We start from the raw sequence: 144,179 nt of genomic DNA on the forward strand, positions 1-144,179 counted from the left end.
GTGGCTTCATGAAGTAAAGACAGGGCAAACAGAGAGCTGCCCTATCAGTAAGACCAACAGCTGTACTGGACAAAACAACAGAAACTTTTTTAAAAGCATAGAGCAAGTAGACACATGTGAAAATACGATATAATGGAGAAGGGTCGTAATGGCTGTTGTGCAAGGAAGCCTTGTCTCACAAATTTACTGGCGTTTTCTAAAGGAGGCAATGAGCATGTAGGTGTAGGTCATTTGGTTGATAAAGTAGGAATGGATTTTCAACAAGGTTTCACAATATCCCTTACCACGGGCTCTTAAAGATGCTAAACTAGGGAGAAAGTTCTCTAATGGATTAAAGTTAAAGGAAACATCTCAGGAACTGTTAGGAAAGGAACAGAGACCAAAAGTCCTTGTTATTCCCCTATCTTAAACCCTCGGTGGAATTCCAGTCCTTCCATCCATCTTAAAAAAAATACGATACAATTAGAAAAAGGACAGACACGCAACACAAGTGATTAAAATTATGGCAAAAAAAAGATTCAAGAAGCAAGCAGGCAACCTAGGAGTCTTTCACTCCAGAGAGAGATACTGAGCAGGGACATGACAGGCATCTAGGAAACCTTGAATAGTATGAAGGAGTTGGATAGGGAATAATTATTCACTCTTCCTATATGACGGGAAGTACACAGCATCAAATTTTGAAACTACCAGGTGGTAGTTTCAAAACAAAGGTGGCATTTTTTCACAAAGCAAAGGTTATACTGAGGAATTAATTGCCACAGGATGCTGTAAATCCCAAAAGTTTGCATGGGTTCCAAAAAGCAAATGGACAAAGTCATAGGAAAAGACCATCCTGAGCTATTATGCACAAAGAGGCCACCTCCGTCCCAGGAAATTTCTAGGTTTGAGGTTGTCAGAAGCTGGGAACATACCTGTATCACTGTCACCCCAAAACTATTTTCCTATCCTGTCAGCCACTGTTCGAGACTGGGTACTGAGCTAGTTGAGGCTTCAATCTGGGCAGTTAAAGTCCTCTCATACTGCATCATTTGAGCCATAGGAACTGATCTCAGGCTGAACTAAATGTGAGGTAACTCAGTGTTTTTCAGTGAATGCTAATCTGCATCAGCTGCTTCAGATTTGCCATAAATTTATAAGAGCCCACACACAGTTATGGTACCACTCCATCCCGCCTTGGCATTGTGTGCTCTTTTACTTCAAACTAAAAGGGGCAACTCACAGAACACATGAGGGGAAGCAAAATACTTGGTCTTAGGCTTTTGCAAACTCTCTGTACCTTATTCTCTTTCCACATTTTGTCTTCTTCCTTATTTTACCTGAAATGTTAGCAGTGATGCTTGCTTTATAGAGAAAATGAAGGTCTGCTGATCCAATAACCTCCCTCGTCCATCAGCTGTTCTTCAGCAGGAAATGACTGTCACTTTGTTTGAGCTTTTCTAGTGGAATAAGGAAGGGTCAGGCTCTGAAAACTGGATTCACCCTTCGTTGTTCCTCACTCAAATACTAGTCACTGCCACTGCTCAGAGGATTAAAAATTATAAGGCTAATGAGAATGAGAATCTGCCCCTAATGTACCAAGTCCCTCTTTAAGAGTCCTATTTGGTTCATCTTACTCCATCTGCTGCCCCATTAAAGCCTTAAAGAGAACTCATAAATATAAAAATACCCAAGAGCATGGCAGAGAATCCTGCCCTGAATAATTGTACTGAAATGTACTGAACTTAATTTCCTTCTCGATAGCCTCAGTAACACTTTGAAGAGAGAAGAATGAAGGTGAGGACATGCATTACATTCTGTAAAGGTACAGAAAGAAACCTTTTTGCAGTGAATACGTCAGGGGAATATGTCTAAAAGGGCTTATATCTGTGAAAATATGACCTCTGGTTTTGCCAAGGTCAATAAAAGCTACTGTGGTTCACTTTCTAAGTGTCGGTCACACAAGTTAAAGCTGCCTCAAGGCAACTTTAATTTCTCTACCCAAATGCAACAAGACATGATGTTTCTGAAAGGTTTGCAAAATCCTCCTCTGCATGGAGGAGCAAGATTATCTGGTCCAACATTTGTTTATGATTATTTATGGATCCAAAACAAATCAGTTCTTTACTGTAAATTCATACAGAATGGCAGATCAAAAAGCCATTAAAGGCTGTTAATCTAACATGAAACAGGCTTCTTAATTTTGGTTTCCTGGCTCACGCTGTTCACGGGTGGGCGCTGTTCTTCTCTTAGCCTCTATGGCGATACACACTAGAACGATACTCACATCACATCGGCCTGTGTTGCCATTTGTTGCGAGTATCTGTTATAATTCTGGGTTACAGGGTTTGCTGAATATTTCTTGGGTTAAAACTGAGAAGAAGAGGGGATGGGTCTTGCACTCTGCCCTGAATGCCTTTATATGGTTGCTCAGAGGCTGTCACTGCACCTCGTAATCGCCATTTTTGGAGACAGACATGGGTATATGGGGTCACACCATTACCCATTCCTTCAAACATTCCTGGTTCTTAGTGTCAGAAAAATGAGCTCCCAACATCCACTGCACTTGTGTTCACATGGGATTTCTTTATTGTGCTAGGAATAGGAGGATTTCCATAGAAGGTTAAAGCATTTCATGTCCTGCCTGAGACTGGCCAATTCTAGATGTTTCTGAGAAAGGTGCCAGGATCTTATTAAGTAGTTGTGGAACAGTGTGATCTCCAAAACACTTTCCAGTTTACCTGCACCAGGAAAAGAAAGTGGCTTATCACTTACGATGTGAGTATTTACCTCCTTAGATTTTCCAGTTATCCTACACAGAGTAACAATAAATCTTATTTTATTGTTGTAAATGTCTAAATGCCTAATAATGCCTTCACTTTCTTCGTATCTTGTGGCAATGGACTTGACAGATTGTTGAAAAAGTATTTACCATTTACTGGAAATGGTTGCCTTTCCGTTTCATTTCATTTTTAACTCAGGCAGTGCTATATGCATTGTTTGTGTGCCATAGGATGCTCCTCTCTGTCCCCTTTTATTCACCGCCTGTCCAACTGAGCAAGCCCAGACTTTTTGTCAACTTTCCATTGAGAAGTCTCCCGTCACTTTAGCTGTTTTATCACCAGGTTTCTATATCCTCTCTATACAGACTGGCCTACCACTAAAGTGAGCATACCTTTGCAGATGTAAGCGGTATCCTCTCACTCATTTTTTAATTGTCCGGAGCATCTTGCTTCTTTTCCAATAGCTATGGTATACTGTGCGGTGCCTTGACATTGCTGTTTACAAAGATACAAATCCTTCTGGTTCTTTCAGAAAATCCCATTTTGGGCTAGAGCTGTACAACGCTCAGTGGCCTGAGCACCCAACCCGGCCCTCCCCCGGTGACAGTCCACGGAGGCAGTTTGAGCTCTGGTGGGGCACCATGACTGAGCTGCAGTCAGACAGGGTCACTGCTGCCAGGAGGTGCTGCCCCCCTTCATCCTCCCAACACCTCTACATCCCAGGCATGCAGTTGCGCTGATTCCTGTCCTGCAGCACCAGTGCTTCTGGGATCTCACACTGAGCTGAAGCAGCTCATGAAAGCAGTGGCAAACAGACCTGAGAAGCAAAGGACATTTTCTGATGGATCAGGTAGCTAGATGGATCAGCTCCGCAGTCAGACTGACAAGCAATGCAGTGGGTGTCAGAGAGAGGGTGAGAGTCCTGGTCAGCAGCAGCAGCAAGAGGAGGAGGAAGGAGAGGGGAGAAGAGGAAGAGATGGCATCTGTCAGCAGCACCAAGCCGACAGAGGACTTCCAGGGAGGAGATAGGAAAAGGTTTGTGATGGGGCATCTGTTTCAAAATGCAGGTATCTGGACATTGACAAAAGTGCATGCCTACAGCTCCAAAGCCAGAAATGCTATTTAAACTACCTGACCTCTAAAAACTGAGGGCATAGAGAAGGGAAGTTCACCTCTCCATACAGCTGCCGAGCAAGCACCCCAGCAGACCCAAGCCTCCAAAAGTGTTACACCACCATTGTCAACAGCACTGTTTCCCTCCTGCCATCTCGCTCCATCTTGTTAGTTCTTTTTGTTGCTCTTCACAGCCCTCTCTTGAATCATGAACCAATGACTGGTTGTGTACAGCTTTGTGGCCGCAGTGGTTTCCCCTCCTTTCCAGACTGACGTATTTCAAACACTTGCTCTAGATAAGGTGTTTAGAGCTTCTCCTTGTTAGCACTTAGCCATGCTGAGAATTGCCAGCCGGCTCCTGCCCTGTGCTTCTCAGCCATCAAATACAACTCTGTTCATCCTGTGACTATTTGCTCTATTAACTTTTTGTCAGGGACTTTGTCAAAGGCTTCCTGAAAGTGCAGGTACTTAGGGTCACTGTAGAACAACCTTGGCCATGCCTCTAAGGTCTTTGTGGAGCTGTTATGTTTTCTTTTTGCTTTAAACTCCTGCTTTCTCCCGTGAGTTTCCTTTATATTCAGATGAAGAAGCGATGCAAAATTTCACAGGAGAGAGAAGGTGCACAGCAGAAAGAGATGAGATATGGAGTATGATTATGCAGGAATCCTGTGCAACTTGAATTGTAGGAAAGTCATCTCATCTCCTGTGCTGGAATGTCTCCTGCTGATGGGTGCAACCCTTTCCCAGTGACTGTGAAAATCTTGATAAGGAAAGTGATGAGACACTCGGCACAGCCAGAGCTCTAAGACTTGGGTTTGCCCTCCTACGCATTTTGGGTGGGCAGGCAAACCACAGACTGTCATCTGTGAAGTCAGAAAGCATTGGGTACATTTAATTACTACATCAGCGCTTGCTAACACTTTCAATGCCAAGAACTGGTTGTGGAGGGTTTGGGGTTGTTGTTGTTCGCGCTTTGTTTTTACCACGACAGAACTATTGGGGTAGGAGCTCACACATCTGAGAGCTCAAGTCAGCCCATTAATAGGCACTTACTTCAATAAACAGGTCAGGAAATAGTTGTGGCAAAGCAAAGAGCTGAGTGGCTTTGGCTTATTCTCATACTTTTCTTCTCACTGTTTCTTATTCTGTCTTTTCCCACTCACAAGGTTTTCTCTTTGGCAGTTTTCCATTTCCAATGATCTTATTTGTTCTGAAGAAGAAAAAAATAATGTAAATAAAGGATCTTTTCAGTTAAAAAAGGTCTTCCAGCCCTTGGGAGTTAGGGACCACAAAAATACCCCCTGTGAATCTGCGCCTGATGTTTCATTTTAATAGGACCCGTGGGTTGCTCACTGCACAGCCCATTTATCAGCAGTGCCCAGATGACTGGCCACAGCCTCATCATGCATCCCATGGCCTAGTCACCCCCCTTCCCAGAAACCCAAAGGAGCAGGACAAATCCAGTGGCAACAATATCAGCTGACTTCTGACCCCCGCCTTTCCCATGGGTGCACAGCCCTGGCATGGCCACAGGGTATCACCACATGGCAGGGGAGCGGAAAGATGTCCCAGCGTCCAGGGAGACAAGGCAGGTTCTTGCCACCCCAAATTATTTGACTCACCCCATTGCCCAGTTGCTCACCCAGGGAAGCAGCTGGTCCATGTCCAGCTGTATGAGCTGCTCTGGGCAGGCACCACTGGCTCCCAAAGCCCCTTCCCCTGGGACACATGGTCTGAGTGGGATGTGCAGAGCATGCTCAGCACCTCCAGGAGCTCACCGGGGCTCTACGTGATCAGAGGCATCGCACGGCACAGCTTTGCCTGCCACTATGATAACCCACGTGCCCTAACGACCTAAAAAGTTTGGGCATTGCTGCTTCATACAAGAAAGGGAAATTATTATCTCATTTGGCAGTTTCCCTGAGAACACAAACCAAGGCATCCAGAAGGGGTATGCAGCTGTTCTGATGTGACCTGGTTAAATATTTGGGTAGGCAAATACCTGAATCAAAACGAGCTTTGTGACAGATTTGGGATCTTTCAGTTATTTTTCCGTACTTGGGTTATCTGAAATGAGTCAGTCCATGCAAAGTCATTGTTGCTTAATGCTAGGGGATTGGTGACAAAAAAAACCCAGTACAGAGCTCTTCTGTTAGTCAGCATTTCCTTCCTGATCCCACGACAGGAACCGAGGTATGTGTATACCAGAGCTGTGCTTCGCTCACCCCATGCGTGCTTGTGTCCTGCTCGCCAGGGGAGACGAGAGCCTTCATGCCACTCGTTACATGTGCTGCAACCCTGCCGTCTGCCCCGGGGCCATGGAAATGGCCTGACACTCTACACCTTCTCAAAACATGCTCAGGCTTGAAGGATCCATTTTGTCTTTTCTACCTCTGCTCTAAACTTTGTGTTGAATCAGAGGCTGAAGGATTGCAGTGCTTGTTGTTTAAAGCAAGATTAAAACACTACGTAGGTCAAAATGAGAAGATCATTTCCCTTTCCTCCTCTTTCTTTTCACAGTGATCCCCCTTTACCAAACAAGTAAACGAGTAACTTTCAGGGCATTTTTTGTCTTCTTTTATTTCACCTTCAACTTCTGCCATCTGTATCCTTGTCAAGCACAAACATGACTGAACTCATGAATTGGAGCACCGCGGTTTTACTCCACAGGGAGTTATTAAGCCTGATGTAAACACATTGTTTTCATTTAGCTTATAGGTGCGATATTAAGCAGTTTTTTATCAGTATGAATACATCTGGTCACTGAACCTGGGCTAGGCTTCGGTACATGAGTATCCTTTATAGGACTTAACTCAAGTTTCTCCACATATAGCAAGGTAAATGAATATAATCACGTCCTAAATCAATCCAGAGATATTTTCACTGATACAATTAAACTCGTGGAGTTGTAGGTGTGGACAAACTCCCTATCTTCTAGCAACCACCTTTCTGGAGGAGTTAAGATCTGTATTCATACGTATCATTTTCTAGAAAGAAGGAGGGCGGTTGCCCCAGAGGCCACTTTGTGGACACCCCTGGGTTATGCTTCACTGAGTTTGGCTGGCTCACTGGCTCTTTTGAGCTCTTAGCCACAGGCACGTAGCAACAGCAATCAACAGGACCAAGAACCGTGTAAACTCTGACCAAGGAGATCGTGCTCCAGGGCAGGGAAAGCGTGCAAGGGCAAGGGTGCATCAGCAGTGGCAGACTGGTTCGCCCACCACGTGGTGCTGTCAGCTGGGCTAACCGCGTCACCTCTACACCCCTGTCGTGCTTGACTCACCCACCCCACTTCGGTACGTTATCGTCCAGTACGTTATCACAGTAGGAGCTCTTTTCTACACAGAGTCACAGAGTAAAAAGGGAAGAGAAACACAAAACCAGAGAAAGTCTATGCTTTTTCAACAATGACCTCATCAAAAAGACCATTCATAAAAACTCCTGCCCCAAATAGCAGTGCAACTCTTCGATAACTTTGTGTTCCGTGCAAGTTCTCAAGCATTGTCAGCCTCCAAAACACCTTGGTCCTAACCTGGCCTGACCTCCTGGGAAACTCTCTGGAAGTGCCAGAAGGCTATCTGCAATGGTGACCACTAATCCACAGAGGCACCAAGCCCACTTTGGAGTAAGTGGGTCTAAAACCTGCAGGAAAAGATCTGATGCCACCAACAAGGTGTGCTCACTCCTGCTGATTGAAGTTATCTGGGGCTCCAGATGCCAGGCACATCACCCGAGGTTGCTGAGAAAAAAAGGCAGATCATAAAAACAAAAGCTGCAAAGCATACACAGCAGATGTTTCTCCTTGCAAATGACACTAGAGTGTTCAGGAAGGTGGGTGAGTGCCTGCTTATCATCTAATATTTATACACATTTTATTCTTATTCATATCATCCTCACAGGGCATCAAGATCTCAGAATGATTTTGGTTAAATCATTCCATGAATGGGACTAATCAAACTCATTCTTTGCTGAAGCTTTTCCCGGCTTACTATAAACTAGTTCCAGGACAGTATTGCTACCTCTTCCTTTTACATTTAACCTTCCTGTCACTCTAGTTTTACCATTGCAGGTCTGAAATTCATTCATGTAGAAGCCAACTGTGGACTGGTTGTTGTGTAACATCCCTTGATTTTATTATTTAATCTTCATTTCCTCTTGCTCATGTACAATATCTATGGCTACATACATTCAGTGCAGTAACGAAATATCAGATGCCTCCCTCTGCTTCCCCGGAATGGAAGGAGAAAGGAAAGGGAAAAATTCATCTCTATCCCCTGGTATCATGCTCTGAATGTTATTCACTGTGCTAATAACTGCATCAGCATGTTTATAAGCTGATGTGCTTTTAATTGTTTCACTCACTCTCTCATACACATGAAGTAAGCACTCTAATGGGTTCTGTACCTTTCATCCTTTATTGCTAATGGTATCTCCAGTAATATAAAATGACGGATGAGTGCAGTCTGAGAAAAGCAGAAAAATCAATGCACGTCCAGACTCCATATGAGAGCAGGCAAGGAGCTGGGGCTGCCAGGCACTGCAATTCCTCTTGGGCCAGACAACGGGAGTGAGGCGGTGAGCGAGGCAAAACATGCTGGCAAAACATCTCCTCCGGTGCCCGCAGGGAGCATCGGGGGGGAGGCAGTGCCCTGGGCGTCTTGCACCTTATGCCCGGCCACCCCACCTCCCGTTTGTAAAGAAGGTGGCTCCAGCCACGCTTGATGTACAGACACACACACACGGCAGCTGCCGAACATGTGGGCGTAGAATGTTTCCATCCAGCTGTGAGTGCAGTGCTCACACCACAGCTGGGGTCACCCACAATTCGGGCAGCACATGGGTGGAGTCGCCCCAGCGCAAAGCGACCAAGCAAGCTGGCTTGTCTTCTTCCAGGGCTTTCCCTGACATAAGATCCCAATGGGCCTTGAGCAATGAGAGAATGGCAAGGTCTTCCCTTGACCCCAGAAAGAGAGGTGTCCACATAGGCAGGGGCCATGCCGAGCTGCGAGAGTGGGCAGACCCACGTGTGCTTGAACAACTGTGCCCCAAAGCACGTGACGGTGTCAGTGGGTGTCAAGCACAACAGCAGAGCAACTCTCTGTGTCTCGTGAGGAACACCTGATAGTCCTCTGTGTGGCTAGAGGAGCGTGTCACACACATTCCCCAGGAACACAACATCCCCGTGTCACGTACAGCCAGTGTTAATAATGCACAGGGGCAGCCACTTGCCATTTCCAATTCTCTAGACATGTCTGTTTTCCCTACAGGAAAATATAGGTTGATCTTTGGCCATGAAAAAAAATTCTTTAAAAAATCAAGATGATTTATACTCTTTTTTTTAACGCAGTAGGAACGCAAAAGTCTAATAGATACCAACAAATTTTAATGCATTTAGGGAAAGGAACCCAGAGGTAAGGAGAAGTATTGTTTGTTTCAAAACAAAATCCCACCCTTTGCGTCAGGCTGTAGCCTGGAGTGGGTATCATACTGCCAAGTTATAGGAGCCTGTAATGGAAATGCTGACAGACCTTCAGCACCACCGCAGTCACAACCACTCTATAAATAGCCTTTGCAAATGCCTGGCGTGTGAGATGGGTTCAAGTAGCCACTTGACAGAATCTGGCAATTTGAACAATGATTATTTCAGAAAACAATCATAGCTGAGATCTGTTTGTCTGCGTACTCACTCTTGCAGGTGGTTTGGGTGCGTATCCTACCTATTCTCCAGTGCCAGATACAATGCATTAAGGATGCTGTTCTGGCAGGTACAATGTTCCTTCCCAAACAAAGCTGTAATATGACCTACTTTGCTCAGTCTAGTACTATTCAATAATAAGTGGCCACTATTGGGTTTCTACATGTAGACAACATCAAACACATTTCACTGAAGCGTTTAGATATTGATTTTACTCAGCCTGGGAACTTCAAAGTGGGTTCTTTCCATGTCATCTTGAAAATGCATCCTCTTGCTCCCGTGCCACAGATGCTCTGTTAGTGCATGTGCATGCAGGCTCCCCAAGCTGCTTGTCGTCCCTCTGCTATTTGTTTCTAAATTAAGGGCAATTGCTGCATCCCTTTATCTCCTAATGGAAATAACTATTGTGTATAGTAATATAGGATCTGTTGCTGTGCTTGGCTTCCCTACTGTCACACAGCCATGCCTCAGAACACGCTTTTTAACCAGATGGCAAAATAAAGCACTGGTACCAGATAGGAGCACTGGGGACACTGGAGGATTGTTAAAAACCGTGACCCCATTTCTAGAGCTCCTATAGTTAAGTTTTCGCCATGCATTTGTTCATCACATCATGCGTTCTGGGGCTCTGTCTCTAGCTAAAAGCTTCGTGGAGATTTTTTGCTGTTCTCCACCTATTGGGGTTGCATTGTTGGTTTCTTTTGCTTTCTGTTTTCTTGGTTTTGGGAGAAGATCTCTGTCAATTAGATAGAGATCCAAATGCAACAGACATGTTAAGAGCTAACCAGAAACTGAAAAAGGACATCAGATACACTTTCAGTAGGGGGGTTAAATGCTGCGCCTGAGACAGATATCCAAGCGCAAGGTGATACACCTTTTCCTAGAGTTCTCCCAGTAATTTCTGATGTGGGGAAAGTGTCCCCTTCCTGTCCCAATTTGTCACATTATTTTTCTGCATTACATTGCCACAGTTCAATCCAAAGCCAGCTGCATCCAGAGTCAGCCTCATGCAGAAATGTGGGTGTTTAAGCAGGCTGTCCTGAACCCTACTTAATCCTGCAGCAGGAAAGGCCACTGGCATCAGAAGGGATCCATGAAACAGAGCCCCACCCAGGTGCGGGCCATGTGCTTGCCATGCATTTAGGACCAAAAAAAGCCATTGCTCACTCAGAGTCGGGAGGCGTTGGTGTCCTCTGCACCCTGCCAGAGGTGCACAGGCCAGCGTCCCTCTCTTTATCTATGGGCCAACACAGGTGCTGTATGTCTCATCCACAGATTCACCCTTCAAAGTTGAGTGCATGGTACATAATCAGAAAAATGAGTGAGTAAATGTTATATTTTAGGGTGTCTTGATGTAGAGTCTTTATGTAATGTATTAATATGGTGCACTGGATGTGATATTGTTATCATTCTGCCTAGACTAGCATCACTAGGTCAAATGACAGTTACTTTCTTGTAGAAAATAATGAGTTAAGAGCACCACAGCAAAGGAAAACCAACAAGCACCTGAAGCAAAGCAGCAGCAACGCTGCTGCAGGAGGTCGGCTCTCTTTCAAACACGGCACTTTTGCTTCTTCATCGGCACAAATGAGTGTTCTGAACCAAGTGCTGTTCCTGATTGTTCAGTAATCTTTCCTTGTAAAAATTTAGGGCAGATAAATAGTGCATCATTTGTATTTACAGCAATTATTTCCTGCAAATATCCTTTATTTGAAATACTTGAATACGGAAGCTGATGTGATACCCCAGTAATTCTCAAGGAGGTTTGAACCAAAGCGAGACTAATCACATGGGGCACCCCACAGTGAGGAAAACGTTTCATCTGGGAAGAGCAGCTGAGGCGGACAGTAGCGATGCCCATCACCGGAGCCCTTCACAGCACCTGGGGTTCCTGGTGCTTCCCTCACCTTTCTGCTCAGCCTGCGATAGGTATGCTGCCTGGGGCTCCGGTCTTTGCTCTGGGCATTTCTGCAGTTTGGTACTGCCAAACACCGCCTGCTCAGTCAGCACTGCAAAGCACACATTTCTTCACCAGGACTTTGGTGACAGCAGATGGTTAATGAGCAAATAGTGCCAAAGGCAGAAAGGATGGGGTTGTTGTTTTAAGTCAGAATCCTTAAGGTGATGGGGGATGTTAGAGCACTTTCAGCATATATCACCAAAAAAAATGAGACCACGGGTAAATTGGGACGATTTGATACTGCCAAAGTAAAAAGCTTCGGCTATTACATTTCTTTATGCATAACATATACGGATTAACAATTGCATGTTTCTTTCAAAGGAGCACACTGGATCCACTGTGGTTTAAAGAAGATAGAGGAAACCCTGACAGAGAATAAAGATGAGACACAAAACCTGTAGTAAAGGAATGCCTCAGTGGAGATTGCTTTTCTGCATCCTTTCTGCTTTGCCTGGAGCTAAGCGCAGTGCTGCGCTTAACTCAGGACCAGATCCCGCTCATTTTTTCAAGGCTCATCATCTTCAGTTTCACTCTTTGTATACGACAATTGGGATTCTGTCCTACATGTTAAAATACGGATATTAACAAGCAGAGAGACTCCCTTCCCGAGCCGTGAGATAAAGTGATGGAGTCGGTCTGCTTTATGAATGCTAAAAGAGAATGTGCAGTGTCTGGAAAACACTAAACTGACATGCGGGGTTTGAGAACTGCCTATGAAGTTCCCATTTAGATGAGATGCTTTCAGAGTGGGTAGGCCAAACGACACTCTTCCTAAGTATCTGCTAATAACCTTAATGGAGGGCAAAAGCATGGAGAGTCACCAAAAGGGATTTAAAAGTGCGGAGAGCAGGAAGGGCAGGAATGCCACTTAGTATAAAAAATTCCCACACCCCGATCACACAGAGGCCCTGAGGTAGACAGGGACCTCTGGAGATCATCTCACCCATATCTCAAAACAAAACGCTCAAATCTGAACGTTCACCTGTATTCAAAATGGCACTTACAGGCACAGACATCACAACATTATCGTTTGACCAAAAAACCTGGAGGAGCAAAAGCATTGTCAGGAAAAGAGGAGGTTGGAGAAAAGAGGAGGTTGGAGAAAAGAGGAGGTTGGAGCCATAGGATGAGATCTGCAAACAGGCCTGAGGGTGTTGGCACACCCGAGGCAAAATCTCCTCCTGACTCAGTGCTACATGACTTAGCGGTTCAGATCAGTACGAAACGCAGCCCCAGGGCAGAAACCCGCGTCCCCCCAGGCTGCATGCAGAGGATGAGGAGCCTAACAGTGGGCTCTTGAAAAGCTGGCAAGGTGAGCGGGCAGTGAGCAACCAGCCGTGTGAACGTGAGTGGCCATCAGTGGCGAGAGCGGACTAGGCAAAGCCCCTCAAAGACAGCTCTGTCCTTTGCTCTGTTTGGGATTCTTGCCTGGAGCCGGCTGCCAAAACTTGCCCCGGCATTTCTTACAGGAGGCAAAGAACTTCCCTGCTCTGTCGCAGCTTTCTATGGCCATTAGCCCGCAAACAGAGCACCGGCTGGGGAGAGCAGCTGTGCTCACAGCCCCACACATCTGATGGGAGCAGGGTATGAGCCCAGGACACCCACCATGTTCACAGGCTGCCCTCGCTGCCAAACTATGACCCCTTTGGGTGAGTCTTAAACTCCTCCGTTAAGGACACCGCAGTTGTCATGGCCCATACCCTGTTGTGGGAGGTGGGATCCCAAGGGATGCAAGCATTCAAAGATGTTTCTCCAAATGAGGCAGCCCAAGAGTGAAGCCTGGGCTTTGCGTGTTCTGGAGGAATACTCCAAACACTCGGGTGAGGTATGAACTGACAAGAAGTGTTGATCTGAGGGTTTCGCCTGCCCTCTTTACAAAGCCATCAAGGCAGCGGTTCCTTTTGCCAGGGCTGGTGGGAATTTGGTACTGCTCCCCCTCAGGGGGAGTGAGAAATCCCACCCAGAAAAACAGAACACACACAAAGGTCCTGCTGAAGCCAAGTGATGACAGCAGATAGGGAGACTTGAACAAGGATCTCCCTGAGGACTTAGAGCACCCTAACTGCTGCCAGCACCTACTAGGGGTGTTTCAGTAGCAGTCGGGGTTGGGGGGAGCAGTGAAAAAGGGCATTTGGCTCGGCTAGCCCCTTTCCTTCAGGCAGCACAGCCAAGCTTTGAAAAGACAGAGAACAAAAGGCTGACTGGCGAGCAGGGGAAAAAAGTGCTGGAAAGGAATTTGTTTCTACAGGAAGCTCAATGGCTTGTTGTAAAACAGACTGCAGTTCTGTTGTTTCCATGTTAAACCCTAGAAAGGGGCAGCTCCAGCAAGCAGCAGATTTTCTGGTGCAAAAACAGTGGAGGTCTGAAAAGGACGAAAGGCAACTTGAGCTTCCCAGCTGGATCGGTAGTAAAAAATAATAACTGAGAGCAAGTTTTTTTCCTTTTCTTCTCCTCCTTCCAGAAATGCTCTGGTTTCATCTTTTTGAGTCTTAAACATTCATTTAATCCCTGGCTTGCCTTTAACAAAAAAGAAAATGTGTAGAAGGCGTTCTACACCCCAAATCTATAGCAACACTTCCAATTTTCATTACCAGAAATAGCAAAAGGAAATGAAAAGCAGGTGTGGGAAGGCTTTTCTGAATGATGCCAGGGCTGTGCTTTAACCTTTACTGGAGGGAAATACACATCCGTGCGTGCCAGGCTATTGCCTTATTGCATAGTTCCCTTACAGCCACAAAAAACTGACAAAAGCAACCAAATACTCTCAAGTTCTTCTAAGCATGTTTGCTGACAGCCCGTGCCACTGAAATATTTCACTGACCTTTGACAAAGACAGTAAATATGCTAGGCTGTAGGGAGGAAAAAAATCAGGGCATTGGGGATCTCAGAATTAAACAAAGAAAATGGTAACATGAAAACAACTTTGGAGACCAGTGGGAAGAAAAACAGGCATCTCATCTATCTCTTAATCACACCATGTCCTTCTTGCTTTTTGCACACATTAGTGGTAATTTCTCTGAGTTACCTGAGATGGCTTTGGTGTGATCCTGCCAGATGCTGAGGAACAAGCCACTGCCAGGCTCAGCAGCTTGCAGCGATCGAGCTGAGATTAGTCCCAGATTACTCCGGTGCAGCCTGCGAAAGCCAGTCATTCTGTTTTTCATTTCTGTGGCAAAACTGCAAGATCCTGGAATTTGTTCTTTCTCCTCCTCTATACCATTCAACAAAGCAAGAATGAATGCCCCGGAGCTAGCTGTACGCTGCCAACTCAAGCCTTTAAAATGAACACAAAAATCACAGCCCAGCCTGAACAGGGAAATGTAAGCCTGAACCTGGCCCCAGCGACAGCGGCTGCTGGAAAGGCCCCCTGAGGCAACTCCAGCGCTGCAATAACCTACGTAAACAGGGATGGTGTATTTTTTTTATCCTCGGCCTTGCTTCAGTGGAAAGGGGCGGAAAAATAACTCACTTGCGTACACAGTCATTTAGGCCCAGTCATGATTCCTTTAGAGCCTGTGCCAATGGATTTTAGTCATTCTCTGGCAAAGGTTTCTCTTTTAACCACAAACACTGAATAGTTACGGGGTGAGTCACCACCTTGAGTAATCTAATTCCTTGACCAGTACATGCTTGCTTCCTGCACTGCGGAGTGTCTTTCTTCACTCAGATATTTTAACGTGTGCCTTTCCTGCAGGGTTTTTCTTTCCTGCAGCACCCAGCGTTGCAGGGCGGGGAGTCCAGAGGAGTCCAGAGTCCAGCTCCCAGGGCAATTCCCGCTGCAGATCCCTGGCCGCCTCAGGATCGGGAAAGGCACCATAGCCCACTGGCCTCCCTCACCTCAAATCCAGCATGTGCTGTCCTTGGGAGAGCGGCAAGCTCAGGGTTAGAAGGTAATTTTTCCGACAGCGAGCCTTTACTCAGCAAGTCTGGTCATATCTGGAGGCATAATGCAGCTGCGCAGCTTTACCAGCAAATTGTAAAACAGCCAAATCTGCAACATTTGCCTCGTACCGGTCTCCCGGTCAGCCCTTCGGACAAGAGCAGTCAGTGCCCACAGGCTGCTCGGACTCCCTTTAGGAAGGGAATGCTATTAACAACCACGAGCAGCACGGGACAGTGTCAGTGCAAACCACATGGGATGATGTTGGTGCAAACATATTGCAAGGGGTGTGGACTGTTTTCCCTTTCTCGTGTACTGGCTTTAGAAGAAAATGTACTGCTAAAAAATCATGGGGCTTAGAAACACTGGAGAAGAAAGGTATTTTTCCCCTTTAGAAGATGTAATGTTTCAGGAGCACTTAAACGCTCAACGATTAAATTGTAGTGAGTGTTCACAAGACACCTTTTGAAGAATGTTATTAAAATCTTTCCTAGCCCCTTCTTTCATGATTGCAGCTTTCTGTTTCATTTCCTATTTATGGGGGACAGTGCTTTCCTCAGGGCATCTTCTGGCCACTACTTACTGCCAGCTCCTTCTCTTCAGGGGAGGAACAGCAAAGAGAGGCAGCGAGAGGGGAGGATTAAATTATACTCTGATATTTTCAAGCCAAGAAAAGCATACTATAATAAAAGCACTCTAATATAAATTTATGATCCCGTTAGAAAAATGTCTCAGAGTAAGGTGTCTTAGTGCATTTATGTATATATGAGTACTGCTGACAAACAGAGCAGATCCAACTGTGGCTATGTCTGATAGCCTATATGTCTGCTAGGACCATTAGGTCCTCTCCTGACCTAACCTATATGCACACCTATTCTCAACACACACACACACACACACTACTTGAACAGAGGAAGAAAAAGTGGTTTACACTAATTGTCCAAAGACATGATCAATCCTGAACTTGGTGACTAAGCAAAAAGATTGTTATTCTTGATTTTAGCACCTGTCTTAATGCTTTTTAAAGAATTATACCATGTTGCTTTTATGTATTAATCTGAGTTTTTAGTATTTCTCTTTTCTTTTTTAGAACTTGGTATCTATAATCTGGCCATCTCAGGCCTATAGAATGTTATCTGTAAAAACACAGGTCTTTTGCATAACAAAATGTTTAACAGTTATTTTAATTTAGAAAGGGTATTTTTTTTCATTATATATGGTTTACAAACACCATCAAAACACAGAAATAATAGAAGAAAGCTGAGCTGTTCAGAGACACCCCTGAGGAACCCAGTTAGCTGAGCCAGCACTGTCCACAACACGCCAGTCAATGGAGACTGGGACAAACCATATTTGGTACCATTTCCAACAGCTGGGGCTAAACATTTCCATGTTGGATGTGACACCAACATAACATGTTGCCTCTGCTCTCATCGTCCTTCTGTTGGCTGATGTTTCTCCGTCATAACCACAGAAGCACGTCAAGTTGGACAGGAAAGGATGGGACAATATCACCTATTCCAGTTGTTCTGAAACTTCCTTGAACTGTGGGCCTTGAAAATCTTCCCTGTGACAGCAGGGTCTTCTGAGGTTAGTAGGTGGCATGGGTGAACTCAGGTGGCTTTTGAGCATAACCTGACAGCACACCTAAGCCAAACCTTTGCCAAAATGAGTGGTCCTCCACCTCATTGTCATCCCTATGTCCCCTTTCCTCCAGGGCACTGGCATTCATGTGAGCCCAAGGTCCTCCAGTACAGGAGCTGAACCAGCATGCAGCAACTCACCTCGCTCTTCTGGGGTTAGTTTCCTGGTGGCTTTCTGCCCCAGCCAGGTCGCTGCTGGGCCAGGTCAGCAAACTGCACTTGGTAGTGGTGCAGGGAGCTGTGGGACTGCAAAGCCACGGCCAGAGGTAGCCGGACTTTTTAAAGGCTTTGCCTGCATCAGCTTAGTTGTTGCATGGATGGCCTTCAGGCCAGCCTGTGAAAACCACTGTGCTCCCTGGTCTGAATCAGGCACATCCATGCTTTACCGATGGTTGTCAAACCTTTTATTTTTTTATAAACTTCCACCCAGGAAGTTTATTATTACTTAGAAGTTATCTTGCTTTAACTCCTTAACACTCCTTATGATAAGAATAATTTTGCCCCATGTATAAACCTCATGCAGCCTAAATAATGTGAGCAAGATAAGGCATAAAAACTTAAATTAAGCCTCAGGACTCTCAGCCACAGGCCCAACACAGGAGAAACACCGATTTCCCCCAGTGCCTGTGGCCACCACTGTGGAAAGGAAATAGTCAGGGGTTTATGCCCAGATGTGCCCAACAGCAAACTTCTGCCCCTGCTGCACAGCCCCAAGTTACCAACCCGGCTCTCAACCCTTCATGCCACCCAAGAGCCGCATCCCCCCTTGCCCGGCCTCCACCACAGTTCTGATCAATCTCAGGTGTGGGGCTCAGCCTCCTCCTTCCCAAAGCCAGAAATGGTTGTAACACCGTAGACTTTCTGATAGTAGTGAAATAAAGACAGACCATTCAGAAAAGCAACTGATCTCATCCTAAAGACATGAAGCAATGTCAAGCCCACCACCACTGTGGTAAGCTATTTCAATATTCATTTACCACCACTGCTAGGAAGCTGGTTTTATTTCAAGGTTGAATTCATTTAACTTCAGCTTACGGATATTGGATCTTGTTATGTTTTTATGTATGACATTAAAACATTGCCCTAGATCTCACTTCTCCGTGTAAATATCTATAAACACAGATCAAGTCACCTCTCAGCCTGCATAAGCCTTATCTTTGGGGCTTGCTTTCCAGCCCTTGGGTCATTTTTGTAGCTGTCCTTTGAATTCTCTGCAGTATTTCATTTCTTTCTTGAAGCATGAAAATGAGAAGTGGACAAAGTTTCATAATAGCAGTCATTAATTCAAAATCACTTTCCTTCTTTTACTTCATATTCCTTTATTATACATCTATGGCTTGCATTGGCCAATTTTTCCCACGGCATTGCGTTAAGTGCTTGTGGTTGGGTAATTATTTGCAATGACCCCTGTGTCCTTCTGTTCAGTACCACTTTCCAAGAAAGTGCTTCTCATTCTGTGCAAGTTTTTCAATCAAGAGATAATGCGGTATTAAGTCAAATGGCTTTGAGAAGTATAAGCATATATATCGATGCAGATCTGCGGGCCAGTAATCCTCTCAAAAAAGGGCAACAGGTTTGTGTGATGAGACATACCATCCCTGAACCCATACTGACTGACATTTGCTACAATTTTAGATGTAACTAGGGCTTAGTTTATTGTTTGCAGAGTCCTGAATTCACTGTTCTATTATTTTGACCAAGATCTTCATGAGGGTCCTATACTTCCCTGAATGACACTGCTCACTCCTTGACTAAGCATCTGAGTTTTTTCAAGCTCTGAGCACCCTTTCAGCCTCTTGGCTATGAATAATCTGAACAGCCTGATTTGAAAATTTTGATCTTTAGCAGATGCTGCTTCATGCACTTTTTTCTGTACATGAGAGGTTTCCACTTCTGGCTATAACTTCATCTGAGCTGGGCATATCCTTCTGCTCCACCCCACCTACAGCACAAAAATCTCTTTGAAAATGTCTGTCTTTTTGAGATCCCATTTACACATCCACCATTTACAAGCAGCAGTGGACTCTTACCTAATCTACACATTTTTTATTCCTAATATGACAAAAATACCTTCTTATTGCCTTTAGCCACTTAATCCCAAGCAATGTGAATGATTCCTTTAGGTGTCCACATCACTGTGCATCATTTACAGTTGTTAGCTTCACTGTCCGTCCAACCTTTCAGCCTGAAAATCTTTCCGGCAGCACAACGTCCCCCTGTGACCACAGAACCAAGGCTGAGGGATGCCAGTAGGATAGCATGAAATAACGCTCAGTTTGAAGTAATGCTTCCCACATTACAAATCAGTTACATCAGCAAAAGGTTTGAGTTTTTTGAAATCTCTCCCTTTTGAAGTTCCAAATATATGTGATAGATGCTGGTACTTTCTTTACAAGGTCAATGAAACCAGGCTGCTTTTGCTGGTGCAGGAGCAGCTGCCAATTTTTAGGTCAGTGATGATCTCATCTTCTTCAAGCAGAATGAGAACCAGTATGCGGAGTTGTCATACGTTCTACTGATACCCGCGCGGCTACTGCAGCACGGAGGTCAATACTAATTTAATCTGCTTTTGTGACTGCAGTGAAGCCACGGCACTTCTGCATTAAGAAATCATTCGTCATTTCTGGAAACTCAGGAAATGTTGCTACCGGCCAGAGGAGTCTAGTCGGTGCATCCCGAGAGAAAGGTGTACATGATAATGCAGTTTTACTGCACATTATATAGAAAGATTAAAAGCACATAAGATTAGATGCACTTTAATAAATGCTCGCCAACACCGACATCTCTTTAATTCACCACTTAAAAGTGTATGTAGCCTATAACCTTTCAGAGAGCCTGGTCATGATCTGTAATGGTCTAAAAAGTAGCAACGTCCTTAATGGACTGTGACTTAGGTGAAACTAATGTCACCAGTGTAGTTCCCCAGCAAATATACCAGTCTGGGATGCCCCACGTGAGTGTCCTTTATTATTGTGATGACGCCCTTCACTTCTGGAAAGCAAAAAACTGCTGTGGGATCCACCTGTGCCTCCAAGAGCCATATGTACTGCCAGCCTCTCCAGGTTACCACTGCAGAGAAGACTGCATCGTCTTGTCTTGACTGGGATCAGCTGGGAGGCCCTTATGGGCTTTTCTGAGGTTTGCCTGGCTAGAGATGAGCAGCATTTCTCCGTTTCTTACTCCACCACCTGCATGTCCTCTCTTCCAGTTGGTTCTTGCAGGTTCTTCATTCAGGTGTCTGATTCAGCACCTGGTGGTGATTCAACACCTCCAGATGTGATGATAACATTCTGGTTCTGCTTCTGGTCACGACAAATTGCCATCCTCTTTCTTTGTTTCTCATGTTCCCTGGGCAACTTAACTCCACTGCCAAAGCTTGAAAGATTTGCTATAATACTGGCCAGATCGAGGAAACTTTTCAGAAAAGCTTTCTTATTTCTGGCCTTTTGGAAGATGATCAGCTTTTTCTTAAGACCTTTAACTACCCTCTGTAGAAGGTCTGGTAGCGCTGACTTCAAGGAGACCACAGGTAAGAAGCAAATATGACATATGGTAGAGGTCAAAAGAACTGGTAATGCTCTTCCCGTGATGATCACTGCATTTGTAGAAGAAAGCCCTCAAACTCCCAGAGAAAAACTTGCTATATGAGATGTCTGTGTTCAAATTTTACCTTTTTTCAAGAGTTATTAGTTCAAATAAACACATCTACTTTTCTAGTAGAAGTGCTTCCACTTTTAAAAGATATACAAAAAGTCTTAGCGGTGTTTGACAATGATATAGGGTGAGAAATTGATACTCTTAAGGACCTGTTCCAAAAAAAGTTTTAAAAAGGATTAAAAGATAATTATAATAAGGATTAAGAAAAGATAGAGCAGAATATTTTTTCTTTCATTTTTTTATTCAGTGCTTATTTCTTCAGAAAGAAAAAATCAGACAAAAGGTATTTATACTGCATATAAGCTTAGCTATGAAAAATATGCCTACCTTATTTGTATGGTATTTCAGCTTTTGTTCTGTGGCTTTCAGTTTATTATTTTAACTACAAAGACAAGCTTTCTATTGTTGTTTAGTTCATTGTGGGTGAATACTAGAACTTTAAATGTACTTTAATTTATGTTGTTTCAATCCACAAACCAAAGAACTGACAAAGTTGGGTCTTTGACTGTCCAATAACTGGAAACCGTTGTGAGCCTCTTACAGCTTAATGCGTGCAGTAATAGGACCCAGTTCTGCTCTCATTCAAGTCAACAGGATTTTCACTATTGACTTTTATGAGAGTAGGGTCAGAATACATATTACATGGAATTAAATACGTGACGGGTTTGTTTTTTTTTTCTTAAAGGGCTAATTCTTCACACCGAATTGCTGGGAGCTGCAATGGAAATGGAGAATGAGCTGCTTCAACCTCTCCCGGCAGTGCCATGTTTTTGATCTATATTACAAAGGATCACTGAACATGAACAGACCTGGTGGCTTTGAAAACCAGCCCCAGAGTGGCTGTGAGCACATTTTGCCCCACATCCCACCCACTTTCAGTCCATACAGCTGCCTCGCAAATAGCTTGCCCTTGGCCTGTTTGAATGCACCTGGGAGCATCCTAGCCCACGGAGCAAGCTCGGGCAAGCATGGTCCCTGCAGCTGAGGCAGAGAGTGCACCTTGAACCCAGGCAGGGGCTGCACTTACAGACTTGCAATATGGAAAACAGTCAAGTCTGCTCTTGAGGATGGTGTTGGCATAGTCAATATTCTCTCTAGAGATTTCTGGGGATCTCTGAATGCTCTCCATGACCCAGTTTGGTCTCTGTTGCACCACCATTTGCCCGTAGCATTACCCTGGTGTGGGTGGAAAGAAAAACATGTTGTCTGCCAGGTACAGCTGTGGGAAAGGGCTAGGTCCTCCCTGCTCTGAGAGGAGCATGCCCGCACACTCGTAGGAGAAGCCATAAGGAGAAGAGGAGAGCTGGGTTGTGCAGAAATCAAGGGCTAAAGCTGCAGCTAGCACAGATCAGACATGCTCTAGGGATGTTAGTGATGCTATCCTCACTTGTGCCAGCTGAAGATCTGGCTTCTAGCACCCTCCTTGGCCATCAGAAAGGCACAAAATGTAACATAGCCATGAGCAAAAGAAGAATAACAAAGCACTTTGCTAGCAGCAAAGGTTAGAGAGTCGTATCCGTTTCTTCAATCGCTGCCGGAGTCCCTGCCGCAGGCCTCATCACCTGCCTGTTTCAGGCAATCTCTTCTCTAGGCTGCCTTAGCCATCTGGTAAGATTACAAACAGAACAAAACAGCAGCAAAGGGGAAGAAGGAGTTGGGGCGGGGGGAGCTTGTTCATCCTGCCTCCCCCCTATGCCTCCTTTTCATCCTCTGAATGTGTAAATCCTGGCTGTGGCCTGGCTCCTAACAAACTGTGTGTGGAGAGGTAGCCAAGGCCATTTGATTCAGCTCTATTGGAAATCTGATTTCTCGTTGGTCTTACACAAAGGTCTATTAATTAGGGCTGATAGAGCTTAGTAAAAAATCTGCTTGGCTAGCAAGGGCACTCTCTCGCTCACTCGCACTTTTCTTAGATCTTGCCAAGATCTCAAAAATAGAGGGAGCTTAATTACACTCGGTGGATTAATCTCCAAGGGAAAGAAATTGTAATTAGCTCTTTGAAATGTGCCACTTTTTCTTCTGGGCTTTCAGAGTTTGTCAGTGTGTCTGTCTGTCCTTCTGTAGTCCTAGAAAAAAAGATAATTCCACACAGCTTTTATGCTCCCTTTTCATCCCAAGACAGCGGTGCAAATGGCAGCCTGACTTCATAAAGATTTCCAACTGATCTTGAAGAGACTGTTGTTTCCTCAGTTTCTCTATTAAATCCTGCTCGCTGCTTCCCACAGGGCTATTCTGTTTAGCTGTGGTCACTAGTGGTCCTGCAGCCAAGGCTGCGAAGGCCTTCTGGTGTCTCTTTGAATTCGTTCTCCCCTTCATGAGAGTAACAAGGAAAACTTGGGCTTTGACTGTGCCATTTCGAGCTGTTCATGTGATGGCACGAGTTGTAACAGCCGTCAGTGATTGATGGGAAGGCAATAAACCCAGTGCCTTGTAGTCTATCATTTATGTTCATGTTCAAGTAGGTTTGAAGGTGAACAGGAGTGTTGGGGAGAAAATCTAAAGCCAGAACAAGGCATTGCATGAGATTTCAGTGAATTCCCATTTCTCACACATGGGAATTAGGCATAGGTTTAAAAATCACCTTGATAAATGAGAATGTGTCCAGCAAAGACATACCAAGCACTCTGATTTATAACAGTCATTGAATGCAGTCATGTCCCTGATACACAGCACCTTTGCTGTTGAGTTTGCATATATGCAAGCTAATTTTCCAGAGATGTACACTGAGGTACATCACAGATTGGCAGGCAAGATCAAGCCCTTTATGTGTACACATTGGCAGCGTATCAAGGAGAAGAATAAAAAGAGGAAATGAAATACTCTCCAATGGGGGAGTGAGCATGGAGGGAGCCTTCAAGATGTATATCCCTTAATCCTTCTGCCTAGTATATCATCATTCCTCAACAGTGCAGTAAAGCTATCCCTTCATTAAGACTCTCAGTCTTAGGGAAGGTGACCCAAACTCCCCTTCCATCCATTCGAATCTTGCTCTGACAGCCAGTGACTTGTTAATTATTAATATGAAATATTTGATGGTACATAGAGCAGCTGAACCCAGTTTAATGTATGCTCAGGGCGACTCTCTGAAGCTGAAATCAGCCATTCTGATGCTGTGGATTTTTCTACTGAAGTTTTGCCTTTTGCTTCTTCTTTTACTTCCCTGTCTTTCTTTCTTGTGCCTTTGTGCCTTCATGCTGAATGTCTTCTTTCATCTCAGCGATAAACTTACAGATCTGCATTTAGATTCTATTCCTTTACTTACTGATCAGGCTTAAAGGAAAAATAAGAAACAGGATACAAGCCCTGGTTTCATCCACCCCCCAGAAACCCTATTTCTTTTTTCCATCTGAAATGGTTAGTCTGTCCAGTGATACACACTTTGAAACACTGCTCATCTCTGCGTACCCCTGGAGCTGTGGTATTAGCTTCAACTGTAAGTGAAATCACATCACCCAGAGTTAAACATGTGCTACATGTGGTAAATACAGGCTTTGGAAGACTTATCTTCTGGCTTAGGGCGCGCTTTTAGGATGCAGATCTCCTCTTTAGAATTATTTGCTTGCTATGAGATTATGATTTGCTACCTGTGTGCTTTATCAACACAAATATACATTACAGAGGTCGTAACCACCCACCTGCCCTGGGTGCAGCCACGGTTACTTACAGAATCTGTTGCTTTATCATTCAAAATAGAGGGATATCATCTGTTTGACTCCCATGCAAGCTCTTTAGTACTGATTTCTCAAAAGCATTTTCCTGTCTTGGGTCAGGTCACATTTGGCTACACCACCTTCACTTTTCTGTTTGTGCAGCATCTCCCATGCTGATCAAGAGAATCCGCTTTAGTCAACACTCTCCCACACCCCCCATTTGCAGCTTCCTATTTTTGTTCACCTTCTTGCATTTTGCCCTTTGGAGAGCCATGAGCCATAATAATACACAAGGGCTGTGCCAACATGGTCCAGAATCCAAGCTTAGCCCTGGAGAAAATACCCCTCCTGACTGGCAGGAGCGAGCCCCAAAGCACCCCTGTTATTATTTCCCTCTGAACATGAGAGTCAGCTCAGTTAAAGCCTCTTTGGAAACCTGGCCACCAGGACCAGGCCATTCACCAAAATGTAAACCAGCACAGCGACTTCCAATTAGTGCTAATATTAAGTATGGCAAAGACACTGGAATTTGGAAAAGCCTGACTGTCTGCTCTTTCTTGCTTATGGTACCGCCTTTACTCATCTTATGATCACCAGAATACACACTGTAGCTATATGCTTATTATATGATATACGTCCACCCCTCTCTAAGGAAAATGTGAGCATGTATTTAACCAACACTCCGTTGTATACTGTAATTCCAACTCATGTTAGGGACCTAGCAAGCAACACATAGCAGAAGCAACAAGCCTCGTTCCTTGTTTCTCCTCCGCTTATCCAGCAGTCGCACTAAATTATGTACGGTTTTTTTTCCTGAAGAATCTCTTTAAGCAGCATCATAAACCAGCAGTATTTGCATCGCAGAGGCAACCTTTGTTCTACTTAGCACAAAGTAATAGTATCTGCATGCAAATGCAGAAGGGGAGGAGATTTGGAAAGTATTTCGGAAGAGTTTAGAGAGCAGGATTGAGATTTTATTATTATTATTATTGGAAATTTGAACATTTACTATCACGTTAACTGACTTTACAGCAATTTATTTTGCTGCTATCATAAATGGAGGTAATGAACCATGAAGTTTCTTCAGGAAATTGTCAGCATCTGCCTGCAAATAATTTTCAAACACATGTGAGCCATGAAGGAAGAACACAGTGATTCAAAGAAAACTGCTTGTCCTCATCCTAAAGGAAAACCAGTCATTGGTGTTTGACGCATTCAGGAGAAGGGTCTGGTTTAAAGACGTGTCACTGGTATGTAACAATGGAAAATTTAGATGCATGTTAGTCATCTCACAGATAAGATTATCTCCTTTGAAAGCATATGTTTCCGCAGATGGATAATCATAGTGAAAGGATAATCAATAAAATGAGAAGAAATTCAACAACCTGCTTTTTATTCTCTTAGGGATCTCACTTTTTAAAACAATTATCTCTCCATTATCTGTGACACCTCCTTTGTTCCTCACAGTAGGTGCCTAACACTAAATCAAAACCAAAACCCATATCTAATCAAAGATAATAGGAAATTTAAAAGATTTCCTTATCAGTTCCAAACACATACAGCATCACGTAGCAGTTATCTAGGATTAGGAAGCTTTCTGGGTGTGATTCACTGATAGCATTTACATCATATCTCTGTAGCTTTGGTGACAAACATGGTACTGAAGAATAAAGCAACATCCTCAGGTTGTGATACGCTGGAAATCTATGGGAAATGTATTCTCCATGCCTAGAGCCTTGTGTGGTCATTTATACAGGTGCAAGGGGAATATAAAATGCAACCAGCTATATGTGACGCATTTTATTCTCACTATTAGTGGATGTAATTGACTGTGCAAAGTACCCAGCAGTGAAAAGTAAAGCTCATGTATGTTTTAATCTTTAAAAGTTTCCCAGTGATAGAAAAGTTGTACATTTCCTCTATTTGAGCTTTCATTTTATGCAGTTAGGACATCTATCATTCCCTCTCTTGGGTCTTTTCTTCCTTGATGTAATAAGAAAAAAGGGGGTTTAATCTTTTTTTCTATTTTCTTTACTGACATATTATTATCAAAAGTATCTCAGACCTTGTTATGACTTCACACAGAACACTGGTCATTGATGTTTCTCTGACTAGGAGAAAGCCCGTGTTTGTCTTCATACCAGGTTCACTGGCCAGAGAAATGACTTGCTAAACTCATCACAAGCAGAGAGTTAGAATTCATTGATTTACTCATTTTTCCCTGTGCTCATCACTTTAACAGCTGAGCATTTCATAACTTTTGAATGGATTTATCTCTGAAGTAGATTGGTGAAGTAAAGAAATTTTATTTACTTCCATTTTACTGCCGAAGAACTAAGACAATGAGAGATTAAGTGACTTGTCACAGGTTGCAAAGGAATCCAATAATGCATCCAGGAACAAAGACCAGACCTCTTTAGTATCAGTCCAGTGCCTTAGTCACAAGAACATCTCTCTTCTCCTTCTCCCTTAATAACCTCTAACTCATTTCTTCCACGGATTCTGCATCTTGCAGCAGTCTGTGTCTCTGTTCACAGCTTGCTTGCTTTTACCGTAATCCCATCAAACTCTCCATCCTTATGGTGCCTTCAAAAACATTTTAAATTTATTTCTGATATCAATACAAACAAACGATCACAGTATTCTCAAAGTAGCATTACAGCAAACCCGGCATGAAACTGATGGAAGAAATAAAATGAGGTGATGATATGCCACTCTAACAATAGTGAGAAGACAATATATCGCTAACAACACTCCCAGTCTGCTGCTTCTCCACTGTGTGCGAGAAAAAGCTTTGTTAACAGAAATCATAGCTAGTTATTTACCAGTATTATGGTTAAGGTTTGCTTTTACTTGGTTTTCAGCTGGGAGAAGGACATGTAGCAATTATTCCCAGAGTACATATCTGTAGCATAAAAATAGCAGAAATACCTGGTTTCAGTTATGCACTGCAGCAGTATTCCTTGGCTGGGAAGAGAAAAGAAGGAGCGCTTGCAGCACTTAGACAAAGAGGAGAAACAATATTTTGGATACGGCCTTATAGACATCTATCCCATTTTCTAGTCTCACTGCAAAAACTAATCAAGCGTAGCAGCCAGTGGGGTAAATGGATGGTATCCATCAGGGTATCTGAGGCCAGCAACAGTCTGAGTTACAGTCACGTAACTCCTAGTGAAGTCGATGGGACAGGGTCTCCAGTGGGCTGCAAAGTCATTTCTCTGGTGCATGGCTGGTACAAATCGTTCCCATTTCAGAAGTGACTTAGGACCAATTTGCACTGGTATCAGTGAGTAAGCAATGCAAAAAGCCATGAAGAATTTGAAGGCAGAATTTCTCCTGTTTAACTGAACTAAGACATTTTCAACCCCATCACAGGTCAGGAAAAGGGCCTATTCTGTACCTGAGCTGGGATTCCTGAGGACGCCTGTGTCCTAACTCCCCAAAATCCTTACTGTGGTTGCATTCAATCTGAATTTAGGCTGCTGCAGCTTACAAATTTTGCATGCCCTTCTAGTAGCAATCTTGGGCTCTTTCTAAGAAACACCGTAAGCCTCCGCATCCACCCAGCTCTGATCGTGCAACGTGGCTGCAGAGGCTGCTGGCAGGGGAGAGGCTGCTGCACCGTGCACAAAGACGAAGGACGTTCTCCTCACCAGCGTCAGTGCAGCCCTGAACAGGCTCAGAAATGTACCCGAGTACCCCCTCGCTTTGGTCAGTTTTCATCTCACCATGACTTTCAGGGTGAATCCCGCAGTTCTTCAGCAAATTTGGCCTCAGCAGTAGCATCCAAAACCCTCTTGAAGGGTTTAGACTCTTGAAGTAAGGTTCAGACTCAACTGGAATATTTAGGATTAAATGGTTCCCACTTACCTTGTTTACCACACATTCAAAGTTTCACTAAGTTTCAAATCAACTGAGGGTAACTTTGTGTGTTGATGATATAGCCCACACCTGTAACTTGTGCCTCAGTGGAAAATACTTCAGTGCCTACCCCCAAAAAAGCACTGAAGGTCAGCTCCCTCAGCCCTACTCATGTACGTCCAGTGGGGCAAGGAGTGGAGTAAGAAAATCTCCAGGATTTACGGAAGTGATGTACAGGCCAACTCCGCCAACCACTTTCATCCAGACCTGGCACCCAGCAGGAATCAGCCCAGCGAGTGGGACAGAAAGACAAACTGCTGGAACTACTGAAACTTCAGCTTTTTGCAGCTGGCAGGAGGATTCTCGGGGACTGACGCGTGCTAGAGCCAACCCATTTTCTCCAGCCTTTTTCAAGGTCTGACTTGACAGAAAACTGGTCCAGAATTGGCAGTGGCAGCCCCAGTGTGGATGAGCATCGACGAAGCTCTGCAGCCACAACTACATCCCGTGGCAGGGGAAGGAACTTTGCAGAGTGCCGCTGAGCTGCCGCTGGTACGTCACCACTCATGGACACTTTGCCAAAATCCATCAGAGAAAACCTCAGCCCTTAACTTCAAAAAACACATTTCTGGGGAATATGAATATTCTTGTTTGTTAATCACAGTTAGGAAAGATGGACGGGTTATCCAACTACTCTGGTAATGTTTGTTTTCAGGAAGTGCCACAGGTTTTTAGCAGAAAAGTCTAGAAACTATCACCAAAAAATGTCCCAGATAATTAGAAACACTAGTATTGGGAGTGATAGCTTTCTCTCGTTATGCTATAAAACAGAGAAACTAGTCTTTACATGAATTTCCAGTAACCTCTGTTTTTCTTACTCTTTTATACACACTGTCCTCATAATATTTTTATGGGATGCGACAAAGAAACTATTTCAATAAAGCTTTTCTTTCTTCATGTACTGAGGAACTATAACTTTTCATTTAGCCTTTTAAGATATGACACATCTTTTGACACATTCTGACTCCCGGTACAAGGCAAAGGCAACTTCTGAGCTTCTGTTTTGGTTTTCCTTCTCTTTTTGATCTGTTTAGCTGAGCCCTTGTCAGTTGAGAAAGAATTTTTAACTCATACATTTCTGGATGCTGAAAAAAAATTGCTTCTCAGTAACATCAGGACTGCTGCAGTTAAGAGCGGCAGCAGAGCTCTCTTTTCTACCACATGGGACTGGACTCTGTTTATCCTTCAGTCCTTCCTCGATTTGTCTATAATGACCCACTTATTAAAGTTTTCATATGATAAGCTCCCTTTAATAACTTCCTTATTTATTACTTTTTATGACCATGCCTATTGGCCTTGATCAATAACATAATCCCGCCTGCCCTAAAGATATCACTAACTCCATAGATAAAGATAAGCTTACTGGTCTTTCCCTTCCTTGGTCCTTACTCACTTTCCCATCTACTTAAGAGCAAAACCCACAAATATCCACGTCGTTAATTTATTTTTTTTTCTTTTCTCTGCTAACATTTACATTGGCCATTTTGGATCTTTAAGACTGAAATACTGAAATTAAATTGTCATAATTTTTCATATGAATATGCTCCTACAAAGGCTAATAAGGAGTAGGCTAATTTGTATACTCAGCTAAGGAAACAAAAAAATCAAATATCCTTGCATGGATATACAATAACACGCATAACACTTTTTGCAACTGAATCTGGGTTTGATAAGTTCATCTTTCCTTCAGGTTAACATCAAGACATTTTGCCTAGTCACACCCATATTCATCTACAGAATTTAGCCTGAAGCCAATTCAGATATAATTATTATTATTTCCTCCTACTTCCCTTTAAACTACTGTAGGCATAGTTTGCTTTGAAATGAGCTGGCCAATTTTTTCCCATGAAGTACATAAAATAATCCACTACTTACAGCACTCACTTCTTTTGTCTCTCTGCTTTACACAGCACATGTGGTTCTCATGACAAGAGAAAAGAAGAGATTATTTTTCTCTCCTTTTTAATTAATCCGTTTTGTACCAAAGCCATAAAAAGAAGGCAAAGATAACTTAGTCAAAAGGTTTTTTTCTCTCATGACCTTCTCAGTGACAAGTTAAAATGAAAATTGCTTGGAATGAGAGGCTGGGTAAGGTAGTGAACTAGCCGTGCATCTTTTTGGGTTTGGCTCAATGCTAGTTCACATCAGACACATAAATTAAGTTTGTGGTCTCGTCCTGAGCCTCGTTTCTACAAATCACAAGCTCCAAGAGGGCATGCAGTAAGTCACCCACACCAGCAGCCGAGAGAGGCTGGTGGGTGCAGGTGCTTTATTTCAGCTGTGGTCCTCAGGTCAGGCAGTCTCTGTATTTCCCACCAGCTCCTCTTTCAGCCCTACTCTCACCTCCTCCCTCACCTCCCAGCCCATCTCCCTTCCAAAAATACCCACTCCTCTTCTTATAAAAACACATTTTTAATAGATGAGCTTGACACGAAGCATAGAAGAAACCATCTGCAATGGTTAAAATGGGGCAGTTTATGAGCAGCTGGCAGGAGGAAAGTCTCTGACAATCCTAAGTTAAAGTTGCTCTCCTGGCTAATATTGTTGTTAATGATAACAGTATTTAAAAAAACAAACACCTCACTGAATTACCGCATCGTACTGTATTATGACACTGAACTGAGGCAATCAAAACCTTTATAGGAAATTCCAGAGCCTTAAAAGCTCTTTCAAGGCAGGAGTTGCTGTAGTGGAAGAAGAGCGTGGTGCTGTGAACTTCAGAGACATTGCCTCCAGGACAACATCGGGGGAGCTTTCACACAGACGTGTTAGAAATTCTGCCCAAACCAGCTCAGCACAAGTCACGAGTAAACTGTAAATAGACAGTAATTCAGAGGGAGGAGAGGGAGCAAATAGCCAAAGATATTAAGATAAACAATACATAATTATTCAAATAGACTAAACATAAATAAAGCTGCATGTGTGTCTCTGTAGGCCCTCCGGGTCATTAAGGAATTAAGGATGCAATTAACAAGGATTAAGACATTTTCAAGAAGCTGAATTTATTATTTACATTTGTCTTCATTGTAGTGGGGGATTTGGAAATTTATGGAAATGATGAGCATGATATTATAAAGATAAACATTTCTGAAGAAGAGGTACTGGAGCAAGTTGAGAAAGCCCGAGCTGATGAAGTTGAAAGAATCCAGGAGTGTTCAGAAGCTAAACTTCAGAACAAAGCGACTGGCAAGAGCCTGCAATGAGACTTTGAAAAACAAGGGTGTTTCCCAAGACTAAAGAATTTCCCTGTTCCAAAATATGAGTCAGAAATGAACGTAGGTAATGCCGACCCTGGGGCCGAGGATGCCCACTGTGTGCAACCACGGATGGGGTTAATTTGGGCGTGCAGGATCAGGCCAGCTGGGCTGCAGCTCTCTCCCCTCAAACCTGCAAAAAAGTCGCAGTGAATTAAGGAAGCGGGAAGTGTCAGTGGGTGTTCAAAATGCTTTTGACGAAGCTCCTCATAGCAGATGGGTCAAATGACAAATTGTGGATTAGTATGCTGCGTTATAAATGGATTAAGCGATGGGAAACAAATAATCCTGGTACAGTCCTGTGTGACAATGGTAAATGCTAAACCCCTGGTGACTTAAAGGTTAACCTTCACATCTTCCCATTTCCATTACATCTATTTGTTCATCGTGAGGTTTTATGAAGAGGCTGCCTGAAGAAAAGGGGGAACATTTGCCTTCAGGAAAGCTGGGTTCTCCTTGACTCTGCCACCCCCAGGATGACACTGCTAGGCTGAACAGCCATGCCAAGGTTCATGCTAACGCATTATCCATTCTAATTCCTTACTATCACGGGGGACATTATTTCACACCTTGCTGGCTGTGATTTTTCTTCTGCTGTGTCATCCTGCCACCTCGGAGCCTGGTCTGGAAAGCGGAGCAGGCAAAATGCAGAATGCCCCGGGTCCAGTGCTGTTACTCGGATGATTTTTCACGATGATTTAGAGAGGAGTGACAACATGTCGCTGAAGTTTATGCACGCTGCTAAGACTGAAGGGCAGCATAAATTATGGAAGATGGCGAGCGATTTCAGTAGATCACACGTATACACCCCAGGCATGTAAAACGTAGTCTGAAGAACACAACATAACACGCGCATCGGTGAAATAACAGTTTCTTGACATGAAATGGCATTCTCTTCGCTTCATGGTTTCAGGAAAACTCAGTATAGCTCACAGAAGGCATCCCTCCCACCTCTCCCAGGACGCAGGTAATGTCACTTAAGCAAATAAAATAGCATGAGCCATGCTAGATAAACAGACCAACACACTGCAGGCAGTCTCAGACCTCTGTATTTGGTAGGCTGTATCCTGTGTGTGGAGATCACTGCTAAACAAGGGCTCCGCTTTGCGTTTTTTCTGTTGTTTGCCATAGCTGGAGCGACAGCTGAAGGGATCCTGGGAAAGCCGAGGGAAACAGAGGCATGGGTGACATTAGGTATGGTGAAAGTATGAAGGGAAATGGGCCTTAACCAGTAAAACATGCACGTGCCCATCCTCACTGCTCATATAGGCTGCCTGCTCCCAGCTCTCGCTGAGCTCCCAACTTGCCCAGTGCCTCTGCCTCGCACGAAAGGGGCTCATGGGGCTCGAGAGCTTCCCAGCTCTCAGCCTGCGATGATCCACCAGCCTCCCATTCCCACTCCTCACCTTGTGCCAGTCCTGGTCCCATCTGATCTCCTGGTCAGCTGGTTCAGGAAAGTTAAGCTGGCAGTAAAACTAATCCTGCAAAGAAAGGTGCAGCCACTTTAGCTCCCGAACCGCTTACCGCAAGGTCAAACAACCACCAGTGCCTGCCCAAGGGACAAGCAGCGGAGGAGAGACGGGAAAACACAGCCAGAGGTAAGGATGGGATGGCAGCAGCCCCATGAGGGCTGTTGGTAGCTGTCTCGGAAGCACACCCTTAGGCACCAGTCTGCTTGCCACCATCAAAACTGAGGCTTGTCTGCGCCTGTGCAGCAATGACGTCCTCAGGTTGCGAAGGCAAAGCTTTGAGATGAAAACCTACAGAATTTGGGCATCTCTTTGTTGAGGAGGCACCTCTCTGGTTAGGAGCTCAGGGTCACGCCTTTAGGCTTAAGCACTTAGGCCCCATGGGGAGTAGTTAAGCCTTTTTTGGATGTCCTTTACCTTCTGGTGTTGCTGTTAAGGTCCATGTGCTGGATTTAAACACCCATTTTGTGATATACATAGAAGAAACCCACACTCACTGGGCAGAGCGCAGAGAGGATTATCACTCCGCTGTAATGGGGCCAGGATCACTCTGCAGTGATGCTCAAGGTCATTCAAGGTCCTCAAAGGATGATTTGAAAACGTTGCTTGCATTCTTTCCCGGGAGAGCAGAAAATCTGGAGTTAGCTGGGAAGGAGACGGAGTCTCACAGGCATTGCATGTTTTCACAGAGTAGCCCAAGCGGAGCTCCTGCTACTTCATGAGGAAAGGCTGGAGGAGCAGAAAGAAGCTGGCACCACTGCCGCCTTCCGTGAGCCTCTCCTCTGCCCTCTTCCTCTGCCTGTCACTGCACTCTCCTTTGCAGGAGTGGGAGGCAGCACGGCCAGGCAGCATCCCCTGCCTGCAGGCAGACATCTCTTGTACTGAGGTGAGACGCACAGAGGAACCTGTCCAAACCTCCTAGAAGGGTAGAAAGCGGGAGCCACTGCCCTGTGCCAGAGAAAGACATCTACCCAAAGCAATAGTTTTGCAAGTGGGGGGTGGGAAAGAATTAACTGCTTCAGTTAGGGAGGACTCAAGGGGAAGGGAGTGGTAGCTTGGGTGTTTTTCATCTAGACGATTAGGTCTGATCCTCAGGGCAGTGGGTGTTAGGCCAAAGCTGGAAAACTTTCCCTAAACTAGCAAAGCACAAAGCTTCCACACGGTGTGTGCTCAGCCCCAAGAACTTCCTGGTAACTCAGGTTATTGAGGCAGATTGTTGATTAGGATCCAAGAGAGGATTAGAAACTCTTTTAAGCATAAATAGTATTTGCAACTGTGTGAGTTAAGCAAACGGATACAAGGGAAATCAAACCTCACGCTTCAGGGCATAAACTGCTCTCTTGTGAGTCAGGATCAACCTTTTTTTCCTCTACACGTAGCATCTCATAATTAGCGAGGTGCTTGCTGTGGTTTTTATTTGCTCTGAAGCATCAGTTGCTGGCCGCTGCCAGAGGCAGGATGCTGGACTAGATAGACCCATGATGTGTTTCTGTAGGGCAACCCTTTTGTTCCCATATTGGCAAAGCTTTGTGGGAAAGCTTTGGTGATTCATGTCTTCGGCAGCTCCTGGTCTTACCAAACATTGGCCTCTCATTTCCATAAGCACTAAAGTCGCTCTGAATTGCTACACAAATAAAAAGGCAAAGTTGCATGAGAGGTTATTTGTCTACACAGTGCAGACAGTGTTTATTTACTAAATGCAAAGATGCTTTTAGGACCTGCATGGGCCATTTTTCCTAGCAAGAAATTAATTATTTTCTGTATTCCTTCTGCAAAGAAGTCACGCAACTTCCAGAAGGTTTTCTATTTTGAAAAATATATATTTCTGTGTGCGTGTGCATATACACATACATGTATGCATGTATATATATAAATATAAGTTGGTCCAATAAAAGGGTTTGAATTACTAGCATTTCCTTACAAATTAAAGGCAGGCAAGGACCAGTAATGCAGGTGACAGAGCATGCACTAACAAAGTCTGCCTCTCAACGCTGCCTCTTTGATGTACCTCATCTTTGCCCTAAAGGAATTTCATTATCCTACGGTGAGCCGGTAATGAAATCTGTACTCAGAATCAAGCCTTCATAGAAAATGATATCTTGACTCTTTGTTCTGTACAGACTAGCTGTGTGTGGTAGGAATATGTTTCTATTTGTGTGTGATCTGAGTGTACTTTGAATACTGATCTCCAGATAAAAAGGATAGAGATCTAATTTGACAAAATATTAAATTCCTCTATCTTGCTTTCTCTAACAAAATTCTGATGCTTATTATCGTGATGAACATTTGGGGCAATACTTGTAGTGTTCAGCATGTGTGAGAAAAACCTCTCTGTGGAGAGTCGAATGGAGTGTCAAAGACCCTGATTTATAAAGAGTGCAGAGGGCTCTTAAGTACTATTTTTAGAACAATGCCGCAACAGATTTACACACAGAGAAAAAACCCTCCTCTGTAGTCACTTAGGAGCAAAGTAGCATTTCACTGCATAATAATGAGGAATTAATTGCTCTTTGTCATCACTTTTTATGCAAATTGCCATAGAACATTTGCCCAATGTGCATTTTACCTTTTAACAAAGAAAGTAGTCATGACAAACTAGACCAAATTTCATAAGCTAAAGACAAAAGTAGGCTGCACCACACATAAATTGCAGCTAGCAAGTCTATTCCTTTGAAGAACTCTATCAACCTCCCATGAAAGTCCATTAAAAAAAAAAAAAAGGAAAAAGGTTTCTTGGCCTCCGTGTCTAGTTAAATTAAATTAAGTTCAATTATTAGACAACTGAAGTTTCTTCTCATGGAATTTGCTTGTCACTCTTTGCAGCCTTTGTTTATTTTTTTCTTTCCACTTGGGATAATCACCAAATATCACCAATTTTTTGTTTCCTTACCAACTGCTTTCAAGCTTTTACTCGTATCATTATGTGAATTTCAGACATCGCAGGTTGCCGGTTGTTAAAAAATGTTTTGTTGGACTTCTATTTAAAAGTAAAAAAGAATATTATTGACCTTGCATTTCATATATGTTTTCACAACATTTACATTTAGAGTAAATTGACAATTCTTCAAAGAACACCAGAACTGCAACAGCAGTGGAATAACACTTCCTTTCAGCATAAGAAAGAGAAATACATAATAAATCATCTTTGTTCTACATAAAGCTTTAATTTTTTAGTCATTCTGCAACTGACACTGCAAATTTGATGTAAAAATTACCTAGATGGCAGACCAGGTCAAAATGCAGACATCCTAATGGATTGCATTGTGTCAAAGCATTTTCTCCAGAAACATCTCAACATGTTTTCTTTTTCCTGAGAAATGTAGGAAGGATATCACTGTGCAAGGAGTTTCTGTCGTGCATGTGCAATGAATTCATTCAGTGAACTAGTGGGTCTTTTCAATTTCTAGTTTCTACCAACTTCAAACATAATAGCGAGTTCCAGCAGAGTCCCTTTTCTATTCATATGCTATTCACAGCAGACCTTTGTGGCTCACAACTTCAAGTTAACATAGCAAAGAGCAGTTTTAAATCACTCCAGTAATCAGGGGTCACAATTATTTGCCGCAGCTACAAAAAAAAAATCACACACACGCTGCAAGCCAAGGCACTCTGCTTTCACCTCTAAGACAGAAAAATAAGAGAGACTTGACCTCTGCCTTAAGTGCTAACACTTCAACAACACTATCTATTAATCAAAAAATATATGAATGCAGCTTATAAATCCCTCTGCATGGAAAGAGCCATCTTCACCCTTACAGAAATATATTTTCTGTCCCAGCCCTTGCTTAAAGTACAAGAAAATCCTGCAGCCTTTTTGAAAAAAGCAAAAGCAATTGATGTGAGAAGTAAATGAATCAAACAGTTGTTAGTTATTTGAGTGGAAATCCACAGATTCATTAGGGTCCCTAGTTCTTTGGTTAGTATTAGAGCTAAAAGCAAAATAAACTGCCCCTGCAAAAGCCAAAGCCTTCAGTATAGTACTGAAGCACTCCAACACCCCTCAGAACTGCACAGCGTCAGGGATTTAGCCTGGAATAACAACTCCAAAACACTCTAACCAACATCTACTCCAAGACCATCAGAGGCAGTGGGAGCCACCGTGCCAGTACGGCCGCTGTGTGCCTGCTGAATGCCAGTACGTCTGCATCCTCCGTGTTCCCCACCTGCCCTCCCGCCAGTCCTTCTCAGGCTTCTGTTCAGCCAGAACAGAATGTTCAGAGCCGCCCAACCTCCACAAGCCTTCTTATGCTCCAGTCATGTTTCAGCTACATGAGGCACACGTTATTATTAAACTACACAAGGATCAGACTTGTCTCTTAAAAATTTTACATTCCCACATGTTGCTGCATGTCACTTCCCACCCCTCCCTCTGAAGGCACACTGATGGGCACCTTCGCCATGCCCCATAACACAGCAGTGTCTACCACCGCCGGGCTCTGCCGAAGCTGGTGGCTTTGCATTCTGCTTCCTCCTCCCCTCCATCTCCACTGCCCACCCCCAGAGCCCCAGCCTCCTCTCCCGGTCCCAACAGCATTGCATTGTCTTCATGACTTCGTGTTTCCCGCCATCTACTACATCCTGCGTGACTCGTCACCAGAAATCCCTCCTCACGCTGAAGCAGCAGTGTGCTCGGCAAGGTGTGTCTCCTCCTGCAGAGGCAAAGGGAGCGCACGGCCGCCACGACGGCAGCCCGGCACTGAGGACCAAGGGAGAGGTCACCAGAGGCACAAGGGGCAGCCAGGCATCCAGTCGGACATCCCACCACCACTGCCAGTTCTGAAGAACCTCCTCGCAACTTGCTTGCGACAACAGCAAGGTGTCCTGGGCTGTGGCTGCACAGCCCAGCCTGGAAGGAAGGAAGGAAATTTATTTGCACCAAGACTCTGTTGCAGTTATCCGCTGAAAGCAGAATCACGGGCGCTAGAAAGTCAGAGCTGTTACCAACACAGGATCTTTGTTTGTGAGTAATAATCACCTCAAGGCTTTCACTCTAATTAATGGATTCGAGTCTAGTCAGCCACTGGTGCCTGTGCATAAACTCCCATTGACGTTAAAGACTATGTGGAGTAAAAGACTCCTTAGAAATAGTCATTTCTCCCTAAGGAACAGTGCGTTTTTTTCTTACCCATCTTTTGTTCCTTCCCAAAATCATGACTTTGAATTAAATCTTGCCAGATTACTGGTGTCCTGCGACATGTCAGAACTGGGACCTAGACTGCTCAGAAATATCTCTGTGCTCTTGAATGGAAAAAGTCTCATGACTGATATTTACTGTTGAGAGCACAAACACCGCTCCATCACATCTGGATTAACCTCCGCATGCCCTTGTTGTTCTCCAGACCCAGACGTTTTCCCTCCCTCAGCAGTGGTCAAGAGAAAGGAGCTTTTTTCCAACCCTCTTGTGCATCCCTTGATTTGCAGAAGGACAGCCTTGCCAAGGCAGATGCTTTGTCCACACTCTCACAGTTTGCTGCGGGTATTTTCACTTTTCCGGATACCTGTAAAGACAGTGGGTTATTGAAAAAACAGATTACAAGGCTTTTGAGCAAGCTGAGCTAAAACAAGGTTGAGCTTTGTCCACAATTGCCCTCAAACGACTTTTGGAGCTGATTTGCCTGCACTGATTCTTAGTGATAGGGGAATATGAACTGAGGTTTTAATATGCCATTACAAAAGTCCTTGCTTTTGAAAGCAGACTCTGGGATCATCCTGACCTGCAGAATCAGGGAGTTTGCCAGATTCGACCTTTAGAATGCTAAAAAACTAATATAGTTTTACATTGTATTTTAAAATACAATTCTAAATGCAAATTCTAAAATGTTACTCACAAATTGTAAATAATTATGAACATACTAAGTATTAAAAAAAAAAAAAAGTAATATTGCTGATGAAGATCTCAGATGGCGACACTGATTTAAAGACAAAATGAGCAAGGACAAAGCCTTAACTTCGCTGGCTGTCTCCAGGACTTGCTGAGGGCTGTATTTGGACTGCCTCTCATGGCACTGAACTTCAAGACACCAGAAGACTGTTAGGATTGTGTTTGCTCTGGGGCTGACAAATTCTAGTCTCCTGTAGAACCAATGGAAAGAATATTTTTTAAGCCATTCATCTTATCTGTCTAGCATAGGCGTTGCACTTACTTTTCCCAAATCTCTCTATGTCAAACTTAAGTCCGGCAACCCCAGCAAGCAGGTGATCTGAACAGTTTGCTTCTCTTTTTTTGAAAAAGATAACCACCAGAGAAGACCCTACCTTTTGACTTAGTGACCACAGAGCATGTTTTGGACATAATGCATAAACTTTAATGATCCCTGACCCTCGATTTCTTGATATTCAAAGTCAACAGCTCCCTAAATTCCCTTTGTATTATCTGCATCTTTTTTTTTTAAAGGTCAGTGCCTGTCATTTTTTCCTGCCTTGCTTCCTGACGCTATAATTTTAGTCCCAGCAACAACGCTTTGTTAATACTTCAATATATTTTAAATATTATATCTCACCAGCTCCTCAGAATATCATACTGAAGATCTGATGCTCTGTGCATGGCAAATGTTCCTTTGTGGAGCTTTTGATGTGATGTCAAGCCATGCTGCGGAGACATTACATAGTGGATCTTTGATATCACGCACCATGACAATGTCTCCTTCGTAGCCGTCACAGGCACTGACTCAGGGCGTGCTGTTCGTACTGTCAATGCTCCTGGAAACGCAATGTACCTGGGGCGTGTTAGAATCTGGTTGTGAAAAGACATATGGTGCCTGTAGTATAATCAGTAATCAACTGTGAATTTCTTAATCACTGCAAAGAAACTGATGCAATTTCATGAATTCTACCTGCACAACCCAGGAGAATACGTGCATAATTATCAATAATGACTTAGAACTGTGCACAGGACCAGGAAAGCTGATCTTCTTCACCCAAATGCTGCAGGGTAAAATGTACTTCGGAAGGAAATGATGATTTCCTCAATTAAAAACCACAAGATTTGCCCTTGTTTTTCCTTTTTCACCCCTTCATTGCCATTGTAGAGATCAAGTTGCATAAGATCCACTAACGAGTTGCTCATTCACGGAGTCTTCAAGCCAGCATGGTTGAAGCCGAGACTGCAACAAAGGTTGTTCTATGCAGTACTCTCATCGCTTCCTGTAGCACTTTAAATTAGGAATTAACTATCACCAGGAAAAAGCAATTTATTTTTATAAATACGTGGTTGAAATACCTTGCAATACACAGAGCTCTCCAACAAGTGGCACTATTAAGACTATCCAAGTTACAAGATCGATATGCAAAAGAGATCTCAGAAAGGGATGTTGGGACATGTTTTACAATATTGGATTCCATTTTAAATATTTTTAAATTTACATATGATATATGATTGAAATAGATATTCATAATTCAGGTATTCTGGAAAGTTTTGTGTTATCCATAAAGAAAACACTGAAAAGTAGGTCAAGTACCATAAGCTCAACCAGGCGGTCCTCTCTAAAGGGATGAAGTCACGGCAGTGTGGAGAAACCATCTAATTAAGACATTAGTAAAGGTAACGTGTAACCAGGAAATTTGTCCATAGAGTTGAGCTAAAACCAGTTGTTGAATTTGTGGATGTAGCCTTTTTCTTGAGGATAGAGTTGCAGCACTCATGGCAAGTTATCCCTCACGTATTCATGGGATAACTTCTAAATTGTTCCTCTTCGCATTTATTCTTACCTTATTTTGTTGTCGTTGCTTGACAAATTGTGGATCATTTTGAGAGACCATGCATGACAACTCTTCAAATAATTCATGTTTGTCTGGAATATATGTTTGGCTGTACTTCAAGAAAAATGGTCCAGAAATAGTTACATATACAAAAATTGAAGCGTGGAGACAGTTGATTGCAATGGAAACAGGATCAGGCTGGATTTGTTGCTGGAATATAAGCAGTTTGGGAATGAATTGGGAAGTCAGTGCATTAAAATGTAAAATACGTGATATAAAAATATCATTTTTAAACAGTAGGTTTCATTTGGTTGGTGTAATATTCCTTCTGTCTTTGAAAATCAACTCTGTCAGTTTTTTCCCAATTTTCTAGCATTATATAGAGATATAACGACCATAATAAAATCACAACCTGAATTATACAGAGGAATCTGAACTCTGCTTTCCATTATACATTGGTCACAAAATTATTAATAGCATTTGGGTACCAAAAGTTGCATAGAGGTGCTTGGTGAGTTTTCAAAAAGCCTGTGTGCCCAATCCCTGCTTGGCTCTACCTTCTTTCACTGTGTGCCGATCTCCGTCCTGCACAAGTGTGATCTGGTTCGTACTGAAAGTCGCTGCAAATTTTATCACAGGGTAAACAGAATAATAAAATCTACAATGGATGTTGTCACTTTGCACTCCCTTTAAGCCAAATAGTAACATTCGTTTTAAAATGTCGGCCAGTAAGATAAATGGCAATTATTCTGCCTTTCAGAAAGGTGCGGCACGGGCAGAGGTGTGTACAGAGTGCTTTGTAGAGTTTTCTATTTGGCTGGCTTTGGCTACCTGGAGCCCTCTCTCCTGTAGTGTGTTGTAAATAACAGAGTATGTGCACTTTGAATGCAGTGGCATAATGGGCACGTAGCGTGCTAACTAAAGCATTACAAATGCTGCATGGCTTATTTTTATATCTCTGTACTTCTCAATATAGTATTTTTATCTCTCATGCCAATACAAAATTATTTTTGTGTCTCTAGGAAAAACAAGGCAACAAGAAGACTCAGACCTGCTAGCGTTTAAACACATGGCAAGTCCCCTTATGCACTGTGGGACTTTTCACGTGCTTAACACTATATATGCCTGCAGAACCAGAACTTAAATGGCACTTGCGAGCAAGGCTTTATACGAACATTACTTGGAAAGGGAAAGTGAAGTTTATGAGTCAAATTCTCCAGTGGGGTGCTATTCTGCAGCGACACGTAGCTAGGAAAAGTAGGGGTAAAATGCTACTGAACGAAAATGCTTTTCATGTTACACAAGCGGACAACTGTGCAAAATGCAAGCTAGGTGAGAACTATGCTTTTTAAAAGTGACAATATATTTGTCGTTACATACAAAGAGTTGGCACACAGTTATTTGCATAGTTTTCTGTAGTCTAGTAGACTTTGAAAACGCAGGTAGCCCGATGGAGCTGCCACAGTTTCAGGAGAAGACATCAGTGAAGTAACTTCCCAGAAACTGCCCCTCTGTAAAAGATATGGAAAACACCATATATCATCTGTCTGTAGCGAAAGGGGGAAACAGAGGATGAAAACGTACAATAAAAACTGACATAAACAGAGAAAAAATAACAAACACGCACATGTTAATCACTGAACATGCTTTTGTTAGCAGTAGGTCACCATCATTCTTTATTGACATTTACTGCAACTGCAGTTTCTTTTTCAAGACCACTGACCCAGGAAAATGTAACCCTCTAGTTATCCAACGCCTTTTAATTAGAGATGTCTCCCGAGACAATCTCACTCACGGCCCCTATTGTGAATCATTTATTTTCTAACTTTCCTTTTCATCAGCCGTCTTTCATCTTTATGCTTTTTCTGTCCTAGCCTGGCTGAATAACTCGGGCTTGTAGAATGCAGTTTATTCATTTACCGGTACTGCCAATTGCATGTCACGTCTCGTGACATTTGGGGTCTCGCTCAGAAGCGCTGGCTGCCGACATCAGGGCAATTTGCAGGAATCACAGCTTCCCACTTGGTAAAACGAACCATGGCACCAAGCCTCGGGGTGGGAAAGGGCTCGAAAACCGGCACCTTACACCCGCCGAGACCAGGCAAAGAACAAACAACCCTCTCGCGCTGGGAACACTCGATGGGGCTTTGTTTTTGTTTTGAGTCTCGGGAGCACTTATCTATTCTTGCCATGTTCGGCAGGGCTGACTCATGACTGTTGGACGCTTGCGGTCGGCAATATAAGTAGGATGAGGTTTCTCTGGGGGCGGAGCGCAGAGAGTATCAGCAGGATCAACACCGAGGCTCCGCCGGCAGTGCGGGGTGACCGGGTGGGTATTTTTTGCCCTGCCCATCACACTCTGCCCACAGCCGCCCCTGGGCGACGCGCCCTCGCTCGCCCTCCGCACGGCCGGGCCGGGCGGCGGCGGGCCCCGGCCTCCCCCACGCGTGCCACCCGCGGAGGTGCACACCGCATCTCGCCAGCGCCAGCGCCAGCGCGGCGGGGACGGGCCGCGCCGGTGGGCCTCCTCGGGCCGCCGCCGAGGCCGCCGCCACCACCCCCGCCACCATGGCGGCCGGCGGGCCCGCGCGCCGCCCCAGCGGCCCCTCGCGGTGGACTACGGCTCCCAGAGGCCCCTGCGGCCGCGGGCGCGAGCCCAAACACGGGGTCCGGCGCCAGCGGCGGCACGCGCGCACGCACACGCACTCACGCTCATTCACACACACACAGAGGCACAACTCCCCCCCCCACCCCAAACACCGCCCCCCGGGAAGAGCGGGCGGGAGCGGACCCTCTCTGCGCATGCGCAGCCCGCTCCCGGCCGGAGGGGCGGGGCGGGTGGAATGTCAGCGGCGCCGCTATTCGCGGAGGTGCCGTACGCCGCTTTCTGTGCGTAGGGGCCGGGGCAGGCGAGGGAGCGGGCGCTGCGCCGTTGGCGTAGCGTTATTGTGAATGGAGCGGGCGGCGGGGCGGGGAGGATGATGTCAGCCTGCGAATGTCAACAATGTAGCGATTGAGGGGCGGGGGCGGTGCTGGGCCGGGGCGCGCGAGGCGGCGGCGGGCGCGGGCGGGCGGCAGAGCCGGGCAGCAGCGGCCGCGGCAGCAGCGCAGCGCCGCCTTCCCTCCTCCGCCGGGCTGCTACCGCCGCCGGCCCCGGGTGCCGCTCCGGCAGCCACACAGCCGCCGCGGTGCCGCTCACCCCCCACCCCCCCCGCCTCCCTCCCTCCCTCTCTCCCTCCCACCCTCCCTCGGCTGCGGCTTTCTCTCCTCCTCCGGCCCCCCGCCAGCCCCCTCCCTCCCCCTTTTATTTTTCTCCGCAAGACTTTGGCTCTGGAAGCAGCTGGTTCAAAGCAATCGCCATGTGATGAGCGTCTGGGTCGGGTTTTTTTTTTTCTTTTGGGGGGGGGAGGGTGCAGGTTTCTGACCGCAGAGAAATATTAATAAGAATTTCCGAAACAACAGCAGCAGCAGCAACAACAAGAGCAACCCCCCCCCTCCCCAAACCTCCTCAGCCGTAACAGCCTTCCCCCCCTCCTGCCCCGGGCCCGCTGCACCCCGCCCCGCGGCCTCCCCCCCCCCCCCCCCCCAGGCTGCAGCGAGAGGGGCGACCCCCGAAAGTTGCGCGGAGGCGAGGTGAGTGCGCCTGTTCCGCGGCTCGGCAGCCCCGCCGGGGAAGGGGAAGGGAGGCGGGGGGGAAGTTTGGGGGGAGGCTGGACGGGAGGGGGGGGGCAGCGTGGTTTTTCCCCTCCTCCTCCCCGAGCAGCTGTTGCGCGGGGTCAGGCGGGGGGCTGCACCCCCGCCCGCGGAGCGGCCGCGGGCTGTGCAGGGGTGCTCAGTGCTTATTCCTTGAAGTGGGAAACACGCGCGTTGCGTAACGGGGAACGCGCGGCAGGCGCCGAAGTGTGCGTGTCCGTCCCCGTACGCGTCCCTGCGCGCTCCCCCGCGCACCGCTCCGCGCCGCCGGGGAGCCCCGGGCAGCCCCCTCCGCCAAGGGCCGTCCCGGCGCCTTCCCCCGGCCCCGCCGCCGCGGCCACCTGCAGCCGCTCGGGGCAGGCGGGCAGCGCGCCGCACGGCGGGGCGTGCGCCGTCCCTCTCTGTCCCCCACCCCCGTTTTTATAGGTTTGGAGAGAGATGTGAACTCCGATAACAGTTTCTTGGATCGTGAAAACGTAGCGTGTAGGCAAGGCAGCGCGCCGCCAAGACGCTGGCTGTCGTGAAAGACGCTAAGTGTGAAATCATGCCTCTCCTTTTGTGGAGCAGGCTATTTTTGTCATGCAGCGGGTGTCTTGCTTAAAACGCTTCGGTTACCGTGAGATCATTGTGTCCTTGCTGCCGGAGCCTCGGCAGCTCCGGAGTAAACCGCGTTTTTCATTCTTTAGTAATAAACGTGAGGCAGGGATGGCATCTGATTAGAATTGCTCTTTAGGATGTTGGAAAGATTGGGAAATCACAGGGTTAGTAGAAGCCGTGTCAGTGTTTTCGTGATGAAAGCCCATTTTCGAAGACTTTGAAACTGTCGCTAAACTTGTGCATATTTTAATCTGGTATTCTGGGGCTCAAGCTGGAAACAAGTCGGTTTTATTCAGGCTGGGAATTGTCTGAGATTCTGCTGTAAATGGTGGAATGCTCCGCAGTTTGAAGAGGGTGGTGGTGCTTGGGTAAATTGACTTCTTCAGGTATGTAAATACTGAAATTTGAGATAATTGTGTCTGATGAGATGGATAGAAGAAAACGATAAGGTTGTGTGTTAAGCGGTTGTCTACAGGGCTGTTGTAGCAACAGCCTGAAACGGGTGTTCTAGGAGTCTTTACATCTGATAGATAGAAATAAAATTCCACTTCAGATGTGGGCTTGTTCATTTACAAGCCTCTGTTGCCTTTTGTATCCACCGCCTGACCCCCGTCACTGGGATCGGGGCGCTTGGGCAGCAAAATGGATCGGCGTTGTACTTCCCTGTGGTGTATCGAACCTGTGCTCTCGGCATCGTTTTTCACATTTGACTCTGCAGCTTCAAAGGCTGTTCTGAAGGTGCTCTGCAAGAAATGGAAGCAAGCCGTGACTAATTGGAAAAGTAGAGGATTGAAAAATGAGGATCATAGGTCCAGTTTTCCTGTTGGTGTGCTCTGTAACGCTGGACAAGCCGTTCAAAGAGATGTACGCAGGTACCCTGAGCTGCCAAGTGGGCAAGAAAGGTCCCTAGTGATTTTGCAGATAGGGTGGTTGTCAAGATATTTAGAGATCTTTTGCAGAAATGCTCCACAGAAGCAGAGCGTGCGTTTCTGGGCAATGCTGGGCAACTCTGCTGTGTAATTTGTGCTTAAACAACTAAATTTTTTGAAAACTTCTACAATTGTGAGGATTGGATGGGAAAGGTGCGCACAGAAGGTGCACGACCGATGCACGTGCTGACAGATCCTGACTGGTTAATCATCAGCAATTGTTTATGCCCGGGTATCTCGCACTGGGAAGCAGTGCTAGGACAGGTATTCCTAGTCCTTTCCTGACCTGGAGGCACATCTCGAACATGTGTTTATATTAACGTCATGCACGCTGGCAGGATGCGCCGGTGGTGTAGGTGGGACACCCTCCTCTCCTTCCCTCTTTGCTTTCTGTCGTTCATTTTGCAGCGAGAAAACATCGGCTGTTCACTCTTCTGTGCTGGGCATGAAGGAAAGTTAGAGATAGCACCCGAGTTGCTAGCCGAGAATAACGGTCCAAATCCCAATAAATAGGGATTGACATGGCACTCCTAATATGAGGAGATTCTGGTAAATCTTCAACATTGTAGAAGGCCTCGGAAACTCGTTGAAATTAATGAGTTTAATAAAATCTCTGTACTGTATAGCAATCTTGAGTATCTTTTTCTGTGTGCGTGTAATTAATGACAAAGAGACCTGAAAATGAAACCCTGTATAGATGATCTGTAGTGTGGAATATGTGACAGAAGTTGCTTGCCTTTGCTTATTTTAAAACTTTCATTGCTTGTTTTTCTGTTCTGAAGTGCAATAGCTATTTTTCTTAACAAGGCTGCAGTGTGATTGCCAATTAGTTATTTTCCTTAAGGTTTTCTCTAAAAATACCACCAACCATGGAAAAAAAAAATAATCAGCCATCACTTCTTTTTTTAATTGTAAAAATCCAAGAAAAATAAAGAGATGTTTTCACATTGCGTGCCTGTGATGTTCTTTTTGGTTAGGACTTCACATACGCACAGATAAAGAAGAGACCTCTTAGATTGTAGCTGAGAGGCGTTTATGGCACTAAGCTGAAAAATGGGATGTGTAACATTAATATGTGCGAAGTAATCATTTCGGTAGTAATGACATTTTTATGTAATAAACTGTTGGTGTAAATTGAATAGCGTTTATTGTGTGACGTGAACAGTCTCTTGTGGTTTTAATTTAGGTAGTAGGAACATGGTTTATATATTCAAATCAAAATGTACGTGCCTTTTTACTCGAAGGAATGCTCTCTGAATGGCTTCTCAGTTTACAAGTTGCATGAACATACCTGTAGTGTTTAGCAGATCTGACTTACGTTTGAAGGCATGCATGCTTCTGTCTTTCACCTCTGGGTTTGAATTTCCAGCTTGGCTCACTTTGGGTGTGATGGTCGTATACTAGTGGTTTCTGGGTTGCACTATGTTAGGGGAAATATACCAGTCATTCCATTAATGTGTTGACGAAAATTTGGATTTAAACTTAAAGCTTTTTAAAGAGTTAGTCCTGCAGCTTTCAGTGTTCCTCCTGACTACAAATGCTTTAAGAGAACGTGAAGAGAGTCTTTCTGATACTGCAGTTCTTTACTGATGTTTGAGGAGTGATGATTTTGTTGTAGTAGCTGAATGAACAGTAGATTTCTACCCTCAGTAACTCCCTAAAGTTTTCCAGAATAGTGCTCAAAATGCTTATTCAGCTTTTTACAAAAAATGGTCATCATTCCTTTAAATTCAGCCAGAAGACATTAACCTTGGCAGCTGCCTGAATATTATGCATTCATTTGAAGCTTGCATCAAGAAGATGTAAAATGTATGAATATAGCCAGCTGAGTTGCAATGTGTTAGTTTTGCTTTTTCGTTAGGCAGAAACATCTTTGTAGTGGATTGAAAAGAGCACTACTTACTGTGCTACTCTTGGGCTATGAATTATAATTTTAAAGCAGGCAAGCAGTGGAATGCATGCAAATGCCTTTGTGGCCAGTGATAGACTTGAAGCTCCTGAGTTACTAGAACTAATGGTATTGATCAAAGAGCAACCACATGTTCAGAACAGGTAAATAAAAAGGAACAAGGGAATAAGTTTGGAAAAACCTTTATGCTAAAAGTTTACACGTATAGCAGAACTTCGATCTGTTAAAAATTGGGCTCAGAAGACACCTCTGCTTGATTGTATTGATCTTCATGCAGAAAGAGCCACAGCAACAACCTGAAGAACAAGAGCTGTGCTGCACTGGCATCTCAGCAGATCGATAGACGTGTCCCCGATTGGCTTGAAACAGGTTGCCTGCAAAAAGCTCCTAATGCGGTGGGGGCTGAACCGCAGCTCCTGCGCGGGTGAGGGGACTGCCAGGCGTACAGCCTCTCCATGCATAACCCCTCATCCCTCCCCAGTCTCCTCTGCCTCTGCTCCCCCTTTGCTGTTTACACCTGCTTGGTGCAAACCTGCCCTCAGAGCGAGCTGAGGCACTTCAGGTTCAGTGCCTCAAAGGAAGGTGGTGGTGGCTGCAGGGGCAAGAGGCACCCACGCCTCCGTTTTCTTCTTTTTATTGGGAAAGGTGACCTAAAAGGGTCCGATCCTCCCAGATTTATTCCCAAGACCTATAATTTGCATACAGTTTGACCGATAACTTTCTCTGCCATTGTGTCAACAGAACAGATGCTTGAAAAACTGTTAGGAGCAAAAAAAATGGGTATTTCCAGTTTACGGGTAGTAGGAGTTGAAATGGAACCTGGAAGCTTATTTTTTTGCTCTTGAGCTGTGAAAACACTCAGCCGGGCTGTGATGGGGAGATGGGTTTTGGTGTGTAAGTTCAAAAGGAGTCTCCCCACTAAGAAAAACAGGAACTGTTTACGGCTTGTCACCATGCAGGGCTTCTGGGCTGTGGAGCAGCAATTTTCTTTTTTGAAAAGAGGAAAAGCAGTTCTGTCTGTTTAAATTAACAAAATGACCCTTGAGACTTAATCATAGCTACTTATTATAGCTGACACCCACTGAGGGTTTTTTTTCCTTTATTAGTGATCGCCTTAAAATTTAAACCTGAACTAGGAAAACAGGAACTGTAGGTGTGGAGGTGTTCCTTTACCCCGATTTGCATGCAGCCTGTTTTTTATTTTGTGGGTAGGTGTGTTCAGTGTATGTGAGAGCAATTCAACATGTCAGCAGTTTCCTACAAGCTGCTCTTGCTGACTCACGTGTCTGGTGCAGCTTGGAGCTACCCTCGCTATAAACTATTCACAATAGAGGCGCGGGCAGAGAGACCATCGGTGCTGAGCCGTTGTTCAAAGGTTATTTTCACTTCTCCGGTCACTGCTTTGCTGTGGTTTTCTTTCCCAGTAATATCAAAATACGCTGTCATTTTGCTGGGCTGCTGTTCTGCTAGGTGCACAGTGTGAAGTAGAAATTCATTGTACTGCTGCGGAGGTTGTGCTCGAAGTGCATTTAGATGCTACAGGTGTTCACCAGGACTAAACCGCTGGGGTTTATTTTGTTTCTTTTTTTTGTGAATGGGACATTACCAAAAAAAATCTCCTCGAGCATTGTTCCCAATTTGGATATGGCAAGTCCAGCGTATCAGTTGTATTTTCCCTTGCCAGTTGCAAGCTGTACAGTCTCCTACCCTCCACCCCTTTTTATGGCAGAATTCTTTAAAGCCAGCAAGGAATTCTGATTAAACTTGAAAAACCTGGTTTTAGCTATCTTTAATTTTCAGAATTTCACTATTTCTTAGTCTGTTTTTTATCTCTTGTGTGGCAATAACGCTAGCCGTTAGCATGAAAGGATTCCTTCATTTGCATGAAGATGAAAACTTACGCTCTTTTACAACCGCTTCTTTATTTACAGACTCTATTCTGATTACTCATAAGGATCCTAAAACGATAGCTTCTGCTGACTGATGATTTTTAACTGATCTTCTTGTTGTGGTTTTTTCTTCCCTCCTTTCTTTTCCTTTTCCTAGTCGATGACAAAAGCCTTTGCAGAAGCAGAGTGAATTATCCATCTGCAGTTCTGGATTTACTGTCATGGAGTTTAGATATGTAGTAGTCTTTCGCGTATTTGTCTTCTTTTTGTGGAATGGGGCGAAAAATAAGTGGTCTCTAAAAATGTGATAAACAACATCAGCTGGTATAAACCAGGCTTTAATAACAATAAGGTGAGTTCTTGTCACTTGTTTTGTTTTTAGTCAACTACTTCGACCAGTAATGAGTAGAAAAACCACATTGAGAGCTTTGTAACACGTGAAGAAAATGGGTGTTCTTGGTTTCCGCCAATACAAATGACTCATCAGTATCAGTAGGGTTTCTACTTCTAATAATAAAACAGTGGAAGACCTTTAAAACCTGTGGTTTTGGCCCCTACTCTTAGTGAAAGGTTGGAAAATATTACTTTGAGGTTTTGTTTTTTTTTTTTTTTTTTGAACTTATGGAAGCTTTAGTGATTTGCTGTGCAACAGTGAAAGATCTCCTACCCTCAAAAAAAAAAAAAAACCCTAATTCCACTGCTTGCAGTGCCAAAATCTTCCCCTCTCCTGTCTCCTCAGTGTTTCGCGTTTCACCGCAGTGAGTATTGCCGACGCTTAGCCTCGATGTCAGAGATGTGCATCTGGAAAATATAATCTATTTATGTCGAGTTGGGGGAGACTTGGCACACTACCCCATCTTGCTGAGCTGCTGTTCTCCATCTCTCTTCCACTCTGGTAAAGAGAGGACCTCAGTAAGATTGCTGAGTGACCTATGTTGCTGTTTAAGGTAGGGTCAGAGGATCCGGAGAGGAAAGTAAACAGAAAATAGGAGTTGAAGAATAAACGTCAACTGCAGGATGTGTCTGTCATTACCTAAGAGGAAACATACATCTTCCAGTATTGAAAGTGATACTGAAAAAAGGGCAAATCAGAAAGTGATCTATTAAATTCTTCTCTCTCTCTTTTTTTTTTTTTACATAATAGTGTTCAAATGTGCTGGCATCCTTTTAGCTGTTCACCTATGAGGCTGAAATCTTTTTGTAAAGGAAACTATTGAGTGCTGGAAGAGGTCACAGGATTTAGATTTGAAGAATCTCACTCCCTCAAGTTAATCTGGTCAAAGATTTTGGGGCTATGGAATGTTGGACTCGATCTTAAAGGTCTTTTCCAACCGAAATGATTCTATGACTCTGCCCCACGTTCAGTGCAATGAAGCAACCCCTAGTGCACACTGCATTTTGTTTGAAACTGTATCTTGTAGAACGCGAGGTTATTTTGTTTTCATGTAAGCAGAGCATGCCCTCCGTGCTGTTATAACAAATTTTAATTCTTTTATGCAAGGTGTTCTAAGGGTAGTCCAGTGTCTCCTATCTGCTGCATTAATATACAGTGTTGCTGCCTGCTTTCAATTTGCCTGTGTTAAGATTTAAAGACTGTAAGTGAGGCAGAGGTAGTCTTTTCTTCCCTGTTAGAGTGAAAATTCCAACATTTATGAAACCTCCATGTCTACTTTCTCTGTTGTTGCAATATTCATACTAGTAAGTTATTCCTTATAAGAATGTGATGGTTCTTTGCTTCTTATTATTCTATTTTAAAAGCAGAGTGTGCTTTTTACAAAATCCATTCTGGGGCAGATCTTCAGTAAATCTAGACCTGTCCTAGCTCCCTCAGTGTCAGCGGGCATCTTTTATTTAAATATATTACTAAATATTTAAATATATTTATGTAGCTAATTTGGATCGTGCTGAAATACCTTGGATGTGTTTGTTAGTTTCTTGTATAACCAGATTGTGATGGAGAATCTTTGTCATGTAGCTTCTTACTGGGAGAGGCGCACTAAAAATAGAGGCGCAGAAGCCTGTGGAGATAGAACTTTCAAACGTGAAAATCCAGTTGTTTGTTACATGGCAACAATAAGAGAGATTTTACTATTTTCGGATTGGTATGGCAGAAAAGGACAACTTCCAACTTAAGGGATTTATTTATGGACGGTTCTTACTGAAGTTCATAGAGTAGTCGGTAAGGACTGCAAAATATGGTGCCAATGGTTATTCAGAGTACAAGAGGACATAGGATCAGCACTCTGATTTCAGCTTGTCTTTAGAAAATCTTGCCATCAGAAGCATCATGAGGGTTGGGTCATGATGAATGAATAACACGTCTAAATCTCATCCATATTCTGAGCTCTGCTGACTCGGAAACAGGACTTCTGTCCAAACCCACTGAGGGCTGGACCTGTGAAGGGCAAACAGGCACTGCCACTACTGAATTTTGAGATTCTGATTCTGCTCTGCATAATCTCCTCTCCTTTCTTTGCGCTTGCCCTGGCACCTGTCTCAACGCACAGTGGGTCAGCCCTGAGGACTACATTGGCAGAAGATTATTCATTGTATGTGTAGGATTGGTCTTTTGCTGGTTGAGTTTACTGCAGGGTCTGGCAAGGACCTGGGTAAGGGATCACATTAAACCAAAATTTATTAAAAGACCTAGAGCTGACCACGGGACAACTGGCCCCAAAGTGCAGTGACCATCACAGCATCATGCCCCATCTCCTGAAGGTCACTCTTGTCTTGCTTTTGCAATGTGGTGGTGGTACTGCAGAAAACCATTAGCAGTCTGTGCCCAGCCTACCCTGTAGCTTGGCAGTAAGAGCTTGCTGCCAGGGCATGAGAGGTTTGGGCCGTTTAATTTTGGCTTGTGTTTGCTGCAGACAATTGAAAGAAACGTTAGAGGAAAACAGAACTCGATCAAGCAAGTCTTCTACGTTAACGAAACACAAAAGTAGTATCTTTTGCAAATATTCAAATAACTGTTATTATTCCCACCTGACTCTGGTTGCTCCTGGCCTGATGTGACCTGGTCGTGTCACCTGTCTCCCAGCTCTTGTGATGAGCTCTTGTGAATTTAGATTTTAAACCTAAGTTACAGCTGAGGAGATGAGCAGACCTGGTGACTATGGAGCGTTTTTTGAACCCGGTGGCTGCAGTCCTAGACCCGCAGGTCTTCCTTGCAACCTTTTATCACTCTGGGGATGATGGCAAGTGAGATGTTGAGTAATGGGTTCAGCAGATGATCAGAGCAGCTTGAATTTGCTCAGGTGAAGGAGGGAGTCTAACCTCATCCTTCATAATGAGCTGGTGAAGTTAGGAGCTGGTAACCCCTTGTGCTGCTGGGTGAAAACAGGAGGTCCTGCTTGGTGTCCCCATGTTGGGCTTTGCTGAGCTGATTCAGCTTTCCAACCTACCACATGTCAGTTTACCATTTTCTTAGCCCTGGCTAATTTTCTAGACAGTTTGATGAGTAAGACCACAGGTCCAAGGAGCAGCAGAGCTAAAGCAGGGGAGACGGGGGGAGCAGTGGGGGTGCAGGGCCTTTGCCGAGTGGCAAACCCTGATCACCTCGAGCCGTCGCGCGTGGCTTCACCCTGCGTGGCCGCTGGAGCTGGTCAGCGGTTGTTTGGGAGGGGGACGGCGCTGCCGCCGTTCTCCTGTGTTCCTGAGCAGCAGTGGTGGTGATTTTATGCAAAGCTGAATGCTGGCCATGCATATTAGGCAAACTTTGGGCCAGAACTTGACTAGCAAAAAGCAAAGTGTCTGCAGTCTTTTGGTTGGGTCCTGCTCTTGAGCTGGGAAACCTAAATTCTGTTTCAGCTCAACTTCAGGTTTCTGCTGTGCCTGAGGTACTTCTGTGTGTTGAACCTGTAACCTGCCAAATGCCTCTGATTCTACTCAGAAATTTAAATTCATTTCCAATCTCTTCATTTATTCCTGTAACTGTTATTAAATGTGTGCTGAGGGGAAGTGTGGTGCAGAATTCTTTTCACAGAAATCCAAATTAATTGATGGTGTGAAGTAATGGAGAGGCATGTCAGTGAGCTAACCCCAATGTAAAATGGTAAATTATAAAATTCTTGCGTAGTTTGTTGTAGCTGGTAGTTCACGGGCAGTGCAAATATAAGCACTCTGCAAGGAAATTTTTTGTTTGTCTTTTTCCCCTTCTTGTTCCTCTTCATTTGTCTTATTATTAGACTAAAAGTAGAGTCAGTGATTCATTCAGTAATCTGTTTCTTGGACAGTTAGTCATCTGCCAATTTGTGTTAACTTTCCACTTTGTTCAGAAAGTGAGTAATGCTTAATGCCCTAACCACCAAATTCCAAGCTTAAAAAGCTGTGAGCGTCACTCAAATCATCTCCAAACTTTCTCTTCAAAATTTTTGCCAGATCAAAGCAAGTAAGGTCTGGCAAGCAGTGTGGTACAGCTACAGTCCAATTGTTTTGTCTAGCCCCAGTTACTAAAGCAAAACACAAGGTTGCAAATGTAATGCACAAGTTCTGTTGTACACCAACCTGTGTATTACTTAATCAGTGTAGTGCTTCTTGTTTTTCTTCGCAACTCCTACTTTCAACAGATAAATACTGCCTTCTTACTTCCCTCCCTCCCCAGACTGCCACGACTTCATTAATTTCTATTGTTCCCTACCTCAACAAATTGTGATGCTATCAAGACTAACGTAGTGAAAATAGCTTGCAAGGAAAGCTGGAATTGGTATTAGCTGCCTGCTGCAAATACTTCTGGTGCTTTTCAGGATTCTTTTTGGTGCAAAAAGAAAAAGATTGTGCTCTTGAAGTGGTACCTATATAGAACTTGAAGCTATAAAGCCTTCCTATAGCGATCGGGTAGATATTTTGATCTCAAGGTGATGCCAGTCATTTCTGAAGATGAACACAGTACTTGTTTGAATCACTTGAGAATTTTTTAACTACTTTTTTCTTTCTTATGGAAACTGGAGTAGCGTAAGGAGTAACAAGGTCAGTAATGTCACGGGAGAACTTTATAGGACCAAAGTCTTTACAGTCTGCTCTAAAATAACATGAAAGGGCTGACTGCCGCGCTCAGCAGCAAAGGAATTCAAAGTGAATTCAAAGAGAGACGTGAGTGCTATGGGGAGGGTGTGCATGCGCAGGGGGTAGAGTGAGGTGGGGCTGGTAAACACTGGTACCAAAAGCGGTTCGCTTGGCCCGACGCTTTCCTTGTTCCTTCCGCAGGCACCTGTTGTCCTTCCCCACAACTTCAGTCCTTTTCTTGCAGCGAAGTCGTCCTCTCTGTGCGTAATTATTCTGTGGTGCAGATGGTTTTAGGGTGTCCCCGGTGCCACAGTTCTGTAAACAGACAGTGAAAAAGCTGGTGGATGGAAAGGAGTAGCCTTTGGTTGTAGGGTGTGTAGGCAGCCCATGGTTGCTTCCTGCTGCAGTGTAACAGAGTTGAAGCAGAAGTTTGTCTTGCTCTGCTGTTGTCAGAACAAGAAAAAAATTATCTGGTCTTGAGGAAAAGGTCGGGGAAGATACATTTCCCCATTCCTAGAATCCAATTCCAGTCTGGGTAAATACCCGAAATATCCTGGTAGCTATGTTACAATGTGAAGAATTACGGCTTCTGAAAGGTTTTTCCTTGTAGTCTGATTTTGCACACCAGCGAGCTTGAATAGTTTGGTTAAGCTTTGGACAAACAGCCATACTGGGGATGCTTATTTGAACACCAGCCTTTGAGATTCGCCCATACTGATTACATGCAGATTTTCCAACATCAGCAGTGTTAGTCAATGCACTTGCATCTTTAGACTGATTGCAAATAACATATTCCAAAAATGACTTGTTTCTTGTTCAGTCTTAGTTTTAGCTGTTGAGCTTTACTTTTCAGGAGCGATGCTGGATCGGGATTTGAAAATCTCCTGGATATGTCTGCTTCTCAGTTGGCTCAAGTGTGAGCGGAGCTTTCACCTGCTTTTGGTCGAAAGGCATCCAGGAGCCAACCTGTACGAGTGCTTCTCCCCTGCCTGATTTCAAACAAAAAAATTAAACCACACAGGATTGTATATGGAGGCACCCAAAAGCTGTACCAGCATAGCTCAAGAAACTCTCTCTGTAAGATTAGCATATTATGGAATTGCTCCCTTGTTTTCCAAAATCAAAATTTCCACCTTCCTAGGAGGCATTGAACCAACGGAGGCGGCTCTGCTGCCCACTGCAGCCCCGTGTGGTTGCTGGTGCAAGTGACCGTGTCTGTAGCTCTCCTGCGCTCAATGGAGTGGGAGCTGCCAATGGGCCCCTGGTTGGCGGAGCCATCGGCTGTCGAACCCCCCTCCAGTCTCCCCCACCCAACACAGGATGTCAGTGCCCACACCAGCATTGCTTTTAGGTTTCTGATTTAAACCTTTAGAGCATTACGAAGATGCTTGCCTCCTTGCTAGTTTTGGGGGTGGGGGGGGTGGTGGTAGAGAGAAGAGCAAGGGCTGAGGTCGGCAGTGCAGCTATCGGTTGGGTTCACAGAATCACAGAACCACTAAGGTTGGAAAAGACCTGTAAGACCATCAAGTCCAACCATCAACCCAATACCACCATACCCACTAAATCAGGTCCTGCAATGCCATGCCTACATGTTTTTTGAACACCTCCAGTTGATGGTGACTCCCCCACCTCCCTGGGCAGCCTGTTCCAGTACCTCACCACTCTCTCAGTAATGAAATTTTTCCTAATACCCAGCCTGAACCTCCCCTAGCACAACTTGAGGACATTTCCTCTTGTCCTGTCGCTAGTCACTTGGGAAAAGAGACCAGCACCCACCGCTCTGCAACCTCCTTTCAGGTAATTGTAGAGAGTGATGAGGTCTCCCCTCAGCCTCCTCTTCTCCAGGCTGAACAAGCCCAGCTCTCTCAGCCGCTCCTCATAAGACTTGTGCTCCAGACCCCTCACCAGCTTCGTCGCCCTTCTCTGGACACGCTCCAGCACCTCAATGTCCTTCTTGTAGTGAGGGGCCCAAAACTGAACACAGGATTCGAGGTGCGGCCTCACCAGTGCTGAGTACAGGGGCACGATCTCCTCCTTATTACTGCTGACCACACTATTTCTGATACAGGTCAGGATGCTGTTGGCCTTCTTGGCCACCTGGGCACACTGCTGGCTCATCTTCAGCTGTAATGTTGCATGGGGTTGTTGTGACCCAAGTGCAGGACCCAGCACTTGGCCTTGTTGAACCTCATACAATTGGCCTCGGCCCATCGATCCAGCCTGTCCAGATCCCTCTGCAGAGCCTTCCGACCCTCGAGCAGATCAACACTCCCACCCAGGTTGGTGGTGTCTGCAAATTTGCTGAGGAAGCACTCAATCCCCTCATCCAGATCTTCGATAAAGATATTAAGCAAGACCGGCCCCAAAACTGAGCCCTGGGGGTCTCCGCTTGTGACCGGCCGCCGACTGGATTTCACTCCATTCACCACAAATGTTCAGTGCGCTCCGTGCGTGTGTGACTCGAGCAATGGCTGATTCACCACCTGAAGTTGGTTTGGGTTTTGTTTTTTTATTTCTTAAGGAAGTAACCCACCCAGAGGTGAGAATTGGTGCTGTTTTCGTTGGTCTGTGAGTAAACCAAAACTACGAGGAATGCCTTTGCTTCCAGCCTTTCGCTCCTAACCTCCGGTGGTCAACGCTGGGCGACAGACGTTGAGCGCTGAAGTGATGCCAGAGGAGACAGGCACCTGCCTTTCACAGGGGTGTGCAGCGTTTGGGGGATCGCTTAATCGCTGGGTTTGGCAGGTTTCAGGTCACCTGGATGGGGCGGAGGAGGCTGCAGGATTTACAGCCGTATTTGGTCTAACACCTGGCACAGCTGCTTTCTTTGGCTAGTTAAGAGACTGTGGGGTGAAGGAGAGATGACCAGGTGCCCAAGACCTTGTAGTTGTTGAAACCCAGATAAGGGCAGTGTTGACTGTTGCAAAGCTGAAATCATATTCAGGGCGTTTTTATCTGAGGAATCTTTTTTCTCCTTTTTTTTTTTCCCCTGCCCACCTTCCATTTGTTTCCTGACTGTAAAGTTTAGGCCATTCCCATGAAGACGGACACACCGGTGTCATCCTCCTGCGCAGAGGTGCCCGAGGAGGCGCAGCTGGGCGAGGGCTCTCCCGGGTATTTATAGAGGGGTGTCTCCCGCCCCGACTCGCTCTGCAGGTGCGCTGCTCAGTCGGTTAAAGAAACCACGAGTTGAAATGATCACCGGGGTGAAACAGTTTACAAATAGCTTTTCAGTGTTTGTTTTTATTTTTAACTCCTTCCCCACCCATGGGCCCTTCCCCCAGCACACTGGGGAGAACGAAACGGCTCAAGGAGGGAAAATCTCGTGGCTGCAGAATATGCAAAGCACCCCAAGAGTTTCCAGAGGACCCTCAGAAAGCGAGTTGCTTTCCTAATGGCAGAGATCACACACCTCTTCCTTCCCTGAGCCCCCCTTGTTCCCTCCTACTCCTTTCTTTTTTGGGGTTTATGGGGGTAAACCATCTTTTTCTGTGGCTGCTAGCTTTTTTTGGGGGGGGGAGGCGGGAATTGCATGTTTAGTTATTTTTAAGGGCTGACAACTGATGAAAAGATATCGGTAGCAACATATTTGAAGCCGGCGGAGGCACCCTTCTGGCGCCTGCAAGGAGAGTCCCCGAGCCAGGTCCTGCTGCCTTGACACCAGCTCCCAGTATCCCCAGTAGCACAGTCCCCACAGCCGGGCACCTTCTCTCAGGCACTTGGCATGTGCCCTTTTTGCCCTAATTATCATACAGAAGTGATCTCAACCACGCTGCCGCATCTGAGCACGAGAGGAAATTTAGACATTTCTTTTTTTTTTTTTTAATTTTTTTTTATTTTATTTTCCTAACCCGTGTTCAATGGCTTATGGAGAATTCTGGTCAAAAGGGTGAAATTTCATTGCTGGGTGTTTAATCTCAAAACCACAGCTCCCAATACCCAGGACGCGCTAGTCGTAATGCCCTGCTTGCAGCCTTTTTCCAGCGCCACGTAGGTGTGTGTAGGTGCGCATGGGGAGGGGAGCAAGGGAAGGGGCACAAATGGGATGGAGGGTTCCCTCTTGCCCCTTGGGCTGTTTTTCTGGTTTGTTTTTTCAATTCAAAAAAAAAAAAGAGAAAAGCAACTCCATCTGCCTGCAAAGTAGGTTAATCACTGCAGAAAAACTCAACGCTGGTACTCCATGTCTGTATTTTCACACGTGTGCCGATGGCTGCGTGCGTACTTTGCGGCTGGCGCAGCGTAGCTGGAAAGTATGTGGGAGCGCGTCTGCTTCCTCTGAGGCTGCTACAGGTGGCCAGAGGAGGGTGGGGGGCGGCGGAGGAGATGTTTGGGGTGAGGTACGACACCCACTTCCTTTGGTGTATGTCGTCGTGCGCTCGAACCCGCTGCTTCGCCAACAGCCAGGCGGCTGCAGGTCGTGCCTGCGGTACTTCGCCTTTGCTCTTACTGATTTGCTGTCTTAGGTTTATGACTAAGGTTGTGGTTTAATATGCCCTTTTTAGGTATGTGAAGTGTTTTAAAATTATCTAGTGTTGCATTTCTCCTTTTTTTTTTCCTTTTCTTTTATCATCGCCTTTTCTACCTTTAGAAGTTTCCACAACTTTTAGAAAGCAAGAGGCATAGCTTTATTGTAAAAGAAAAAGTTTTCCCTGATTGTTACTCGTCAGCTACGAGTATGCATTTTTTGCCTTTCAAAGATCTTTTTTTTGAGATTAAATAATTTCATAGCCTTTAAGATTTAAATATCTAATACAAACTGTTGGTGAGCCTTAAAACTAAAAAGAAAGCTTAAATACCTGGAATTTGCAAGGAGACTCTCTTTAGACGAGATGCCTTTCTTCTGCAGCCGTACCCCAAGAAATTTGGTGTTAACATTTGCAAGTACAAATGCGTTTCTTTGTAATTTTGAAATCTTTACTTGAGGGCCTGTAATTTTCCTTAACTGTTCAGGTGCTGCCTAATGCCTTGGATATTTGTTTAGTGTATTGCATGCATGCTCATATTCCCTTAATTTCACATGAAACGCTGTAGCCTAGCAAGTTACACTGCCATCATACTAATGGTGAAGGCAAAATAGCGCGTGCTGGTTTGGGGAGGAGGTGGGAGTGGAAGGGAGCGGACCTATACTCACACATACATCTGATTGATGTAACACCCTTCTTTCTTAGTAGACTGGGCAGCTTTAGTGCCTACTGAGTACCTTTTTGTTTCAGGCCATGTCCTGTTCTGCCATGGAGCAGGGTAGAGTTTACCTACTCCTCTTCTTACTGAAGAAAAAGGTGTTTTCCCCATGGAGGTACCTGGGATATTTGGCATCAGCTCGTGGTTGACACGAGCTCCAAATCCTCTGCTCCGGGGAAGCTCGAGTGAGTTGAGCTGTGAAATGTAGCTATTAGATATAAAGCAGAGCTGTAGAGCAGTCTTTCTGATGTTTGTGCCACGTCATATCTCGTTGTTAATTGAGACTGCAACAAAAGGACCCAACAGTAGTTCTAGACTGTATATTTGACACTTCTGAAAACGTTGATATGCAACCATTGTGGAAGTGTTAAGGCTTGATATGTGTTTTGAAAAGGAATAACTGCAGGGAAATCTAATGCCCCGCAAAAATGTAGCGAGATAGGTGAATCATTAGCAAAGTCATACAGAATTAAATTGATTTAATTTGGGAAAGGGTGCTGAAAGTCTCATACCACTTTGGTTTAAGTTCATCTCCTGCAGAAAGACTGCCTAGCTGTTGTTTCTTGTGTATTACTTGCTTTGGACTTGAGGTGACCTGTCTTTGTAACCCTGCAGTCCGCTTGCCAAAATCCTTGTATAGATCAGGTCTTCCGGGCCTCCCTCCTTGAGCGCTGCGGGAGCTCCGGCAGCAGCTCAAGTAGAAGGTGCCAGTCCTTCTCCAGAGGATTTGCTGCTCAGTGCTGCCTTGGGACTGCCTTGCTGGTGGTCCTGGGGGCTCAGCAGCTCCTGTGGACGTCACCCATCTCAATGGCGGCAGGGTGACGGCTGGTCCCTGCACCAGCGGAGCCCTCGCACCTCTCGGGTGACGCAGTCCATGGGAATGGCCCCTGAATTGCTCGGCAGGCAAAGACTGGCCACCCTGATTTAGGGTCTGTTTGCAAAAAGGAACGAGATGAGGGAGGTTGAGTTGAAATAGCCATAAATGTTGTATGCAGCTGCCAGGCTGGAATTGTTGGATTAGAAAACGAGGGAGAAGGTGATGTGAAGCCAAGAAGCAGCTGAGAAAAAAATCAGAAATTACACAAAGAGTACAAAATGAGAAGACAGTCAAAGCCCTGTCCTCTGTCATGTTGTAAAGGGGAACATATAATTAAAACTCTCGTGTCAGAGTAGGTGATGTAGGAATTAAAACACATACCTGTTCCAAGTTACTGCTTTCTATGCAACCTCATTTCAAAATTAACTCTACCCAAAAAAAGCTGCTTGCATGCAGGAAACCATGTTTTTGACTAGAAGATACAGTAAAAAGGCAGGGTGGGGCATACAAGTGCTTTACTGTATGAAAGCAAAAGGAGAGGGTATGCTGCTGAGCATTGAAAGTGAATCCATGTTACTTCTCTCCCGTCTTCAAAATGAGTTCAGAAGGTATCGTGCTCTCAAGATATGACACTGAGGCTTGAGCAGTTGGTGTGAGAGTTACAGTGTGCCATTTAAACTCTGCCATTTTACCATCCATTTGGTGAAAAAGGGACTTAACAGTTGCACGGAGTTTTAAAACATTTGAGTCCCCAAAACAACACAAGCATTTAATTCAGCACACAGAACTTGCATGCTGACCAGAGGCACGTGGCAAATACAATTCTAATTTATTTTAATTTTTTCGAGGTCCTGCTGGTAGACGTAAATGAAGCAGATCGAGATCTCACCGTGGTTGCAAGCTGTGGCAGAAAAATTAGCACCACACTTTCCAGTGGAAGCAGAACAAAAATGTAAAGTCTGCCAATTAAATTGGAAACAGCTCTTAATTTCCCCTCTCCTCCTCCTCCCACGAAGGATGAATGGCTTACTCTTTTGGATGGAACTTTGTGTAATGACTCATAGTTTTACATGGATTAGTGTGAATATGTAGGTGAGGGAGACTCTGGTATCTGAGAAACTATATATAGTGTCTAGGAGAAGTGTCCTGGAACACAGAATAAATGAACGTTTGATCTATTTCTCTTGCTGAATTAACGGAAACATAAATGCAGAATATCCTCCTCCCTTTACTCCCTCCCCTCCCAGTTGTGCTCAGCAGATAAAAAGGAGGCTTATGAAGAACAGAGAACGTGTCTGTATCAATAACTGAACTAGTCACTAAAGTATGGTTATCCCCTTTGCCCTGTCTGAAATATGCATGGACGAGGCACCAGGAGCCAGAAGCGTGACAGTGCAGACATCAGCAGTGAGGATGCAAGGTTTCTGTGGCACCCTTTGTGAGGTGGTTATTGTTTCAGTACGTTTCCAGCAGGGAAAGAAAGGCTCTCCGTGCCTCTTTGGATGACGAAGCTGGTCCATGCCTTACTATGGGCAGCAGCCAGAGGTGGGAGCATCACACACCTTGCTCTGCTGGTGGCACTTAACATGCCTTGTGTTAGAGTGTGTCCCCGTTGTACCTGCTGCTGTAAAGCCATGGGCAGGGCCGCCGTATTTGTGCTGGGCTAAGCCAAAATCTCATAGCTCTGCAGTCATCTATAGCTGGTAGCTTAAGCTGAAAGTGTGGGTTCACATGGGGCTTCTCCAGTAGACTGAGAAGTTTTCCATCTCAAGGCTCCTGTTTTGCTCTCTCCCCTCTACAGCTATGTACTATGCATCCACTTGCACGAGAATAGTTATTAATAAAACCCTTATCAATGAAAAATTCACGTCAGAAGAAAAAAACAAAGACAACTATTTTTAAAGATGTTTCAAACTCAGCCATTTCACTGTGTTGCTTGTAAGCAAGGCTACAGAAATTTGAAGCAGAAAAGGTAAGGGGTCAGCAAATTGTAGTAGAGGAGAAACGGGATCAAGCAGACAGGGAAAGATGGAAATGTGTTGAGCTGGCATTGCTGTAGATACGTGCAGTGAGGCTTGTACCCTTCAGTGTTGTTTCCTCTTCTTAGTCTGCAGCAATGCCATTTGCTCCCTGGGGAAAATGGTCTTCTATGTGGAGTGTCCATTAAGGGCAAAAGCAAGAGAGAAAACTGTTCTTACGTCCTTGTATGACAGTCGTACCTTAAAATGAGGCCTTACATAATGTCCAAAAATCTGGCATAGTTAGGTCCTCCTTTTTGGATTGTTCACCATAGCTCGCTTTAGCATTTAATTGTAGGGATCTTATTTTTACATCTCAGACTTGCAGACACGCTAGCATAACAGTTGTTATTAGGTAAGAAGACTGAAAATCCTCAGGTCAGTCCTGAGCTCCTGGCCTGGAAGCGTGTTTCTGGTCTTCTCTGGGAGGACCCTGGCTGTGGAGTCTCCTCAGTTCTCTGTAGGAAAAAAGCTTTGGTTCTCCCTTCAAGCAAGATGCCATGCGAGGCTTACTCTCAGGAACTCTGGGAACTTTTTCTGGAGAAGGGGAAATGCATTTACATTAAAAAGACACAACCAACAACAAAAAGAAGCAGCCACTTCTCATATACTTGGGGGGAATCCCACAGTGTCTTCAGAGAAGTAGACTTATTTGGTCATGTGCAGTATCTCAGACCTCCCACCATCAGATGTCAAGGAGGTCTGACTTCCATTTTAAAACTAGTACCTGGCGTGGAATAGAGTGTTCTAAAGTCTTATTGCTTAGAAACCCAAACATGGAGAAATCAAGAATTCATGTCGTTTGGTGTAATTTCTTGAAAAGAGATTAAAACTCCAGTGTTTATCTTGGATCCCCAATGCAAGGAGCGGGAGGGAGCGATGAGGATATTTTGTGATTAATGAGCCTTTCTGCATATGTTTCTCATGCCTTTTGGCATTTAGTAGTCTCAGTGACCTAGCTTTTTATTTCGTTTTTCTCTTGTTGGCACTCTCATTAGTAGTCTCCTGAGATGCAAGAATCCACCCTCCGCCAGTGGGTCTCTTCTTGGTTGTGAGGATGTGGGCCAGTTTACTGTCCTTGGACTCCACTGATCAAGTAGGTTAGCGTTTCTCTCCCCATTCCTACCATCACTTCTTTTGTTCTCTGCTTCGGCACAAAACAATTCCTACAACACGTAAAGCCATCACCCTCACCTTGAAAACAGCATCCAGTTAAGATGGGGAGCAGCGTGACACTGAAATCACCAGCCTAACTGAGAACAGGTTACTTTGGGTACCGTAGGAGCCTAGCCACAATACCTGCAGTTCAGCGGGAGTCAGGGTTGCAGCCCAGGCTGGCCCCTCTGCACAGCACTCCGGTGGTCCTGGCTGCCGCGACAGCAGTGTAGACCTGGCCCATGCCAAAACAAAGGCCGTAGGAAGAGGCACTCTACAGCTGCCTTCCTCTGTCTTCAAAAGAGGAGAAACCCAAGGCAGCAACACACAGTTCTTGGCACTTACACATGGAAGGCAGCAAGGGGGAAGGCAGCAAGGGGGGGGAAAGTGCTGCACGGACCAAGCAGCACAGTCTGTTACGATCAGGGGGTTTTTTTTGCTTTATGGATCTGTGTTATTTTTATGGATAGCGAGGGGTTTGGCTTAGATATAGGACTGGTCCTTCATCTAGGATAGTGCAAAGAACATCTGATACAGAAGATAAGAAACGTATCCTTTTAGGTGGGAGCTTTCCCAACTGGTGGCAGGCCATGTATGGCACATCAATAGCTCTGCCTCCCTTGGGGTTTCTCTCCGCAGCTGCAGACCATGTGCTTGTGTATGTGTGCGTGCTCACCAAGGAGGTGGGGGTAGTATTTAACCAGCTGCAAATCAGTGAATCAGTGTAGGGGAAATTATTTCCCTTGGGCAGAAGAACTCTGTGCTAGAAGAGAGGCTTAGTTTGGCAGGCAGTTCAGGGGTAGTGGGAACCCATGCCAACGCTCTGAGGTGGCTCGCGTGGGCTGGAGAAGGAACTCCCAGTTGCCAGGTCCCACTGAAGGAGTCCGAGGTGCTTTACAACCGCTGTACAGCCATCCGTGTCGTTCCCTCTGCCACTTCGACCAAGGTGTGGAGGGGCTGGACAAGAAACATGGGGACAGAGGGCTGGAGCATGAACCGGTGTCTCCGTAGAGCAAGAGCAGGGAGATGGAGGACCTCTGAAAAATAATGGTGTGCTGCAGGTCAGGCGGCAGCTCTCCAGGGACTGGAGTATGAGTAGAGCATGCTTTTGCTCTTCTGGCAGTAGGGATTATGCTTCCTTTCCTGCTTCTCTCCTTACCTGGAGAGTAGTCAAAAGAGAAGTCATCTAATCAACCTGCCAAACACCCTTCTTGCTTTTGCCTGGCTGAAGAGGCAACTGTAAAAGTTTCCCCATTCATTCCTAACTCTTCTTTCTTGGCTGTTGATGCCCACGCAAGTCCAGTCTATACTGGTCTGTTTTCCTCATATACAGGCAGTCCATCTATGTAGTAAATATTTTTTGCCTTTGTCTAACCCCTGGGTACAACACATCTGTTTTCTACAGTGATGCGTGCCATTTAACTAATTGTGCTTAAATGGAGGAAGTCATCGAGTAGATGGAGGGTTTTAATTTCACTGAAGCCACTCAGGAAAAGCAGCTGGATTTCTGTTCTGCATACGTCCTTATTACACCCCACGCTTGACTAGTTTGGGAAGTGCTGTGGTGAGCACCCGACACGGTGAGTTTTGTCACCTGCATGAGTGGCTGGACGTTCATGACAGAGGCTGCAGAATGAAGCGTGCCTAAACATCTGGGGCAGAGAAAGTGGCTCAGCTTCATTTTTATGGAAGAAGCCTTAGAGGTTTGCACGAGCCTTTTCTGCATCCCGGTGAGTAACCCAAAGGAGTGAGGCTTTTGCTGACAGTCTGGTGCTTTTGGGGCATAAGCATCCTCCTAAGAGCTTGGTTTCCAGCAGGGCGAGGGGAACAGAAGAGGCAGGATGGGGTAGGTTTTCCTGTGATGGACCAGTGTTAGTTTTTTTGCACCTTGCCCTGAAGTGTCTGTAGCTCTGCTGCCTGAAGCTGATGGTGGGGTGAACCACGGGCATCATCTGAGAAGGCATTTTCTTGTGTACAGTATAAGCTGCCATCAGACAGTTACTATTAAAAATTGCCAGTTATTTCCTCCGAGTGATACATTTGGAAGTCTTGTAAAGAAGTGTGTAAATCAAAAGTACCACTGTGTGGGGAACGCTTAGCTTCTATAGAAATGAAAATTAGCAAAACTAAGTGCAGTGTATTACCACTGACACGCGACTAGGCTGTATCCAGTGAAATAGATGACGGGCTTGCCATTGATTGGCAAGATCACAGATGCACTGCATCAACTGGCGCAGATTTAGGACCCCATCTCCTCCAAATGGAGTAGAAGAGCTACGCTGAACATTAGCACAAAAGCTGCCATTCTCTGTACGGGACAACTTGTGCTTTCAAGCTCTGACCCAAACAATGAAGCAATTTTCAATGTGTTTTTTTGGTGATTATTTTCTTTGCCCAGGAAGGGCTTTATTTAAAAATTGGTTGCTCATAAATATGTAGTGAGGTCTTGGTGCTCTGGACAGTATTATACTGCCCTGAAAAACTTACGGCTAAGCTGTTCCAGTATGTTTCCTCTTGGATCCTGAATATGAGGAATACCATAGAGGTAGGATGGTACATCAGATGTAGCCCTTTTGAAAAGAGGAGGAATTTTGGACTGGCAGTGTTGATGTAAAAAAATCACCGCTTCAGTGTAATGCTTTTGACAGGTCAAGGGGATGGCAGAGAGGTTGGGGCAGGTCATGACTTTGAAGTAAAGCATGAGCACGACCATTAGCTGTTGAGTCCAGCAACGAATGTACCCTATTTTGTTCATATTGCGTGTATTGTACTTCTCATTTCTTACAAAAAACCAGATGTACCAATTCTAATGTACTGGATCTTTGCTTAGTAACGTATCATCTTTCTGGGAAAACCTATATGTAATAGTATTGTTTTAGTGGGCACAAATACTTGCTTGGGCTACGAGCACTTGTTTTGGACAGGACGTGTTTTGGGCATTGCGCATGGAATTTTATATAGCAATTGTCCTCTTTGCTTTTGTGGGTAAATTTTCTAGCGCTAAAATATCGAGCTACAACACTGTGCTTCATTGTTAGACTCACTGACCTTTGCCTTTAGTTGGAAAGGGGGCAGGAAATCTGTGTTTCCTAAAAGCTGCCTGAAGTCACAGAAGAAAGCAGTATCTCTCCTGCTAGCAGCGTACAAAATGACCTCTCCGTGCAAGCAGAAATAACTGTGGCCACATGAAAGCCATATGGAGGTTTGGCTGGGGGAAGTCAGCGATGATGGGAAGCAAATAAACAACAGGGAACTGGATGTTAATGTTGGTTGTGTCAGATATGTAAACTCGTGTAGGTTGCAATGGTTCTGCTTATCAGGATCTGCAACCCATCTCTTATCAGAGCAAGCGTGAGCCCATGGAGCGGATGTATATGCACTGCTTCAGAGGCAAGATCCAGTTGTGGGCAAAAGAAAGGTGATCTTACAAGGAAGGGAAATCAAAGTTTTTGCCTCTTCCCAGACTCTTGGACTGTGTAAGCAAACAAAAAGCAATCCAGAATGGTGAAGACAAAACATCTCAGCCTCTCTTGCCAGTTGGAGAACTGCTAATAATGTTTATAGTCTTGGAACAAAAGGCAACAAAACAAGTTATTTAAGAAAAGAATCCATCATTCTGACAAAAATAGAGCTTTCAGCTATTTTTTTTGTCTGAGCCTGTGTTTCTCCAGCCAATCAATCCTGTTACTGAATAAAACTCTGGAAATGAACTTAACAAGATTAATGTCTGTAAATATTTGTAAAACCTATGTGTTATACAGTCTCTTTAAATGAGATTATGTCCTGTTTATAATACTTACTCATATTTTGTACCCAGTCTCGTCTAAAATTGAATAGTTTTCATTAATTTTTCTTGCTTGTTTAATTTCATGCTTAAACCAATAAGTTACAAATCCGCATGACTGCCCTCTTAATGTTACACTTGGAATAATTGCACTGAGTCACTGTGCGTGGACTCAGATTGCCATAGGGTGTTAATAGTTGATATTTAAGCAAGCATGTTTATCTGAAAGCTGGCTCATCACCCCATGGAATGCAGTGTTTACTACGTGAAGTTCAGCTTAGACCTATTTCAGTTCGGAGATGTAGTCTGCAATCATTAATAATGCCTAGAATTCATGTTCGTCTTTTCAAGGGTGTTAGGGAAATTATCTGCTAAATGTGGGAAAATAAATGCAGGGAAAATAAGTGTTAGGCTTTGAGCAAAGGGGGTTTGTGTACATTTGATACAATCCTCTTTAAAGATTCTTTTTCTTCCCTTTCCTTTTTTTGTCCCAGTAGGTATCTGGTTTTTGTCTATGCTCTGTCTTGAATGTCTTGTTTAACCAGAGGAAAATTTGGGATTATGCAAGCTAATAATCAATTCCCTTCAAAAACAGAAAGATTTTGTTTTTCCTGTCCAAGTTTATTTCCTAGGCTTAGTCCAAGTGTTTAGTTCCAAACACTGATGTGGAGGGTTTTTTTTCCTAGTGCAGTTTTCCTCTGTGGCAGAAAGAACCCCAGGGAAACCGGCACTTGCAATGCTGTTGCACCTTTGTTTATTTTGCTGATGTGTTTGCAAGTAGTTAAAATGCTGAGAAATTTAGTGGCAGCATGACCTGCTGGAGTATGTTTTACAGAAGGAAAACAAATAATGAAGGAGGGATATGGCTGTTGGTTTACTCGCACTTCCTGCTGCAGGACCGTTCATCAGTCCTGAAGGAAGCAAGAGATGCACTGCAAACCCTTGGCATGCAGGTGAGAGCAGAGAACCCTTCCCCTAGCAGATTCCTTGCTTCAGCAGGTACGGGGCTGCTCCGCCGCTCTGCGGGGCGCCTGCTAGGTAATGCCTGCAGAGCTTTTCTTCCTCAAGCAAGGTGGTTGATTTCATGTGGACTTTGGCAGAACTGATAGACGGGTTTTAGCAGGAAAGCGTAATTTCCTAAACTGCAAAGCATCCATAGTTCTTGCTTTTGGGATTACTAGCTAAGTGTCAGCAGCAGGCTAGATTTCATTTTTCATGGGAGAAGTGTCTGTGCAGTTCTGCAGACTGAGATAAAGCATACTTTGATGAGTTTGTCAGTCAGAATAACGGTATTGTAGAGCGACAGGTGAGGAGTCAGATAGCACTCCATTCTTTGCCAAAAACAGAGGGAAGATTTTTATGATATACCGCTCTTTCACACTGGTAGTATTTATTGCCACTGAGCACAGTTGCTCCTGATCAAGGTGATTTTGTTAGTTGGTATCCTGTTACTGCAGTTACTTGGAATATCCAAAGGAATCACTGCTATTCAGAGGCCATGTCTGGCAGCTTAGTATTTTGTGTTTCAGGTGGTATTTGCATGTCCATGTATCATAAATAACGATTATTTTTCTTTTTCAGTGTATGTATTAAAATACGAACATAGGGAAAAGGAGTGGAGGACATGATAGTTATAACATTGCTTTCATTTATATTCTCTTATTTGATGATCTCTTGTTGATCGTTTGCTATCTATACAAAGAATTTTTTAGTAAACAATACCAATTTTACAGAGAATGTAGAGGAATATGTATGTGTGCAAGAGAGGCTTACATATTTTTCTTTTTTTTCCAACTGCATTAGACTTTTTTTAGATTTTAAGTACTTTGCATTATTCTTAATAGCGATAATACATTGAGCATACTGAGATATATTATACATATATCATTTTTTCTTGGGTACCAGTATAACATACGTGGGTGTCAACGGCATATCGCTGTGGTTTTTAACCAATTTATGATAGTTTTGTTCTGATGCAAAGCTTAAGTATGCTAAAACCAGGATTGCCACCCACTTTAAATGTTGTTGTTAGCAGATAGCATTTATTTCAGTCACTCTAAAATCTTAATATTATGAAGTGGTTTTAAAAGGTTTATGTCTTTTTAAAGAAACTTTTGTATTCCATCTGGATAATATCTACCAGCATTGGTACTGGAGATCATTCTCTTGTAACACGTAATGCGGGTGTGGACTTCCACTGTGTTAATTAATTAATTCCATTGAGGTCTCAGACCTCATAGAAGACTAGGGTCATCCCCGTTAAGTATCCAAACAGGATACAACCGACCGAACAGCAGCGTTCCTTCAAAGCTCTCCTTGTTCCCCTGGATGGAGTCCAGGGAGCCCATCACTTCTAGGAATACACATGTCAGACCATATGACCTTACGTAATAACCACGTGTGAGAAGCCCAGAGGGCAGGTAATCCGTGGGATGTCCAGCGGTGATGCTGGCAGCGGGCTGGCGAGTTTCTGTGCCGGAGAGGTCCGGGTGCAGCAGGAGGGCTCCGCCGCTGGCTACCTCGTGGTTTCTGCAGATGGCATTCTCCAGCTTCTGTTTGTCCTCCTTGTATAGCAACAGAAACAAGCCTTTCTTGTATAGCAGTTAGGCTGGGAGAATGGCAAATGTGGCTCGTGTAGTCCATGCAAAGATTTCTGAAGGAAGCTCACAAGGCTGCATGGATTGCTGCTGTTGCCTCCAGTCAATTCTTTGGCTGAAAGTAGCTTGAAGATTAGAGGAGAGGATGCAGCCACAAGCGCAGATGCACAAGCTTACAGAGCAATGAACATACCCAGAGAAATCGCCCAGAGTAAATTTTTTATGTGTCACGTAAACAAGTATATCATAAACATTCAGTGCCTGCTTGTTAGGTTTATTTGGTAGGTTACCCTCTGTTGCCTAAGAGCTTGAGTTAAAATGCTTACCAATGCTGTGCTTGATCTTCAGGGATCTACTGAAAGAAACAGGCTGATCTTCTTCACCCCTTCTTCCATTTCTGTACGTGTAAAATGGACGCTACCTGCCTTCCCAGGGCTTAGAGAGGATTAGTTACTCCTTACGGCTGGCTTTGGAGAGGAGAAGCGCTAAGCAGGGTGGCGTGACGTATGTCTGCTCCGATGGAGGTGGGAAGGGAGGAGGCACTGGGGTGCTGCCGGAGGGAGGAGCGTTAGCTGATGAGGACGGGGTCAGGAGAGCCCCTGCGTGGGTGCGGAGGGAAGGCCACCAGCGGCCACGGGGAGACCAGAGCTGCGTGGGGCTGGCTGGCTTTTCTGGGACGCCTGCAGCCCGCTCTTTAAAGCAAGCGGAGCGAGACAGGCGGAGGCAAAATACCCAGAGCGTGTCAGTAAACATGAGCACAGACCTGTTGCCTTTAATCAGCTTATGAGAAATGAACTGCGCCTGGGACCTGCACGTGTCGAGCTTGCAGGGCGAGCTCCGGTTCAGGCGTGTGCACGTCCCTGCGTCCTCCCTTGGTGCACGCCCTGGAGTGGGGGATGCTGCCCCTGGAGTGGGGGATGCTGCCTTCGGGCTCCCTCGCTCCGGCTTGTGCCCGCCTGGCCTGGGCCTCCCCCAAAAAGCCTGCCAGGAAAGGAAAACCTTGCCACTTAGCATGATCCGGCACAAATTTGGTGTTCACCTGGAAAACCATGCTTAGTGCCTGCTTCCAGACAAATTCAAAACCTTGTTCAGGACAGGTGACCCTCACGTAGCAGAATCAGTGATGCAAATGCTTGCCTGCCTCTGTCCACTTAGCTGAGCGTGTTTCTTTCCTCATGAGCTCTGTGTCATTCCTGTTAGTCCTTACTGCTTCTGCAGTGGGACGCAGCCCCACGCCGCCCTCCTGATTAATAGCTTCTCCATCATCTGCTTAAGGGTCCTGGTGGTGCCTCCGGCAGGGGCTTATCCCCCAGTCCATTCACCTCCACAGCCTCTGGGATTTAACTCTGCGTAGTTGGGCTGAATAACACCCAACAGATAAGGCAGGGTCTGAAATTGGGGTGCAGAGAGCTCCCACACTGTGCAGACCGAGGGGATGTCCAAGCGCATCCCTGCCTTCCAGAGGACTCTGCATCCACTGGTTAAAAATCAGCTGGTTTCTCACATTACCTCAGATTTCTGGTTGGGTTTTTTCTTCTTTTTTTTGATGTTCCTCATCCCTCCCAAGAAGACAAAAGGCTGTAATATTAAAAGATAATTTTATATGTCCAGGGAGAACATACTTTTTCTGTGTGCCAATTAAAGTAATGCTCTGTAATAATGACCGTGTAGGAATTGATTTTCTGCAGGTAGCAACTTTGTGGGCTTGAGACAATAAAGTAATAGAGCTGTGCATGTTGTGTGTAACCCTTGCAGTATTTCAGGGCTGTGATAGAAAGAGCCTTTATCACGCAAGAATAGCAATTGCATTCCAACATTTTCAGGTTTCAAAGTGTGAGCATCAAACATAAGAACAACAGAACAAAAATATCTGAAATTCATCAGCCATTTTCATCAGAGTTTGCCAGGCCCCACACTGTAAGTGTGCTGGTACTTCAAAGCCTATGACAATTCATTTTTAAAAAAAAAAAAATTATTTCATCCTCTTGAAATATTTAACATAGGAGAAAATCAGAAGAAAAGGCTCTCTTGGCATCTGCATCTGCAATGGGGCAGATGATTTCTTTGTCATCTTGAAGTTCTACCTAAAGCTGAGACAGAAAACCCTGGCACTTAATTATCATCAGGCTTCTTGCCGCCTCTTTCAAATGCCGTCAGCAAGCTTGAACGGGGAGTCGCCAGCTCACAGAGGCTCTGGGAGAATGTGTAAGCGATTGCTTAAGTCCAGAGAGGGGCTGCAAAGTGTGGTTCTGTAGTAAACGGGCTCGCTTGAGCCCAGAGGCTCACTGCAGCAAGAAGTAGAGCGTGAAGGGCAGACAGTATTGGTCCCTGACAACAGGATGAGCCCTGCGATTCTGGACCAGCAAGTGATACCCAAACAGAACTTGCTGTGTCCCCCTCTGCACCAGCTGAAAGAAAGGGTAGAGCATGTAGGGAACTGCTGTTTTCCCTGGCTACGCGCATGTCTGGTACTTGTTGAAGTAAAAGTTGGTTTCTAGAGCCCGCATAAAATCCATCCATATGTCTGAGTTATTCCTGGGTGCCCTGGAAGAAGTAAACTTGTGGACCACCTGGAGTTAGGTCTGAATTCTGGCTGAGCATATACTGAAGTAGGGAGCTCCCAGCAGGGAGCCTGAGAGGATGGTGCTGGTCTGGGGACGGAGGGGAGCTGCACCATGATGTCCCATTTTGACGGGGGAGCCAGCGGGGAGGGTGGTCTCAGGAGGTGCCCGCAGAGAGGCCAGTGTTAGTGCCTACTTGGCTCGAGACAAACCTAGAGGGTGAAGCTGGCTCCCCAGGGCGGCGAGAGCGAGCACTGATCAGGCGCTGTGATTCTGCTGGTTGCACAGGTTGTGGTTCTCCTGGTTTTACCGAGAGGTGTTTCTGCAGGGGGAAGGCACTTACCAAAGTACCCATCTGGCTGGCAGCAGCTGTTGCCGCCTGGGAAGAGCTGAAGGGCTGTGTGTAGCTGGTACCTCCTCTTCTGGTGGTGGGGGTGATGCACAGGCACTTGCGCCCTGTCCCTCCCTGCCTACACTGCCAGCGTTGCTGTTCAGCAACCAGCTCTTCTCAGTGTGGCGTTACCGTCTCCTCTGTTTTGATGGCTACGTTTGAAATAGCTTGTTGCTGATTATGCAAAGTATCTGCTTTTCATCACCACATCTTTTTGTGTGAATGCTGTGTTGAGTCGTCAGTATGAATTTAATATTTCTTGAATATTATATGTTAATTGCTTCCAATTTTCTATTGCTTCATCTCTTGGCTACTTCAACTTAATTATTGTTACAGCTGCCCTTTTGTGAAATGTGTTACGCCTGTTCTGATTTTTCTTTTCAGTTTCATTTAAGTACTTGGCAGCTTCAGTAAACCTTCTTGCCTTATATATTTTGTTTAGAGTAACAGATTCCCATTAAATTGAATATGGGAGTTTATTTAGTTAATAGGGAGACTGTATAGCACTACTGAGTGGAAAAGACACTCTGTTGTAGCTTACAGCATTAAACTGAGAATGGTGCGTTTACTTGAAACTTGAGGTTCGTGTATTGATTTTATGTATGTCAGGTTCTCAAAAAAATTTATTACTGCTCTTCATGCAGAATTTTGTCACAGCAGATGACCTGTGCTATTCCCCTAGAGCTTAGTCTTTGTATAGGGGGAAAAAAATCCTCTGCACACACATGTTGAATGAAAAGGTGCTCCTTCAAAAGGCTAATGAGTAAAACTGGACGTCAGCAAGAAAAATGCATCAAGATAATATATCCCCTAAACCCTGACTCTGAAGTTTATGAGGATCTTCCTTCAGTGGAGCAGGAGGAGCTGCTGGAGTCCTTCTGAAACAGTGCTGAGTGTCCTCATGTCCAAAAGAAAACTTGTTCTGGGGGATGGAAGGGGAGAGGGGATCGTGCAAAATTTAGTTGTGAGGCACTGAGAGATGGGAACGACAGGCACGGAAAGCTGCGTAGTTGGTGGTGCGTTTTATCTCAGCCCTCTTGCAGAGCCTGAAGTCCCCCGGGTGTGTTAGTGACACAATGACAGCTCTTCTGAGCTTGTCCTTTGCTCTGGGTAGAGAAGGATGGGAAACTTCTGCCTAGGACGTGTGGGAGCTAGACCAGGGGAAACGAAGAGTGGTGGGAAGCGTCCCCGCTGAATCGTTGGGTGTTTCTTTTAATAAGATGACTGTGCTTGAACCAAAGTGTGCTGATGCCTCCACATGGTCTCAGACTGTGTCTTGCCTGACTGGGTGTTTGTGTGAATCCAGGTCCTGCTGTTTACCCCGTGCAGAAAGTATTTGGCTGTAAAGGGGATGAGCCCACATAAAGACTCGTGTGAGGAAATGCAAGATCTCCCAAAGATAGCACAAAATTGTTTCTTAATGAGTCTTCAGTACGGTATTTCATAATGGACCTTTGGAAAAGTATGAAGAGTATTTGCCTCGGTGTCTTAATAACCTCTCCGGGGGAAGGAGCGGTCTCCTTCCCATGCACGGCTGCTGCAAGCTGGAGCTTCTGGCTCCTCCGGTCATTGGCAGCCACCGTGGCCGGCAGCCCCTCTGCCTCCTGCACCTCATCGTTCCACCCCTGAGATTTTATATTTAACAGCAAGGCCACCCACAGGCTAGGATTTGACCGTGTCTTCTGTAAATGAGGGCTTGGAAAGGAAACCAACTGGCTTCACTGGATGCCCATGAATTGATCCAGGTGCTTGTTTCTAATGCAGACAGTAGCTCATTCATGAGCATAACCCAAAGAGGATGTAGTCAGTTGTATCTTTTTTTTTTTTAACTGAAAAAAAGTATTTTTGTAAGTGATTTAAAAATGGCATTAAGTTTAAAAAAAAAAAATCAAGCAGGTGCTATGCTAGAATGTGAAGTGCTTTTACGGTTTCACAGTGTATCTGGGTTTTTTCCCTCTGTGTTATCATTCCCCACAAAAGCAAATGGATTGAAGACACCGAGCAAATAGCCAATCATAGTAGACTTTAAGGTGCTGGATTATTGCTGAGGTTTATGCTGCTTTGAAGTGCCTGTTGGTTGGATGCCAGCTGCAGAAGAGTTGCATTACCTTAACGCTTGCAAAGCAAAGAAGCGTAGGACCAAAAGCATGGGTTACTGTTGAGATGTTATAACCCAAAAATTAAAAATAAATATGCCTTCCCTTTCCATTCCTACTTCTCCCTTCTTAAAATAAATGAACACGGCATTAAACAAGTATCTGTTTATTTATAGAAATTTCTGGAAAGTGCTGGAATACGGGGACATGAGCACGACAGTGCTACCAGCCCTCTGCGAGACTGCATGGAAACATTTAATTGAGTGAAGAGACCGGTTTCTTTTGATTCAGATTATAGGATATTATTTGAAACCAATTGCAGCTTCTTCTATTAAAGTCGGTTATTTTCAGCCAGTGACCCCTAAATGCCACCTATTTCGGCTGTGTCTGCTCCGCACACACCAAGGCTGGGAGAAGGAGAAGGGTAACCAAAGCTGGGGTCAGCTGTGCTGCTGTGCCTCGTACACACCAGACAGTTCCACCCCGTGGCTCACTCGCTGCTTATTCCCTCCGGTTTCCTAAATCTTACTAATTTTCTCTCCCATAAATCATCAGTTCCCTTTGCTAGCGATTAATCATTCCGCTTATTTTTTGGTTCTATATTTAATCCTTCCCATTCATCAACTCTCTTGCACGTTAATCTTCCAGTAATAGAGGAGTTGTATGCATTTCTGTGCCAGTTCAGATCCCTGTCCATAGACCCCAACTTCCTCTCTTTATTTTGGTGACCAGCAACTAGATGCTTTGGAGGAAAGAGCAGTGCTCCTGCTCCACCTGGAACGGCAACTATAACATCCCGACAGCCTGTGGTGGTCTGGGCTTTACCCTTTAATTATTGGGTCAAGACTGAAGCATGAGACGTTTATGTTCTTTTCCAAACTTTTGCTGAGATGGGAAACTTGTATCCAGTCCCTTTTTGAACCCAACTGGACTCTTGGCCTCCCTGGTATAAAGGGGAATGAATTACTATTGGGTAAATTGCATGTTGTATAGCGAGTATTTTCTTCTACGTGTGTTGAGGTTTTATTTGGTTGAAATTTATTTTCTTCTTGTGTTACAAGATAGAGAAACCACATCTCCTGGTTTATCTTCCCAGTTTATTTTCTAAAACGTATATTTTAAGCATACCAAATGGAGCGTGTTATCCAGAACCAGAACACACCTTCCTCCTGCTCAGCAGCCCAAGGGTTTTGTTGCCTCCCCTTTCTTTTTGCTACCTGGTGTCGGAGTGACCCAACTCGGAGCCGAGGTGCGGGCTGACCGGGCACTGGCCCTGCACTGTGCCCATGCGAGGAGGGCAACCCAGGCCATCCCCAATGGCACCACAAACTGTCATTTAGATTGGAGAGGTGTTTGTCAAATGATTTAAAAGCCATTGCTGTGTGCATGTGTTTGGGGGGGGGGGGGGGGGAGTTGACAAAGCAGGGGAGAGGTGTCTTATCAGCTGAGCGGTCTGATTGAACGATAGCTCTTTTGTTCCAAGATATACCTGCAGCACACATGTAGACTCCTGTCTGCTTTACTTTACTTGTATGTATGAATTCTACAGAAACCTTTATAAAAGCTACATCATGTTTCTTAAGTGATTCTTCGAACCAGCCCCTGACTTACAAACGCTTGGCGAGAAGGATGAGGAGACGTGCTGAGGTGTTGACACCTGCAGCAGCAGTTGGGAATGAAAGACCCAGAGCCCCGCGTCCAGCGGTGTACAGCTCCCTAAGGGACAAACCTGGCCCGGAGAGCCTACAAGAGGGTATGTCAAGGGGGTTTATAGCTCTGCATTTGAATGCCTGTATGCAATGCCGTATCTTTGACAACATGTGCTGCCTACATCTCTTATCATTCCAGGAGTTATTCAGACATCTGAATAACTTCCCACCTCTCGACTGCAGGTTGATAGTGGTGCCCTTTGTGGACTCGTGTCGGTAAATTCTCTGTAGTACATAGCGTTGCTCTGCCTTTAATGTGTATACATAACTGCTCAGATAAAATAAATTCATTGTACCTCACTGCAGCTGTCAGTGAAAGGAAATTATGCATTTTTCCCTTGAGTGTTGGGATAGTTTTTCTCCAGTCTTTCTTTTTTTGAAAGCCCTCGTAGCATGCTACTTTTTAGATCTCTCTCTTTCTTTATGGAGGAAAAATCACTTTCTGCTTTTCTTGTGTTCAGAATTATGCGAAGCAGTTGCAGAACATAAACATGCAACAGTAAATGCCATAGAAATGTACTCTCCAAAGATTCCACCGTTAACCACACCAAAGAAGACAAAAATGCAAGGTTCTTCAAATTGATGTCACATGCAGGAAGTGACATTTAAATTCTTACTCATTTAAAATTAAGCCGCCTTACCGTTTTCCTCTTTTAAAGTGTTGAAGATTTTCCATTAGTTAAAGGGTTGTCTTGCAAGCCTTCAAGAATAAGTTTTTCCATTTTTTCTTTTTTTAAGAGGCTTGAGCTACTGGGTTTAAGATGATGGTATACATGTGAGTGTAACAGTTTAATGAGGACGGCGTACATTTAATTGGCTATTTGAGAACCTGTGTTAGAGGACTGACCTCAGAAGCATTAGGAAATGGTAGACCCACTGCTTATCTTTACACTTCATAAAATGCATTGTTTAATTCTTGGAAGAAGAGGGTGTTTCAGTCTTGCTCAGTTTTTTTCTTTGTTCTGGTTTGCTTTGCCTCTGTTGGTGTTTTTCCTGGTCTTCTTCAGTGCTGGCATATAGTATTGAAACAACTGTGTGGTTTATAGCTTTTACTCTCAAGTTTTTCATTTTTTCATCATGTGGAAGCCTCATGTTGAGCCTCCAGTAAACAAATTTTCTTGAATCCAAATAAAAAGCGAGGGCTGCGACATGCAACCAGTTTTGGCTGTGAAATTAGGGTCAAAGCTACTTGCACATATCCAGTCCCGGCAGTGGTGAGCTCGGACTTGCCCAAGCGTTGATCTTCCCCACTGCTCCCAGCTGAGCTCGCGTCCCAACAACGAATGACGCTCAGGACTCCTCTGGATGGCAAGCTGCGCTGCCAGTCCCCTCTGCCATTCGAGTTGTTTGAACAAGCTTTTTCTCCTTCCTTTTTGAAGGAGCGTTGCTGGAGTAAACATCTGTCCTTCCTCTTCGTTTGAATTGCTGATCCTTTCGTGTGCTGGGTGTGCTGTGGATTGAATGCGACTGTTGATGCTCTTCTGAAGCATGAAAGGACAATGCATTTGTTTCATTTCTCGGGCATCTGCCAGAAGTATTTGATAGCGTTCAAGTGTCGAGATGTTATCTCAGGCACTTGAATTCTGTGCTTCAGCATTTCTCCATTGCTAGGGTTGAAAACAAAACCACCAAACCTGAAGTATGAACTCTCTTTCAAATGAAATACGATGTTTAATATACTTTTAGCTGTTAAAATCATCACAGTTGCTAATTGGTGTATTTTTTGTCATTACTGTTGAATCTTCTTTATCAGAATATGTTTGTGTTTCTTTTATCTACCACTTCTCCACAGCATTGTGGAAAAGTAAGTCTTTATCTCCTCTGTATCTCCTGTATGTTATTCTGTCAGCCAGAAGTGTCTCTTTGGTATTCTGGAAGTATTAGAAGGTTTTAAAATAGTGTCTATTAAGGAAAAAAAAAAGTAAAAGATACTCTGTTTAAAAAAAAAAAAAAAAGCTAAAATCCTGTTAAATAATTAAGATGCTTTGGGCTTTATCAGGATTGACAGTGTTCTTGCCATAATATATATATGCAAAAACTGTAAGAAGTTTAATATTTTATAGCAAGGATAACTCCAAAACCTAAATCTGCTGGCTTGTTTCTATGGTAACAAATATTGAAATATGTCTAGCCAACACTGTAGGTTTCCCCCCCCCCCCCCATTTAATTTCTGTCTATGGGTTCTAGGAATTCATTAAAACTGTAGAATCCTTTTAAAATTGGTATGTTCTGTTGTAAAATTCCCTAAGATTAATATTGAACATAACTTTAAATTTTAACATAAACATTTCTTTGAAAGAGATTTCTTAGCAAGTGAGAGATTAGTGTTATATTCCTAAGACTGTATGCTCATTGATCTGGTATTTTTGTTCTTCATTGGCAAGTTGAATTATTATTTTTTCTGTGCATGACTCTACCTAAAAAATGGAGTTTCAGTCTATGGATTCTGACGAAAATATTAAAGGCTGCTTAGCTGAAACAGTCTGGCTGGAAGACAAGAACGGCACGAAGTCAGCACCTGCAGGATTAAATTTAGTGGTCGGGGCCTCTTGGCCAGAGCTACTTCTTAGGGATCCTGTCCTGCTCTTCAGATTAAAAGGATGATTTACTGGGAGCTTCAGCCTTCATTTCAGTTAATTGCACTTAACTTTTTGTTTATTACAGAGTATTTTCTAGGTATCTGATTTAAGCCATTTTGTGTCTGACATCTTCTGGTTGTTTTTCTTTTGAGGGCAGCCCGGCAGTGTTGGGAAGTAATCTGAAGTGTTGGCTGTGAGTTTCCATTTCCCCAGTGGTAACTCAAACCACAAACACCTAGTCCCAGCAGTAAGAGAAAAATGTTGAGACTTTGAAGTGAAACATCAGGTTGATGCAACATTTTGCATCTGGTTGACTAGCCAGCATTAGATGCAGCTGGAAGTCCGCCTGCGGGACTCTGGTTTCTGCTGGGATGTAGTAAAGATAATGAGGCAACAGCAAGAAAATTTCAGAAACTGAGATTTGTGCTTAACAGCTGTGTTTCAGGAGCCCATGGTTATGGACTAAATGCGTGTTTTCTCATAGGGCTAATAGCATCCAACCTTTTTTCTTGAAGAGGCTTATACATGGGGGCTTGGAAATCAGACCCAGCAACCTTAACTGATGCCTCAAAGGGCAGGGAGGTGCAGCTAGAACCAGAAACTGAAGTACTCAATAAAGGCAGAAGGTGGTGTTCAGAAGAAGTGAAGTTCATTCATTCGTATCCTCCTGGAGCAATAAGGAAGAAAGTGAGATACTTAATGGGCAAAGGATTATCTCCATGGTCCCGTGCGGGAATGAGTGATTTCAGTGCCAAGCTCGAGGCTGGCGTAGGCAGCACTTTGCTCCAAGAGACAGAAGATTTGGCAGTTCTGCTCCTCAGATAGAGCCAGGCTGAAAGAAGGGGGCAGTGTATGTGCACAGGTAAACGTCAAAACAAAACAACAGGCATAAATATATTCAATGGGACTGTGAGCAAAATACCCTGTCACCTCACAAGCCCTAGGTAAATCTCCTAAAACCTCCTTTTACAATCGCAAACATTATGTAGAAAAAGAATTGAGGCAGCGTTAAGTGAAGAAGTTGCTTTGGGTTGGATATGGGAGTCTTGCGAGACCCTAGCCCTCAGCTTGCTTCACCTGTGTATGCGTTTACTTGTCCCTAGCTTGAGATACTCCTTTTTCTTTCACACTTATCCTGTGGTGTTCTTTCAACCAGTGTGGGTTGTGGAAATGGGAACTTCCAGACTTCATCCCAAGTCCATGGAAAGACAACTTCTCTCTGCAATGAGCTTCGCTCAAGAGGCCAATGTAAATGGTATTTTTCTTCTGGGCTGCTTGCTTTTTTTTCTTTTTCTTTTCTTTTTTCTTTTTTTTTCTTTTTTAGACAACTTCTTTTTTTTTTTTTTTTTTTTCAAAAAAGAAAAGCAAACAACCTCCAGTTTTTTAACTACAAGATCAAACTTGGCTTTTCAGGACAGAGATATGAAATCTCTATGCATTTGTAGAGTGCCTAGTGCAGGGAGGGTAGTGGCTAAGGCTCCTGGGAGCTGAGGTGAAAGCGTTTTTGTTTTTTTTTAAATCCAAACACAAATTCTAAGAAAAAAATTTCTGAACAAAACTGACACAAGACTTGATACAAATAAGTGAAAAAATTTTGCTCTTTCATTTCTTGGGTTGAATGTGGAATTTGGTGAAACCATGGATGTGCTTCAGCCCAAATTTTTTTTCTTTAAAATAATAAATTTTTCTTAAATAGGTAAAAGAATAGATGTAACAAAATGAGTTCTGTTTTGGGGCTTTCTCACATCATACTGATGGACTTGTCAAATTTATTTTCAGGAAAAGTGCGCAGGATTGAGAGCCGGATTATACATGCGCACGAAAGCTGTGAATACTCCCATTCCATTAGATTTGTAATCTTCCGCAGGCAGAGCAAGCCTGCTCACTGTTGCACGGCCAGTTGGTAGCCGTCGGGAAGCTTTCACGATGGACAAGTGTGTCCACACCAGTTTTTCCACCTTACTGTAAAACATCTGGTATGTATCAGGGTCTTACACACCCTTTTTGAGTCTCAGAGCTGTGAAATGAAAAAGCAACTTGTATTCTTCTGTGATCAACTCTCACATTCTCATATGGTGTCTGTGCAATCAGACACATCAAATTATACTTTGACTCGCTCCCACAGTTTGAAAAATAATTACCATCGGGTTTAGATGAACTGCTTAGTAAAATCCTGCAGAGAGTGAGCATGAGTTGAGGGGAAGTGCGCATGAGAGGTGAGATGCCAGTGGTTTGATGGTCTGCTCGGCGCAAGGCAAAGGCAGAGTTCAAGCCTGCTATTAACCTTTGAGGTGTTAGCGCAGAACAGGAGTCAGTGTTTTTTGCAGAGCTAATGTCGGTATTTCCCTAGACATAAGCAATCCTGTAGGAAGATGCATACCAGACGATTAAAAAATAATAGGCAGCATGAGCGCATGCAGAGAAAAGCTGCTTTGATGCAGGAGCGTTTGTTTCCTGCAGGAGCTATCTAGCCCCTTGCAAGAGGAGAAACAAGGATTTGTAGAACTGTATTTGTTTTAAATCTCCCTGAGTGCTTAGTACTGTCCTGATAGTTGGGGGAAATTTTTTCTGATAGCTTTTTTGGAGTCCTGCAGTTTGGAATAGAAGATGGATGGTACAACTCCGTATGGACTTTTATGGGATAATATTCCCAACCATAAAGTGACCCAGAGCCAGTCTCCCTGCCCCATTTCCCTGCTGATGAAAAATTCGGTTTCTTATATTTGAGTCCTCTGGAGGTGAAATTTTGAGAGGTCAAGGGTGGCTCTGTTGCAGCTTCTTTTCTGTCCTCAAATCCCTAGCCTTATGGCAGAGTGTTTTTCTCTGTAGTTACTTCTGCCATGCTGGTTAAGGACGGAAAAAGTTTAGCTTAACCCTGAGGCCGCTCAAACCTTGTGCTGAATTAATTAAAAAATAGTGCTATGCCCTCCACAGCAGCAGAGCGTTGTTTGGGAGGGGAGCAGAGGGAGGAGCGCTGTGCACGGCAGGCGGGAGGACTCATCCTGCCTGCCAAGATCCCTGCCGTCAGCAGGAGATCCCTGCGTGTCGGGGGAGCCTCTATCGGCTCCCAGAGCTGCCGCGCAGCTCCCCGATCTGGATTCTGCCTGCAGCGCTCTATTTGTAAGGGAGCCATTCCACTGCTGGTGTGTTTTATTTTCTGAAGTTGTTTCAACCCCCTTTTCCACCCTGGAAAAAAAAAAAAAGAAAACCTTTTGGAAGAGGGGCTAGGTAACACAGCTATGCCTTTCTCCTCCACGTTACGTACTTCGTACAAGCTAAAAGGCTCATTCTGCCTTTCATCTTGCGGACTGTTTTCTGCAGATATTTCCTAACTTTTCCCATGACGTTTTCGCCTGGTTCTTCAGAAGATTGTAAGAACTGAAAGAGACTATTGTTTCCGCAGGAGCACAAGCATGTGCACATTGGCTAATCTGGTTGGTACAGGATTTTAGGAGTGGGTGGTGGACTGAGGAACAGTACTGGGATGTGTGCAGCTACAAATTCTTGCGAACGGCATGCTCTCTTACTCTGTAAATAATATCACATTTCACTTTCGAGGTTCGACATTTGTGTTTCTCCAGAAGTTGAACTCCAATACCATGAGACGTAAACAAGGAAATGGCGTACAGGAAGATTGCAAAAGCTTTGGTTAGCAGAGATTGGAAAGCTGGTTCAGTTTTCAGTCCTGCGCCTGGATAGGTATCAGCTACTTGATTGCGTGGAGACTCACCGTGTTTATTTTTCACAAACATCATAGGTTTAAAATTGATACTTCGTTGTCTTTCCTCCTTCCTCCTTCCCCATCTTTGGGTTTTCATTTGTGAAGTACAGGATAGGCAAAGAAGTACTTTTTAGCCTGACGTTTAGGAGGCAGATTTTGGCAATCAAGATGCATTTGCCAGCTCTTGAGACACTGCAATCCCAACCTTGCATTGCCAGCGAGTTCTTTCTGCAACGTAGTTTGCATACATCATACCATATGGTTTGGGTTTTTTTCACTCGGATGGTATCACCAGGGAGCAAGGAAACTGCCGGTAGTTGGTTTTGTTTTACACCCAGGATCTTGTCGAATGCAACCTCGCCGCAGATTTGTTTCCTCTTTCGGGAGCGTTACCTAGAAGATGCTGCTGGGATAACTCCAGCTTCCTGGTGGTGACCCAGATCTCTGCTGGTGATGAGATCTCATCTCCACTGGGCACGGAGCGAGAACAGCAGTTGCGTTCTCAACTGGTGATCCGCGGGCATGTTCCCATACGGTGTTTCCAAGCTCGTCAGCAGCCTTGCAGCGCCTTGGCTATTGCTGCTGACATGCCTGTGTCTGGCGGCAAAAGGCGGGGTTTTCTTCCACGGTCTGGTTTCATGTAGGTCTCGTAAGAGGGTGTGAGGCAACTCCAGGGTGTTTTTACATGCTACTTTATGTATGTGTGAGACAGCATAAAAACCCTTGGAGTTTTTCTAGCAGCAACAACATTGTATAACTGACAATTTGCTGTATCTCCATTTTAATACAGTTTCCTTGCTTGGTCAGGAATAGTTGCTGCTTGTGAGTGACTTCTCGGAACTAGAGGATGCAGGCTGGGGAGGCTGAGACTTGCTGGTAATTTAAGAATTGATGAGGATTGATACTGTGGTTTGCTGATGGATTTTGTCTGGCTGAGATGCCTTTTGATGGATGCACAGGAATTCCCAGGTGTTGATAAAAGCACTTGACCATAGCCAATTTTATAAGAGCATAGGGAAGAAAGATTGTGAAGTGAGGAAGAGTCGGGGGTTTGCCTGGTTCTTCTTCATCTACAAGCTATCTTAATTAGCAAAGAGCTTACAGCCTCACCCATAGTCACATGTGTTTTTAGCACCTCTGGACCAAACTGCTGTGTTGGCTATCCTTGAAGGGTTCTTCCAGTGCTTCGAAGGGTTTTTCCAATGCTTCCGTAGGACACAACATGGGTCAGCTACCTCGCTTCACAGACCACCTCACTGCCTGCCCAAGTGATGTTTCTTCTGCATTTGCACCTCCTTTTCAGCAGCTCATGGGTACAGTACAGAGCACTGGAACCAGTCTGTGAAGCTGCCTTTTCCTATCTGAGACTCCTTTTGTGTTAGACAGAGTCCTTCCTGCTATAGCCAGGAATATTTGAGGCACGTTTTTGCTGGCAGTTTTCTGCCCTGCGCTCCCAAGGATTGGATGTAGGGCAGTTCGGAGGGTTCCTAGCAGTGGAACTCCCTATTTACAGTCAGCGAGTTCATTAGAGCCCTAAATTATTTACCTTAAAGAATTCAAGCCCTGAATTATTTACCTTTAAGGTCTGTCTTCCTGCATTGTGCATTTGGTTGACTGTAGACCTATGCTCTGTTACAAGCTATGAATGTCTAAGGCAGCATAATATCTAGGGCAGTTTCAGCTATTTGCTGTTAATTTTATTTTCATACACAACTACATTACAATATTATAACTAAGGCCAGAGTGCAACTCAGTGAGATATAAAAAGGATTTGTGCAGCCCTAATTTTAAGTCTGGTGAATGCATGGACGGTTTTCGATTATGTGATGGCACCCTGCTCATTCTTCGAGTCCCCTGCCTAGTGCCAAGTGTACAGCTGTAGCTGCAAGCCCTGGGCAACTGCCCTATTCAGCATCTTGGTTTTTCCCTGCTGTTATGTGTTTGGCCCCGGGCTTTTATTTATGGCACACTACTCAAATCCTACTGGAGAAGTTTGTCATTTCCTCATGAACTTTTTCTGTTTATCAGTGTCAGACTTGAGGGTTTGACAAATGATTTGGGAAGTGCTGCCACTTCTTTACAGGAAAAGAGTTAAAACAAGAGGACAAAGGATCTTGAGGATCTTACAGCCTTGCTGCTGAGATATCTCCGTACTACATAGTATTTCATACACTGGAAGTACGGTTCCCTTTTGCTGCAAGTGTTCATTAGCTTTGCTTGAGAGAAGCCAGGGTTTCAGGTCGGTTAGGAACTCGCCGTTAATGGCCACTTGGGAAATGCTGGGTTTAAATGACTGGAGCAGTGCTGCATCGGAGCTGCGTGGCAACTCTCCAAGGCACAGCTCATCTGCCTGAGCGCTGAGAGGGGTGGCAGGGAGCGGCAGGGTGGCTGCCGTATTCGCTGCCAATGACTGTCAGAGTTGTCCTGGGCTCTTACCCCATAGCACTGATGCACAACTCAGGTACATCCCATGTGCTGAGCGTGGCAGGACGGGGTGAAGGGAGCCACTGCGGGCAGTGCTTGCCTGCCACATTTCCCTCCCTTTTCAGTGCTTTAGCTCATCAGTGTTCTCTCTTGCAACGTAGCTTTGGTACACCAAAGAAAAAAGAAAGGGAGCAAACAAATGGCAAACAGCGTCCACCAGCGTCGTAGAGGATTGAACACAATACATTGGCAGTGCTGCAGCTGCACAGCCACTGCACAGACCTACCACAGCCCTCCATGCCTAACCAGGTTGTCGGTCTCTTCCCATCCTACCTCCAATTTTCCATCCCCGTCAAGTGAAATCTCTTGGTTTGACATATTTTTCCCCACCATCCCCTGGCCCAGCTCTTAGCTGCTCTGTGCTGAGCGTAGATGGCTCCAGGCTGCTGGGGCTGTGGCAGGGAGGTCACCTGGAGCCGAGGAGAGGGTTGATCCCTGTCCTTGCTCAGGAGCTGGCCCTGCCTGCTCAGGAGCAGATGCCAGAGGCGAAGGCCACCTCTCTCCTCCTCAGCTCTGGACTAGACCATGCTCTTTGCTTCGTGTGGCACCTGGCTAGTCCCAGGTTTGAAATCGCCCTTCCAGAGCTTGCCAGAATTTGTTGAGTCTTTCCAGCCAGTTTTTCGGGAACAGCTCAATCAGACCACTGCGACGGAAACCTTGCAACACAACTTTCTGGCAGACATCCATGTCGACAATGGATGGAGTATGCCAAATGCTCGAGCCCTGAAATCGCGGGAAGGGTATCACAGCCATATCCCCTGCCCCATGCTGCATGGCTGTGTTTACTCCATGTGCCCTCGTGGAGGTAGGCAAGGGATCACGTACAGACGGTTGAGTTGCATCTCCTTAAGTGAAGGATTTTGTTTTGTTTGCTTTCAGAGAAAGCAATGAAATACCGACGTTAATGGCATTTCCAGGACTGAAAATCCAGTTGCATTTTTTCTTTACTTATGATGTGTCTTCTGGTCATTCAGAGAGGCTGGTGGGGTTTTTCTGAGGTTGTATCTTCAGCTGGGTTTCTACCATACGGGCTTTTTTCTTCCTTATTTAAGTATGGAGATTTCTTACACGTAGTGTACATTTTCGTTCATCAGTGTATTGGGAGAATTTGACACTGAAGCTTAAAGCTACTAATACATGAAGTGGGAAGTAAACGCAGACACTAAAAGACCCTTTTGAGAATTTTAAGCAGAGTCACTACTTAAATAATGTTGTAGGTGCAAAGTTCAGGGAAACTGTACAATTAAGTAATTTACTGTCGATGTAATTTTGCAAGTATTATTTTTACATTGCTGCTGTGGTTATTAGTGGCATGTATTTACTGTTGAAACTGAAAGAAACTTAAGCAGCTCTCTCTTTGCCCATATTTCTGCTTTTGGTGTCACTGAGTATCTGCTTGGTGTTGGTCCCGACGCTGCCAAGCAGGATGCCCCGGGGAGAGGGCAGAGGATTTGGGCACAGGAGAGCTGTGTTCTCCTGTGCAGCTCTACAAGGGATGGGCTGTGGTACCTCGGCTGTCCCTCCAAATTGTTCTCTGTCGCTTCTGTTTGGTAAATGAGCAATTTTTTCTTGTTTAATATCTTCATGACACACAGCAGAAAAAAAAACCCCTAAGTATCTGCTGGGAAAGTCAACTGCTGTAATGCAAATAGCAGATAATCACGTGCAGTTAATCGATTTTCTCTTTTGTGTTGTTTTTCACACAGAGTGATGAGGCGAGAGAGAAGTTTTTAAAAACAAAAATGTGATTGCGAAAACATCGTTGGCAGGAGGACTTGGTGGATTCAGGTAAATGTGACACTGCTTTTTATTATGCTTTAAAAACTGGCTGGGTTTCAAGCTGACAGTGGCCCTTTGTCAAGGACTGAGTAGTAGAGGAAGGTGACAAGGTATAACAAGACCCGGTGGCTGGCTGTTAAATTAATTCAGACCAGGCGAGAGGGTGTGAGTGTTCCCACAGCACGGGTGATTGCTGAATAGGACAACGTTGCTGAGGCTGCGGTAGCTTCCTTCCTTATGTCAGGCTGTTAAATCTGAGGCTGTTCTTTTTTGGGGGTTTTTTATGGGCTTTTTTACATGAAGAGATTCTCTAATTCAACCTCTTACAGCTGGGTCGATGCAGGCAGGGAAGCTCCATGCCTGTTTTATGGAAGAAGGTCAAATGCTTAGCTGTCCCTTCAGACTGCACAACTCTGAATCTGCGAATATTTCCCTTGAATTCCCCCTTTTAAAAGATTTCTGGATCAGAGATCATTATCTGCTAAAAGACTCAGACCTAGACCTTTACTGCTTTAGAGGACTACCGCTGTTTGTTTTCTGTGTGTGAATGAAGACAATTTCTTGTTGCGTGGCTGTAGGAAACCTAACGTGTGATGTTTAAGCATGCTACTAATATTTTTGCAATAATCTTATCTTAAAATAATGGACTTTAACATATTTAGATCCCATTTTGTAGGAAATGTAAGTTGCTAGCTAAAACACGTCCCTTATGTTTTGAATCATTTTAATTATTTCCCTCACTGAGGGGGAGTGGAAGATGAAGGGGGGGAAGTTTACAGTGCTAATTGCGCTCCACATTCATAATTGGGGCCAGATCCTACCCTCAAACTTCTTAGGCAATCCTAGTGAAGTCATCAGGATTTTCACAAGCATATGGGTTTTCCCCACGTGTATTTGATTCCAGGATAAGGGCCCACAGCGTGCTTTTTTGTGCACTGATTTCTCACACATATGAGGAGATTTGAAAAACATGCATCTTTTTCAGTGTATCCTCTTGGTTTCCAGTGTCGATTGGCGAGTTCTGCAGTATTTTATCGAGAAGCAGATCAGCAGAGCTAGTTGCCTTAGACTGAGCTGTTTTTAACTGGCGAGTCCTTTGCGTTTTCTTTGTTAGGTGCTAGGTGGGAAAAATGCAGTGGCTTTGCATTGCTATATTCATGACCAAGAAGGACATTTAAATAGCATGTGAATGGGTGTGGATTTGATATTTCCTAGAGCCAGCTTCTTTTTAATATTAAATTGCATACTCCAGGAAGATAGTTGCTGTATCAACATTGGTATAATGACACATTATTAAAAAATCAATATCCAGTCATAAAAACAAGTCCTGGTGTAAGCAGTTGGGTGCTTACAGCTGCGATTTGTATGTATTTGCAAATGTAATGGGCTTTTTTTTCTTGTAGCACTGGTAACTTGGATAAACACTGTATGTGTGACTCACTGCAGAGTATAAATTTACTTTAAAGGAGCAAGTGTGGGATTTGCTGAATATCCTATTGCTTGCATCCATAAATACTTGCATTAGGTCATGATTAATCTTAAATTGGCCAACCTGAGAGGAAAATTACTGCTGATCTCCCATAGGTGACTTCAGAAATAAACAGAAGGATGGAAGTGCTTTAAAAACATAAATAGTAGTTAGAATTCACAAAATCATAAAGCAAACATATGGTGCAAGGTCTTCTAAAATATAACACTTGAAAGCTTTTTTTATAGTTTCAGAAAGAGCTTGTTTAGTTATCACAGGAAAAGTAAATATTTTCATTCCTTTTCTTCAGCGCTCTCTGATTCCATTCCTCTTTCTTTTTCTCTTTTTCCTCCCTTTTTTTTTTTCCTTTTTTTTCCCCAGAATCTTCTTAATTTGGTGGGATGGGGGACCAACACCGGATGTGCCTAGAAAGCTCTGTTTGGGGGCAGGAGATAACACTGCTAATTGTCCTGTTGTAAGGGTCATTCTTGAAGTCCTTCTGCAGTGTCGGGATGGAGTTGATGTAATCCAAACTGAACCCTCCCTGTGCGCGTGCGTGCGTGAGTGAGATGCGATGGGCACTGCAGTGGCTCCTGGACCGGTCAAGAACACGCCTGTTTTTTAACGTGGTACCCCAAGCATTGGCGTCGAGGGATGCGATCCCTGTGTGTCTGTGTGCAGGGGCGCAAGCTCTTGGGGGGCGGCATGCCTCAGCATCCCCGCTCTTCTGCCGCATCCTGGGTGGGGCGGCCGCGGTCCCCAGCACTTTGAGCATCGAGGCGGGGAGGGAAGGGTGCCGCTTGAAAGGGGGAGAAGGAGGAAGATGGGGAGCGGAGGAGTGGGGGGCCAGGCGGAGAAGGGGAGCCGAGGAGGAAGACGCGGCTCCGGAGGGAAATACTCTGTGCTTTGCAGTTGCTTGTGTGGATAGAAACCAGATGGTGCGCTGGAACACCCGCTCGCTCGGGCGGCGGCGGAGCCAAACATATGGTTAATGGTTAGGAGAAAGAGCTTTGAGAGCCAGGGCTTTGCTGACTGCCTCGCATTACAGATTGTTGCAGTGTGTCATTACATTGCCAAACTAAGTGCTTAATACCCGCTGCGGGCGCTGGGCAGGCATTTGCAGGGAGGATGCTGAGGCTCCCCGGGCAGGGCGGGAGGCTGACATCACGTGCGTCCCCCTGCCACACCCCCCCACGCCCCCTTTCCCCACTGGAAATGCCGTAAATCTCCCCTTCTACAAGCTCAAAACCTACAGCAGGCAGTTTTCTCGTTCTGCGTGTCCTTAATCCGTTTATTTCCAACAGCATATGGTCGGGTTTGCCCTTTTTTTTTCTTTTCCCTCCTGGTTTTTTTTTGGGGTCCCCAAGCAGCCAGGTTCACCGAGGCTGCAGCACCACACTTACATGCCCAGCATCCAAAGTTCCTGCTCTGGGAGCTTTGGGCGACACCAGGCCCATGTTATCTAAGGAACTGCTGAGCTCATTCATCTCCTTTTCACGGCCCGCTTCCTTTTATTTTTAGCCAAATCCGTCAGGCCTGACAGGCGGGTAATTTGAGCCAGAGAAAGGGCAAAGCTCCAGGTCCTTTCCACAAAGCAATTCTTCTCCTCCCTCCTGGGAAGGCTCCAAACTTGGCCTGCTCCAGGCAGATGGATTTGTTGAGTCATGTGAGATCATTTACACAAAAACACAGCGAGGCAGTGAAAAGGAAAAAAAAGAAAAAGGGGGAAAGAGAAAAGAAAAAAAGGTGGGGGGGAAGGGGTGGGAGAGCGTGCGCTGCCGGGGCTGCTGCGAGCGTAGGAAATGTGCTGCGAGGCAGCTAGACAGAGGAATGCAGCAGATTCATTCTTGTATAAGGTAATGTCTCGTTTACAGTGCAGGGTGGAGCCAGCGCGGAGGAGAAATCACTCGAAAACAGATTACTCATTTAAAACAAAAACCCTCCTTAAAATAAAAAATAATAACAAAAAAAACAACAAACCAACCAACAAGCAAGCTGCGCGCAGGGGCGCGCAACAAAGGCGGCGTTGTTGACAGCACCGGATTACAGTAGCGGTAAACTCCGGGCTGGGAGGTTGCTGGAAATTGAGTTTGCTCCGTGATGCAACCGGAGTTTGCTTTGTCTGGGCGCCAGTGTGAGCGGGGCGGTGGGGACGGGGAGCCCGGCAGCGGCAGCGCGCGCGCTTCGCTCCATCCAGGGATGGTTTCAGGCGGTGGGGAGGGATTGAGGGAGCAATGCAGGATCCCCAGCGGGCAGGCTGCGCTGGGGCATCGTTAACAGCGAAAATGGGGGGGGGTGCAGTGCATGGAGGGGGCAGGGGAGAGCCTCTTCTTGTTTTGGTTTTGAACTGGTTATGGCATGATCTTCATTACATCAGGGAGTAAATTGCATTTATTCGGTTGAATGTTGATTTTGTTACCATTTGCAACCTAAGCTAACCCCAGTGTGTTGGTTTTGGTTTTTTTTAAGTGGGTGGTAAGAGAGAAAATCAAACTTGGGGCTTTTTAGATCTTGATGCATCCTGGAGAATTAGGTTGGGTTAATTGATGCAGTGTTCTATCGAGATGTGTTCAAACCTTTAAATAGACATGGACTGTATTTAAATATTGTTAATACAACTTCCAGTTACTCCAGATTTCTTAGCAAGGCAATGTCTGAATATTAGTGTTTTGTCCTGATGATGATTAAAAATCAGACTAGGAGCAGAAACTGGGACTGGAAATTGGTGGAAAATGTGCAATCAAACAAGTTCAGTGCAAAGTATTTCATTAAATTCTCAGCTGCCGTTAAGGAACTCGCGGGAGTGTGTAAACGTGGGTTTGTATTTTAACTTGACCCTTTCTCCCGCTGAGCAGTGTCTTCTGCAGACTCCACAGCGGTGTCCGCTGAGGTGCTTTCCTCTGGGGAGGGGAGGGTTTGTCTGGACCCTGCCTCCCTCTGCTTGACCTTGTCGTCCCTTTTTTCTCCTCCCACTTCTTTTTTACACTTTTGTCTGAAAGACGGCTGGCTTTCCCAGCCTTCTTGCCCTGCTGGGCTGTGCTGTTGAGCATGTTCGGCATGGGGAGAGCCTTCACTCCTGCGCTTAAAGAGTTTTCTCACTTGGTGGAAACCTTTTGTCTTCTCTGTCTCTTGGTCGGGCTGCCTCGTTAATTATGTTAAAGGAGCACTTGGCAGCACCCCAAGTCCCAGCTGGGGTCCCACACTGCACAAACCCGCGACGGGGTGCCTGCCCTTCAGCTTGCAGCTGATGTCCAGGGTGGGGATCGGCAGGGGGATAAGAGTATAAGGATGAAAAGTATGGCCAGGCTTGGGACCTAGACCGTGCAATAAGCTGTGGCCATAGCACGGCAGGTTTTAACGAGGTATAGCTGTAGATTGCTCTGAGATCCTCAGAAAGGTCCCAGAGAAGGATAGCATTGTTATTTATTCTGTTTGCATAGTTACTGTAACTTTCTTTCCCCTCTTCCCCAAAATACCTAATTATCCTACATTTTCTATTGCTGTGAGCAACATTTCCCATAGTTACCCAGAGCTGCAATTCCAGTTAAATTCTCACTTTATAAAGCTAATCTCCCAGCAGTGGCTGGGGGATTTCCAAAAGAAAAGACGGTTGTGAGGAGCCAAAGTTTTTAAGATTTTTCTTTTAGTGGACAATTCTGCATAATTCCGCTGTTAACTATTCACGTTCGTTATTGGCTGAAGACTCGATAGCTTCATCTTTATTTATGGCACTTAGAAGACTTGTAGGGTTTTTTTAATTCCACTGTAGACTGCCCCACTCCTCAATATCTCCTTTTTCCCCTCCAAAGATGCCGCATGCCTTGCTTTTTGCATCTTTACGTCAGACATCCAGCTCGACTAGACAGGTTTTGGGAACTGTACATGATCTGACTATCGGGAAAATCAGCCTTACTCTTCCTTCCCCCTCTTTCACGGCCTCTCAACTTCCTCCCCTTCTTCTAACATTGTGTTGTCTGTAAGATGCTATCAGCCCCATAATTCTTTTATCTTGCTTCTCCTATCGCTTCCATTCTTCTGCTCCTACTGCCTCTTCCTCAATCTCACAATTAGACCAGAAATTTCTCTGCTGCTGGCATCTCCCCTCCTCGCACATACCGCGGCGCTGTATCCTTTGGGATCTGAGGAGGGATGAGTTTGGAGTTCATACGTGTTGTGTCATATCCCACGCTTGGCTTCAGTTTGCACAGGTAGAGGGCATCGTCTGTGGTAATTTTTCTTTCATTGACGCCTTAAGCAACCAACTCTCTCCACCTAGGTCGGAGGATGAGCAGCAAGGTCCTCAGTGCCTCCTGCTGAGGTTACTCAACCTGCTGATGAGGTTGCTCTTTCCAAAGCGATGCAACCCATAGCCGGGGGTTTGCTTGCATTCCTCCAGGCGTGAGAGTGCTGTTTCCTTCCAAAGACCTATTCTGTGGCCTAATTGTATAACCTTCCTCGATCTAAAGTTGTGCCAAGGAGAGACACTCTGTGAGCGAGGTAACCCTCTACTTCTGAGCTGAAATTATCCTGCTTGACAGGCTCAGATAGCAATTCCCTCCCACAGAAAACTTGGGCAAACTTTATAATTCTCTGTGGTGATATCTAAGATGAATGGGGTGGTGACCTCCACGTGTCATAAGCGTTCGTTTATGGGACTTATGAAATAACTTCAAAATAAGTAAATCTCTAGCCTGACAGCTTCCTTCTTACAGAAAATCATAGAAGTTACAATGTAGTGGTAGTGATTTCCTCTTCTTCATCATAGAATGGTTTGGGTTGGAAGGGACCTTAAAGATCATCTAGTTCCAACCCCCCTGCCATGGTCAGGGACACCTTCCACTAGACCAGGCTGCTCAAAGCCCCGTCCAACCTGGCCTTGAACTCTTCCAGGGTTGGGGCATCCACAACTTCTCTGGGCAACCTGTTCCAGTGCCTCACCACCCTCATGGTGAAGAATTTCTTCCTTATATATAATGTAAATCTACCCTCTTTCAGTTTAAAGCAATTACCCCTTGTCCTATCACTACATGCCCTTGTAAAAAGTCCCTCTCCAGCTTTCTTGTAGGCCCCTTCAGGTACTGGAAGGCTGCTATAAGGTGTCCCTGGAGCCTTCTCTTCTCCAGGCTGAACAACCCCAATTCTCCAGCCTGTCTTCACAGGAGAGGTGCTCCAGCCCTCTGATCATCTTCGTGGCCCTCCTCCGGACTCGCTCCAACAGGTCCATGTCCTTCTTATGTTGGGGACCCCAGAGCTGAAGGCAGTACTCCAGGTGGGGTCTCAAGAGAGTGGAGTAGAGGGGGAGAGCCACCTCCCTTGGCCTGCTGGTCACGCTTCTTTTGATGCAGCCCAGTATATGGTTGGCTTTCTGGGCTGCAAGTGCACATTGCCGGGTCCTGTTGGGCTTCTCATCAACCGACACCCCTGAGTCCTTCTCCTCAGGGCTGCTCTCAGTCCGTTCTCCGCCCAGCCTTTATTTGTGCTTGGGATTGCCCTGACCCACCGTGCAGGACCTTGCAGTTGGCCTTGTTGAACTTCATGAGGTTTGCACGGGCCCACCTCTCAAGCCTGTCAAGGTCCCTCTGGATGGCATCCCTTCCCTCCAGCGTGTCGACCACACCACACAGCTTCGTATTGTCGTCAGACTTGCTGAGGGTGCACTCAATCCCACTGTCCATGTCGCCGACAAAGATGTATGGATCTACAGGGCATCCCAGGGGAGAGGTGAGATTTGTTCTAAACAGATTAATCTAAATTTCCGTGGAGCTTTTTAAGGCATTAAATCTATGTAAATTTTTCTCATCCAGCAATGAACTGGTGCAACGGTGAAGTGCGGGACTGTTTGTAATGTATTCAGAAACCTAGCCGTTTTCTGGTTGCAGCCAAATCCCATTAACTGTGATTTCCCTGCTTCCTTTTTCCTCCTGTTGAGCCTTCTGGATAGCGGCTTCTCTTAACAGCTTGTTTGGAGAATCTGCTCCGAAAATCTCCCAGCCGCTCCATTCGTCTCAAAGCAAGGGAAATGCTGGGAGCAGTTTATCACCTGCTCATCAGCTGACTTCCATTTCTGCTAGAAAGTCTCCGTCGGCCGTAGACCAAACAAGCTTAAATCTCTTTCCCTTCCATTCGGTCAAGCACAGCAGAGGTAGAAGTCCTTTTGGAGATTAAACTTTGTCTGTTGGTGTAGTGAGACATCAATCCAGACAGCACAGCGTGTATAAAATGGGCTTCTTTAATTCCCTTGGAGCATCCTTAGGGATGCTTGAGAGTTGTCTGAGAGTTTCTAGCGAGGATGTGCAAGCACCCTCTGACGCTGCCCTTGCAGTAGCAGGTTTTTTCAAGTTTGTGTTAAAAAAATATCAAGCTGTTTTAAGGCTCCATTCACTCCATTAGCTTTTCACTGATGGTTTCTGTAGCGTTACTAACTGCTAATGTGATCCTTTAGTTTTTTGCCTTGATTCTGTTATAAATTAAATTGGTGTCAGCAAAAGCCGCTTCTGATCACATGCTGTAAAAAGATCTTTTTTTACCTGTTTGCAGCCTTTGTGCAATTAATGGGAACATACTGTTGCTCCTTGATAAATTCATTCATGTTTGATAAATACTTGTGGGCCATATTTGGCTTTCCGTGACTGTATCACAGCTCTTGAGGCATTTTGGTGGCTAAATAGCTGGGATTAGACACTCTGGTTACTCATGCCAATTGTTTTCCCATGTCCATATCGAACTGTGTGTGGTACACAAATATTTTTAGTTATAGCCTTGTCAGATTTGTTTAAGGAGAAGAGATGTCCTCATTTTTCAGTGATGTTTATCTGTGAGTGAGTGGAATTATGTTAATGTTTTTTTCTCAGTTGATCAAATTCCAAGTGCTAAGATGAAAGCCCCACTATTACTTGCAAAAGTAAGACTTGCTTTTGCAGGAGTAGAGCAATTTATCTTCTGTATCTACTTCTCTAATTGCAGCCTGTAAAGACCCTAAAGAGTCCTGCTAGTCAACTATTTCCTTACTGCAACCAGTGAAAAATCAGATTTAAAATGCATTTAACCGATGCTCAGTTCCACATTTAATACGTCTTCATTAGTATGGTCACAGCATAAATAAATACATTTGATAGCTTCCTTGATCATGCAAATGTTGAATGTCTTTCTCCTTCATCAGAATATGCCTTTTATCAAAGATATCTGCTGTCATAGAGCCCCAAGCTGCTGATTAGGTAAAAGGGGATGCCATAGATGGGAAAATAAACCAGCACCCGCAAGGTAGCGTGTTACTAGAAAATAATGACATTTCTTTTAGCAACTTCAGCTTGTTGTTTTCTATTTGAATACTTTCTCAAAATTAATAATAAAATACTAAAAAAAAAAGTTGTCGTGCCTTCTGGAAGGATGGTGTAAATAATTAATATGGGATACCTGTCTACTCGTTTTCGGGTTGATTGCTTATTGGCTTCCACATAGTACCGTGAATGGGTTTGAAGCCCCTGCGGTGGGCTTGGACTGTGCTGGACCAGCTCAGACTTACTGCAGCCCTTCTCGATGCCATTCCCTGTGATTAACGGTGTTTGGATGTCTGGCAGAACCCAGATGGTTATGACAAAATAATTGTCTTCTCCTCGGATGTGCCACTTGGGCACAAGCATCAGTGAAGCCCCCTCTGCAGCCGGTGACGTTGGAGGCAGCAGGACCACATGCTGCTCCCGGGGAGGACATCTCGTGTGGGTAGCACTGTGCTGCCAAGGCTGTGCATGGCACAGCCAGACTCGCTCAGCTGTGCTTTTTGAGAGCGAGAGGTTAAAAGGACAAGGGTAAACCACGGTCTGAAGCAGACTCGTGCATCTGGCAGGTCTGTTCTTGGGTGACGCTCATTTGGTTACGCAGCTCAAGTGCAGCGAGTCTCACCCCTGCCCATGGGCTGACAGTCACACGCCCAATGGGAAGTTAATTTTTCTGCTGGGTTTTGCCCGTTGTGAGTGTTGTCATCGGAAATAACAGCAAATAAAGGGACAGAGGTTTATGGGGCATCATGGCCTGTTCACTGTTCAAAATAAATCTTCTGTGGCTAATTCTCCTTGGGGCAAAGGGGGAGAGGAGTTCATGCCCTAAACTCTGGAGAATTTTTAGTGTTTAATGCTAATTTTAACCCTGAAGCATCAGTGAGTTAAGTAGAGCTCAAAGTGCTGCATTAGCCTTCATCAGGAAATGCTGGATAGCATCGCCGGAGGAGTTGTGACAGCAGGGAGTTCCCACATGCACCCAGTGGTACTTCTAGAACTAAAGGTTGGTATTTCCAAACAGAAGTGGAGAGGCACGCGAGTTAGTGACACATATTTTGATTTTCAGTACAGTAGGTGGCAGGAGAGACAAAGCGACAGCGTGGCAGAGGTAACTGCTTGTCCACATGCCACAATAACAAGTGAAGGCCGCACCACATCTACACCCAATACCCTGGGAAAAAAGTGACATCGTATTGCCAGGTGCTTTTGTGAGGTCTGTCATCCAGTGTGGTAAACACGGGAACATGGGAACGTTAGACACATGTATTGTAATGCTGGTGTTAAATGCCACACTGTGCACCATGTCTTGTGTTTCTACAATGTCTTCTGGTAGGCGTCAGGCACTAAAGATTTCATGGCAGCCTAAGCCAGTCCCAGTTAAGGCTGTTCATCCTCTTTCTCTCCCCGCTGGGTCCTTGGCCAGGACTTTTCCCCCCCGTCCCTCTTGCACCTGCTTTGGTGCTTACAAGGGCGTACCATGAGCTGCTTGATGGGGTGAATCCACCCAAGAGCTAAGTAAACTAAAGACGTGGTTGGATTTTGGGTAACTCAGCAGAACCATCTCACTTCGTGCTCATGAAACTAGGGTTGAGGCAAAGGAGCAAGTGACAGGAAAAAGGGACTGATGGCTTCAGGCTGCAGTAGAGCTGCACCTTTACTCTACCACCCCATCAAACTGGATGGAAGAGCTATGTGCTTAATGGATAGTGAAGTAGATGCTGGAGACTGCTCTAAGCCAACATCGGATATTCTTGGACTTCTGATCTGCAGTGGGATAAGGTGACCTTAAAAGCCTGAAAAACGTCCTTTCTAAGCATGCAAAAGTCTTTCCTAATGGAGAGGCAACCTGAAGAAGTGAAATTAGTGGTGTTTTCCCTTCTGTCTCTTAGAAGTACGTCTCCTTTTTAAAGGTGAAAGGGATGTTCCTCATCCCAATTCAGTTAAGATGAACAGATTGTTTCTTTTCTTATTTATGGGAGAGTTGGCCTCCCATTGTGTGCAAGGACAAGATCTGCTCTGGTGCATGTGTAACTCAAGCAAAGTCAATGAGGTTGCATCTGTAAAATGGAGAAGGTGATTTGGCTCAGGGTTTGTAACAGGAGAAAGGAAGTGCTTTTGTCTGTTGATTTATAGGGGATTAGTGTATGGCTAAAATAGGTCCACCCATTTGTTGTGCTTTTTTCCCAAGGATTGTCTCTGAAGGACTTTTGGTCATGATGGAAACAGCTTCATTGTGTAGGCCTGCCAGAGGACATTGAATTTGCCTTAGAGCCAAAAAGCGCAGACAGTATTTGATTCATACTTGTCAGAGGAACCTTTACTATACATACCAGCTTCCAATGATGATTTTAGTTCTCCTTTTATCTGTACTTGGACATAAACTTTGAATTCTGGCATATCAAAACATGCGGTTGTATGATGGCTGAAATTCTGTGTATTCATTTGATGTGAAGCCCTGTTAAGCAACTCTTCTTCATTACTTATATTCTGTTTCTGTGCCCACTGGTTTTGTAAGATTTTTGTCAGCATTTTTTCAATACATTAACGTTGTTTTTGTCGTTGAAGTTGACTGAGAATTGAACTGGTGTTCAAGTTGTAAAACTGTCAGTGTGATGTAGTGGCAAGGACAAGACATCTCTTCAGGTACTTGCTCGGTTGTCTTTGCTGGAGAGCCTGACTGCCCCATAGAGAGAACACGAGCATGTCTGGGCATCTAAAAGAGGATGAAATATCACCCTCGTAGTGATGAGAAAAGGAGGCAGGAACACAGTGATTTATTGAAGGTCATGGAGGAAGTCAGAAAGGTTGGTGTCTAGGTCTCCTCCACCCCACCCCAGGAAGCCGAATCCTATGATTTCTGGTATGATTGCTAAGTTTGCTTCCTCTCCCCTGAGAAACGTGAGACTCTTCCCATTGCTAAAATACCTGTTCTTATCATAGGAGGCATGGGCACATGTTGACACCTTGGGAATTAAGTTTAAGACTTACTGCCATGAAAACCGGCACATTTAGAGAGAAGCTAGCTGTAGCTGTAGTGTGCGTTATTTCAAGGGGGAACAGTCTGAGGGGCACAACCAGCAGGTAGTAGCTGCTCTGTTGTTGCTTTACACACAGTTCAGAGAGTTTAGTAGCCGCAACAGAGGAGGGACCTGGGCATACATCGAGTTTGAGCAGCTTTTGGGCCACTCTATCTGTGAAACCATGCGGTCCTAAGCAAGGACAGTTTCTTTCTTATAGAAAAGTCATTTGTAAAGAATGGGACCTTGTTGGCCAAATGTTCTTTAAATAGGCTGGTATCTTGCTGATACTGATATGTTGATATAAATTGTATGGCCACAAATAGTTAATTGTTTCTGTAACCAGGTTTAACTGTGGAGTGCTCTGCTTGGTGAAGAGCATCAGGAAGGAGTTCCTGTTATTTTAAAGCAGTAGCTGTCTGGCACTAATTATGAGAAACATGCCATGTTGAAATAGTTATTTTTTAAAAGAATTTCCATAAGCAGCTCATAGACAGGTTTATGCCATGCTGGAAGAAGTCTGACTGCACTTTAATGTAGATACCTGGATTGGTGATTAGGAAAAGATTGTTAAACAACTGGAATTTAAATACCGGTACGGCTTCGTTGTAATAATTTCCCCGAAGGCACACTGGTAATTCTGCTAAATAGAGAGTTTAATAGACTTTAATAATGTGTACTTTGGAGACCCTCTACACAAAGGAATTATGCATAAAACATTCATTACAGTAAACTGCTACCTTTGCATGTAAGAGGAATCTGTCAGAACAAAACCGGCAAGTTGTGTGTGGCAACACATCGTTGGGCATTAATGGGCAGAAGTCATTATCACCGCCTTACCTATTGCTTCACCCATTGTGATCAAAGTTGCAGCCCGTATTGTTTTACCTAATGGTCAATGAATTATCCAGTCAATGAATTATCCGAGGAAGACATTAGTTTATTTTCTTAGAAGTCCTTTGCCGAGGGCCGTTCACAGGGCTTTGTTTTCCTTTGATGTGCCCATTCGGTGTCAAGAGAAGAGATACCTGATAGGAAACACAGAATAGCCACATTTGAAAAAAAAATAATAAATAAAGAAAAGAATAACAAAAAAGCAACCTTAGCAAGCAGCTCTCAGCGAGTTTAGCATTGGATTTTGATTTGATTTCGCTGTGCTGCTGCTGAGGGCCCTGCTGGAGAACAGGCGAGAGGGAGGAAGGAGCAGATGCTTTTGGTAGAACAGTAGGGCATTTATCTCTTTTAATGAGGTAACATCATTAGTGCTGACAAAGTGCTGCAAATCAATACGTGTAATGGACTGCTGCTGTCTTTCAGTAGTGCACAGGCTGCCGTACTTCTGAGCATTCGAATCTGCTGAATCACAGGTCAGGCTTTATCTCCTGTCTGATGCTGGTTTGTTTTTTTTTTTAAACCGTTTTCTTTTTCCCCCTGCCTGATCTTTGCCTTCGATCTCCAAGAACTGGAGTACGCCTCCAGGGTATGTGTTGGGGCAGGCAGAAATGTACTGATTTTACGAGCCGGGAGCGCATTGAAATGCCGCGTATGTCCGTTGCGGTACAAGGACCTTCTCTTTAATTGGAAAGAGTGAGGTTGCTAATGTCTATTTGAGCCTGATTCTTTCTGCCTAAAATGGCTGCAGGTTTTGTTTTGGGTGTTGGTTTTTTTTTTTCCCCCTTGCCCTCTGCCTGCTTCCTTCAGAGCAGTGGTGTAATGTCAGCCACACTAATCTTGTCAGCCGGTGGCACCGATGACCCTGACATTCAGCCACAAAGAGCTGCAGAAGAAAGGAGAGAGTGAGGTGGCTGCAGCGCTGGACAAGGAGCAGCAGCGGGTGGGGGGAAGTCTCCAGGTCAAAGCATTTCTCTGTACAAAATTCAGCAGTGTAAAAATTGTATGCACAGTTGTATGCAAGGTGACCAAGGGAAGAAACGCGATGGATGTCAATGGAGATCCGTCCTTTATTCCTCACTTTTCAGACGGTAAACATGACAGCACATGGCTATAACAGTATAACAACAAAAAGAGCAAAACTAATCTAAATTTGAAAAAGCCTAGAGGTTTTAATAATGTCTCTGTTTAAAAATGGCTTAATTCCCCCAGCACTCCCATCAAAACCATGTCATCCTCCACCAGAAACAGGTAACATAATCTCAACGTTTGAGGTACGCTGTCTGTTTATCGGAGGGCCCAGGAGTGACACTTGGGCAGCCGTGCTGATTCCAGGAAAAGAGGCTGTCGGTAAAAAAGATTCATCTGAATAGATCACACACGTCAAAAAAAAACCTGGTTCCTCTTTCTTTTTTTATCTGCATGCCCCTCCCATCCTGGGCTTCCCAACACCTGCTTGTGGTGAAAGAATATAAACAGAATTGCTAGATTCCTCAGCATTAACTGTTGCCTGACAGCTCCAGCTAAGCACTGCAAGGTCATCTGGTTTTTCCTCTTTATTTTTGTTTCTTGCTCCCTGCCACACATCCAAAAAGCCTCTGCAGCATCCCCAGGTGGTACCATCCCTGGCGGAAGACCTCCCCACGTTTTTGCCCTCCCGTGATCTCAAAGTCAGTCATGTTTGCCAGAGTTGATATGAATCCAGAGTTGGGGTCTCTCATTGCCCACCCCTCTCATGCTACCCTCAAACGGGGTGACATGACTGAAAGACATGACTGAAAGCCAAATAAGCTTTTCAGTCACAGTTGCTGGGGCCTCATATTAGCATGTACTGAAGTATCGTCCAGTAGTATCGCTGCTGAGTGTCGGTTTGGGTCGAGACTAGGTAAGGCTCCGTTAATACTTGTTGCTTTTGTTAAATTTATTTGGTGTTCCCTCTGGAGAGATCAGCAGTGTCCGCTTGAGTGACACGCAGGGTACAGTCAGCATTCCTCACTGCTGAAATGAAAGCATCATTCCTGCAAAGCAACAATCTCACTGGCGGTTTCTTACCTCCTCGTGCTCTCGACTGTCTTGAACTGGCAGAAAGTAATGGCCAACAGATGTAGAAAAGGTATCATCCTGGGAAAGCTCTAAAGACCTTTTTTTGGTTTTCCCCCCACGCCCCCCCCAGAATATCCCTTTTATAAATCAACATTTCTACATCACATACCAAAGCTTTTCTGTGCTATCTTACTCCAACAGTGAAACCAAAGTTCACTTACCTCCCTTCCAAGGTTGAGATTACAAAAACCTTACACACGTCTCGCCCTCCTCTCTCGCTGCAGGCACTCCAGTCCAATAAATAAATACTTGGCCGAGTTTTACTGCCCTTTACCCAGTTAACTGAAAACAAATGCCTTCTGCTTTGTTAAAGCCAAGTCATGCCTACTTCTGTTGCTCCAGCCAGCAAAGTTTCTCAACCAGCCTGGCCTCCGAGGGACTGATTCCTTTCTAGTGACTCTGAAACAGTCATCAAATCTTTCTGTGATCAACATATGAAAAGAAAATAACATAGTCATGGGCTCTAAGGAGAGGAAATAGTTGGTCATACCCTTTCCCAAGACTACAGATGGCCCACCTTTGCTCTCTTTTCCTCAGTAAAACCAGGGTGAGAGTATTGTGATGGAGGGCAAAGGACAGGGAATGGAAGAGTTTAAGAAGTAAAGAGCTGTTAATATTACAGGCTCCTGTATTAAGATTGCCTACTTTTTTTTTTTTTTCCTTTTTTTTCTCATGGATGGGGTATTCAAACTATTTCAGCACTGCATCTGAGCTTGGCACAGCTTCTCAAGAGGAGTAAAATGCAGGGCTGCTCGTTAGTATTGTTTCAGAGCCAGTGCAGCTCACGAGTAGGTGTAGAGGTGATCATGCCGTGGGCTCGGGCACTCGTAAGGCTTGGTGGTTGCCTCATAGCAAATGCAGGGCAAAGCATTGGCGGAGAAGGGCTGCTAGCGTGCGATTGCAACACTGGTGGGCCAAATCGTGTTTGCCCGACTTTCCTGGGTGGTCCCCTGGCTTGTACACAGCACATGGAAATAGATCTTCTGGAATGTGAAACCGTGCCTTCTGCATTTCTCCCGCAAGTATTTTATAGTTTTGACTGGCATGCGCAAAGGAAATGGAGAATAATAGAAGAAAAAACTTATATAACCCTTCAACTGTGCTTCTTTTCCATACCAAGGTTTTGCATTTAAAGTAAAAAGACCATTCTGTATTGTTGTGTAAGTCTTTTTTTTAAAGTTTAGTGATGAGTTTTTTGGTAAATGAGTGAAGGGGTATTTTTTTTTTTTCACCCGTAAACTCATCTCCAGTTTAGATAGTGGATGCTTCTGTGTGTCTTCACTCAGAGAAACTGAATCGATGTGGGTTTAGTGATTGGGTAATTTGATTCTTAAAAACTCAAAAGACCCCTTTGTCCAAGACAGATTTATTTGATTCCTGGTTTTACAGAAATAGGTTGTGAAGGGATCTTGAGTGTTTGGGGATTTTTTTGGTGTTCTTTTCTTTTTAGTAATGATGTTATAAACCAGTAAGTATCCAGGCTTTTGTAAGTCTCATATGTGAATGCTCTACGTGGGATGAGCAGAGAAGAATGTATGGCCAGCATTTCTCTCTCCTTGTTCTCTAGATGTGGCTGCTGTGCTCACTAGCTCTGTGATCATGGCTCTTAACGTTTGGTGTAAGATAGAAGCAGCATGTCTTTTCAGTCCCTTCATGGAGAGAAAAAAACAGGCCTTTGCCAGCAGGACGCCTTTCTCCCTTGGGTTCAGCTGCACAGCCTGGAAAAGGCAACCCGCACACATGAGTTGTCCTTTCAGAGCGTGTTGAGGATCGAGCTTTGGTCCAACTGTGGATCAACTGCTTGAGGCTGAGGATCCTTTGCACTGCTGGAGAAGTTACCATGCCATAACAATAGGACCTTTGCCTGGGAAGTGAGAGCTTGAGAGGATGCAAACGTTTGGAAGGGGCATTGGAGTAGTAATGGCATACATGTTAGCAGCAGTAAAGTAGTGCAAGAGCATGGGGGGTTGAATGGGTGTACGCGAGTGAAAAAGAAAATGCTTGCTTTTCCCCCAGGTCTGCCCTTGGACGTAGCCTCGTCCTCTGAGGACATGGTCCCAGTTTTGTGAGGAATGCCCAAGGGCTCAAGTCACTGAGCTTTGATAATCTGGGGTAAGCGTTCCCTTGTTTGCAAGGTGCCTTGCAGTCCTCTGCTGGGAACGTGTAAAAAGTGTACATGCAAAAGGTACCCCTGCCTTTGCAGTGGCTGTCAAATATCTTTTGTTTCGTTAACGTGACGGCTCCCTAGCCTGCTTTGTCAGCAGCTCACTGCGATGCTTCCCAGTGGCTTACAGCTCTTGGTTTCATCTGGCAAGAGCAATCTATAATCCAGGGGTGTACAGGTAAGGGAGCCCTTCAGAGGCTTGTGGAAAAGGAACGATACATTCAGCTTAATACTTAGAGAAGGTGAATATTCTGACGGTTTCCCACTGTGTCGCACTATTCAGTTTTGAAAATTGCAGCTTGCATTTATCCTCTCAGTAGAACAAGGCACTCCTCATGGGCTCCTGGAGGAGACCAAGAAGTGTACACTTAATTGCTTTGTGAATGATGTGAAGTCTTGGAATGCAATCTAGCCATTGCTCATTAACTAGCTGAACCTATTAAACCTGGACAGCGAGCAGGACTGAGTCGGCCGCCCTTGATTGCAGGCAGCTAATGGAGCTGTGGGAGCAAGCTGTGACTGCAGAGCAGAATTGGCAGTAGACTCCCATCAACCTTCTCTGTTTTAAACTCACCCTACACTCCATTTAGACTTCTGGCTTGGAGACAGATGATTTCAGAGCAGCAAGGAGGGGGGGAAGGCGGAGGGTGGAAAGCATTGTCTTTCCAGATATGTTAGCTTTGATGTGAAGTTAAAAGTGAACCAGAATTCGATGGCACCAGTAATTTGACATTTAAACCTGCAGAAGCAGAGAGATTTGTCATCTGGCTGTGGCTGGCTTTGATTGTTGATTGGGTCTCACGCAGATGGTCCCGCTACACAATGCTAAAACAAAAGAAAATAGAAAATGCCCAAATAATGTGACTTGGCATCTCCTTGGTGTTTCTTAGCTCTGAGGGAGTCAGCTTCTCTTACAAAACACGCATATAGGTGGTTTGGTACCGACGAAATATATCCTGTCTTGCAAAAGAGTATGGTAGCCCATTCTTGCATCTTCATGCCGTGCTGGCAGCATAGAGAAAACAAAATTCACTAAATGTTAACTGGTTAACTGAGGATTTGTTGTTTGGTTTTTTAAGTAGCTTGAGGAAAAACGAATAGAATTGAGATTTGCTCAGGAAATTGGAGGCATTTAACCTTTCAAACACATGAGGGCCTCAACTGTAGATGGATACAGCCCTGGCTATGTAGCATTTACCTCCAGAGCACTCTTGGCATTGCTCCGGAGCATTGTTTCTGAGCAGTTTGTGCTGCTTGCTAGATCGCCAGCATCTCATCCTTCAGCATTCACATGCCTCCCATCCAGTCGCACTTTGTGCCCAACCTTATTTACCTTGTGGGTTTTGCCAGGATCACAGCTTGGTGGTGTGGCTTCAGGCCCAGTCAGACCGTCTGTCAGGGAGAAGGGGAGGAGAAGTAGTGGTTTTGACATGTTGCCTGACGAAGGGCATGCCCAAATGTGCTTTGAAATCTTTGTGCTACTTGCTTGTTTGATACTTTTAAGCTGCTGTATATTGCGTGGGTTTTTTCTGTTGTTTTGCCTTAATTTCCCCATTGTGGAGAGATCGTTTCGTTTCTAGTCTGGATTTGTACATTTTGTTTGTGCTGCTGGCAGATCCTATCAACACCCACTTTTCTGTGATATTTAAACTTTAAAAGATAAAATAAAAATCTTTGGTGTCATAGAACACTGACTTGCTTGTAAAATAGTTCCATATACCGGAGGTGCTATTTAAAAATATTGTAGGAGTCTAGTAATACATTAGCATTTTATGCATTTCACTCCGAGCATTCCCAGAGTACTTGAACTGTAGTGCATGCATACAGCCCTGCTGAGATGCAGTCCCTAGGACAGAGGCTGTAAACCAGCCCTGCATTTACGGAGGATGCAAGGAGCGACGGATGCGAGCAGCTTGAAACACAGTGGCCAGAATAATCTGCCTTCTGGAGGAGAATGCTGTGAAGATCATCAGTCATGATGTACGACAGCCAGGGCTTCAGCTCAGGATGCTGTCAGTTGCCCACCCTGGGATCGCTAAGCCGTATGGACCCGCACCAGGACCACCAGCCGCCAGCCTGAGCCACATGGGGCTGTGCCGCAGCTGCGGGTATTTGGAGGGGCGTCCATTGAACTAGTGTCCACATGGGCTCTGTGTTAATAACCTGTTGCCCTTAGTAATCTTCACTGCATTAAAAGCGAATAACCCCTTCATTTGTCAGTGGCTAAAAATGGAGTAACCCGCTTTAGCTGGAGGCTAAGCTGGGCTGAGTTGAGTTGCGGCGGCCGTGCACCAGGAGCAGCGTACAGGTGGGCAGCTGCTGCAGGTCCTTTGGTGGCTGGTGATTTCTTACACAATACCAGTGGTTGTGTCCCCAGCCTGTGTGAAGTGTGTTTCTCTGCGTCGTCCTAGGTATCCTTCAGCCCATTTTATATTTGTGTCCCTTTAAAACCAATGAGTTGCTCTCAGATTAGCTGTTTTATAAGTATCTCAGCTGGGGGGATGTAGAGCCTTAGTTTGACGACAACAAAACCGTTTTTAGATTATTTTGAGACACCAATTACTTCATTCTGGGAAATTCAGCTTTGCAGAGGCTAATAAAAACTAAAATTCAAGCTTTTATAATGTTTAGCAGAACTAATACCACAGTACATTTTCTGGTTATCATTTCAAAACCTCGGTGACATTTTATCTGAATGTTCCCATACAGGCGCTGTAATTCACGTGTGAGAATCTGAGGAGCGGTTGGGGGTGGAACAGCAACCTCACTGGTGTATAAGAGAGCTCCATCTTCCAAAAGGAATTATGTCATGGCCAGCTGTGATGTCATAGCTCAGGGTTCAGTGAGTTGGCAACAGCCTCTGAGTCTGGTTTTTATAACCAAGCAGCGTAGCAGCCTGGGCTCCTTTTTCACTCATCAAAGAAAATTATTAATTCTTTCAGTTTTAAAATACATCATGTCTAAAAGAGAGACAATTTAAAAAAAAAAAAGAACTATTTTATTTTCATCTGACATGACCGTTAGGCAGAAAGAGCCTTCCAATACATTGAGTTGGGAAGTAGTCTTGGGAGTGAGATGGGTTATAATCTTAATGTCATTTTACCGTTACTAAAATAGACTAATTTTGTCCTTCGCTAATCTATGCAAATCTCATTGATCTAACAGTGTTGTATGGATGAAAATAAGAAATGCAGCTGGCCTATATTTTGGGATCTCTTCCCTAGTGTAAAAGCTTGCAGAACACGTTGTTTGATGAAGCAGCCATCCCTGCTGTATGCTGGAGCGCTGCTACCAAATGCTGGCACAAGCCAGAGCATCGCGTGCAACTGTTTCAGAGCTAGCAGGTGAAGCACAAACCCTTTCATTTCCCTAGATTCAGCAGAATACGTGTATGTACAATTTGTCAGTATGTTTATAGCAAAATAGGCTAAGAGCAGAAAACATTTCTAGAGATGGTGAAACCTGCTTTAAATGAAATGAGAGGCTTTAAAAGCTTACACGGATCTTGAAAAACACAAAGGGCTAGACCGAACATTGCCGTTTCAGTCAAATTTAGAATCTCCACCTACTTACACAGGAACACATTTAGGTCAGTGCTTTGTGCTTTGCAAAATCATCTCCCTAATCTCCTCGGAGCATTTCTGACTATGATTTCAGTGGAGGGGGGAGGGAAGTGCTTCCAGGCTGAGACTTGTAGCTAAATTGTCATACGGAGTTAATCTGTTGAAGGACTGAAGTGATGTAGATAGATAGGCGTTGAATTCTGAAACCTGCTATTTACTGGCGAGTATACTTGAGTGCAGGTACTAAGTATTTGGAAGCATTCAGCCAAGGTATCCAGAAACTTGAGTTTTTAAAACATTTGCCTAAACCATGGACGTGAATTCTATTTACCTGGGTTGATCTTGCTTTGTATGTTTCAGCAAGATTCAGAGAGGTTGTGTCAGATGATCTCCTCTATACACAGTTTCTTGCATTCGACAAGTAAGTGGTGCAGAAACACAGTGTCCTCCTTTCTCCACCCCCTTTTTTATTTAATGAAATGGGAAATGTTGAAGCTACTGGAAACTTTGATGTGACATTTCTTGATGCAACAATGCTGTCTCTTAGATTTGGGCCCTGTAAGCATGTTGCAAACATCAAAAGCTCCCGTATTGCTGGTCGTCTTTAGTGCTGTTGAAGTGGGTTAGGAATAAGTAATCAGGCTAATATACCAGACTAATAGATATTTTAAAATGAAAAGTACTTCCTTGGCGGTTGATATTAGGGATAAAGCTGTTGGTCAAGTTCTCCATTACCATAAAGGATCCCGAGTTTGAGTCTGCTGTCAGAGGACTTGGGATAATGGAGGTGGGGTTGGGATTTACAATATCTTTAACCAGCATCTTGCAAGCAGAGGCTCCAACAAGATTGTAGCTGGTGCAGTTGTGATTGCAGTGTGAATGTGGGCGTCACGTAAGTGAGACTGAGCCTCCTGGGAATGAACGTTGGCACTCTGTCTTCCATGAAACTCCCATGTGCTCACTCACATCGGTATATATGGCTGTCACCCACCCGCTAATGAAGAACGAAACAAAAATGTTCTGCAAGGAAGTCTTCCCTTGCCATCCTCCAAGTATTTCTTCTTCTGTGTGCTCAGCAGACTCTGAAATGGAAGGCAAGAGAGTTACAGAAGTGGAGGAGTTAAACTAAGGAGAAGGTGACGCTGTGTGCTCGCTGGGCTTCCCTAGCATCTCAAGTGCTTCCTTTTGGGAACAGGGATTGGGGCCCCTTCCTGTTTGGGCTGATGCTTCAGGTCTTGCCTTTCCGTGTCTGCACTTACTGCCTTTTCGCAAGCAATAAGATCAAAAGCTGACAACAAACCCGATCTTGATGGAGCGTTGCATCGGCAGATAATATTAAAACACGCTCCGTCAAAGAAGGCTAATTGTCAAGAGGTAAAACCAAAACTGCAGCACAGTCACGCACAGATTTGTTGTCTAGCCATTATGAGGCCAAGCAAAGAAAGATAGGTATCACAAAATTGAAATTCATAATCAAAGTAAATGAAGCAGTATTGTAATTACTTGGGGCAACAGAAGCTAGCTGTTCTCTTGCAAATCTGAAATAGTCATTTCAGTCTTTCTTCAACTTCTTTTCTTCATCCGAGACCTAATTGCTACAGATTTTTGTGACACCTGTATTTACTCAGACATCTGCCCTTCACTAGAAAAAAGTACATTGGAAGTTCTCTCCTGGAGACTTGGTGGGGAGTTAGCGCAGACAGGTACTGGCTGTGTCCTGTATCCGCTTGCTGATCGCTCTTTCTCAGCGGAGAGTAACTCTGAAGTGTGAGAGTTTGTGTTTCAGAAAGTCTAAGGTGGTTGCTTGTGGCATTTTAAAGTCTGGATTTGAACAAGTGGATTCAAGAGTCTCAGTTTCAGAAACACAGAGGACTTTTTATGCTCTTTGTACTTTGGAACAAAGCTGTTTTCTATGGAGAAATGATGTACCAGATAACTACAAATGGCAGAATTACTTAGCTTTTCTCAGAGTTTTACACTGAACAAGTACTTTAACCACCAAATTTTAGTTAAACCCATCTTACTGACACCTACTGCAGTATACACAGCTTTTACGTGTGTGTAAGCTGAGACACAAGGAAGTTGCTTGGGATTATACAACAAGGTTTTTAACACAACCCGGGTCCCTTGTTGTTTGCTTTAGCCTTTACATGGCTGTTCATTTGTTATGGTGTGTTAACAAGAAGAGGTGAAATGCCGCTTGTTTGGCTTTTTTAAGGCGATCTATACATGGGTTACTCTTGCTCAGGTCTATATTTATACTGCTTGAGAGCTGGTTATCTGCGAATATTGTTAAGTCGTCTCTGGTTTTTATGTTCTTCTGAATGTCTCTTCTTTGTCTTCTGTGTTTGTGTCTTCTATCTTGATTTGGCAAGATTAAAAGGCTGACCCTGTTTTCCAAATATCTCAGATAATGGCATTTTTTGTCTCATTTTTTAACCGGAAGACTCTCTTTTAACCCTGAACTCTGTTTTTTCCTTCTTTCCTCTCCCCACCCCATCTTCCACCCCATTCACTAACCTGGCTGGTGCCAAGGATGACACCACCCATGCAGATAGTGCACTGACCTAATCCATTGACCATCTTACAGATTTACAGAGCAGGTCATGCCATCCTGATTTGGTCTAGCTTCTACATCTCTTGTTTGGTTGATAGGTACCCCCCTCAATTTTACTCTGAAAAAGTAAGTTAGCAAGTCCCAGGTACTGGTCATCTGAGTTAAATTTCCCCCCTCTGTGGAGCCTCTCCCTGAAGGACTGGGCTTTTTGCAATGTCGTTGAGCTACTGCTCTTTTCAACACTGCTGGTCCATTTTGGCTCTGTCTTGAACCCTGACTTTTGAATGTTAATATTTCAGGTCTGTGGCTTGGCCATCCAAGTGCAAAGTCTGCTCTTCCCTTACAGTTTATCCACTGTCAGGTCCAGAATGACTTTGTCACATGGGGCCCGAGTATAGATAACAACTCTCACGTGAGGTAGTATAAATTGTTGGCATAAGGGACCTTCCTTCTCATTCGCCATCTGCTGAACTAAATAGCACCATAAGTATAGAATAATATGAGCTAGTTTAGTAGCCAAAAAAAAATTTTCTGAATTTTTTCTCCCAGCTCTGGTAGGTGTTAAGTTTCTGCGTTTCACTGTATTTAGGGAGTCCTAATGTGAACCTGCATAAGATTCGGGTGGTGATAAGTACTAACGTATTAGCGTGCTGGGGACGAGGGAGGGAGGCAATGCAAAATGTCATGCTGAAGAAGGTATGAACAATTCACAGCAGCTCTGGAGACAGAACGCAGCTGCTTCCGAGATACAAGATGTGGTTTCTTTTTTAAGCCAGGTATTGAAATGGCTGCTGTTACTGTAAGATGTGAGTAGTCTGCAATCTTTTCATCTTGCAGCATCCTTATCAAGTAGAATGTAGGTGACAGGAAAACTGCTGTGTTCCCTTAGCAGTTGGCAGTGCATGGGTACCACCTAACCCAACAACCAAACCAAGGTTGCGATCTAACGCACTGAGTGCGAGGTTGTAGAGTCTCATGACCCAAGCCAAACTGGCCAAACAATATGGTTGAGATGAAAAGCAACAATACGACACTCTGTGTTTGGGGTTCAGCTGCAGGCAAAAATCTGTCCTTGGAAAAGAGGCAAATTAGAGGAAGATGGTGAGGTAGCTGTTCCAGCAAAGCATGTGCCGGGTAAGTAAGAGATCCTGTCTCGGATGAAATGATACAACCTGCTTTGGTGAAAACCATGAGCCAGGCAAGCCTCAGAGAAGTTCTTCAGGGAAAGTTTTAGAAAAAAACCTGACTGCTGAAAGTAGGTTTCTGGAACGCTGGAAGGAAGGCTGCAACAACAAAAGAGGTGTAAGTGAAAGAGATGGACGAATACATTCAGTAAAATCCTTTGAGTAAGCAAAATGTCTGTGACCAGGAATTGATGAAGAGCAATATAAGAATGAAAACAAAGCTATAATATATTCATTAAGCAAGACGATAACTCAGAGGGACTAGCATTAATTATGAGTCCCAAGGCAGAAAAATAACTTAGAGACTGAGAACCAATTAACGGTCGATTGCTCTGAACTGGATTTCAAACACAGTACACGAAATGACAATTACACAGTGTTACCAACAGGCAACTACTATGATGAGATAAGAGCTGTCAGCAGATTTGGACCAAATTCCTTAGCAGATTTGGACCAAATTCCTCAGCTTGACAGCTGCTTACGAACAGGGAGACTTCCTTCTCGGGGTTAGGGATGGTGACAGAATGGATGAATCTATGGCCAAGCATCATCTTCTGTCTCCAAAGCAATAATGGGGGGGCCTGGCAGAGCTCTGCCTGCTCTCGAGGCTCTTGGTGTTGTCTGGGCATAGTGTAAAGTGGTCCCCAGAGCAGGTGATGGAATTGTTGTGGTCTGAGTGTATTGGAGGCAAACGCAGTGCTTATCTTCAGCAGATCTCCTCGTGCAGTAGAAGTGATTGTTATTTTTTGTGACAGGACCAAAAAGAAAAAAAGAAAAACCTCCACAGGAGAATTAGTAAGAGAGATTTTCTTTTGGTTTTACTACTAAGTGAACAAGGCATAGGTTGCTAAAAATGTAACTGGTTTTCAGCTAAGCAAGCCCAAATAGTGGGCTTTCCAAGGATGGAAATATCAAAGCCAACACTGGACGTTTGAATGTTGATGGGAGGAGCACTGTGACTTTGCCAAAGGAACTGAAAATTAGAGATGCTGTCTCACAGCACAAAGGTAGATGTGAAAAACTCACTAAAAACAAAATTTGGGGAAGCTGCAAGTAGAGACCATTGCTGAAAAAATGATGGAATGAATAGTTGCTGAGTTCTTCAAGAAATACGGGAATATGAAAAAAATCATAATCTGACTGATGGAGAAATTGCATTCCAGTTAAAGTGTCCTAGAAAGGTGATGTAAGTGTTTGCAACAGTTGAAGAGAAGTTCTGTTCCTTTCAGTGGTACAATCACGAGAAATGAAAAAAACAAAACAAAACAGAGATTCTCATTTTTTTTCTCTTTAGCTTCAGCTCAGCCGTTTCAATTCAGGAGAGAAAAAAATGGCCAGATTTTTGGATAGCCTCTCCTGCCTCCTGGCTTGAGGCAGATTACCTGCCAATCTGATGCAGTTGTTTGTTTGGGTTCTTGGGGAGGGAGGAGGGTATTTTTATTACCTTTTTCAGGAGATTAATAAACTCTTTTCAAGTATGTATTTATAGTAATTACGAAGTCTTGACAAGATTGAACCATTGAAGTAAGTGGAGAGCTGAGCGAATGGTTCATTGTGGATAACGCTGGTGCAAAACAGACATACATTCTGTCACCTCTTCACAGTTGCTGTTGACTTGATGTTGACATGACCAAGACACCATGAGAAAAAGTACAGCTGGATATAATATAGTGAAGTGTTACATCAGTTAGATCCAGCATCCTGAGCCTGGGATGCGTAAGTGACAATTCAGAAAACGTGAGTAAAGACTGTCTAGCATTGCAGGGCTAATAATTACGTAGGAAAACAAATCTCAGGAGACCTTCAGCAAATCCCAACTGAAGCATTATATAAAAAGGCAAAGGAATACAAGGAATGAGTCAATTTACATGTCTTGGCAGAAACACACCAACCAGCGGGGAAGTCCAAAAGGAAATGTCACCAACTGGCAAGGCAACAGCTGCGTTTACCAACTTAAACAAAATTAGTCATTGAAAATACAAATGTAAAGACCAAACTAGGAGTCTTCCACTCAGATGTTATTTCCATTTTAACATGTGGATGTGAGTGTTGGAAACTCACCAAAGGCACAGACGCTTCATGCCTCCAGAAGTAAATACCTGGGGAAAATACTAGGTAACAGACGGAGTGAACTTGTCACAAATGTAAAGATCTGTCACTTTGTCACCAGTGTGTCCCTCAAGTTCTCCAGGGTAAATGATGGAAAAACTTGGGTCGTGTGCTGAGAGTGAAGCCACCAAGCCTGTCCGACCAGATGGGCTCTTGAGCAGCTGAAGGAACACGCAAATGGTCAGACCAGATACTACTTGGAGCATGAACACTTACTGGCACTCGATGATACAGAAAAACTGCGGAGGGCGGCTAAAGACTGGCACAGGCGGCAGAGCCGCGTTGGCTTCCAGAGCAACATCTGCGGGTGCAAGAAGGCTTTGGGGGAAAAAGTTACTCTTGGTTCACTTGAGAGGGAGTGGGATTTAGGTGGTGTTTTCTCCTTTGCGAATTTAGACTATTTGAAGTTAGGTTACTGAGAGGACCAGGAGCTTCCCAGTGACTGCTTTTCTGGCCCCGACAGCGGAGCGCTGCATTGCACGCACGAGCCAAAAGATCCGTCATCTCTGGTCTAGCGTGCTTTTTCTGTCTGACCTCAAGCAAATCACGCGACCCCTCTGGTTCTCCAGAGCTCTCTGACCACAAGACTATGGGATTTTAATTAGGAACAGTGGACAGTACACTTCTTTTTCTGGTTTCACAGCCGTCCACAGGGGCTAGTAGGTGAAGCAAGCTGCTGTGGATATAGGAAAAAAACACGTGTTTCACACACTGTGGTGGGACTAAAGAAGTTGCTTGTAGCTTTATTTAAAACTGACCTAAGATGAAGATCGTCTTCAGAGGTGAACACTAGCCCTTACCTTCCTCATCTGTGGGTGCTTGCGTGTTTGACTTAATACAGTTTTGCCTTTTTTTTTCATTTGGTGTTTTAGATGATGGCAGTTACTACAGTAAAAAAAAGTTTGTGTTACTGAGTTTTAGACCACTTTGTAGAATGTGGGGACAAAAATAACATCCCACGCTCTTTTTTTATCCTTGCTTCGTTGGTACAAATAGCACTGCAGTTGTTTCTTCTGGTCCCTTTATGCAAACTCGCCTTTCATAGAAGAGTTATCAGACCTGTTCATTCCCCCTGCTTTTATCACTGCGGCTTAGCACCTTCTTGTTCATCAGGATTGAAGTAGTTTGCACCCCTCTTGCTAGGCCAGTTGTGCTACCTCACCTCTGCCGCTCCTCTTTTGACATCTACACTTGGGTACAAACAGCCATCATTTTTATTCCTAGTGGCAGTGTCATCAGCCTGTTGGATGAGAAGCTAATTTTTCAGAGTTAGAAATTTAAGGCAGAAAAGGCTTATTTGATCATCTCCTTGCACTCTCCCTGCCAACCTATTATTTCTCATCCAACCTAGTTGTAAAAGGTTGAGGCGAGAAGATCCCAGCCCCGTGCCTGGGGAGGCAGTTCCAGCACCCAAACCCAAGCTTCCTGCCATGGAGTTGTTCCCAGCGAAAATCCCAACACCTCCCTCCTGAATTTAATCCTGCTGTTTTACTTGCACGTGCCTCAAGGGCATTTATTACCATTTACCACAACCTTCCCAGCTAGCCAGGTTTAGCCCTTTTGGTTCTTCCTCCAGCAGCCTTTCTCAGTAGCCTTGTAGGATAACTGCGGCTCCTGGTAAGGAGAAGCCTGTGACTGAGCATGGCTTTGGAGAGTTTCCTTCCTGCCTGCCCTCTTCCGTGCAGCAGAGTCCCCTGCAGCGGGGTGATCCATGCTAGTAGGTGCGGACAGACCTGTGTGCTTCACGTGACACCGTCCTTTGTGTCCAGGGCTACCAGATGACAAAGTACGCTCATCTACTTACTAGCCAAGAGCTAAAAGTCATGCGTTTTCCCTGCGAGAACCGATAAGCATGACAAGCAGCTAAGTAAAGGCACAGCGTTTTCCTGTGTTGGTGATGGTGTGAGTTATGCTGCCCTCCCTCTCCAGAGATGCTCAGAAACTAGGGTCTGAGCTTGGGAATGTGATCAAGGAGCCCCTTCCCAACCACAGTGAAGGGCAGTCTGTCTAAAATGATTCTGTTCCCTTTTGAAAACAGTCTGCTAAATGGGGCTGCAGACAGCGAGGGCAGCTGCTGCATGTGCTATCCACACCAAGGAGCTCATCTGGATTGCATTTAAGCGGGAGTTTTGGATGAGAAGAGCCTAAATGAACAGAGGACCTGCTGCATTTGAAATTTTGAAATCAGCAGACACCAGAATACTGGTTGGCACCAAACCCCGTAGGTAGGTCGGGATGCAGCAGAGGCCAGTGGTGAGAGGTGGGGGCTTGCTGGGGTGCAGCTCCAGCTGCCCAAGGGCTTCCCTGGCCAGCGCTCTGCAGAGCCACAGTAGCATCTGGCGAGGTTGCTCAGCGGTTTCTGCAGGGAGCCTCGCTTGCAGGATCTCAGCTGGAAACCCTGTTGAACTGGTAGCCAGCCTTCCTGAGACCGCTTCTTTTCCCCCATCACGGACATGAGCAGCGCTGCCTGCCTAGCTAGGCTGAGTCAAGTCGTTTGGGCCCTTCGTATAAGTGGTTGCAGATACGTCCCTAGAACAAAGTCGTAATACAAATTGGTCGTGGCAGCAGGGATGGAGTTCAGCAGGAGTTAGCCTTTGGGGTATTTTGTCAAATTTTTGAAGCGTGAACTGTTGGTGAGCCAGAGCTAACAGGGCAGATTTGTAATCTGCAGCGAGAAGCAGTATAAAGCAGCTGCAACCCCGCTGCCGGTGCCCAGCATTAGATTTCTTCTGCCCTTTCTCTGCAGACTTGCTGTTGCTGTCTCCATCTTTCCCGAGGGCTTGGGGCACACTGAGGACCCCAGTCCAGCTGGAGATGGCAAAGCTGCTGAAACACTCCTGCGAGCAACCTTGGCCCAGGAGACCATGCCCAGCTCCCCTGCTGCCAGCCCCCCTGGAGCAGGGCTTTGTCCGGGTGCCGATGGCCGCAGCAGAGCTCTTAGTCCCTTCTGTAGGCAGTGAAGGGGTTCATTCACCTCCTCCAAGATGGTTACCTGAAATGGTGTGACATGTGCCCTGGAAGGAACTGTCACTTTGCATTGACGGCAAAGGAAGTCTGGAGAGATGACTGTCTCGGCTGCAAGTCTCTACCTCGCGTCTGAGCCAGATGAGATTAATCCTGTTCTAAACTGCTGGAGTGATGGGGCCATAGAAGTAGCCACATAAGTAGTAGACCGCTAAATAGATAATATTTTACTTTGTAAGGTGCACTCTGTATGTGAGCATAGCCATCAGCTGGGTGTGAAAGGCATAGTAGTACTGAGATTCTTGTCTCTACGTTGTGGATAATATTGTTTATTCACTGGTAGCAGATCAAATATTTTGTGGTAGTCTTGCACATTTTAACAGAGAAAAATATTTTACAAAAAAAGTGGATGTTTTCTAAAAATATATTTCTGCAGGAACATCATAGGTAGCTTTCTGTTTGCACCTAGCCATTTCAGGATTGCATCAAGAATAACTGGATCCTCAGTTTGGTTCAAAGTCCAGTCTTTTTAAATTTGAAGAAAGCTTTTACAAACCTAAAGCTTAGGGTTTTTTCTTCTTCTATCCTATGGAAAATGTTGTTTTTAAACAATAATAATACATGTAGCACTTCAGAACCCCAGCTTGATTTTCATGCGTTGGTTTACTTATTTCTTGCATTCTTCTTGATCAGAACAGCAGAAAGAGCTTTAAAGATATTTTCCTGTGTATGAAGCGATATCTCTGTTATGGCTGAGACTGTAAGGACTTCTCCGTTTCAGTTGGCTTCCACGTCCTTTAATCTCTTCTGGCTCTACATGTCTTTTTGGATTGTCTCAAACCGATTAGATGCAAAATTAGAAGTTTAGTTGGCAATTACAAGAAATACTGAAAAGTGTCATACTCTTTGAGTGCCTTGCTTCCAGGAGGCAGTGGGTGGGAAGGAATAAAAGCATACCTTAATTATATAGTCTAGCTGTTTATTTTCACAGCTGTAGCACTGCTGAAATGAGCAGCAGACATCCTAATTCCACTGAGCGTGGTCCCTGGGTGTTGCACCTGCCAGTTCCACAATCTTGGTACCAGTTGGGGATGTGTGTGTGGCTGAACAATGCAGGAAGACTACAAGAGGTTTATCCCATTAGAAATAAATTACAGTGTAGTGTAGCATGAAAATGATGTGTCAGTGAATACAGAACACAGGATTACCTTCTGTCTCTTCCCTTTATCATAGATAACAGAAGCCGTATGGGAAGGAGATTTATACTGCACTCATTTGAAGCTGACCAAGCAATTTAGATGAGATGAAATAGGGGTTTTATTTCTGGAGAGAAGAATGTGTTCCTGCTAAAATGCCATTAATTGCTTTATTATTTAAGGCACAAATTATATCCAGCAATTTGTTGGTCTCCTATTTTTTCCAGTGGAAGTAGTTCACCATGGAAGGATTATTCTGTCAAAAAATTATGATGAACCTACTAACAAATTTAGTTGAAAGAAGCCGAATTTTCAATTCAGCTTCTATTTTTCCCCATCTCTCTCATAAGCACCGTGTGTGTGTGTGTGAATTTCAATAAAAACAGTAGTGACTTTTCTAAATATGAAAATACTAACAAAACTCATGGCAAATACCATTGCAACACTAGAATTACAAGCATCCTCTTAACGTGTTGGGAAGCTGCTGGCTGTCACGCTGCGGTAGCAGTGGCACTGAACGTCCATTGCAAGCAGAGCTTTGTTGTGCTGGGTGCATGTAGAGGAGAGGAGCTTAGGAAAGCTCCTAGGCTCTCCTGGAGGCAGGGGCACTCACCAGGGTGGACCAGACCCTTCCAGGTCCAGTGCTAAACTGTACTCCTGCTTCTCTGCCCTTGTTTTAAATATACCATGTAGAGCTTCATCTGCAAGCAGTGTCCCTGTCTGCCAAGCTTCCCTCCTTTGGCTTTTTTCTTTTTTTTTTTGCAGTCAGTCTCTTTGTTATCTCTCTTCGCTCTTGTTGGTGCATTTTTGTTTCCCTTTATCTGGTTCCCCCCTCATCGTGCCGCCAGCAAGCTGGTGGCCTGTCTCCATCACCCAAAGCTGTGCACTTTCTCCAATGTCTTCATGCCTGGAATTTGCCGTGCCAATAGTAACCCAGTGGTTGCCCACAGTTAATTTATTTGCCATACAGGCAAAACAAGCTGAGTCCAAAGGAGATATGCCTCCATGCAAATCACAGTTGTCTTGTACAAGCACTGCTTGCAGGTGCAGTTGCTTCTGCATCATGCCCAAAGCACAAGCTTTGGAGTTGCTGCTTTGCTTTTGGCTTGAGATTAAGAAAGATTTGGAGGTTGTGAGATGAGCAGGGTCTTTCGTACCGTTGGTACGCTTGGGTCGCCTCTAGAGCCTTTGCAAGCATTGCTTACTTTGGTCATGGCACCAAGGATTTCCTTACATCTGGGGTGAGGGCGGGGGGGCAAGGAAAAACACATCTAGATGTGTGCAGGATGTATGTGGGAACCCTCTCCTTGCTGGCCCGGAGCTCAGGTCTGTGGGCTGCAGCTGCAGCAGCGGTGCCCATCCCTGTGGCAGAAAGCTCCCCAGGTGCGGGGCCTCCTGTGCTCGAGGTTTAACTCAGCTCTTTGCCACACCGCATTAAGCCTTTTTGGCTAAAAGCCAGGCTCAGTCATAACCTAACATGGAAGCATCCTAATCTTCTATGTCCTATTTATACAGGTTTTTTTTCAACAGAGGTCTAAATTCTACTTCATGTGGTTGCTGCCCTCATCTTTCTACTATGGCAAGCTGAGCAGTGGTCATGGTAAATTAGATCTGTCCTTGCACTGATGGACTCCAAGGTTTTTTCTGGAGGGAGGTGATAATTACATTTTACTTGAAGAAATAATAGTTGCTCCATGGAACAAGAGCTTTAAGGCCATTTATTGTGTTTTTCAGTTCTTCACAAGTAGAAATGATTCCAAGAATAGCAGCTTCAGATATATATATTAAAAAAAAGTTCCATTATTGCTGTTTTCCTTGTGAGACAGAGCATTGCTCTCTGTCTTGGTCGGTGTTTAAAGCTGCAGCAAGAGCCCTGAATTGCCAGCGACTCTATCATTTGTGTCACCATCGATAGGGAAGAAGAATAGCTTTTAGAAAAACTATTTTTGTTACAGATGTGTAGACGTGAATTTATGGCTTCAATCATGCTTCCAAGAGAGCATCTGTGAAAGTGAGATAGTTAGAAAGCTGGATGAAAGAGCTGGCAGGAGAAGTAAAATGTAGGGGGGGACCGCAGGAGGGGTAACACCTGAAAACATCCATTGGGAGAAGCGAAGCTGGGGGAGGTATGCAGCCATTAAACCTCACCAGTCCCTGACCAGCTACTGGCTTCTTGCCCGCTTTTTTTTATTTTGATGCGGCATTGCCTGGTGTATTTATTCCCACCCTTATTTACAACAGGCGTTTTTTGTAAGGCTCGGAAGTGAGCGAGCACTTTTTCCAGCTCTTTGCTCTCCATGCCTGCTGGAACATCTGTACACACACACTTTTCCTGTCTAAAGATAGTTTGAGCTAGCGTGCCCAAAATACAGCTTCAGGCTTCGGTTTGTTGTTGTCTTAGTAAGCATAAAAATATGTTCTAATATTATGTCACTCCGGTTATGTGTTCCAGCAGCTGCACTCTGTCTGTGTCCAGTTTGTCAGGAGCGGCCTTGCTTCCTGCAATTTGTTTTTCCATAGCCCAATTCCTGGGTCGCTTAGGTTGACCGAGCCTGTGCGTTGCACTCCTTCTGTGAGGACGATCGTTCTTGCCCAGTAGGATAATCCCAGCAGGGTTTTCTGCAGGAATGACATGACCTCCTTTGACTGACCTCACGCTCTGCCAGCATTGCCGTTTGAACAGCATCCCTTCCCACCCCCACCGCTTCCCCTGCGCATTCCTGTCCCTGCAGGCCTTGCCGTGGTTGTGCAAAAAAATTCCCTCCCATCTTTCTGCAGTGCCATCTCCATGTCCGATATTCCTGCTTTTGCTTCCAAAATTTCCTGACTCGACCTCTCGCCTTCCCTCCACCCAACACTGATCCAGTACACTAATCCCTTCTGCGGATATGTATGTTCCTGCAGCGTGCATTGGAAAAATGGAATTTACTTATTGCGGACCATTCCTTGGTTTTCCATTTCTATATTATTATATTTATTTTAATGCATTGTAGCCTGTGCTTTGTGGTCACAAGGCTTAATCTTGCCCTCCCATCATGCATTCCCATGTAGGAAACAGGGAAAGAAGCTTTGTGCTGCCTGGGGACCCAGGGAGAGGAAGCTCAGCTGAATGGCAAGTTGTGCTCCAGCTGCAGTTCTGGGTCGGCTGGTGTTTGGAAAGCTGAATCATGCCCAGATGTTTCAGAGCAGGCTGGTGGCAAAGGTAAAGAGCAGCCACGGGGCCAGTCTTTTTTCAGTGGTGCCCAGTGACAGGACAAGAGGTAACAGGCACAAACTTGGTCACAGGAAGTTCCATCTAAACAGGAGGAGGAACTTCTTTACTTTGAGGGTGGCAGAGCATTGGAAGAAGCTGCCCAGAGAGGCTGTGGAGTCTCCTTCTCTGGAGATACTCAAAACTCGCCTGGACGCATTCCTGTGCAACCTGCTCTGGGTGAACCTGCTCTGGTGGGGGGGTTGGACTAGATGATCTCCAGAGGTCCCTTCCAACCCCTATCATTCTGTGAACACAGAAGTGACCAGGATCAGCAAATTGTAGATGTTCAGACATTTGTAAATGTATATCACAGCCCACATATTTGCGTGGAGTTAATCAGTTTTGCTGAAAAATAAAAAAATATACTAGGTGCTTTAAAACATAAAGCAAAAAAAGTGGCATGATCACGCACGGTTGTAAAAGCTTTTATACCACCGTAAGTTTGGAAATGTTAAGTGGCAAAGCGGATGAGTTATGTGGGTCATCTCAAGTGACTGCCTATAAAAAAGAGCTTTGCAGCTCATTATCGGGTATTCTCTGTCTAAGGCTTGTTTTATGGAAAAGGAACTTTTGAAACTTTGAAGATTCTGATTTTTATTGATGATATTCTTCATCTGTCCTTGGAGCAGCAAAGGCGGGCTCTCCTCGCTGCAGGAACCCAGCACACTTGGTCTGAAGGAGGATGGAGGCGTCAGAGCTTCCCCAGCAGAGGAGACGGGTGTCCCCTCACCGCTACTGGCCAGTTGGAGCCAGGAGAAGGAGGCAAGAAACCATACAGCTGGCATCCTGGTTACAGCTCTTAGTGGCTGCCAAAATTGGTTTAAAATAGCTTTGACTCAGAGAGCGGTATTGCAGATTTGTATTTGAGCTATTTGGACTTCACAAGGGTTGGAAACCGAGATGCCAAACAGTGCAGCTTGCTGGTTTTTTGATGCAGACTTTCACGTCGTGAAGTTTTTGTCACATAAATTTCTATTTCAGGCTCTGGGCTGCAAGGCGTTCGCTGTAAAGCATGCCATTGTTCCAGGACTGAATATTTGCCCTTCTTTGACACTTGGGTTATCGTCATTTACATTGCAGTGATGCCCAGAGGCCGAGTAGGTCGGGGTCCCACTGCGCTAGGTGCTGGGTGAATGCACGGTGACAGGCCCTCCCCAGGGAGCCGGCAGCCCGATTTACTGGTTTCAGATGGCTGCTGCCACCAGCTACTTGGGAGTGTTAGCTGCCAGGCCAGAGCTTACTAGGGACAGATAAAGCAGGGATAATTCAGGTGAGGCAGCCAAATGAGCATTGTAAATGCAGTTTACAGTCTGGGTACCGGTGCTGCCTTCTTCGCCTGAGTCAGCAGATAGAAACGCACAGCTCATGGTGTTGGTGACTGTCATTATATATTGCAAAGCCTTATAAGCCCTGGCCTACTATTCGGTCTCTGCCAACACCAATTGCTGTAGGACCAGTGTGAAAGCAAACAGTTAGAAACAGAAACATCCTTCCCTATCAGGAATCTCACTGCCCTGTCCTTCCCTGTGTTTTGTTCACAGCATCCCTGGGTGCACCACATCCCTGTGTGAAGGACAGGGAATGGTGTTCCTGGATTCAGGGGGGAGGTTGAGCTGTAACAGTGAAGTGCTGGAAGTTTTTTCCATGTTTATAGTATGCCTTAGTCTGAGGCATGTGCAGGTTGGAAAAGAAAACAGGAAAGTTGGAAAAAAATATAAGAAAACAACTGAAAATTGTCAAATATGTTTCAGAGCAAATTGGGTGCTATTAGTACACTGTACACGAGGGTACGAGATGGTTTCTACGGGATGTAGTCTCAACCATCAGTGTGATTCAGTTGTGCCTTTGGAGGACCTGTCTGCAGTCCTTGGGAACGAGGGCAGGTAAAGCCCTATCCCCCACCTCCCCTCACCAGGCAGCGTGTGTGCTGTGTGCAGCACCCGCGTGGGTACAAACTAAAGGAAAACTTCATTACGTTTGACAGTGCCTTTTTAGATGAAGGACTGCCACGATTGGCATGACAGCAGTGAATCCCAAAATTGGTTGATTGCCGAGAGAGACTTCAAACTGTGAAGTCAGATATGAGGGATAAAAAGAATTAAATGCTTAATTAATGGGTTTCTACTTCCTTTTTCGTGGAGCATGACCATTTTTCCTCTCTCCTGTTTTATTTACTTTAAGGTGCCATATGTTCCACTTGAAGCTGTATAGAAATTTGGTAAAGAAACCTGCACGTCAGGGTTAAGAGGGTTCTGAATCACATGATCTGCTAGTCGGATATTGGACCTTTTTAATAGGAAAATATTTTGGGCTCCTGGCATATAGAGGTTATTTCGCCAATGTTCTGTATCCTAGTGACAGCACCTGTATGATTGTGCAATTACTTCTGCTTCTAAGGGACTAAAATGAACCTGTTGCCGTAGCTTTAACTTCTCATGGCAGAAGTTCTCCCCTGTTTTCATGGATTCCTGATAACGTTTTTCATTAGAATTCTAGTTATGAACGTTGACATTTCTTTGGTGTCTCCTTCTGTTAGTTCCTTGCTTCCCACATGCTGTTTTATCTGAAGGGCTTTATGAGTTCCTTAAAGGAGTAAAATCCATCATGGTAATGGAGATGCTAACATGCGTGACAGTTCTTATCCACCCAAAATGGCAGCACCTGACTTGTAGTTTTTCATATAAACTGATTTTTCACTCAAAAAAGTTTTCACTTAGAGAAGGTAGCTATTAATTACTTATCTATCCATGTTTCAATATGCCACCATCTCGTTAAATAGTAGCTCCCTTGTCTATTTCTTTCTGAAACTATAAAGCACTCTTTTCTGCAGAACAAGCTCGATGACATCTTGACACTTCCCTAATGTTTTCAAATCCTGGTGGGTTTGAGTGAATTATTGGATTTATTTGAACTTCACATTCAGGGCTTGTAAATATGCACAGGTGAAAGCTAAAAAGGTTGACAAAAATGCAGTTGCAAGTGCTAGGTTTGGCATAGTTATCTTTGGCAACATGAGCCTCATCAAGTCCAGGAACTCGAGTGATCATAAATCTGTTGTCTTGTATTATGGCGGTTTGTACTACCTCCGCTATTGTTAGATTGGACCCTGGGGAAATGCAAGGGAAAATGCAAGTCTCACCCACAATGTTTTGGTACTAAGCAAGCCAAGCACTTGGAGAAGATTCTCATCTTCACTTTGCAGATGGAGGGTGAGGTGAATGTATGAGACCAAGCTGCTGAAGAGGTCTATTGCAAGTGTTAGTTGCTGGCTTCTCATCTTCCAAACGTTAGTCCAGAGCCTTAATGCAGAATGGCCCTGCTTTCACGGAACGGTACACTGCTTTTCTCTTTCCGAACAGCAATGCTGCTGCTACCCATAAGAGACCTGGAAAGATGAGTCCACCCAAGCAGTGAAGCTTTCAATGATGGCATTGTTAAGGATGATTTCGAGAGCTGATTTCTGATATTTTGATGGTCCAAGGCTTTGGAAGATCTGTGAAACCCTCAACCATGGTTTTATTTTAATGAAAGGATTTGCGTAGTGACATCAGAGCTCTGTGTATGTAGCCATTAAGCAAAGAGAGCAAGTAGGTGGCACCTCTTTTGCTGCTACTTCAGCCACTTCACTTTCTGAGTATAAAGCTTTAGTTTAAGTGCTCCTACCATACCACCATCTCCTGGTGAGCACAGATGTTTGTTATCTGGCTCTGTGCAGGGGATGATCAGATCAATAGGTGTTTAGTTTATGTTTCACCTACTCATCTTGTCTTCTATTAATAACGTCGTGTTTTAAACCTATAAATATATTGTGCTATTTGGGGAGCTAATCCTGTTGTGGTAGGCATCTATTTCAGGAGCAGCCTAGACAAAGCACAGCATATTCAAGTGCTAGCCTCCCTTATTGTCTGTAGCGGGTTATGTTGCTGGTATTAGTGTAATGTAGGAGTTCAGAAAGGAAAGATTTTATTTGCAGTGTCAACGCATTAAAAATATTCTGTACGGATTTTTCCAAAAGAATAAGCAGACCAAGCACAGTGGGCCCCATGCCAGGGTATGTAATAGCCTTGCACAGCATCAGTTGAAGCTCCAAGTTGGATAAAAGGCAGCTTTTTATGGGTTTGTTGAGTATTCCTTGAAAAAAAAAAATGATTTGTGTACAGAAGTAGCAAATTAATTCAGTTCTATCAGAAAGTAGGTCAGTGACTGACCTCCCGATAGCATGAGGCAGCAGTTTCTAGCAGAAGTGACAGCTCAGCAGCATGAACCCTCAGTGTCTCCAGGAAACTTGTTTTGACAAATGTAAACACATTATATCCTGTATTCCTCTTACTTATTTATTTTTTTGCCGCTGCATTAGAAACCACAAACTGTCACTCTCCATCCCCTTTCTTCAACCCCTTCTGGTCCCCAAAGGGAAATGCCTTGTAACGTAGCTAATAATTTTTGCAAGGCTGCGTAATGAGTAAGGCATTCCAGCAGGGCTGGGGGTTTTTTTTGACAGCCGAAGTTGAGCACTGTAAACCAGACTTGACTAAAATCCAAACCAAAGTCTTTCCAATGGTGAGGGAAGTCATTGGGAAGACAGGAACTGGATTAATTCAGGATCCTTGTGTCCTGGTCTTGCTTGGCTTTGTGCTGAATGAAGTTTTTGCATATGCCTGTGTGCCTCTTCAACGTTTGTGTTGCCAATGTTAGCATCTGCGTTGCTGAACAAACAGTGCTTTGAACACGGCCTCACTGTGCCCCAGCGACTCCTGAAACTGGAATGCTTTTGTAATTTGGCGGGGGGGAATACCAAAGAGCTGATAAAGCACGGGGTTGCTCCTTGAACACCCTGTATGTAAAGAAAAATTACCTCAGAGGATGTGTGGAGTGTGTTAATCTTTTCATTGAGATATCTTTATCAGCAGGGATAAAAGATGGATCGTACACTGCTAGTTAACATCTTTGAGGAGTACCTTTCCTGCAGTGATTTCTCCCGTGGAAATCACTGTGTATCAAAAGGTCAAGCAAGGCTTCCAGCTGCAATGCTGTATTTTGGTAGGTGAGACCAATCTCTGAAAAACTCTCGAGCTGGTTCTTTCCCCTGCCTTGTAACCGTGTTGCACACACAAGGTAGCACCACACAAAGTAGATAAGAGGATTTTAGTAGTACTAACCAAAAAGGTCTGATTTAAACATTTTTGCTAAAGGTCTCATAAAGCTTGACACGATTTTCTTTGTTACCTAGTTACCTTTCTGGCCTGAGATGGCTCAAAAACATCCAGAGAGTCCTGTGGTCATTTATACAAATGCTGTACAAACAGTGATTTTTGCCATGTGATAGATAAACCTCTAGAGCCCTTCAGCTGTGCGTTGCCATTTAGCTGAATTTTAAAGTTCATTTGTTTGGAAGCATTGCATTAAAATAAAAGTTAGATGACATTGTCTCAGCCAGAAGTAGAGATTTGATTTGGGAACATGGGAATATATTTGTTAGAAACAAAATGCTTCTAGCTTTGGTAGAGGTTTGATCCGATAGACACAAGTCAAGCAAGAAATCAGATGGGTTTATTTGGCGAAAAATGGCTGTGAGAAATTGGGGAAGAAAAGAGTCCTATTTCAATGAATTACATGTTTTGCTTCTGTGCTAATGCGACAGATAATGCTGGCATTGATCATTCCGCACCATACAATAGATGTAACGCTAAGGAAGTCGTGAAAAATATATTAATGTATGTAGTTAGAAAAAGGCTTAAACTGTAGAGCCCATGTGCATGTGTGTGAGTACGCTTGTGTGCGGGGGTAGGCAGTTCCCAGTCTGCCTCCTGACAGGTCCTTGTACTTCCTTTTTGATGGAGTCGCAAGGGGGAACATGGATCAAACTCTTGACAGGGCCACCCCGTTCCTTCTGCTTGAAAGAGCTGGAAGCACAAGGTGTGCTCCAGAGAGGCATGAACAAAGATCTGATGCCTTTTTCCACTGTTTCATACTTCTAGAGCTATTGCTTCCCATTGCTCCCTCTCCTGCTCTGAGGAAGGAGAGTCAGGAAGCGAATGGCTTCTTTAGGGCCTGGACTTTGTTGAGCAAAGCTTGCTGTCCAAAGCTGGTGCAGTTTGAGAACCTTTCAGTTCAAGGCAGTGGGAGCATCTCAGTCCCTTCTTAAGGTTGAAGAGCTGGAACCATTTTTGAACATCTCCCCACCCAGTGGAAAACTGCAAGGTTTCTCCCCACCCCCAAATGCTCGCAGGAGGTCCTGCCAGACTGTCCAGATAAGCTGCTTCCCTGTTTGCTGGTGGGCGGCAGACCTCAGTATAGCAGATATGACGTGGTGACCTTTGCAGCAACGTGAAGACAGGCGTAGAGCAGAGACAGGAAAATTGCCCACGGTGTAGTTAGTCACTGGTGCCACTTGCCTTGGGAGAGGAGAGGCCCTCTTAAACCCCAGCAGCTCTGAAGCGTGTGGGTTAGCATCCTATCCTCACTGGTTGGAAGAGTGGTGCCCAGGGAATAAGAAAGCTGCAACCCTCCTTTTTTTTTTTTTTTTTTTTTTTTAATTTCCAGCCAGGGGAGTTTGTTTCACACACTCTGCATCCCATGCAGGCAGGGGCTACCCAGTGGATATTCAGTATATATATTCAGTATAAATGTTTACCTCTTCGGTTGCATGTGTGCATCATCAAGAGAGCAGGACAGCTTCACAGAATCACAGAATGATAGGGGTTGGAAGGGACCTCTGGGGATCCTCTAGTCCAACCCCCCCACCAGAGCAGGTTCACCTAGAGCAGATTGCACAGGAATGCATCCAGGCGAGTTTTGAGTATCTCCAGAGAAGGAGACTCCACAACCTCTCTGGGCAGCTTCTTCCAGTGCTCTGCCACCCTCAAAGGAAAGAAGTTCCTCCTCATGTTTAGATGGAACCTCTTGTGACCAAATTTGCACCCGTTACTTCTTGTCCTGTCACTGGGCACCACTGAAAAAAGACTGGCCCCACCCTCCTGGCACCCACCCCTTAAGTATTTATAAGCATTAATAAGATCCCCCCTCAGCCTTCTCCTCTCTAGACTAAAAAGACCCAAGTCCTTCAGCCTTTCCTCATAAGAAAGATGTTCCAGTCCCCTAATCATCTTTGTAGCCCTTTGCTGTACCCTGTGATGCACTGAAAATATTTAAAAATTTTTGTTACTTTGGGGGAGGGAGGTAGGAGTTGCCACTTGAATGCTTTTGTAAATGTATAGCAGTCTAAGCTAATTAAGTACGAATGATGTCATTCCAGTCAGCAGCACAAGATAATGTCCATCCTGACTGTAATGACGTAAATGTCCTTTGCTTCCGTCAGGTCTGTCAGAGAGTAATATATGTCATTTGTCAGAGTAACATCTCAGATGATGAAGAAAGTCTGTACAGGGTGTGTGAGGTGTGAGCAAGTGAAGAGTCCATATGAAATTTCATCCCCCCTTAATGTTTTGCAGGAACTCTTTTTGGTTGATGTTACAAGTTTTGAGTTTTGTGGAGAAATTACATGGATCACTTTTGCACCGAAGCAGGCATAGGGCAGGTGGATTCGTTCCGCAAAGGTAAAACGTTGCCTCTCTTCAGGACCTAGGAACCACTCGAAGCATCTCTTCTTTGTACAAGTGTTAGGGGGGGAAAAAAGAAAATTAATTCCTTGTATTGCCAAGTTAATTTCCTAAATATATTTCCTCTGCAATTCTTGCGCGGCGTGCGCTCTGAGAGGTGGTGGAGCTTAGGGAGAGGTACTGGAGCACTGGAAGCCCAGGTCACTGGTGTACAACATAAAGCGGTGGCTTTTAAGTGCTCCTCATGAAGCCCATTTGGCAGGCGCTGAGAGTGCTCATTTTGCACTACTGTGCTTTGCTGCCCTGGACGATTGCTAGTGTTATGATTTCTGCCTGGGGTCAGGCCCAGCCTGACTCCCTTTCTCTCCTGCATTGGCAGTCTTCCTGTCCTGACCATCAACAACGCTGGAGGTAAGACCAACCGACCGCTTGGTTTGGTTCCTGGATGACAGTCCCTAGCTTACATGCGTGTCTCTGCAGAAGTGCAGAGGAACTTAAACCTCAGAAGACAAGAAAAATGAAGATAACTTGAAGTTGTTGACACCTTGACCAAATGGATGCCTTGTTATCTCCTGCTGGTTTGGTTCTCTCCATCCTTGGCCTTGTTTCTTTACCTTGATTTAGGCTAGTGTGGGGCTAACGTTTTACGTTAGCGTCGCCACCGAAACACTGCTCATTTCAGCTGAGACCACCTTTGTGTCCATTACTGATGCCAGGGTGTTAACTAGACAGATCATTTATCCTGCCCTGAGGAAGAAGAGGAGGAGTTAAAATTTAAGAGCTGCCACTTGCGGCCACAAGTGCTGACTAACGCTTACTATCTTGACTACACGGAAATCAATTTGGACCTTGTCTGATGAATGCTGCCGCTTTGGTTTTTTCTTCCATGTAGAGCTATACAGCAGAATCGAGAAATAAATGCGTTCGCTTAAGATAACATTGTGTGACAGCTGAGAACAATTAAAACTCTACTTGCAGCTATATTTTTTTTTCCTTCCTTTCTACAGTAGGAGGGTGGTGTCTGCAGCTCTGAGTAGTTGATACACAGGGTATTTGTCACTGGTCTGATCTTATCTATAACAAGTATCATACAAGGTTATTTATTTTACAACCTTTTCTCCTAGTTCTGCACAACACACAGATCTTGGTAGGTGGGAAAGGATTATTTTTTTTTCTTACTAGAATCTTTTTGGCAATAAACACAAGCCTAACTGTAAGAGAAAAAACTTTCACAACCGAGCTTGTTTTGTGAAGCCCAAACATTTGTGAAGCTTACAAACCCTCAAACTTTGCATAATGTGCCCATCCCTGGTCTCAAACATGAGGTGGCAGAAGAGGGAAGTGTTACTTTTTTTAACCAACAACTTATGACTGTGTCAACACATGACAATTTGTCAAAGCTTGGTGTAGCGGTGCTGTAAATTAATTTTTAGCATCAGTTGTGAGTGGTAAACACTTTGTGCAGTGTGAACAGCTCTTAGTACAGTGTGAGTTGTCAGCAGCTTGTGAGCTACCCTAAAAGAAAAAAAAAGTGAAGGAGGGAAAGATAAAAGCTCTTTTACTAGTACAAAATGGATCTGAGTCTGCAAAAATTCAACATGTGGTGGTACTTTTTTTCTCCTCCATGCCAGTCAGCTCAACCTTGAAAATTTGGTTTCTCCATTAATAATAATTATAATCCCCTGCAAAGTTGGGAAATCACAACTCTCCATCCTGTGTACCCAAGTAGTGCCTGATAGCAAACGGGTTTCTCAGGCTCGTGGCTAGATGAAGTAGAGCCCTCTCTTTACTCGTGAGTTTTGCCTTTGCTTCCTCGCTTTGAAAGCAGAACATGTCCCATAAATGCGAGCACGCTCCTTTGTTGAGAAGTCTCAGGTAAGCGACATAAAATGCCCGGAAAAAAAAATAAGATGGCAGCCCAAAGAGAAATGATGGGGGCTGAGTGCTCTCTCTTCCTCGCCTGTCCCCTTGCTGTGTCTCCTGGCCTATCCCAGCTGCTGTCAGGGAGCTGGCATGGTGGTACATACAATAGGAATTGACATGATGGAAGAAAATTATTTGGTACGAAAAGCTGGGGAATATGGATTGTAGAAAACAACTTTTCAGGTACCAACCTGTTTTAACCTGTCACTTTAGCAGAACAAGCAGTAATAACCTCCCAACCTAACAATGACTGTTAAGTTGAACATTAATTTGCTCAGTCGTTGAATCGCTAACATGTCTACAACTTACAAGTGAACACCCACTCAAGAGAGAGAAAAAAGAAGTTGGTGCCTAAAATTCCTGGCCTTGCTGAAATCACCTACATTTTTTGGCGCTAACACCGGTATTTCGTCTTGCGTTTCCTGCAAATGTTTTAAGTAGAACTAGATGAGAAAAACAGCTGTGCATTTATTCGCTGCTTTGATACGCTCGGTATGGGGCTTTTTTCTCAAGCGCAGTCGCTCTCAGCTTCAGCACCCTAGGTAGGCTTTGACTGCGCCTTGGAGCTTGTTCCTGTAAGCAGGCAGCATACGTGAAGCTTGGCATGAGAATTTTATCGAGTCCTACTAAAGCTAGTTGTAACCTGTTGGTTATGGTTTTAAAAAGAAAGATGACTTTATTTGCGTGTTTGCTCACAAAGAATTTTGCTTTTATTTCCTTTTCTAGATATAACTGCAGGTGCTGCTTGTATGAAAGAGCTGAGCCAGCCACACCATCCAGTAAACTGTCTAGAGCAGCAGTTGGCTTGCTTGGAAATCACTTCCAGGACTGTGTTGTAAGTAAGTATTTTTGCAAAGCAGTATCAAATGGCTGCTTCAGTTTTGGGGCATTTTTTAGATGTTTTGATTGTTCCTTATAATTTCTAAGTTTTACTCTAACATGCATGTGGGAGCATGAGCACTCCATGTCTGAAGCACAGAGCTAAAGCCCTTTAAAGGCTCTTTGCTGACTTGCTCTAAAACCCCCTGGCACAGTACCTGAACACTTCTGAGAACAGGCAGCTACGTACAAGCCTAGAAAGAAATTTGGCAAAATATGTATCGATCTATTTTGCCATTTGCTTTGTGGAATACATGCTTTTTGAGTGTTCATCCCTGCCTGCATTTTTGTACTTCAGCATTTTAGCTGTGCCCATGTAGCCGTGCTAGGGCAAATGCTTTCTGGAGATATTCCAGGGGCATATGCTGTGATCTGCCTAACTCGACATGAAATACTCCATGGATAGCTGCCCTAACTGATCGGAAAAGGGCACTAGTTTGTCTCTTCTGACATGCTGTGGGTATGGCTAGGAAACCTCAGTAGGCTGTGAACGGTCGTGAATTTGGTCAGCTGCATCGGTCTCTGTGATGAATATGTGTCAATGAAAAAGACCCCATTTCAGGTTAAAAGACAATTGCATTGAGTATGGCATTGAGAACGCCAAGATGTACACCAAGAAAACCTCATCAGGCCATTTGTACAGTTCCTTTTGAAAGCATAATCCATTTGGGGATGTTCATGACCTCAAATTTTATAACTATGTTATTTCTTTTATATTGCATTCAGTTTTCTGCTGCTGATGATGCAGGTTATGAGAAGTATGATATGAGAAGTATTTATGACTTAAGTGCATTTCCCTTGAAATGGCCTCCGATAATACTGTCGCTTCAGAGATCAAGGGTGGGAGGGTTAGTGACCTAGGGCTCAAATCATTTAAAGTTAAGCACATTATACTGGCTGCTCACACTGCTCAGCACCTTGCAAGATATTCCCTACAGGTTACATTTGCTGTACATAAACTAGTTTTTTTTTAAAAAATAGCTATTCACTAATCCCAAGACCAAGTCCTTTAAACCCAGTGGTAAAGCAGTTGAGTCAGTCTTTTGGAATAGGTTTCTTGTTTGTGGATTTTTGTTTTGCGTGGTCGACTGACACACCTGGGTCACTCTCCAGGTGAGATTGTGCCAGGTAAAAATCCTTGCCACAGCTCTGCCAGGAGTTACCTGCCAGATGCACTGACTGCCGTTTCATCCTTGCTCTGCACCCGCCGGACCCGTGGGGTGCTCAGCCCAATTCCATGTGGGTGGATGTGAATGAGATGCAAATAGGACCCAGTTGCTGCCAGTGGTGGGACACCTGAGCTATGGCAAGTGGGCAGAGGAAGAGTGAGGGAATTGCTTGGGGGAAATTAGGACTTAGAAAATTCTAAGAAAATTAAAATTTATAAATAGAAAAATAAGAAATTTAGAACAAGACAGAATGTTTGTTTTCAGCATCCTGACAGTAAATGGTCTGTCTGCTTCTGGAATTTAAGTCCTGACGCAAGTTGCCGTTGCTTCCAGCGCGGGAGGCAGGAGCCTGGCACCTCCAGGGTAGACAAGTGCCTCTGGTCCCTTCCTTCACGGAGCTGCAGCACTTGCCAGCAAGAAGCCCTGCTGCAACCCAGACCTGGGCTGGCACGCCTGTAGAGTTGCCCATAAGCCTTGCCCCTGTTTCAAGGGGAGCTTTTTGCTCTATTGTCGTTAATGCTGGATGTTCATTCATTTCATGTCATGCTGTTTGAATCACTGCAGCACCAGGAGCTGGAGCTGTGCATTTATTTTAGTTTACCCTGAGGTAGTCGCTACTTGTTTGGTAGGGTCGGCTCATACCTGGTGTTGCAGGGTGCACACTACTGAGACAATCTCAGTTATACCAGTTCCCTGAAGGATTCACTGTTCCATTGTGGCTTTCTGCCTCATGTCCTTCCAATTTAACTGTATTATTCTGTTTAATGGTGCCAGAAGGCCACATACTGGCTCTCCGTGAAGTCTCAAACAGTAGATGCATGCTTTTAAATAGTTAAATAAATGTTAATTATGATTCACAAATAGTTTTCCCCCAACTATTAAGTAATATCAAACACTGAATTTTTCAATCAGTAATTGTTTTTCCAGCTGCCAAGTGGGACTAAAGTAGTCAATATTTTTAGAGGCTTATTTTTGCAGCTGCTCGGCTGCTTTAAGCGTGAAAGTCTTATTTTGTAGGGCTTGACAGCCTTGGATGCACAGTAGGCACAAGTTACTGAAAGCCTGTGGTGGAAGTGGAATGATGACAATCTTTTGGTGCACTTTGGTTAGCTGTGGATAGTTTGAGCTGCATCCAGATAAGCTGAAAATAGCATATTGGGCACTTTTGAAAGTTTGTGGTTTTGCAGCTTTTTCTCACAAAAATCTGAAGTCTCTTTCTTTCTCACTGTGCTAGTTATTACACAGGTGGAAATTAGCTATTTTTTCCCTCTCAAGATCTTGAGACTTTCTGTAAGGGATTCAGCCAGTGTGAATTATTTAATGAAATAGCAGTTTGACTTGTTAGACCTCCTTGCAAATAGTATAGTACCACAGAATTTTGTCTTAGAAATACATACTATGTGCCTTTCACTGAAAGATCTTATGACTTTTTCAAATATCAATTAAACCACAGATCATGATGATAAGGAAGAGACATGGTTCTCACCCGTCATGAAGACTACCCTGGCTGTGAGTATCTTGCTCACATTTGCCCAGTGATTCATTAGCCGAGCCAGTAAAACAATCTAGACAGTCTGATGCAGTGGCTTACTGGTAGCTTTTCTTCAACCGATTGCTCATTTTGACATGATGCATAGCAGCATCGGAGCATTTACTTAGGAACTTACCTTTTTTGTGCATCTTCTTTCTCTGGTTTTCCCACCAGATCTGCTCCACTGCCTCAGAACACCACTGTTTGCATAAGCAGTTGCTGTAATTCTTTGAAGCTGTGAATAAGACATCTCCTTCTAAATATCACTGATGTGCTTTGATGAAGCCATAGTTGTGAGCATAGGGTGCAGAAAGGACATTTAACAGTGAGAGCTAGAGCGGGGCTGATGTTGGTAGGGGAGAAAATCAAACAGTGAAGGTTAAATTCTGTTTAATGTTCAGTTGTGTTGGTTGTTTAAGCCAAAATGAAAAAGAAGCAGAATGAAAAGCTTCTGCAAAGCAGAAGTGTGAGTGAAATGAAACGTAGTGGCTAGACAAATGAAAAAAACACGTTAATGAAAAAACCCACCGAACTTCAATTTCAAAGCCCTGGTGGAAGAGGTCATCTGTCGGCCACCCAGCTTGGACTGGGCACCCAACTGGAACTCAGGGTCTGGGTTCAGTTCCCCGCCTCGGTCACAGGTTTCCTGTGCGTTATGGGGCAACCTCCTTCATCTGCCACATGACCAGCTTCCTCATTTGTGCAGCGGAGATCATCCTCCTCCCTTCCATTGTGAGGGTGAAGCCTACTGATGCTGCTGAAAGACATGGACGTTGCAGAGGGGAGAGCCGGGCCCGGGACTAGAGTGAGAAGGATGCGCTTCCTTGCAGGGGATAGTCACCCATGCTGCTTGCAATTTCAGTGCTCAAGAGTAGAGGAAATGACTTCCAGATCTAGAAGGGGTTGGGTTTTTTCTTTCTGAGTCTTTCAGGCCTGTTTCTCATGGAGTTTGGCTGCCCCGACGCAGTGGCAGGCATTTGGAGTATTCCCTGTCTCTCGCCTTTCTCCTCACAGTCTGTCTTCTCATGGCTTGGAGTCATTTCTGTCTGCTCAACACACGCGACCCACACAAACCCAGCGGGATCAGAAAGGCAGCTTCTGTCATCTCCCGAGTTACGCAGAGATCTCTTGACATTTAAATACAGTTGTGCGTTAGAAAGAAACCGAAGAGTGCTTGAGTCTGGTCAGGAGGTGACCCTAGCAGTTGAGGAAGGTGGTATGAGGGAGCGGGCCGCCACCTTCCCAGCCTCCTGGCAAGGTGTGCGCTGGCACAGCGTTGCTGCACCTGCTGAGGGTGTCCAGATAGCCCAGCACTGCAGTTGGCCTTCAGCCCCTCTGCTCCTCCACTCAGCCCCTCATAGCCAAATATTCATTTAAGAGATTTTGATGTGAATTCACCCAGTGCCACTGCTAGTCCTGAGTAAGGTATCAGAAATGACAAGTCATATGCCTTTTGATGTGTCCTTTTATCTCCTGTGGCCTGATAGTTAAACTTTTCTCACCCCTTAGAGGAATTATTTTTCTCTGGGAAGAGGGTGTGGAGCCCCATACACTCTTTTTCTCCTCCAAACATTCGTAACGCTCTTCTCCAGCCACTGACGAGATCTTGAAAGTACAGACAGGTTCATATTCAGACCAGAGCCTCGTTTTGTTTTCTGTTTGATTCTGCTACAACAGCTCTTGCTGTTTCCTGTCCTCCCACCTTCTTACTGCCTTCCCTTGTTTTTTGGCCTTGCTTTCACAAACCTTCCTTTGACCTGACCCTCAACTTTCTTTGAGCTGCCAGAGTTAGCAAGAGATCCTCCTCTTCGGGACCTGTGTAGTCCTTCCACCCCTGCCGTCTTTCAGTCTTCCCGTGGCCACAGAAATGCTTTCCCAGCCTTGCTTTGAGATCCATACTCACCTGGACCTCTTTCTGCCACCGATGCTCCCTATGCTGACCCTTCCATGAGAAGTTTCTTCTCTGTCATGACTCATGTCCAGTAGGATACAGAAGTGGCACAAGGTGCTCTTCCCTCCCAGGTCCTACCTCCTCTACTTGTTCCTTACTCCTGAATGGCAGCCAGACTTTGTCTTGGGCAGGTTGGCTTTTCTTCAGCAACCCTGTCATCAAGTTACTTTCCTGTTTATTTTTCCCCACCGTTTCATTGCACCCAGCTTTCCCTCTCTCCTCATTCTTGAAACAGTTTGGTTTGGTTCTGGTTTCTCATTCGGGCTCCGGTTGATGGTAACACACAGCAGCCTAAATTCTGAGCCCGGGTGCCGAACAAGGGTCATACCAGAGATCCACCAGCCCTGCCTCTGACTGTGGCCAGGAGTGGACATCCGTGGAGAGGGCATGAGAAGGCAGCAGGCAGGCGGGGGTAGTACCGGGCACTGGGGGATGCACTGGAAAGGCTGTGATTTAGAGCCCTCCAGAGACAGAGGGTGCATAAGCCTTGGTGGACCTGGGAGCAGCCCCTTTGATTTTGGTCTAATTAATCCCATTTTAGGTGAGTAAAAAGTCCGCTTCTCGCTTGGAGAGGCACAATGCAGCTCTGGGTTGGCTGCTGCGTCTAATCCAAACCTCTAAGTATGGGGATTTGCAATTACAGGGAAAGCGATGTCTCGTCCCTTCTGAGTCTGGTTAGCTCAGAGTCCCCTGCTGTGAGAATACGCAGCCGGTTTGAGATGTGGTGCTGCTGACACTGGATGTCCCCTCTCTGCCTGCCATGCTTATCCCTTTTCCCAGCTGGTAAACGTGGGAATTTGATCTGCTTATAGCTCCAAGGGACTGCTGCCTGAAAATATGGCAACCACTTGGTTGTCCATTGCTGTTTCAACCCCGCATCCAAGCTACAAGTAATGAGTTATTGAACCAATTTAGCTTTATACTAAAGAAGTGATTTTCCTCCTGCAAATCAGGAAGCCAGCTATTTAACGCAGTGTAATTGACTTTCGCTGTAAGATTCAATATACTTATCTAGGATTACAGTTCAATAAAATCTGATTGCGCCAAGAGCAACAGGAATTGTAGAAACACCCAGGGATTGTTTTCCACCTTTCCCACGGGCAAGCTACATTGGATGTCTTCTGGTCCTTATGGCTTGGGTTACGCTGCTGCTTGACCTGCGCGTTGGCAGGAACAGCTTGAGGTAGCACTGTTTGGCACAGGGAGGTGAAGCCAAGCGGCTGAAATGGTGGGTAGCCTTCTTCAGTCAGTTTTACATGAGTGGCTGTCATTTCAGCGTGCCCTGCTGGTGTCGGGCTGGGGAAACGGGAAGTAAGCTGTGTCTGGTTTCATTATGATGGTGATGATAATAGGATCCACGAAGTATATGAGATTAAAAGCCCTATAACATTGCAGGCCAAATGGTGCACAGAGAACAAAACCTGAAATCAGTTCAGTGCCTAAACATCCTTTTGTCTTGCCTCACCCAGTGTAGAAATAAATACGGGAAAACAAATATTTATTCAGAATTTCCTCTCACTATTTACCAAGTAGGAAGCTGTGTTAAGCCAATTTCTACATAGAAGTATTTGCTGGTCATCGTGCATTGGCTATTATAGCTGTGTGCTGTAATTGTGGAGAGCCTTTTTGCCCAAGTATTCATTAATGAGTTTTTTCATCAGCCTCTCTGAACAAATGGGAAAACCTTAGATTTAATGTTTCACTTGCAGAGCTTCAGGGGGAAGTACAGGCTTTTTCAGTGGCACGAGGACACTGGCACAGGTAATAAGTAATTTGGGATGACGGCTGAACAGACAGTGTGGCAAGTGTCCTTGTTACATGCTGAGGCACAAACTTTGTTATGCTTTCTTCCTATAGATACGTCCCAAACCACAACCCTTCATCCAAATCTGAGCTTATGTCATTAGGAGTGCTTACCTACCACCATGCTTATTTTCTCTGTTATTTCTTCCAAGTATTAATTATCCTGTTGCAAGCAGGAAAGGAAGAATATACTTTCAGACCAAGCTAATAGATTTGGCTGGTTCTGGTACACTGACTTCATAAGCAATAAAATATATAACATTGCTTGGTTACGGCACTTGCTGTACTAATTCTCTGTGCGACAGCCTATTTTTTACATAATTTTCAACAAATGCTGGGACTACAGAGAATAATAAAATAAGGTAATCAAGGCAGAACAGACAGGTTTTGTGGTATGAGTCAAAAACAAAACACAAAAACCCACCAAAAGCCATGAGAATTGCAAAGAGAGGCTCTTTCACGTGGCAAAGTTAAGCTATAAGTACTGGGTGCAGAGAACATTTTTCTTACAGGAATGAACAGTGAGCATGGATTGTGCCGGAGATCCCTGAAGCTGGCATAGCCACAGTTGAAGAGCAGAGAAGGGAGCTTGCTAAGAAAATCATTCTTTGTCCTGGTTATGGAGTTGGCTTTGATTCTGGCCTGATGGATGCTGGTTCTTACTACTGCTTTGGGTGATGGTTAACTGGGATGGTGACAATACTGATGTTAACCTCTGTTTTCAGATGACACGAAACTGAAGAAGAAATTCAGGTAGTGCCCAAGTTTTCTGTTTGAGTTGAGCTGCTAGGGAGAACTAGACAGACATGTAAAGTACAGTTTTTTCCTCTTTTAGTTACCTTTCTTTATGAGGTGGTGAACCCTGTTTTGCTTTGTTTCCAAGCCTTAATTTTTTTCATCGTGACATGCAGAAGTGGGTGCAAAATGAGCTAAAAAGCAGCCATGGCAGGTACAATTAAAATTTTGCCCACCTACCTTGCATCAAAACACTAATGTACGTTTGTACACGACCTACTGGTATGCAGCGCCAGACGGCAAATGGTTTGTTAGTATTGGCAGTGCTCTCATGAAGCCAAATATGATTCTTTCGCTTGCCGGCTTGAGAGTGCAAAGTGCTTTTAATTCCCATTCAATTTTTCTCTGCTTCCTCTGTCTTAGGATTGCCACCCTTGTACCTTGGAATAATAAAACTTCAAAGAGTTTATAAAAGTCGCAGTCAAAAGCATGTGTTGTCCTAGGTCAGACAGATAAAATCAGTGCTAACTAAGTGTAGTCTCTTGTCAAATCTGGCCAAAATAGTGTGTCTCCTCACATTTTGGGAGTGTGTCTGTCCGTTCCTCTCTAAATAGCTGAAGTAAGCAAAAGTGTAAATATGAGATTGCCCAAATACGTTGTAAGGCTGATGATATGCGTTGGATTCTGTGCTGAATATAGCTAAAGCTATATGCTTTCTGGATATCATTTCTAAATCACAATTGAGATTGCATCTTGTTTACTATTGTCATAGGTTTGTTTCATAAATGTAGCTCTGCAGTCATTTCTTATTTCAAAAGAGCTGTGTAAATTGCTTGCGTTAAGATATTTTGTCATTGAAAAGCAAGACTTTCATCTAAATCCACTTCTGCCCCATTCAAAGGAGACAGAGTACAATATTTTGAAGATACTTCTAAGTATTAGCTTCATGTCCAGCCACCTACACAGTTAGGGAAATAAAATCTAATGTCATCTCCAGCCAGTAAATAATTTTCTTTTCCATTTTTATGCCATTTGTTCCATCATTCCTTCTCCTCCACAGCTTTGGTTTTAGTCTGTCTTCTTGTTTTAAAATCTACCATTGTATTACTCTCAGTACTTGGTGTTTAGATGGGTCTTCCTCCATCTTCTCCAAAGTATATTGAGGTTCTCCTCCTATCTCCATGCCTTGCTTTTAAGAATTAGTAGCATGCTGTGTACTCCATGGGTTGCTGATACAAGCTGAGAGTTGTGCCTCCAGCAGTGCTGCTGATGTACTCCAACGGCTGGTGGCTGCTCAGTCTGCAGCACCAGGCTGGAGTTACTGCCAGGCAAAACACAAAAATTGGGCATCACATCAGCTCCACAATACTAGCAGTTTCAGTCTACCGACAAAGGCTAATATAGACATGGCCATTAATTTCTCACCCGTCCAGGGACATACTTCTAATAAGACTGTGTCTCCACTGTTAAATGTTTCAAATACTGTCCCCTTAATCTATAAATTACTGGTCCATTTGACAGGGCTGTGTGTTCAGTCCCGGCCTTGATAGCTGTGTGGTACCCATTGAGCCTGGTGCTCCTGCCCCAGTCATCTCCTCTGCATTTTCATGCTAATGGAGTAGCCTAATCCTCGTTCTTTTGAAGTCTCACACCTGTTTCTCTCTTTGGTTTCTTTTTTTTCTTTTTTTTTTTTTTGTGTTCTAATGATTTTGCTATTCCAGGGCAGATTCCCTGGCAGAAAACCCACAGTACAGCTGTCTAGCATCACCCTTAAATCCTGGTAGTAGCAACCACTCTATTTTGTGTCACCTTTCCTTCAGAAAACACCACTAGAGGCAGTTGCAGGCTCACTTGATCTTTCCCTGTTTAGAAGATGTGAAAATAATTAATGAATCATTTTGGGGAGGTGCGACCTGAGGGATGCAGATGCATGGGAGTGTTTGTTGAAAGCATCAGAAGGGGAATCGCTCTGTTAACCAAGTACCGGTGTCAAAAGGTGGGAAATCAGCATGGTCTGAAGTTTCGTCAAATCTTGATTCTTCTCACATCTTCTTAGAACATACTTAATTTTAGAAAAGCGCAGGAAGAGGGAAGAACAGAAGTTCATAAATTCCCAGGATTTCCTTCGGGGGAAGAGATCCCACGGGGGAAGGAGACAACTCTTCTAACAATCTTTGCAGTATTTAATCCCAAGAAAATGCAATAAAATCAGTGCTTCCACTGAGAGTTGGCAACGTATTCTTTCCGTAACAAGACCTGTTTTTGGTTTCTTTGTAGTACAGTGTGATTCAGACTGTACTGAGTTGACTGAGGAGAGCGAAATCTGTTTTTGACAGATGTTTCCCATGATCTGGCGAATACAAACACTCCTGTGAGATGACAGGCGGCTTGTTTACATAGCAAATCTATTTTTTAAATAAAAAAAAAAAAAAAACAACAAAAAATACACAAACACAAAGCAACATTCGGATCAGTCATTCTGATCAAGGCAGTGTCAATTATTAGGCTGTAAAGGGAACTGATGACTCAACTTAGGCACGGTGCTGCGGCGGTCTCCGATTTTCGGTTTCATAACAGATTCTTTTCAGGAATGCTTTTCATTCATACCCGATGTTTAAATGTGTCTCTGGGAGCGTGTATCATTTTGTGATCGGATGCGAGAGACTGGCGTCAGCCTGTGCCAAGCAGTTGTGCAGAATTTGGGAGATTTCCCCGTGCCTCGGTGGGATGCTGGACGCCCAGTCAGAGAGGGGTCCTCTGACCCATTGCATCGCCTGCCCGGAACGTACCCGCAGACCACCAGTGTTGTCAGTCACCATGTTAAATTTATAGGTAAGTTCGCATCAATAAAATTGAAGAGCACTTTGATTCAGAAAGCGAAATGTTTTGATCAGATCCCATGCTTAGTAATTCCAGCGAGCGTGCTTGTTAAAACGGGTGAGTCAGAAATGGAAATGCAAAGCATTTCTCTGAACGGTGGCCGGAAATTAGCTCTGAAAACTGAAACAAAGCCCAGACCGCAGTTTTATCTATTTACTTAATAATTTTAGATCTGCGAAAATCCCTTTGTCTTTGGGAGACATTTTGATTCCTCTCTTGTAGCACTGGTGCGGTCCTTAGGCTGGATGATGAACCATGTCAGGACTGTCTGCCATGTCTTAATTTTTTGCTTTAAAAAAATTAGTTCCCTGTAAGTGGCTTTGTTGCCTGTGGTGCTGCCTGATTCTGTCAGGGCGTGTGGTAGAAGTTGGTAGAAGTATTAGGCAGGACAGGGTGTTGCAATATTTGAGGTTGTGAAATACTAAGGAAGAAATCCAGGGAAATGGAGTGGAATCACTCAGCTGCTTATTGCCCAATGCATGGGTTCTATATATATGGCACATGGGGCTATCTGACTGCTGCGGCACCAAACACTCATTGGTTTGGGGCTGGCTGCTCCCCAGCTTAGCATGGCAAGGCCGCGGTGGTGGCAGCCCCTCAGTTTGTAAGGACGTAGCCCTCTGTCCATGGAGAGAGAGCAGAGGCGGGTCATCAGATTTTTGGTGTTAGCAGAGGTGGTCTTGCTGCAAAAAACTCAAAAATTGGCTAATTGGGTGATACATAGCAGCGTTCTGGTCCTCATCTTGCATCCAAGATGTTGCTACTTTCTTCTCTACTGACATCTGGGTACCTGCTGCTCATCCTTGAGAGTGAGTCTGGATGCTTTGGACTCGCTGCACAGCCTTGGACAACATAGGGACTGTCTTCCTGGCAGCTGTTGCGTGGTCTGAGGCCCACAAATGTGAATCACAGTGGAGGAGGACAAAGTAATATATGTGTTTAAGGGACTTGCAATTCCCATGGCAAGGCTGGTGAAGTAGTGCTCATTTCAAAGAGAAGACGGTCTGGGTGATTTTTCTTAATTATTGTTTACCTAAATAAATAAAAAATGCATATTCATGGTTTTAACTAAAGTAACTCGTGTTGAAATGTTTACCTCTCCTGAGGATAATTATTAAGGGTGGGGTGTGGGGGTGCAGCAATTAATAATAAAACATTTAGACAAGATTACAGAACATTCTGATTGGAATAGTAAACATTATGCTAGAAATAAAAGCAAATACATGGAGCTGTCTTGAATTTAAAAAAAAAATTACTGTGCTATCCAAAGAAACGTGCTGAATGGAAGCAGTTTGGGTGACGGGGTGCCGGTCTTGGTCTTGGAGCTCTTCAATATCACACAGAGGTTCTTTCAGCATAAAGTTAGATTTGTTGGTAAGTTTTCCCTCAGTTCCAGTCCAGAAAAACCGACATGAATATTGGCATCCACACAGATCGGTGTGGCAGCTGTAATACCCGTCAGCACCACTTTGAGGCTGGTGCGCACTGATTCTTAAACCAAGCGACAGAGAGTGTTTCAGCTGTTTATATCAGTAGTAAACAAAACCTTCGTTTGTGTTGTGAACCTTCTCCCCCCCCCCCATTTCCTACAGTCCTTTGAATGAAATTCTTTGCTCAGCTGCGAGTTTGAAATTTGGACCCATCCTTTCATGTCTTTTGGCTACGGTTCTTTATCTGGTTAATCAGCTCAAAGAGAGCCAGTGATGTGTTCAAAGATTTCTGTGACAGCTGCATACAATTAGGCTGAACGATTAAAAAAAACCCCATAATTGTAGTTTAGCACAGTAAATACAGATTGGTCTTTCGGTTTAACATACGGTAGCAAGAGAACTGAGCTTTGGACAAGAGAGCTGCTGCTTAACCCCGTGCAGACGAAGCTTGCAGGGATGGTGGAGCTGGTCTGCCCCGTAACCTTAACCTGCCTCCAGCTCTTTCAGACCAGCAGAGGAGCATGATGGAGCAACGTGGTGTATCTGTCCTTTTACACTGGGCTGGGGATGAGAAAGAGATTAGAAGATGGGCAGAAGGTAGTTAGGAACACCCAGGCAGCCTGCGGGGGCTGTAGCCTCAGAGCTGCTGGGGTGAATGGGGTGGGCCCTCCATGCTCATCGAGGTGTCTCTCGGCCAGTCCTAGAGCAGCAAGCTGCTGCTCTCTCCGGGCTATTCTCTAACTCAGGCTTCTTTTGGGGATGAAGGCTTCCAGACTTCCTCCTCCAGACCAAATCAGTCCCTTCTAAAGGAGCATCAGAAGCGCCGGGGGTGCCCGCCGGCACCAAGCACGCCTGGCGTGCTGCTGGCACGTGTCCCCTGGATACCCTCTCATCTAGAAACCAAAAAGCGGCTTTTCTTTGACTGGAGGTGCGGTCTGACTGTTTGATGCAGCGGAGTCTTCGCTCACGTTTGTCACTAGTAGA

Source organism: Gavia stellata, chromosome 2 (genome assembly GCF_030936135.1).
Source record: "Gavia stellata isolate bGavSte3 chromosome 2, bGavSte3.hap2, whole genome shotgun sequence".
Taxonomy (NCBI): Eukaryota; Metazoa; Chordata; class Aves; order Gaviiformes; family Gaviidae; genus Gavia; species Gavia stellata.